Raw genomic sequence first — 114683 nt, 5'->3', positions numbered from 1 at the left:
TGTTTGTTGTTATGTGTGAATAATATCAAATTAAAAGTTGTCCATAGGTCGATACCAAACTCAGGAATTAGTTTTATTGTTTCGTATATGCTTGTACATCGGTGTATACAAGTGAAGATTAAGGTACTTCTTATCTTAATCCAATTGAATTTAATTTATTTTAGGCCGAATTTCTTCTCTTACACGGCTACGGCTCCTTTCATCTCCGTTTGCTCCTTTCGTCCTCCAAATTTCACTGTTTGCTTGCTCTTGAGTACTTGCAGGTAAGCATTTCCTATTCCTTTAAAATAGTTTCTTGCTGGATTTTCTTCCATGCATGTCATTTGTTCTATCTGATCTTTTTTTTTTCAGGTAATAATCTCATGTACGATAATTGCAACTGAATATCAACTGAATTTTTGTGAAGCTATCTAGCTATATTGTTTTATGCATTTTTCTGGTATTAGTGGGTCCATCTGAAGCAGTGTAAGTCTTCTCTTATTATGCTATCTTTACACTATGATTTTGGATGGGTTGTATCTTTAACAGTTAGTAGTTCAAATTTTATAGATAGATAAACATTATCAAAAGTTAACATAATTGTTGATGTTCGTCCGTTTTTTCTTAATTTACTATAGTTTGTTGGTTTTTGTTTTTCGCTAGCCTTCTGTTGTAATTACCAGGGCTGGTGTCACAATCTAAACTGATAAAGAATCATCATAGAATTAGAGGCGTCGATGAATAGAGAAGTGAAGTATCTCAATGGCTCATCTATGTACTCACTCCATCGAAAATGATGTTATAAAAAATGGATGGCTATTAGGATGAAGTTGGATCTTTTTCTTCTTCATCTCTGGACCTCTGGTAAATCCTAAACGAGACATTATTTGTTCACATGCTGTCTGGTTCCAAGCTCTCTTTCATTCGAACATAATGGAGGCTAAGAGCAAATATATGGTCTCGACGATAAATAGACGGTTGGCATTCATATGCTGAAGCTCCGTAGGCTTTTCCTATTACTTTTATGCTGATCTTGATTGCTTGAGTCATAGCAAAGCGATTTCCCAATGTTAGGCAGAAATTGCAAGGTGTTCCACAAGAAGACATCATTCATTGAGGCTCCACTATTCTTGCCTTCTCTGGTGAATGGTGATTGTCCATTGGTTTTTTCTCCTTTTGCTTTATTGTCATAAATCGAATGTTGAATGTGCTTCTTAATGCGCTCTGTGTGAATAGGATTGTAAAGTAGTCTTTTTCCTCGGGATGCAAACATGAAATGAGATTAGGCAGATGGAGTCTTTGAAGTTGGGATTAATGTGTTATAATTATTGTTTTCAGGGAATTACATATTGCTCTTCATAAAAAAACACATTGCTATTGCTTCTGCACTGATTCATGCCATGGCTGGTGAAAATAAACTAAATCAAGCCTTAGCTAACGAAGAGGTAGAGTTGGTGGAGTAGCTCAGAGAGAAAAAGGAACATAAAGAGCACAGTAGGCTACAGTTCCTGCTCGGATGTTCTAATATAGATCATCAGGTATACAAATGAAAATCCTTTTTGCATGTTTATGTTGTGTTATCAAGTGTGCGATTTCTTTTGGTAATTCCCTTTGCTCAACTGTTGTTCCAGTTTTGCTGCATACAAGTCATGAAGTCAGGCAGAGCCTCTTTTATCTTCTATCATCGTATGTTAGATCCACCTTATTGTTGGGATTAAAAGACATAGAGTGAATCGTATTCAATTCTTCTTCTATGCTTCCTTTTCTGGAGTCTAGTGCTTTTAGTCCTGTATAATTTGGAGACAGCCAGGAGGTTTGCCTAGAAGCAGCCACCCTTGAAAGAGTGCGTAATAGCTCACTGATCGAGCGCTCTTGCGCCGAAGATGAACGGGGCAGGAGTAAAGAATCACGCATTTTGAAAAGAAGGTTCATAATTTTTGTATTCAAGCGAAGAGATCGTATAGGTTGTTCCATTTTAAGATTTGCATTGCTAGCTTTAGAAAATTTGAATTGCAAACTCACCTACAGAAAGAGGCTTGACATGTGATCCTTTTTTTCCATTCAAGGTGATGAAAGCAAAACCATAGTCCGAGGTCTAAATTTGAAGGAACTTCGCCTTTTACAAAGTGATTTTACCAATTGTTTCCTTGAGATATAATGACTAATCCACATAACACTATGAGAGGGTATGATTGTTTTCACAGTAAAGAGTATTCTAAAGTTGTGCAGATTATTTAACAAGGGTCATATTTTGCTGTTGCTTCGAGCATTTGGAGAGAAGAAATAGTATCCCTTCTTTTTATTTGATTGCAACTGTTCACATTAATGAATAGGGTTGAATTAAGCTCCTCGAAGTGAAATGTTATTTTTTGCTGGAGATCATCTATCTTTGAAGACGTAAAGGTGTAAACTTGCTCAACATCAATAACATGTATGGTTGTCTATTTCATTTTCGTCCCCTTTTTATATAATATAACAATTATATCCAGAATATCTAATATGTTTTTATCGAAGTTCTCAATTTTGTTTGTCTATGATTTTAGATCAAACCTGTTTTCACTACCTACATTCTTTATCATTTTCTTGAAGGTAATTTTGATTTTGATTTATTGAAGTGTAAATATCAAGTCAATAGTAGTAATCTAGAGAGAAAACACTGCTATAACATGCTTTTTATCGGGCAAGAGAATTGAGTTTTGCCTTCTAGATGTATTGCCTTCATGTGTATATGTAATATTGTGATTCTGGTTGTGTAGATCTCAGAGGCCTCTGACAGTAGTGCCCGATGACTACAAAGTACAAAAATTTGAAGCTAAAAAGCAAAGACAACTTGAAGCTCTACAATTTTCAAGATGGAGGAAAATAAAAATTGGCCTGTGGTGGATGGAGTTGGCCAGCAAACTCAAAGCCATGCTCCTAATCTTCCTGCTGACAAAATGGTTATGAGCCATACAATTTCTTAATTAAGTAATATTACATAAATGTTGTATTTGTGATTTTGTTCTCATTCCGGTTTTCCTATTCAAGGTACCCTAACCCGAGTCGGGAGGAGATAATTTATGCAGATATAACAGGTATCCGAAGTAGTTCAATTCTCGGTTATCTGAGTTTAAGATCTGAGGATTAAGCAGTTTTATTACTGGTGTTATTTTGTTATGGATATGTAAAATGCATATATGACCTATGATGTATGTAAACGTAAGTACTGTTACGGGCTGCCTTCATTGTGCCTTGGCGCCTATAACCCCTGCGCGTCCCGAGCGGGCCAAGCCAGTGTCGGCCGCGCGTAGCGAGGTCGCAAAGACAGCAATGTCGGCCCGAAGCATGCAGGTCGGGCCGTGCAGGCGACGTGAGCGGACATGGGCTCCGACGGACGGGAGTCAACAATCATCTAGATATGTTGCATTGCATATCTTAAGAGTAGCAAGGAAGTTTAGCAAGGATCTGGGATGAGCCCACGGGCCGTCAACGGACTAGTGGCCCCGTGCGAGCTTGAGCGTCAGTCCTGTGCGTTTCCGAGCTATCGATGGAATCTTGGGATTTCGGGTGAACAACGCATTCCTAGGATGTTATGGAATGTGCTTACCAAGTTTGGCGTCATTTGAAGATCATTTACCTAAGGGCTTGACTTAGCCAAGAGGCAGTGTCAGTGTCAAAGCTTCCAAAGGCTAATCTCGTTCCACGAGTATGGGGATGGGATGAAACTTCATGGAGGAGTGAAGGAAGTCAAGAGAAAGAGTTAGGAACAGACGGCGCCTCATTTGGAGTTCGAATCATTGAGAAAGGCCCATTGTGATTCTCGGGCAGAATCATGTCTACTGGGGGAACTTGGGTTTATTTCTTTAAAGCTTATATAGAGAGGGGCACATGTGTCTCAGGCTCGGCCACCCTCGCCCGTGCGTGCCACCATCAAGCCGCACTAAGTGAGCAACCTTGAGGGGCAACCTCAAGGGCCTGCCTAGGCATCCACAAAGGGTCGTAGGTACCCATACGAGTTACGCAACTCTACGGGCGGCGCTCGAACCCAGGCCAGCGTTGGGTGCACAACGAGGGTTGGAGGCTTGACGTATGGACCGACTATGCCCTGCGGGCTATCCTTGGGAATGAGAAAGCCCTCCGTGCCGATTGAACATTCGAGGCACCTCTCTTAAGAGTCTCGTGTGTTGACTTGTGAGCTTGGCTTAGGTTCAGCCTTGCGAGCAGCAAGGGTCCGTTGGCCTAGACGTTCAGTCGTAGGGCGATGCTGCACCCTGCAGGATGGAAGTATGTCACGAGGGCTATGTTCGGCAATGCCACACCATAGGCATACTGCAAAGGACGCACATGACAAAGGACAAGGACTCAAGAGTTGACCCTGGGTGTGCGTGCGGACAAGACCCAACATATGAATCATGCCACAGGGGCATGCCGGTAAGGCAAGGCCTAGGCCATGACATCGAACCGGTGGCACTGCTGAAGTTAAGCCTCCGAAGCGTGCTTCGCCATAGGCACAAGGTCGTGCTAAGAATCCTGGGATAATCATTAGGTTGGCTCGTAGTCTGCCTGGACTACGGGCGCCGCACTGGCCATTATTGTGCCGCTGACACTAAGAAGGAGGCAGCCCGTGACAGTACTTATTCAACATACTTTACACTAAGAAGGAGGCGACCCGTGACAGTGCTTATTCAACATACTTTTACATCAATATAACGGCAAATGTTTTAGTTGTGTATCTTCAGGCATCTACGACTTTAGATTGTACAATGTTGGGCCCGTGCGGCCTCTAGTGTGTAGTAATCTGATTCTCTTAATTGAGCACGGGCCGTGCCCCTCTAGTGTGTAGTAATCTGATTCTCTTAAAGTTTTATTGATCTATTATTCTTGGTATTTAATTTTTGTCTCAGAAGAAACAAACAAACATAAGAAAAAGAAGACGAGACAATTTAGAGATAGTATCGTTTAGATCTATCTCACTTACGCTTTCCGCAACTTAGAGATAGCATCGTTTAGATCTATCTCACTTTGTATTCCGCAAGTACTTTTATTTCAGTTATAAAATCTTCGTAAAAAAAATAATTAAAAAAAAAAAAAGGACAGAACAAAAGGAAAAAAAAGAGTAAAAGGAAACGTAAGGAAAAAAGGAGCAAATCCAAGGAGGGATTACTTTTGGATGAGAAGTGAATATTTTGCACATGGATTTCTTGGGTGAGTGCACAAATAACCTAATTTAACGGCGTTGATGAAGAGTTCTCCAGTTTTTAAAAACTTTTCAACCTATAGTCAGTCAGCAGCAACACTGCCAACAAAATCCCAACCATCAATCTCTTAATAACCAAATTGTGTCTATTTACCACATTCAATCTAAAATAAACCTTTAATTTGACGATGGTTTTCCAATTTACAAGGACTTTAACACCAGTTCCTAGCGTCTATATTGTTCAGCAAACAAAGAAGCCTATAGAAATAAAGCTAAAACGTCATAAATCATAGGTCTATAAAGTAAAAAAACAACAGCAGCAAATAGGAACACTTGAAACTGCAAACGTCACAAAACATACAGATTACCAATATCAACCAAATCCTATTGCAAAAAAAAAAAAAAAAAAAAAAAAAAAAAAAAAGGGCTGGATCTGAAATTGAAGTTTCCACTTCAAACATATTCAACTTCAAAATACATGTATGAAGTTTGTTCGCCAAGCTTAAATCATATCAATGCCTAAAGTTTGAATTTATATACCCAACTTTAGACATTTATATCTTAAGTTTGGCTTAGAAAGTTTTCCAACTTCGGACATTTAAGTCTTGAAGTTGGTTTTGGTATAGAAATAGCACTTGACTCATAAAAATTGCCAATGCACAAAGTCCATAACAACATGATGAGGGACAGAGAATCCTCTAACGAAGAGGATGATCGAGAAAACCTGATCCAAGAAAACAAATGTGTAAATGACTATTCCAAATCGACGACGTCAGTGAACGATTTGCCATTAGTCTGGCGGTTTAATTTCACTTTCAGTATGAGGTATTTCCTAGCAATTATTTTATTAATCTTAGTACTCAATTCTTTATTTCGCTATCGAAAACAAAAACCTATTTCAACCTTACTCCCACCGTTTTATAATAAGTGGTTTTTTTCTTTTCTTATGCACACCCCTTAAGAGTATTTTTACTAACTTACCCTTAATTAAATGCTTAGAAAAAATATAAAAGCTTAATGATTTTTTATTATATAAATAAGGATAATTTGGGAAGAATAAGATCAATTTTTTCTTAAAATTCTAAAGCACCATTTATTTTGAAACAAAATGAAAATTCTAAAAAAACATTTATTATGGAACGGAGGGAGTAATATATAAGTATTGGGATTGAAGCTAATCAACAGAATCCATGGAGTAAGATGGTGAAATTTTAGAGAGAGAGAGAGAGAGTTTAGAGAGAATAGGGAAGGTTAACGTTCTTTTTGGAATTCGAACAAAGGCAGCTGATACAGTTACAAGTTTAAATGCGCATAGAAATACTCCATCCTTTTCAAAAAAAGTGTCCACTTAGCCTTTATTTTTTATTCAGAAAGAATGTTTACTTGCCAAGTCAGCAAAGATTAACTTTTTTTTTCAAATTTGCCCTTATTAAGTATTAGGTGCCCAAATTTCAACACCTATTTAATTAGGGACATTTTAGTCAAATTATCTATTTTTTGGTAGGATTTAGTATTTTCTTAAGGGGTGTGTAAATGGCTAAGTAAAACTCATTTTTGAATGGGAGGGAGTAGCATATATATGAATATATCATCTAACTGTATGACCGACCAATAGGGTAAATAAACATAGAGTCAGAATGTCATTTAGCAGAAATGGGAGCCAGCAACTGGCTGTCCGATGAATGATATAACAGGAGTGATACAACTGCCTCTGATGATCATCACTAGCATGTCATTATTGTATACATCTTTCGCAAATTAAAATCCAGGTAACTATTAAAAAATAATATAATAGAACAAAACAGTATAAGGAAAAGACTTTTAGGAGATTTTTTGTAGCCACTTTGTAGGAAATTTTTGCATCTATATATACAGCAAGGAACTGATCATTCTTGACCCAAATATTGGGCCCCGCTTTATATGTTCCTACACCCTAATACAAAAGAAGAATAATATTATTGGGCCATGCTTTGTACCGGTACGCAGGTCTAGTAATAACTATTTAGAAGAGTGTCTAGTCACGAGATCTTTATTCGAACCTTTTGTTTTTGTCCACCGTCTCCACATTTTCCCAAGATTGCTATCAGCTAGATGCATGAGTGGAATACGATAAAAATTTATTCGTATTAGGTGTTTGAGTCGTCTCATTAAATACATGGCAGAAGTACATATATATTCTTATGACTAAATAGTTAATTTATGCACATTGACTTAATCCCAAGTAATTATATAATTTGGTGGAACATTGAGTGCTGATGAGTTTTACCATTAGCGTAGCTCGATTTCTTTACTTGTATTATTATTATTTTAAACAAATCTGAAGTCAGATTTTGTTGATTAAGCAAATGAACCAGAAAATTAGCCCAGTGCCTTGTCTAGTTACTCTTTGTAATTATTGCTGACTTTGCTTCTTTTTTTTTTTTCTTTTTTTTTTTCCTGTTCATATTACCTTATCAAACGCCTATGATACATCAGGCCTCAGGGAGCCACTTTCTGCATAAACATTATGCTACAAGAAATTTGGTTGGTAACCACACATTCATTCTATGTATTTCAAAAATATCAACACTGCGGTGGCATTATTATACTTATCCCTCATGGGGCATTTTTTTTGGACTATTGTTAATATCGATAACAATAACAATCATCAGCCTAATTAGTTAATAAAGAATTTTATTACTGTATATAAAATTTATTTTCTCCATTTTACTATTCATAGACCATGACAATCGCCCAAATCTTTTTTCTTCGTCACGGTTTGTGGATATTGTTTCATCTAAAACAAGCTCAACACTTATTTCAATGGTATCACAGGATTGTTGTGTTGACATTGTAATTAGTTCATCAGTTACCCCCCCCCCCCCCCCCCCCCCAACCCCCCAAATTATAATTCCTTTTTTCTGTCAATGAATATTGTTTTTCTCCTGGTCCAATCTCCTAATTTTTCCTCATGCAAAAGTTAACACTAAATTTTTTCTTTTGCGAGCCTAAAATAAGTAAGCACTTGTGTCTCCTTTCGGAATTTTAAAATTTTAGATGAGACAACCACAAATCATAGTTTTCAGGACGAGCATCCATCAACAATTTTTTTTTTGCTTGTCTGGAAAAAGGATGAGGTTTGCATGTAAGGTGAAATGTCACATAATTAGAATATACATAATTAAAAGTGTGATTTTTTCTAACCGTTCGAGCTTTTTGTGAGACATGCACAACTCAAAACTTAACACTTCTTCTACGCATTCTTAATTTAATGTGTTTACATTTGCTGTTTTTTTTTTTTTCTCGAAAGAAGTGTGCCCACGATACCTGATTAAATAACCATGAAGACTAAATCATATCGCCCATCAAGTACTTAAAATGTAAGCCATCAGATTGCCAACCCTAGAACGTACTAAAATTTGTGTACTACAATTTTATGTGTAGTAATTAGTCAACTGTACTTGCAGTGCTAGTACCATCTAAAATCTTGGAATTTTCATTCATCCTGTTTCTTTAAATGAGAGGATATCTTTAATTAAATTAAATTATCTATGGGTCTTTAAGAATCAATGCATCCTTCCTATTTGCTATGCGCCGGGTCAACTTATAAAGTATTCCCTAATTATTCCAAGCTAGTACTAACTAGTTTGTACCGGCAAAATTATTTTAATCCAATCTATTATCGGGCCAATATTTTTTTGCTCTGTAACTGTTGCGTAATATTCTTGCACTAAAACTTATTCCCATTCGATCTTTGCAGCTAAACTAATAAATCCAAGATGTGTGTTATTCATCGATGCATTTACAGTTAATCATAGTTAGTTGATGGGTTTTGTTACTTTGATTTTTAAACGCCAAAGTAAAACTACTTGGTTTGGTATGTCAACACTGGGTGCGATTAATATTATATGCCTTCTATTTGAGTTTTAAGTTATATACACCGTTAGTGTAAAGAAGTTACACTATTAAGTCACCCAAAGATATTTACAGGTAAATCTTCTTAAAATTAATGTGGATTGTAATATGAAAAATAGAATAAATTAACTATATAACATGTAAAAATGATCTGACATTGTAAAATTTTCTTACACTGTCCATGTATATAACTTATAACTTGTTTTTACCTTGTCAAAAGTGGTAAAGCGGCTCTTCCCGTTTGTTGAAAGGCAAATATATATCCTATACACGTTTACTAGACTGCTATTCACCTTAAAATTGTCAATAAAGAAATTAAGTAAATAGTACCACTTGAGAAGTCCACGCAAGGGAATTTGTAGCTGACATCAATCATAATAGGTAAAAGCATTAAGCATGATGTTCCAATTTTGCACACATGACAACACACTCTTCTATATATATACCATCTCTCTATAAGCCAATCTCATCACATGCATATTGAGAATTTGAGATCATAGTAACTATAGTGTGTGGAGATGGGGAGCAGATCAGCTGTTTTGAATATTCTTTTGGTATTGGTGTTTATTGGATGGCTCTTCATGTGGGTAATGTTACCTACAGAGACTTACAAATATTCATGGACGCCCCAGCTCCTAAACAAGCTCAACTCCACATATTTCAGAGAACAAGGTAATTAATTAAATTGGTTTAACATACTTCTTCCTGTCTTAATTTCCAAATTAAATGGTCCTAGCTTTGTTGGCTGTGTCTTGAATTCTAGTGGATCTGAATTGTGACCTAACCACAAAAGCTAACGATAGGGCCCCAAAATTGGAGAAGAAATGGATATCATGTACACACCATGCACGACCAGTGCACTGCCACTAAGCAACTACGAGTTGTTACGGCAATCCTAGCGTATCATGTCATGTTTTTGTCTATTTTTAAGGTCCATTGACCTAGGTTTGGGAAACACTTGTGTGGTATTTAAAGAGGATTTAATTGAGAATCTCATGTACTGTTTTCTTCTCTTTCATATCAAAAAACTTGATCTGCTTCTATTAAGAACATAGGCTAGCTTGGCCGAACCTTGTTGAATTCTTGTGTTATTTCTCTTCTTTATTTATTAATTTCGTGCATGATTGTGTACTAATTGGCCACTGCGCTATACTGCACATAGCTAATAAACTTCGTACTTCTTTAATTACAGGGACAAATCTTCTTCTATTAACATTTCCTATAATGTTGATAGCCGTTGTGAGCTGCATCTATCTTCATCTTTACAGCAAGCCAAGTTCTGATCATCAGAGGTTAGTTAATTAGTAGTAGTATTAATTTCATCTTCTATCTTATCTCGTTCTCAGCAGCCATTAATAGTTGGAAAAATAATTCATTCATGGTGTACATGTTTAACTAATATAATTATAATTGTGGTGAAGTAACAATGACAATAATAAGGAACGGCAATATTTTCGTTCTTGGAAACGGCCACTGCTCGTGATGGAACCTCTTGGAATTGTGAACGCCGTTGAACTTACTTTTGCTGCTATGTTTACCGTCCTTCTTATTTGGTCTTTAGCCAACTACGTCTATGTCAGCTATGGTCATCTCCATATGCACAATGCTGGGGAGAAAGTGTAGGTCATCGATCTACTTAATATTTCCTACATACACTTTTGTTTTTTGAAAAAAGAAACAGTTACTAAATCCGATTTTATCCATGGATTGGTCTATATTTTTGGGTTAATAATTTACAGGTGGATGGCAAAGTTTCGAAGTGTATTTTTGAGGCTTGGCTACATTGGAAATATTTGCTATGCGTTTTTGTTTTTTCCAGTGACCCGATTGTCCTCAATTTTGCCGCTGGTTGGGCTAACTTCAGAATCAAGCATTAAATATCACATCTGGCTTGGGCATATCTCTATGGCCCTTGCAATTCTCCATAGTGTTGGCTTCGTCATATACTATGCCGTGTCTAATCAAATGATAGAGGTAATTTGTTCATATATATCGTATATGCTTCACGATATTCTTCAAGTGTTTGGAGATCTCTTAATTAGTTACTATATCTTTGGATGATATCTTTTATCACAAACTACTAGGGTTAGTTTTTGTGTGTTCAAGTGAATTCATAACTTTTGGCTAACTATTTATAGATATGCAAAAAAGTTTAAATTAAATACATATAATTAATAAGATCACACTGATGATCAATCAAAACTCACTGATCACCCTTGATCTTGGATCCTCCTATGTCTAATTGATTTTACACCTAAATAAAGTATAGAAATGTGAGCATCACATCCAAAATCTTAATTAAATTGTTAGAGAGATCATGGTATTTACTTAATTACATTTTCAACGCGTCCCTTCACGTGCAGACCTAATTTTTTCATGGGTTAAGTACATGAAAAATCATTTTTCAAAATAAGGAATATTTTCATTACACGTCAATCTAACAACACCTACAACAAAAATTTAACCCTAATATATGAAAAATCAGTTTTTAATAAGGAATATTTTCATTACACATCAGTCTAACAACACCTACAACAAAAATTTAACCCTAATATATGTGATGATCGGTTAAATAGAATTGTATTTTTGTAATGGGTGATTTTGAGGCTAGAACCTAAGATCTCACCTGCTCTGACACCAAATTGAAGTTTATATAATTACTATTTTATCTAAAAGCTTAAGTTGTTACTTAACTATAATTTCAACAGAAAGAAGTTGATTAGTTAATAATGTCTTATACTCCATGGTTAATTATACATGCAGATGCTAGAGTGGAGCAGTACCTACGTATCCAACGTAGCTGGAGAAATTGCTACCTTGGTTGCAATAGCAATGTGGGCAACAAGTCTGTACAAGATAAGGAGAAAGATGTTTGACGTTTTCTTCTACACACATCAGCTCTATTCTCTCTACATCTTCTTCTACCTATTGCATGTCGGAGCTGCCTACACATGCATGATCCTCCCTGGAATTTTTCTCTTTGTGATCGACCGATACTTGAGATTCTTACAGTCTAAACGAAGGGCTAGATTAATTTCTTCGCGACTTTTACCTTGTAGCTCTGTTGAACTCACATTTTCCAAGAATCCAGGTGAATATACTCTTTTTGTTTTCAATTTATATACGTGTGTCTTTTTAAAAAAGAATGGTATCTTGTATATTTAGTAGCTCTTTAGTTCCAACATTCTACCTGACATATTTAAGACCAAAATATACTAACATTTTGGTACATTCTTTTTTAGTTTAAGATCACACGATTCAAAAGTTTTTTTTTTTTTTTTTTTTACTTTCTTAAATTAATTTCACACTTGGTCAAATTAAGACGCATAAAATTAAACGTTGGAGAATATATCTTTACAAATACCTAAAAATGTTAATTAATTAAGTACCTTTTAAAGATGTTAATTAAAATCCACTTCGTTTCAATTTATGTGAATCTATTTCCTTTTTAGCTCATTCAAAAAAGAATGAAACATTTTAATTTAAACTTCTCATTAATTTATCCTTAACGAGAAACTTTCATTGCTATCCAAACATGTTTAAGACCACACGTTTCAAAAATCTTTCTTTCTTAAATTTTATGTCAAGTTAAATAAGTTCACATAAATTAAAATATGAATACTATATATGCTAGACTTGTTATTAATGGATGTACTTATTATTTTCACTTTATATAACAGCACTGACGTACAACCCTACAAGCATCTTGTATGTGAATGTGCCAAGCGTATCCAAGTTGCAGTGGCATCCATATACAGTAGTTTCAAGCAGTAATTTGGAGTCAGATAAGCTGAGTGTTGTAATTAAATGCGTGGGAAGTTGGAGCCAAAAATTAGAAAAGCAACTTTCTTCTTCTCCAGATCGTCTTGAAATCTCAACAGAGGGACCTTATGGACCTTCATCATCTCATTTCTTAAGGTAACTACCAATTAAGGCTTGGACCTAACATTCGTTCAGATTTTCCCCCCTTTACTAGTAAATGACTAATTACAGTTGAAAAGGAGAAAATAGAAGGACAATAGCATTAATTCAAGGTACTTAATTAAAAAAAAATCATCCATGTTAAATGGTTAGGCAATTTTATCTCAATACTATTCCTTGTTCTTATTTTTCACTAAGCGTTCGTGTTTAATTTTTTATATTTTTTTTCTTTTACCGTTTCACTTTAATTATATACTAGCATAAATTTACTTGAGATATCATGCGAATACTTTTGTCTAACCATGACATTTGCTAATATTTATGCAGAATAATTTGGTTCTTTCACCTATTTTCTTAATTATAGTAGGATTATTTCTCTGTCTAACTATTAGTATCAACTACTGATTTATTTTCAAATATCTGGTCGTTGATCACATGATCTTCGTAGTTGTTGCTCAACTTGATGTGAGTTTAATTTCTTTAACTAACTTCTATACACTAAAAACATAAAAAGAATTTTTTATGCCATTAGATCATCTGAAACACATCTACTAATGTTTATAATACGCAGGAGTAAATAAAATTGCAAAATAGTTCATTCTATCTGCTATAACGAGTTAAAATACACTGATAATATAAAAACTTAAGTAGTTTATCAGCTTATATTAAAAGTTAAAGCCACTATTCAATAGGGATGCCTTGTTACCAATGGCAGACCCATGTTCGGTGTTTCAGGTTATTGAGCACCCAATACTTTTAATTTAGAGCCAAAACACTATTACCTTATAGAAATATTAGTAATTCGTATAAATACATTAACTGAGTAACATGTCTTAGTAGCAATTTTCAAACTAAAAATAATTGAAGACCGATGATTTAAAAATTCTGTGTCCATCACTGGTTGTTACAAAGATTTAACAAATTGGAATGTGACATTGTTGCAGTCGAGATTGCTTGGTGATGATCAGCGGAGGAAGTGGAATTACTCCCATGATTTCAATAATCAGAGAGCTCATTTACAAAAGCTCACAACCCAACACCAAAGTACCAAAAGTCATCCTAATCACAGCCTTCAAAGACACATCTGATCTCACAATGCTTGATCTCTTGCTCCCCATTTCCACAACTCCTACTGATATTTCCAACTTAGATTTCCAAATCGAAGCCTACATTACCAGAGAAAACAACCCACAGGAAAATAACCTTAAAGGTCATGTCCAAACAATCGTGTTCAAGCGAAATCCAAAAGACACTCCAATTTCAGCACCACTTGGCAAAAGCAGTTGGCTATGGCTCGGCGCGATAATTTCGTCGTCATTTGTCATGTTTCTCCTTTTGTTAGGCCTCGTTACGCGTTACTCTATATACCCAGTTGAGCGCGATGGAAAAATATATCATTACAGTGGGAAAATCATTTGGGACATGTTTTTGGTTTGTGTTTCGGTTTTTATTGCCACCAGTGTCATTTTTATGTGGCAAAAAAAGAAGAATGAAAGTGAAGGGAAACAAATTCAGAATGTGGAAATGCCTACCAATCCTACGAATTCACCTGCTGGTAATTTATGTGGTACGGAAATGGAGCTGGAAAGCCTTCCTCAGCAGTCTATTGTGCAAGCTACTAAGGTGCATTATGGTGCAAGGCCTGATCTAAAAAGTAAGTTTGCTAATTCTTGGCATATTTACTTATATATACAATAGCTAAAATTTTACACTATTAGTGCAGTTTAATTTGCTATAACGATTAGTTGCATTACTTTTAAAATTAGTAATTCTACTGATTATGGATATTCACAATATGTAATTACTTTTTAAATGACCTGATAGTGAAAGAAAAGAACTTCTGTCATTGTTAGTGTATAAGAACTAATACATACACCATGCATATGTTCTTGAAATATTTAGTACACGAGGAACTTATTATTTGTACTTCGCACAATGGCGAAATCAAAAGTTTCGTTAATGGCATTCAACATTTAATTTTTATGTCTAATAGTACTACTATTTAACCTATATACGTCATATTAGTTTTTCGACAAAAGTATTCAACTAACCACCCTTCGCCGGTTATAATTCTGCCCCACGCACACACTGGTATTTTTCTTGAAATAATTGTTATAAGAGGAACTTATATTATTTGAATTGAATGACAGGAATACTTTTTGATTGCAAAGCATCAGATGTTGGAGTTGTGGTTTGCGGGCCAAAGAGCATGAGACATGAGGTTGCCAAAATATGTGCTTCTGGCTTGGCACAAAACCTACATTTTGAATCTATTAGCTTTAATTGGTGATGCTCTGGTTGCTTGTTCGACAAAAACGAGGACAGATGTTTTGTCTTTAATTTGCTACAGTTTTTCTTTGTTTGTTGGCTTTTGGATTGTAATTGGTTGTGACTTGTGTGCAAGTTTCTGAAATATGGTTTAAAAAGTTGTGTTGTACAGTATAACCTCGTCAAAAGTTGTATAAAAGCAACATGCACTTACGTTGTTCTACGTACAAAGAAAATAATGAACATCTTCAATTAGGGGCCTGCTTGGAAGGCTACCTTGTAATAGAATTTGGATGTAACTTTTACAATTTGACATGTTTATTTGGTCAAATAATTACTGGATTAACATGAATATGAATGTGTGATATTGTTTGCATGTGTACTCGTGTTGTTTCGGTCACACAGATCTATAACTTGTACAGAAAGTAATCTTGTTGACAAATATTAATACTACCTTTATATAAGCGGCTAAAGGAGGCTATTTCCGGAATTTAACATGAGGCTAAATTTGTCATTCCACATATCTGCTTCAAGGTGTAGGTCCCGCTAAAAGGGAATTTTACACTGTATGTCAATTATGGCAAAATATTTACCCATTTTAGCTCATCTTTTTTAAATTACCCGCCATAGCCAATTTTTTCCTCTTCAGTTTTTTACTAGTCTTATACATTATTATACACTTTTATAAAAGATTTATACATTGTCTACAGTAGATGTATGAAGTTATATATTGTTGTATAATATTGTATACTAGTTTTATACATTATTATAAACTTTTATACAAGGTGTATATATTGTCTACAGTAGGTGTATAAAGTTGTATATTGTTTTATAAAGGTGAATATTCAAGTTGTGCCATGAAATGTTGGACTGTAGGTTTGTAATTTAAAATATAGGCTATGAATATGTAATTTTGACCCATAAATTGTTTATAACTGAAATTTTCCCCCGCTAAAATTCCACTGTGTTTAGCAGGCGTGCTACTTCCTTTCTTCCCAAGTGGCTATGTAGCAAATATTAGGGCCGCTGTGTTGTTCTCTGTTCTCATCTTACCACCGCTTCCCCTGTCTTGTTTGTGATACTTTCTGGTGGAATCTTTCTCACTCTGCTCTTCTTCTTCTTCAAATTTGTTGCCTTGTTGGTACTACTAATTCCCCTTTACCCACTTTTCAGTAAGTTCAGTTCGTACTGTATCGATTTCAATTTCTCGCTTTTTGGCTTTCGGATCTGTTGTGATTTTTGTTATTCACAATTTTTTATGTTATCGGCTAAACTGTTTGGTATTTGGAGGACATCTTTTTCCTGTTTTGTGGGTCTAACATTTAGAGTAGACAAGTTATGATTCAAATTACTGAAAGGGGCTATGACTGATTGCTTGTTATGGTATGGGCTAAACTGATTGCTTTTTAGCCATGAAAATTGATAAAAACCGTTCAGTTAATAAGGAGCCCTAGGTCAGTAGATTAGTCCATAAAACAATAAAGGAAGTGCTCTTGGCCAAAATATATTGTATATGTACGTGTTTTGCTTTGCTCTGCTTCTTGGACTTTCTTAGTATCACTGATTTGCCTTTGTCATGATTTTGGTTAATAATCATAGATGACGTTTACCGATAACTATTAATGAAACAATAATGTAACAAGGAAGACGAGTTGTGGGGAAAAAAAGCTCAAGGTAATGTATGTGTTTAGCGAAGCTTTTCTCCTTCGACTTTCTTAGTACTGCAGATTCGCCTTTGCCATGATTTTGGTAAGACGGAGGATGAGTCTGCCAACTTCCCAAGTAAAAGTAACAGTTATTACTCCAACAACTTAAACTATATACGAAACATCACTAAAACATTTCATATTATGGAGATCAACTTAGTGCACCCAACAATATCAATATGCTTCATAATTTGTTCAATGTGATAATGAGAAAACTTGGTGGGATAGCAAAGTTATTGGGAGCCAAGGTAACATTATTTCATTGATATGAATGAATATTGTGGGCCATTCAGAATATTTGTTTTAGGCCATGTTTATTGTTTAAAGGTTTCTAGCAGTGACCTTCAACATGCTCTGACATTATACCAAAAAAGGGGGTCGAATTACCATATTAGACGTATTGACATGGATGTAGGAACTATTACAGTGTTTCAATTTGAGCATCTATAATGAAGAATATTTAATCCCCTTTTTCAAGTCAACCGTCCAAAGTTTTCTACGTAGGTTAGACCATCAAAATTTTCATAATGTACTTGGTCTTAATGAGAATTTCTGTATTGCGAATTGTGCCTGTACCTAAGCTTATTATGTTGAACAGTAATTTATTCTTTAGGTACCACAAACTACTAGCAAGAAGTTGCCTCCTGAAATATCCACTCCTGAGCATGCGGTTGTGGATACATATGAAAAGATCATTCACACACTTCTTGCACAGCGAACAACATATATACATGCTAGAGGAGGTACACGAGCTGTATCGGGGATATGTTTGTATTATCATTTGAGTTGAAACTTCTCAAATTTTATTAAATATACTGTAGCTCGGGCTTAGTGCACCGGGCTGGTCTTTTTTTTTTTTTATACTGTAGCTCTGACTGAGATTGGAGAATTTGTTGCGTATGATCTTGACGAGGATGAAGATTGGCTTCAAGAGTTCAACAGAAAAGGAAAGGTTCTTGCAGCTGAAAAGTAAAAATCTTAAACCATGCTTCTTGGCACCTACTGTGTTACATTTATACACACATCTTTCTTTGAGACGTATTCACTTGAATGTGAAGTTTACTCTGGTTAAGCTTGTATTCCTCATGCCACTGCAAGCTGGATATTTTTATTTACTGCTTTGCAAGACGTGTGATAACAAATTGGATATACTATATGTTCTTAGATCCAACGTATATCTTATCCAATTTACATTTTCTATATGAAAACGAGACAAATTTTGGCGATTCTTCTTTGTTGGTTTGCTTTGGATGGGTGCAGAACTTTATCAACTCAATGAAATAAGTACTAAATAATTTCTTCAATGATCTTGATAGATATGTCTTCTGCCTTGTGCAGATCAATCGAGACACGCTCAGCTCGATCAATATTTTCTCCTACAGTCTTTATGTCTTGACTTTTGAATTAGATTTATCTACAATGTGTAATAAAATAATATCATTTTTTTCATGTTTATCATTACTAGTTACTACTTACGCGGCTAACGAGAGCTGCTTGGGGTTGTAGGGCTATTTTGGAAAATTCGGTAATTTTCTGGATAGTCTGGTCATATCACCCTAATGTTTGTGCTATGTGTGTTTGTACGTATGATCAGCCGCTCTTCTCCCGTGCTTTAATGACAAAATACCCGATCATCTTTATGGAAATACCAAGTATATGCTACTTTTTGTCATCTAGGTCCAGGGAGGTTATTTCTGTAATTGCAGCAAAATAAAGCAACTCTATTGGATGAGAAAATGATTTACTGTAGCTCCCTTGAAAATATTTGTCTTTAGTTGACTATTCTACCCTCTTCTGCTAATGTCATCCCTACTATTCTCCAAGACAAATCATTTCATAAGGGCCCCACAACCAAACATCTTAAATCTTCTTTGCATATATTAAACTGTGTACATGTCCACGTTTCGCGCGGTCGGAAAAATTATTTGTCTTACAAATACAAAAATTACAGATTTTGGAAGAACAATAATTGGAGGATTCAAAAAAAAAAAATTGACCTAGATAAGTAAAATAGAGGTATAGACATTAATCTGCGCATTTAGTCCAAAATACTCCTTCATCTCATTTTATATGAAGATATTACTATTTCGGAAGTCAAACAATTTTTTTCTACAATCTTCTCAAACTATTTTTACATATTGCGAATCATTAGCTATGTTTACTTATAGTATTTTTTGTGTAGTTTTTAAGTATGTAAATTTCATTTTAAGAATTTTAAAAAATCTATTCCAAAATTCATAGTCAAAATAGTTATTTTGGCCCCGAGCCCCTTCCTATAAATTGAGAAAGAGGGAGTAATATTTCGAGAAAGAAAAAATAACATTTTACGATACAATTGCATAAAATGTAGAACTAACACGCTAAAATGTATAAAAATTGTAGATGTACTGAAAAGTCAGAGAAAAATATGGAGAAAAATAAAAATAAAAGAGGAATATGAATATAACACATACTTGTTAGCCTCAAACCTTTTTCTGGAAACATCAGTTGGATCAGAAAACAAAGAAAATCAATTTCCCACAACAATTACAATGCTCAAATAAAAGTAATCGATATCATCAGAAAATATATTGATTCTCCTAAAATATATAGATTGATATCTAAATAACAGGTCATATTGGAAGATGGAGAGAGGAAGAGATTATTAATGAATTATTTAATGATCATTTTATAAATTAATCCATATTGATTCAAGATTATGAAAAGGACTTTTGTAATTTAGCGTCGAGTAAGTTAATTAACTTTTTTCACGATGACCACTTGGTAGAAGGTCTCTCCGACTCTAGCCGTTGAAGCAAGGAATTGGAACCATATTGCTAAATATCCTAATCATGTACATTTGAAACTATTCATGTTTGTGAATTCTCTAGTTCGCTTGATTTGCTCAATATCCTAACTTGGCATTCACCTGTTTTCTTTAATGCATCATTCTGTTTGATATGAAGGCAAAGATGCAGTAATCAAAAAAGAAAACAAAATGAAGACAATATGGAAGAATATCAGTATTTTCCTATATATGTGTCATTGTTTTGGATGAAGCATCAAATTCACACACTAAAATTAACTAATAAAAGTTACCTGGTGAAGGAAAGTAGGTAATGGGAGGAAAAACATGCACAATACAAATGCGAATTCCTGGAGAGATGGCATGATCAAGTGCCCATTGAAAAACAGTCATATCATTTTTGACAACTACATAAACATCATTCATCTTTAAACAAAGAGGAAAACAACATCCATCTATTGTCACATCCATCTATTGTCAAATTACTGTAAAAATAATGCTTAATTACATACCCAATCAAAGAGGAAAAGAACATAAAACTTTCAGCCTAGCAATACTAAATCTGAAAACCACTTCCCCCAAAGCAGAAGATAGAAACTTCATTAGAGACAGATGAATTATCTGCCTTCCTTCTTGGTGGCGATGTGAAGCAAAAAAATAGCATCTTGAAGGAAAGATTTTTAAAAGGCTTAGCTACTTGAGGAAATTTGATTCACATATTGCATGTTTTTGTTTGTGGTATATTATAAGTCTAGTAACTTGTCAAGACTTTTAAAAATCTTTTCCTTCATAATTAAGGAATTTGAAAGGTTGAAACAGTAACTGCTATTCGTGTAATTTTTCCTTTCATCAATGTGTGAACATTGATAATTTAATTGCAACAAGTAGTCCTCTTTTATGTGTTGGTACCGTTATTATATTGCAGCAAATAAACATTAGAACTCTACTGTAACATATATCTGAAAGGAATAGGAAGAAGTGGAGTATTAATTATATAGCCAATTATAAAAATAAAATAAAAAATAGGAGAAAAAGTAAAAGTAAAATGTGAAAAATCCAAAAAAAAAAAAAAAAAAAAAGGAGAAAAAAGATAAATAGGAATGAAGGCCATAGAGAGGTGTCACATCACTTTGTCTATGCTCAGCTTTATATTATATATAGATATAGATTCATGTGAGATGTTCTCATTTTTCACCTATTACTTAATACCAACGGGACAAATAAAAAGTACTTAGTTTTACCTTTTTCTTTGGTGGCCTTGTACTTATTTTTACCTACATTATAACTACTGGAAAAACAAACCTAAATCAGTGCTGCTAAGTTTTAAAATGGATTTCTGAAAGTTGTTTCAAATCAGATTTCAGAAAACAATTACTCCATACAACATATAATCCATCAAAAGACACGAAAAATATTCCAAAAACTTTCTGCACAAAGTTTTATTGTAAAATTAAAACTATTTGCCCAAAACAAATCTATGTTTTTCTAACCATGATTTTTTGCACATAATTTTTTTGTACTTAATCATGATTAATTAACATGCATTGTTGCCTCATTAAATTACTTAATTATGAAAAAATTATATCGTTTAGCATAAACACTGAGTCCCAATAAATTATGGTAAAATTTCTCAAATGACTACCTTATTGTAGCTTCCTACCATTTGTAACTACCCTTTTTAATATTACAATTCGTAGCTAAAAATCGAAATGATTTGTGTATGTTTTCGGATGTATTTCTTGTCGGCAAATACATGAGCATACGGTAAATAAGGGAACGACTTCCTTTATTTTAGCCTCTAAACGTGGTGATATTAAATGCGAATTCAATATATTTTTTAACTTCCTTTCCACATAATTAGGCCGTAATATCCCCTTACCTTAAACGATTCTCTTCTTCCATTCATTGTTCAACGATCAATAACGTAAAAATTCAAAATTCAAAAATAAATCTTCAACACATCTGAAAATGCAATAACAAACACGACAATCATCAGGTAATTCGTGCAAAAAGACCGTTTTTGATTTCACAAATTTCGTATATTCAATTTGTATTTAGGTGATTTCAATTGTTTTCTTGGATCATAATGTCAAAGTTGTTTATTTCTTCTGATTTTGGTTTTTTTTTTTTTTTGATTTATTTTCAAAAATGATATTAGAAAATAAAAATGTAATATTATTTTAATTATGTTAATTTAAAAGAATTGTTAGGAATACAAAAAAAAAGGATCCGGTTCATATCTTTTATTTTTAAAAGCTAAACCTAAGTATTTACGAAGTGTAACAATATGTGTATGTTATATTGAAATATGTTTTCTCTTTTACACGTTCCAATAACTTTTCGAAGTTTTCATCAATAACTTTCCGAAGATCCGGTTCATATCTTTTTTATTCCCGAATCTAAACTATGTATTTCTTTTACGTAATTCAATATCTAAACCATGTATTTACGAACAAATGTAATTCAGGTAGTAGCTCTACTATGTATTTTTATAATATCTAAACTATGTATTTTTGCCTTGTCTAAACTATGTATTTGTAAACTATGTATTTATGAACAATGTAAAGCGAACTATGTATTTATGATTTGTTCAAACCGGCGACCGTGTTGAAGACATATGATATACCTATGGATCCTCTGCAGACGAGCGTGAATGGAACATTCCCAACCACATCTTGGAGGATGTTGTTTTGCCCCCAAGATACAAGAGACCGCCTGGTAGGCCAAAGAAGAGGCGTGATAAGCCTTTAAGTGAATTGTTGTTTGGAAAGGGCAGACATGCTTGCAGTACTTGTGGACAACTTGGGCACGACGTGACGTTCATGTAGTTTTGAGCCTGCGAGGAGTGAATTTTCCTGTGTTCCTATCAATTTAACTTTTTTACCGAAGATAGATTGGTTATTTAGGTATTTGAACACTTGTGTCAAAAAATTCCATTGACACTTGTTGTAGTACTATATAAATTTTTGCAATGAAATGAATGTCCCATTCAAAATGATCTTAATTGAATTTTTTTTTCACGATACGTATGGTGTTTTTTTCAATATCAAAAAATAATGCGTAATTGGTAAACTAACATACATATTATATACTTGCAAAAATGATAAAGTTGTTTTTATTTTGGAATTTTGTTGGATTGGAGGATCGTAGTTGTCTTGGTAATGTCAACTTAAAATTATGTATTTATTTGCCCTTTGCTTGGAAAGATGAGCGAATACATGAAGTTAAGGGTTCGAACCCCGCTCGGGCATAAAATAAAAAAATAATTTCGCGAGCGGGCGGGGAGTGTATGCCGGATCCGGCATAAAATCTTTAAGAAAAAGTTAAAGTTATCTTGATCCGGCATAACTAAAAATACCCCCCTCAAAGACAAAGTACGCTTTTTCATGAGACTTTTAGTTAAACATAACTAAAAGTCCGCGAGGGGGGGCACTACAAAATTTAAACTTTGCCTTATAAGGCAAACTTTTTTTTTTTTTGAAAGTCTATTTTATTCCATCCAAAAAACTTTTACGGCACAAAGTTAAAGTGACCTTCAAGCGTACATGGTAAAATTCCTACTCACTAACTTGTATAAGTCAAACTAGGAGCAACTATTACATTAAAAAAAAACGACCAGTTTCAATCAACTACACTTAGCTAGGGATAGCAATTCATAGCAAAGCAAGAGCTCTCTGCCATTTGAAGTTGTTCTGCCTTGGATGTGAATATGTTGTGCAATCTCTCTGCAAAGTCTATCGGAAGAAGCGAGTATTTTGAAATCCGAGTATGTTCCTTTCTCTCCAAACCAATGCCACTAGCTACCAAAAATGCGAAGTAATGGAGCGATGGCACGATTTGTGTCTAGCAATGTGTGAGATCCATTTGATTTCATTTTGCCACCCCTATTCTTCTAGTGTACCCCGGCCATACCAACAATCTGTACCACGATCCTTTTGTGATGGAGCATTCAAAATAAAGATGGGAAAATGTTTCTTGGGTCTCACGAAGATGCAATCAGGTGGCACTTGAATGCCAAATTTCAAGTCTATCAACAATTGCTAACTACTTTGTATTGCCGTGCAAAGTGTGAATTTGTATCTGGGATGGACATTTGGTTGCGGCATAATACTTTTCCATGTAACTTTGGTTTATATGCTTGAAAAAATACATATATATGCTTCAAGGCAAAGTTTGCCCATAAGGCATAAGTATGCCCCCATCGGCATAAGTTTAGTAAATCCTTAACAAGTTTATGCCGATGGGGGCATACTTTTAAAGGGCAAACTTTTATGCCGGACCCGGCATAACTTTGTGAAGGAATTATCAAAGTTATGCCGGACCCGGCATACTTATGCCAAGTCTGCCCATAAGGCATGAGTATGCCGGGTCCGGCATAAAATTTGTAATTCCTTAACAAAAGTATGCCGGGTCCGGCATAACTTTGGTAATTATAAAGGGGTTTTCAAGTTGGTCCAAAGTCACAGTTTGAAAACAAGAGGCACGATAAAATCTTCATAGTCCGTGGGATCCTGATGAAATATCCATATCAAATACGCAAGATGTGTTTATTAACCTAAAACATATCTACAACATACATATTTTGTGAACTGGGGAATTAAAACATACATATTTTGTGAACCTGGTGAATAAATGTATTTGTGGATTCATGGTGTCGCATTTTACTGTATTTTTTCAAAACTTCAGATTTATTTGACAATATATGGAACTAAGTACTTCAAACATATGGAACATAAAACCCATCGAGATTACTTTGGTTAAATGATAATTATCCAACATAAGTCAAAATACATCTAAAAAACATCGGATTGTTTCTTGTAATGAAAAAAAGGACAAAAAACATGGAATGCACGAATAGTATTTATCAAACATCAATTGCATCTACGGTGTCATAATCGATTGGTGGCACGATCGGTCTTGGTGGAACTTCATTATCACTGCATTGTCGCAACCTTGCCTTCGACGTAGTCCCATAAGAGTGCACCGTATCTCATACGCTGCATGTGTGCATCAATGACATCCGGAATCCTTTCACCCGATGTCAAATACTCGACATCTGTTGCCACAAAAACACCACGGTCACGGTCCCTAAAAAAAAAAAAAAAACTTTTATTAGAAAATATATGTTTCAAGTTCTAAACAAGGTATCTCAAGTTCAAATAACTCATGTATTTTATAAGAATAATAAATTGATATGATATATCATGTATTTGATACTCTATGATATTTTAAAAAATGTATGTCTATAACTTACGTGCTACCAAAGGTTACTTTACGGCGGAGTTATCAACATAGACAACTTCAAGGATATCGATCTCGTCCCTTATCCGCATATCTTTGGTCTTTCACCAAATCTATGCTTTTTTGATTTACATAGAATCCAGCCGGATGTAGGAAATGTGGCAGTAGCAAGCTTTTTTATTTCATTCTTAACTTGCGTTGTGCCCGGGTGATTGATACGAGTTGTAAACATACAGACGCCTGTACATTTTTTTTTTAAAAAAAAAAGAAGAAGAATTCAGCGGTAAAATAATGAATGAAAAACTAATGATAAAATATTTAATTCATCATTAAAAATACCTGTCCTTGAATGAAAGGAGTACCAATAACCAATGATTTTCTTCTTGTATATTCACCGGTATTAGCACGTTGTCAACGGTATGCCACGGGACATTGGAAATAAGCTCCGTGGCCCTTAACATACTCAATCAATACTTGCTCTTCGGTTGCCACATTTGTCCGTGTTTCAACATTGCGATATGCATGGTGGACCACATCAATTTCGTGCATATACATAAATGTGAGGAATTACAAATACATGATACATAGTTTTATATGTTGATAACAAAAAAATGGTTAGTGAAATACATGACACGGTTCTACGTATGTTTCATATACAAAACTAATTCAAACAATACAAAAATACATACGAATGCTATCCCCTCTATTAATGAAATGTTCGATCAATAAATACATGCAACTATACTTACGGATGCGGTCAAAAATACATGAATCATTAACCGAATTTGAGCAACATGTACAATATAATTTTATTCACAAAAAATATATATATAATAAATGAAAAAATACCTGCTTGTTCATCGTTAATTGTTGTTCTCCGACATCTGTCTCTACAACATTTTTCCCTTTGCTACTATAAGCAACATCGGATGTTTTTCTCCTCTTTGTGGCGGTATCAAAATCATTTTTTTTTTCCAAATTAACGAGTTGAAGGATTTCGATTCGGAAGGATCATGGATTTTCTTAGATCTCCTTTCAAAGAACAAGTTTCTCACCGTGTTCGCATCAACATCATGTTGTTCTTTGAGAAATACCCAAATCAAACGAAGGGAATCTAAATTTTGAAGAGTATGTGGGATACCTCTTGTAACCCTACCAGATGTGCTTTCATCCGCCATTAATTGATGATTTTCACTACTCAAAATGGGAAACCCTAAGCATTGAAAGTTATAATTTTTGAAAACAGTCAAGAATATAGAATTAAGTTGACTAAAATACACAAAAAAATGAAAAACTTACACAAATACACGATACCACCCACGAATCTCGGCACAAGAAATGTAGTGGAATCGTGCTTGATGGTAATGGATAGATTCTATGAGAAAAAAAAGGCTAAAATTAATGGAAAGGAGAGAGAAACTAAAGTATATTACGTGCGTTTCAAAAATGGGAAGATGAGATAGCGTTTCCCTTTATTTACGGTGTATTTGTGAACCGATAAGTGGAAGTTACGTTGTATCTATAATGGGCAATTTAGAAAATTAATTAGCTATTATTATTAATTTTAATAAAAGGTAGTTATTAACATTAAATAGGTAGTAAAAGTAGCTATAACAAGTAAATTTTCCATAAATTATTAGCTCATTTATAGATGGGCCAATAATATTAGAACTCCAATTTAAACCACTTTCATATAATTTTCCTCAATATATTCTATTATTTTATTTAAATTATAACTTTAATAAAATGTATAACTAATTATCTTTAAGTGAGTCCATCCTTAACAAATATTGTACAATCAGAAATATACACAAGTACAACAGAGATAGAATCATTTTTCGTTACAAATTTAAACTTAAACCTCAAATAACTAAAAAAAAAAAAAAAAAAAAATTACAGCGATTGACCTTGTTGGGCCGTGCACAGCACGGGCATACCTTACCTAGTTCACTTATAAAAGGACAAATCAGTAAGGGTCTGTATGCAAAAATGAATAACTTCACCAAATGGATAATGCAACCTTGATTAAATAGTGGTTACAGAGAGCATCAAAGTTAGGCATCTTAAAATTATCAATTATCACACTATATAGTACGCGGCTAAGTAAATCAGTAAATCCATCATTTTAGAACTATTGGTAAATCAAATCAGAAAGGTCTATAGTATTATGCATGCATTACAAACCCTTTTGGAAAGTACAATACGAATATGTCAAGGAAGAATTATGATCCCAAGTCAGTATGTCGAAAATAGAATTTTGTAAAGAACCAAATTAAATTAAGACAATATACAATTCGAAGCACCTGACCTATTTCACTTCCTTGTGCTTGTACATAAAGGGAGAATGGGTCAACTTAACCATTTACAAGTTGAACAGAAAAAAATAATCTTGCAAAAATTTCTTATGAATTACTTTTTTTTTTTTTTTTTTTTTTTTTTTTTTTTTAATATCTTTGATGTGTAAAAGTAAAATCTCTTAAAAAGACATAAAACTAATACTAACAAATTTTTAAAAGGCTGCAAATCAATTTTTTAAAACTTGCCAGGTTAGACCATTGGTGTTTCTGGGCGTGGCAGGACACTCCATCATCCAAAAACTTGCAGCAACACAGAATGAGAGGGACATCCACCTTACCTCAAAAATAAATGCACAAGACTGTAACACACAGTCTGCAAAAAAAATCGGAAGATACTTAACTATGCACAAGTACTTCCATAAAATACAATACGTAATCAACTAACAAAAAAATTAGTCTTATCGTAATTTCTTCTTACACTTGGTAGTTGCCATTTATCAAGTAGCAATGGTCCCTTCGCCTCTTTCAGGAGTTGTTGAAAAAAGTAATACAACAACATAATACCCAGTGTAATCCCACCAGCAGGGTCTGGAGAGGTTAGAGTATACGCAGACGTTACCCCTACCTTAGGAGGTAAAGAGGTTATTTCCGATAGACCCTCGGCTCAAAGAAAAGCAATCGGGAAGTTGAAAAGAGTAACAAAAGGTACTATTTCTAGTCGATGCCGCCAATTTAGCCATGAAATCTGCAGCCAGATTAGCCTCTCTATAACAATGAGAGTAATTAAATTCAGCATCCTTCAAGTTGCTCGTGGTGCCTCTAATGATACTCTTGAGCTTCATACTGTTGATAGTCCCTTCTTTAAGCATGTTACCTCAATGCTGATTTTGTTATAGCCATTCTGCACACACCACCTGCTTCCATAGCTGCAGCTTCTGTATGATTGTTGCTAGTACTGTGAATGGAAATTGAGAAGGCCATGATAAGATCTCCCTCAGAGTCCCCGAGCACACCTCCAATTCCAGCCTTACCACTGTTAAATGTTGAAACTTCCATCTGTGTTAATCTTTACCATACCTGGTAAAGGTCTAGTCCAGATGACCTGTTTCCATATAACAACTGACCTAAGATTTTCAATAATCCTACAAGTTTTTGCCCAGTTCTCTTCCATTTTGTATCTTGAAAATGCAGTAACCATAGCCAAAATCAACTGAACATGTACATACTGCAATTTTAAAAATTCAAAACAAAATTGTCCTCGTTAAACTCAGAGAAAACAAGATTACTTGATCTCATCACTAATATACCACTTGATCTTAGACATAGCAACTAGCATCTTATTGCCCCTTAATTCTAACTAATGCTAACATCTCATCATATAAAGCTTGAAAATTTGATTCAGAGCGAACAGAAACTACAAGAAAACTGCGGAAATTAATCACATGGACAATTGGTCCACACTCCACCCACTATGTTATGTTTAAAACCATTAAAGTATGGTCCAAGTTGCAGTTTCAAATTCAAGTGCGTAACGAGAATCGACAGATCTGTAAGTTAGCATTTGTCACTTGTCTGGTTACTGCCAGGAAAATAAAGTTGATATGCAAAGAGGTTTTTGAATAATAATATTGGCATTCCCATAATACAAAGATAATGTATATCGTAACTCTGAGAACGGCAAAATAAATGAGTTAAGAGTCTGTTTAGGTGATGCAGACCAGAAAACTTCAACTAAGCTTGACATCTGACATCAACCATCTGACAACTTGTCAGCCATTTTTTTGTCTCTTTGAGTTCTGGCTTCCTTCTTCCATGGCCTTCAATTTGTTCTTAATTGCAGCTATTTTGGCACTCTTGCTCATTTGAGCCGAGGAGCCAGCAATAAAGTTTGACTTGCTCGTCTCCCCACCAGCTGCAGAAGAAGAACTTTCAGACCCTTCCATCAAATATTTCTCACTGGCAAGCCTAACAACCAAAGGTCTACCACAGACCAATCTTCCATGCATCTTCTCCTTGGCCAATACAGCTTCCTGCATGCTCACTTTAAACATAGAAATCAGTAATTACTCTCAATGATGAGCAACTGAAGAGTTCTGCAACTTACCTCTTTAGTGCTAAACTGGACAAAAGCATAACCACGTGGCTCCCCACGCTTAGGGCCACGAGTGTGCCACAGGAAGTCTTCAGCTACAATCTTCCCAAAGGAAGAAAACATCTTAATCAAAGTAGCCCTGGTGTCAAAAATAAATATACAATCAGGTGAAGCAAGTCTTGGGCAATATAGTATTCCAGTGCTACAAGTTCACCAGGGAATTTGATTGCAGAGATCTATCCTTACTCTGATATTCTAAGATCCAGGTTTCCAACATAAAGTCTGCTTTCAGACTTATCATCCAAAGAATTACTTGGATCCTGCAATAACATTAAAAACAGCTAATTAGCAGTTGCCAGAATTACTCTTACAAATGAAACATTCTAGAGCAACTTATATGACTAAGGATGTGTTTGGTAGGAAGGTAAATGTTTTTCTTTTTTTTTACTGTTCAAAAAAAAAAGGAAGGTAAATGTTTTCAACTATACCATGCAGAACAAAAGGACCTGGTAACCTATGCAGCAGCAATCCACAAGCAAAATAGAACTTTGGTATCTAGAATATTGCAGCCGCAAAGACCTGCATTCAGAAAGAAAGTTTTAGTTCAGATACTCCAACTTAAGTAATTCCCAGACCCCACTTGTGGGATTACACTGGGTATGTTGTTGTTGTTTCTCCAACTTAATTAATATTTCTTTCAGTTCAGCTGCAACATAGCTAAGCATAAATCCCATTACACTCTTTCCCTGCATCGACACCACGGGAAGGAAGATAAAGTTCATGTGAACTTAAGAATTCAACATAACTCGTTTTGTTTAGGCATGTCAGACAGTGAAGAGACCAGCAACATATCCCCCTCCTTTGCTTCTCCTCCCTCTTAACTCAACCTAAAAGAAAAGCCCCTCTTATTCTCCTTACCTTTTCACTCCAATTTTCATTGATCCAAAGTGTCTTAGGGTCTTCCCAAAAGCAAAGGCATCTTTCCCATGCATCCTGTCCTCGGGAGGACAAGTGCCCATGGCAACCAAGTTCATGTTTTAAAGCACTGATTTCAGGCTTCACATTGAGTTGCCTCTTGGATTATTCAATTCTCCACAAAGGTCTCGCACATCTAGGTTCTTCTCAATTCCACAGAGACCCACATTGGGCTGGGATGGACGGGGAGACAAGATTTACTACCCAACTTTTGCAAGATGTAAAATGAACTTGCCCTATTTAAAAGGGCAATACCAACTAGTTGGAATGAAAGCTTAGTCATGTTGGTACAAGTACATATGATCCCGTGCTTGGAAGGAATCTTTTTAATCTTTTTACATATTTGTATGCCGGTAGAAAAAATAGAGATTTTAGTGTAGAGAATCCCAAGTAATTGAACAGTGGAATGAAATGGGTATAAACGGAGTGCTAGCTTAAGATTGAAGTATACTTGTTAATTCATCACAAACCAATACCAGGAATCCAGGATGTAGCTTCATCCCCATGCCATCTACAAAAATTAAGAAAGCTAGGGAGGGGGCAGAAACCAGACTTCACCTTTGGGCCATAGATACAAACTAAAACAACTCTCTCTATCAAACTTAAAGGTGAAAATTAAATTCTCAAGACCCCATGCCATATATCCATAAATAAGAACGATCTCCACCCGAGCAATTTGGCTTTAGAAGTGTAAGGGAGGGCAAGGACCGTTGGACAGCGAACTTGAAATTTGGACCATAAATGTACGACTTTATCTATGAAATCTAAAAATGGAAAATTGACTTCTCAAGAATGAAAACCAGGATGAGCCCCAAACCCATCCATCTATCAACAAATTAAGAAATATCTTCTCCCTGGGCAATTGCATCTTTTGGCCAATAAAGTGGTTTTCTGAAGTATAATTTACGAACAGTAACATGCTACAAACCTCATTCATTCAGATCATGCCAACATCACTCTTCTGAACATGTTTGATACACATGAATGATTTATCATGCACTGCTAACCACTCAAACAAAGTTGCACAACTTCCCCTTCCAAATCCATCCCCCATCACACTTAACTTTTTACACTAAGATGCCAGGTAACCTTCATCTTCCATATTGACAATTTTCATCTTTGCCTCTCTATATCATAAACTCGATGAAAAATGTTACTCCCTCTATCCCAAAAAGATTGTCTTAGTTTGACAGGGCACGGAGTTTAAGAAATAAAGGAAGACTTTTGAAATGTGTGGTCCAAAACAAGCCTTAGATATTTGTGTGGTTGTAAATCATCTCATAAAGTTAAATTGTTTCTAAATATAGAAACGTGCCAATCTTTTTGGGACAAAGTAATAAAGAAAGTAAGACAATCTTTTTGGGAAAGAGGGAGTATAAAACAGCATCAGCATTCTACTCTAAGTAGATTGTGATGCTTGATTAGTAAACCCAAATCTAGAATACTAGTAATAAATAAGCTAATCTACAACCCCATCAAGTTGGAACTCACATGATACACATATTCCTAACGTTACATAGAAAATTGGAGCTCCTAAATACAACTAGAAGGCAGGCCAAGATGCAAATCAACCGAACAAAACATTCAGCATAAAGTAAGTGAACCCATGGTCTTTCCGCAAAATCAGATATTTTATGTACATTTTTTCTAGAATTGATCTAATATTAGATGTTGGCACCCATGCTACAAAAAGGCTTAATGGTGCACTAGATTGAAAGTTGAGTTATTTACCTAGAGGAACAATGGTGAATTCCCACTTAATGCATTTTTTTCTGCTTTCTTTAATGTTATACCCATGTTCTAGAAACAATCGCAACCAAGTTCACGTTTTAAAGCACTGATTTCATGCTTCACATTGAGTTGCCTCTTTGCATTCAAAAATCATTATTCAATTCTCCACAAATGCCTCACACATTTAGGTTCATCTCACCTCCACAGAACCCCCACATTGTGCTGGGATGGGCAGGGAGACAAGAGTCCCTACCTCACATCTTGGACCATATACGTAAAATGAACAACTTGCCCTATAAATTTAAAAGGCAATACCAATTAGTTGGAATTAAGGCGTAGTGATGTTGGTACAATTACATATGATCCTGTGCTAAAAAGGGACCTCTTTTATTAAATTTGTATGTCGGTAGAAAAAAATTGAGAATTTTAGTGTTAGAGATCCCAAGTTATTGAACATTGGAATGAAAAAGGTGCAAATGGAGAAATGGATAATACAATTCATTACCTCAACTAGCTTAAGATTTGTTATACTTGTTAATTCATCACAAATCAATACCGGGATATACTCCGATGCCATTTACCAATATTAAGAAAGCTAGGGAGGGGAAAGAGACCCGACTTCACCTTTGGGCCATAGATACAAACTAAAACAATTGACCTTATGAAATTTAAACGTGAAAATTAAAATTTTCAAGAACCCATGCCATCAATCCATATATAAGAACGATCTCCTCCCCAACCAATTTGGGTTGTACAAGTCTAGGGGAAGGGATGGAAAGTTGAACACCCAACTTGAGATTTGGCCCAATGTAAGCAGAACAACTTGAGATTTGGCCCAATGTAAGCAGAACAACTTTGTCTGTGAAATTTAGAAATGGTAAATTGAGTTCTCAAGAATGAAGACTAGGATGACCCCCAAACCCATCCATCAAAAATTAAGAAATGTCTTCTTCCCAAGAAACTTCCTTTTTTGGCCAATAATATAGCTTTCCGAAGAATAATTTATGAACAGTAACGTGCCACAAACCTCATTCATTCAGTTCATGCCACCGTCATTCTCCTGAACATGTTTGATAATTGATACACATGAATGACTTGTCACGCACTACTAACGACTCAACACAGAAACACAATCATCCCCCATTACCCTTAACTTTTACGCTAAGATGCCAGGTAACCTTCATCTTCCACATGGACAATTTTCATCTTTGCCTCTCTATGTCATAAACTCGGATGAAAAATGTTATAAATCAGCATCAGCATTCTACTCTAAGCAGATTATGATGCTCGATTAGTAAACCCAAATCTAGAATCCTAGTAATCAATAAGCTAATCTACAAACCCATCAAGTTGGAACTCACATGATACACATATTTGCTTATGTTACATAGAAAATTGGAGCTCCTAAATACAACAAGAAGACAGGCCAAGACGCAAATCAACCGAACAACAAAAAATTATTTAACCAACAAATTCTACTAAAATTTCATCTATCCCAGTTCAACCAGAAACATTCAGGGTAAAGTAAGTGAACCCATGGTCTTTCCGCAAAACTAGATATTTTATGTACATATTTTCTAGTATTGATCTAATATTACATGTTGGCACACATGCTACAAAAAGGCTTAATGGTGCCCTCAATTGAAAGTTGAGTTATTTACCCAAATCCCACTTAATGCATTTTTTTTATACTTTCTTTAGTATTGCACCCATGTTCTAGAAATCCTAAATCTCAAATAGGAAATGGGATCCAAAAACTTATCCACGGAAAACCAAATAGTTATAATCTGATAATGTGCTTCACTTTTCTAAGAACTATGGTTCCTTAGTTGTCTTTGTAGGCAAATAAGTGTTGATTGAATTTTAAGTTAGGAAAAAGCTGCCAGAAATTGGAAAAAAGAAATCGAGCTAAAGCCCCACTAACATAGAAACCTAGTATTCAACAACAAACTTAGGAGAAAATTAGAACATACATAGGCAAAAAGACAACATAAAATGAGTATTAAACGTAGCTTACTTGATTTTTTGGCTGAATTTTTTATGATGAACAAACAAGACAGTGCTTGACATGTACCAGAAAAAAATAAGAGAGTGCTTAAGTAACGTGATCAAGGGGACAACTTTATTTGCGTAAAAGGTTTTATGGGATTGTTTTGTCCCTCTCTAATTTTTGTGCCCTTCTATCCGACGTTTGATGGATTTGGGTCAGCTCACTCTATTATCTCTTACTGGATTTTCTGCCAGTCAGCCCAATAAAGATTCTTGCCCCACAAACAAACAGTCCAACCAACAATAATGGTGGTCATTGGCATTTATGTCCTTATTTTATGCTGGTCTTCAATTTCTGTCCCTCATAACCAAAAAAAAAAAAAATTCTCAAGGCATAAATTTATATTTTCGCATAGTAATATCTCACAAATGATGTAACGCATTACTTTTTCCCTTAAAAAACTTATGTACTACTAGACATAAGTTCAATAACTAAAGGCCATAATTTAAAGACCAACCCATTTCAAGGGACAAAAATTAAAGACCAGCCCATTTAAAGGGAAACGGACAATTTCTTCGTAGAAATAGCGTCAGTTCACCATTTCTTGGGCATGTCTTTGAAATATAATTATTACTAGTAAATTTTTCCGCGCTTCGCGCGGTAATAAAAAACCTCATTAGATTACAAAAGATTTTTTTCACAGTACTAAAGTATTACAACTATTTTGGAATTTGAATATTTGAAATATTTTTTTGTTCTTCAACTTCAAATGCATTAGATTAACATTTCGTTATATGTTCTTCTCTTATTTTAATTTTTTGTATTATTAATATAGGTGAATCTAAAACTTTTTTTCCTTAAGAATGTAAAGAAAGAAATGAAGTTTAAGAAGAATTGATCTCTGCATATCGAAGTAATCAGATTTTATATGTATTTAAGTACTTATTTTTTTTAAAGGTTTGTTATGGAGTCAAATTTGAGTACTTTCGTAATTTTATTTTTGTTTAAAATTTAAAAGAAGCCAAAAAAAATGAAAAGAAAAAAAGCACAATTTTCTAGCTTTCATACTTCACCACCAATTTATTTTAAATTTGGGCAATTAAAAAAATGCCAATTACTTTTAAAAGCTTCTACCATAAACATACGACATGATCAGAAGGGAATGGCTTTGATGAGAGAATTCATAAGAGCTTAAAATGAAATTATATGAGTAACAAAGGCTATAAAAGGGGAAAAGGGGAAAAGAAAGAGAAAGTTACATTTGTGAACAAATTATTATTCTAAATCCATACAAATCAAGGTATATTTTTACTCACGGATCCAATTGCTTAGTTCTCTATTTTCATCACTTTCTCATTTTCTTCCGTTCACCAACCTAAATATTAAATTATCATATTTGAATCATCAAAGAAGAAATAAAATAATTAACGGTCAAGAAAAAAAGATAATAAGAATGAAAAATCATTTTTGGAAAAAAAAAAAGCGAACGACAAAAGAAAGTTAGCTACTATGTGAGAAAGAGAGGCCGGTGAAAGAGGGTAATCAAATGAGCTATGCAAGAACTGCAAAAATGATAGTTGCAATTTCTTGTGTTTATTCTCTAGTTTGATTGATATATATAGAGAATAAAAAACACGTTTCACATTTCAAATGAACATCACATTCATCAAATATTAAATTCGTACGACGTGACTTTTGGAGTCATTACTAATGTATAATTAATATTTAAGGGGTAAAAAGGAATGAAATAAACTGATTTTAATTCACTTAATACTCTACAAATTATTGAGAAAATTATTTTTAGGTTAAACTATCTCAATGTGAGCATGCAAAAGTATCCGTTCCTCTCTTTCTCTCCCAGTGACAATAATCTACATGTTCTTGATACCACAAAATAGATATTGAAAATGTTGAAATTAAAATGAGAAGTTTTTAGAATATAAAAGGTCCCCAGATTGTTAGAATTTCAAAGATAATTAAGAGAGATAATTTATTTTTTATTTTTGACACAACACATTTAGCACAATTAAGAGGGTTATATGAGTGACTTGATTTTTTTAAATATAACATATATATGGAAAAAGATAGGGACAACAACAACAAACAACAACAACAACAACAACAAACAACAACAACAACAACAACAATAATAATAATAATAATAATAATAATAATAATAATAATAATAATAATAATAATAATAATAATAATTGTGTTTTATACTACATATCACCTTTCATTGCTCGCTTTGACAGGTTTGATTAATTTGACCCTAATTTGCAATTTCCGATAGCCTAAACTAAATTAAAAAAGAAAAAATTGTTAGTCCAGATCGTTAAATAATAATACCAAGAATAGTATTTGAATGGTTAATTGAGATAGTAAAAACAAAAATATAATAAAACTTAAGGTGAAATCTTACAATTTTTAACACAATGCTAAAGCATGTTCAATAATTGAATTGTTGGTCGTTCTCACTTTAAGATTACATATTGCTACTGAAGATAAATTCTGAGTATAAAAATTGAGGTAGTTTATAAAGTTGACCTTATTAGTACTCAATAATAAGAATGAGAACTTCTTACAGTTGCTACTATGCTACATTAAGTACAAACAAAAAAATAGTATTAATACATGGAAAGAAAGAAATGATCATACCTTCACAAATGAAAGGTCACATAAAATTCTCTTAAGATTAGCAAATACCAAATCAAATATTTCAGTACATTCGAATCATTCTAAATCAGTTAAACTCAAGAAACAGGGAAAATGTACAAGGCAAACCACACAAATTGCTGTTTTCCTTCCAGGCATGGCTACAAAATTCAGTTGTCCTCTGAGTAAACAATTGTATAAAAAGCTTCCACGTATGAGAGACTATTGGACAAAGCACAATGTGATTTATCTTCAATGTCTAGAAAAGGAGCCATATGTTGAATGTCGATATTTAATTGCATTAAGGAACCATAGAAAATGCCTCTTTGTCTTCCAACTCCTTGATGCTTTGCCTTCTCCCAAACATTTTCCTTTTGGGAGGATAAGAGTTGCAACCGTAACAGCCATGCTTGAAACCATTTTTTCTTTCATTAATGTGTAAACATTGCACAATTAATTGCATTAAGTACGCACTTCTTTATTGGCATGCATATTTTGCAATTGGCAATATTAATTTTTATAAAATTAAATAAAAGGGATAAAAAGTCAAAAAAACGAGATAAAAGATAAATAAAATGTACGAAGGTACAGATGTAGAGCGCTACATCACCTCGTTTACGCAATAAATTATCTTATATATAGATATAGATTATGGTGTTTGAAATTTTAAAATATGTGAAATTTTCATTATAATGTTATGGAGTTTCATTTGTAATTTAACATCAATGACAGTGACTAAATATTGGGATTGAGAATAATTATTTATCAATTGCATCTCAAACAACGTTCTAAAAACTGATCGGCTGAGCCATTTTTACATTCTTCGTTTGCCTCAAACAGCTCCATCAGATTGAATGGCCGATTGGATCTATTGGGCCCTGCCCGAATGTCTGCATGTGGCAACTAATGTCGTTTGTCTAAATCAATAATTAGTCTGTCCCACAATCATTAGTTTGCAATAATCTAGAGCATGTGGTACCACAGGTCCTTCATAATTTAGCTAATCGACGTCCAATTATGCATTTTTAATTATTGAACTATTACCAACGGGTATTATATAGAGTAAATCTTTCAATTATATACACACTAGCCAAGGCGAGGGAGAGGGCTGCGCGTGACCTGGATCAAGTAAAGTGCATCAAGGACGAGGACGGCGATGTACTAGTGGAGGATGCTCTCGTTAGACGAAGATCGCAGGCATATTTCCATAAACTCTTGAACGAAGAAGGGGGTAGAGACATTGTGTTGGGAGAGTTAAAGCGTTCTGATAGGTGTCACGATTTGGGTATTGTAGGAGTATAAAGGTTAAAGAGGTCAAGGGTGTTGTTTGCAGGAGGTGTAGAGGGAGAGCTACCGGGCCTGATGAGATCCCGGTTGAATTTTGGAAGAGTGCAGGCAAGACAGGTTTGGAGTGGCTGATTGGGTTGTTTAAAGTCATTTTTAAGACGGCGAGAATGTCTGAAGAATGGAGGCGGAGTACAATGATTCCATTATACAAGAACAAGGGTGACATTCAGAGTTGCAACACTTATAGGGGCATCAAGCTGCTAAGCCACGCTATGAAAGTCGAGAGAGGATAAAGGAGACGAGGGGCGAGGGAGAGACATGTCCCGTTTCGTAGAATCGCCTTGGATTCATGCCGTGGCAAGTAGATCATGATGATTCATCTATGCAGCAAAGATAGTGGAAAGCAGAGAAACTTACATATGGTATTCATCGACCTAGAAAAGGCATACGACAAATCCCAAGGGAGGTTTTATAGAGATACTGATGCTAAAGTGTACCCGTGGCATACACCAGGCTGATCAAGGATACGTTTGACGGAGCGAAGATCGTGTAGGATGAGGGAGCAAGGACTTCCTGACATTTTCCAACGCGACGGGGCCGCACCCGTGAGAACTTATCGTGGTGATATAGGACGACGCGTTCATGCCGAGTATTTATTTGCGACGACATAGTCTATTGACGATACTGCGATTCAAGCTCTTGTTTGGAGACAAAGGGGTGAAATGATAAGCTAGATGTTTGGAGACAGACTCTGGAGTCTAAAGGGTTCAGGTTGAGTAGGACCAAAATGGAATACTTAGAGTGCAAGTTCAAAAGAACGTTACCGAGCCTGAGATAGGCGTGGAGGTGAGGCTTGTTAATCAAGTTATTCAAAAGAAAGAAAGTTTCAAGTACCTTAGGCCTATTATCCAAGGGGATGGGGAGATTGACGATCATGTACACATCGATGTTTGGCGATGGCGTGCCACCAAAACTTAAAAGCAAGTGTACAGAAATGCAAGGGTTAGACCAACTATGTCGTATGAGACAGTAGTGTCGTCACCAAGAATTCTCAAGTTCGAAAGTTGCGGGGTATGGAAAATCGAGGATGTCAGGGACGGATGCGGGCATATCAAGAGAGATAGATTAGGAAATGATATCCGGACAAGGCGGAGTGGCCTCGTGGAGGATAAGACGCGAGGCGAGATTGAGATGGTTCGACATAGAGGAGATGCACAACTGCCCCAGGCGGAAGAGATCGGCTATGGATTTGCCGAAGAGGTAGCCATAGGATTAGACGGATATGGCGCAGTATATTACCGAGAGCATGACCTTAGATAGTCTTATGGAGATTTAGATGGTGCTAGTACTAGCTGAGTGTTGTCCTACTTACCCTGTCATACTAGTATCGTAGCAATATTCTAGTATTTCGACTATTTGTTGTCTCTTGTACTTCGTTTATTTATTAGTTTGTAGTTACTATTACTTTCTTCATAATGCTTAGCTATAGTATTTTGTCATTGCTTCTTTTCTTCGCATTTCTTATCTAACCCCTTTTATGTCACGCTTTTCAAATTTCGAGTTTTTCTAAACAACCTCCTCTATCTTTCAAGGTTCGGGTTAGGGTCAACATTCTACCCTCTCTGGACTTACCATTAAAATTACACTTAGAGTTGCAGAAGTTTCTATGTTTAATTGAAGGTTACATTTGAAACATGTTATGCGCATGGCACGTTCTGTATTTTGTCTTATAAAAGAACTTAAATGGAATCCTTCGAAGACAGAAGGAGAAAAAGGAACTGTAATAGGACGTTGCAACGTCATAGAATGCACATGGAAAAATTCCGGAACACGACATTTAAGAGCATTCTTAAGATTAAAAAAATTCAATACAATGACAGATTTGCCAGTAACTTTAATTAATACACTATGGGGTCGTTTGGTAGATAGTCAAATTTATCCCGGGATTATAATCCCGGAACTAATTTATCATCGGGATTATTTTATACCATCTAAAAGATGATAAAATAATCCCAAGATAAGGAGATAAGCCACCCAAAAACTTAAAAGCAAGTTCTATACGGATATTTGGTGGGTATAAATTTATTCCGGTGATAAATTTATACCTTCTACCAAACATGATAAAAATGGCCGGATATTCCAAAATTCTCGCCCCATGCTGTAAGTAATGCTCATGAGCTTGGTTCCTTTTTACTATGACTTAAATGCTTATTCTTTTACTAATGTTGTGATGGATGTGTGAAAAAAGAGTTCACTATCAAAGAGAGATAGGATTAAGTGTTATATGATGAAATCCAATGCCATTTAGAATTGTGTGGTAGTTTAGCCTCGGTTTTTGGAGATTTTCAAGATGCGGGGCGAGATTGAGATGGTTCGGATACGTCATAACTAAAATAGATGCGCTATAAGTGTCCACACATTAAACGGGCAGGTGCGAAAGATCGGCTTTTTTATACGGTTTAAGGAGAAGGTAGTAGGTAGTACGATTTTAAATATTGGTATTGGGGGGAGGTGGGGATTAGATGCAGAGGATATGCAACCACGGTGCGACTTCACCGAGAGCGCACAGTGATTTCACAAATGTTAATCTTGTTTAATGTCATTTTCGATCTATGCCCGAAGACGAAAGAGTATAATGATCCCGTAGAATAACAACAAGGGTTAGTAAAATGTAGTTGAGTGTTGTCCTACACTCATGAACATGTCATAAAAGCGAGTATCGTAGCAATATTAATGTGTTTATTTACGAGAACTTGTTTGTCTCTTAATCGACTTCGTCATTCATTTATTAGATTTGTAGTTACTATTTACATATGGTACTTATCGATAATGTGGATAAAGTATTTTTGTACAAGATGATCGATTTACTATACTGCGGCATTTCTTATCTAACCCTTTTTCAAACCCAAATAATGAAAGATACTTAACACTCTCCAAATTGCATTTCGGTCAGCTTCCTCAACTTGTTTTTATTTGCTCACCATGAATGGAATCGACACTAAAGATCTTAAGTATCACATGGTGTACGCTTATTCGTAGACGATATAGTATAGATCGACGACACCTACGTAGCACAGACGAGATAAGAGACAGACCTTAAAGTCTAAAGGCTTCAGTTGATCGATATGTTGTTGTGGCATCACAAGAGATCTATGTTTAGTGAAGGTTACATTTGAAGCATGTCTATAATCTAATAAAACGGCACGTTCTGTACACATTTTGTCTTATAAAAGAACTTAGGCTGGCATCATCCTAAGAAGAACATGTCACCGAGAATTAAAGGTAACTGTGTACAGGGTTGTTAAATACACTATGCCGTATGCCCGGAGTGTTCGTGAAAAAATTCACATGTTCGTAAAAAATGGTGTTGCAGCGACATGTTAAAGCAATACGTGTGCATTAAAAAAGATTCAATAAGATATACGAGTGCTGCAAAGAGTAGCCGCCGCGTGGTACATAATACAAACGATGGGGTCGTTTGGTAGATAGTCAAATTTAGGCAAAGGTAGACCGAGAAAGTATAAAGTGACAGATGCGACACATCTACAACTCACCAAGGAAATGACCTAAATATTTTATCTGATGATCTGATAGATGGTAGTAGGTAGTGTAGCGTCGTTCGACAATGAGATAAGAAGGTTCTGGGCCTCGTAGTATCCGTTTCCTTGCTACAAGATTATTACTATTATGATTATCTTATGCCTCAATTTTATTACTACTATTGTTTCTTTTACTTTGGTTATCCTTAATATTTATACTGCTAGGACTTTTCTTTTTTCAATATTTTCAACTTAGCTTTTTACTCTTGCAGTTCTTTCAAACCATTTATTAAAAACTAATTTTCTTGAGCCAATAATCTATCGAAAAATAATCTCTCCTTTAGGGGTAAGGTCTGCGTATACCTCACCCCAAACCCCACCTTATTTTCTTTTGGCGGCTTTGTTGAGAAACAAAGTGTTGTATTAAAATTGTATACTCAATTAACAATGAAAAGTAGGATAAACAGATTCCTAATCTTTTTTTAAAGCCTACTCACTAATAACTATATAAAAAAAGTCTATTAGTGGAAGCAAAAACTTTTGCATTTTCTGTATTTTTGTTGACAAAAAAAGTGCTCGAACAACTTGCAATCTGACTGGCGTATATTGCCGATGGTAGATTTTAGCCTTAATCAAGTTGATTAATGGAGAAATGTTTGCAACCATTAGTCAAAAGGCAAAACATAACAAGATCAAGTAACCACTAACACCAACAGCCCTGGAACAAATTTGTTTAACCGTAGCATTATATAGCCACTCCATCTTTTTTTTCTTCTTCCAAGTAATGCCAATCTGTATGGGTCCCACGGAAGTTATAACGATAGTTGAATCTAAGGTCCTTTTCCCTTGAATATTGTAGATATTACCTCTTTTATTTTAATATTTTTTACAACCAAACTAATATTGGTACTCCTCGGTATGACTAATTCAGATTTTCTCCGCAAAAATTCATTAAATTAGAAAATACATTAAAATTTTCTCCATGATCAAACTTTGAATGCTGTGGATAACTTGGTTTTATAGGTGAAAACTTCTCATTCATGCCGTTTGTTTCCATTCCCTTAAAAAGACTCTCCTTCCACTTCGGATGAATGGGAAAACAAAAATATTTAGTAATTCCTTCATTTTATTTTGTTTGATACTATCTTTTTATAACTATATTTTCAGAAAAAATAATATAGTCTTATATGTTCTTAATAAGAAGCTTCTATAACCATACAAATGATATGTTTAAAACTCCAAGTCTCAACAGTTTTTACCCACACAAATATTATAGTCTAAGATCATAATTATTAAATTATTTTTGTATAAACTTTTTGTCTAAGTTAAATTAGGAATGATAAAGTAAAATGGAGGGAGTATTTTGCAAGTTGTCACCACGTGCTATCGAAATGTAAAGACTTGACTGTAAAACTCGGTAAAAGTATGTCTGAAATTAATTTGGTTGAGAGTATTTACAATATTTTTCTTCTTTTGACAATACCAAAATTGCTCTATCCATCCAAGTAAAGCTGATATTCTTCCCCTTTTGCTTTTTGTCAGTTACTGAAAATTAGACTTCCTTCTTTAAATGGTAAAAAAAAAAAAAAAAAAAAAAAAAAAAAAACTTCTTTCAACAAATTCAAACTGCTTTCACTGATTCCACTTTTCATTTTGCCTAATTTGATTTGAAATATATCACCATCTAACTCGATCGCTTGCATTTATCATGATTAATTGTCCTTTTGATCAAACTTTGTTTAGCATCTTAGTAGCATCCAGCAAGTCAAAATAAACACTTGCTCTTGTTGTTCAAATATATGTGACACTGTTTAAAATGATATAATTTACAAATAAATAAAGCCGTTTGAAACTTATAATCTAAATTAGCTTTTGGTATTTATATCGCTATAGATAATTTATTAAAAATAAAGAAAAAACTTAAAGTTAATTTATTTTTAAGTATAAATATATTATAATTTTCGGGACATACTATAAAGAAAGGTGTACAGACTATTTAAGTTGGGACAGGATGAATAATATTCACTGTGTTACTTTCCTTTTAGTCCGTTTCAAAAATAATTCTTCTTTTGACAACTATTTAATTCTAACTTTCCACATGATATGTTTAAAACTATAAGATTAAAAATTATTTTTGGTAAATTCTACATTTCGTTAGTTTAAGATCACAAGATTTAAAAATTCTTTTGACTTTTTTATCATGTCAAGTCAAAACTAGACAAATAAACTGAAACGGAGGGAGTCCCTCTTTTATTTGGAAGGAGGAGTAAGATGCTCAATATTGTATATTCGGTTTGAACTAAAAACAAAAAGTTAAGGATAAAAACGAACTTCTGGCCAAACTTTTTGGACTAATATTTGTGATGAATTGCCAGCTAAACATAGAATTCATGCGTTCAGATGATTGAGAGTAGCAAAAATGAAGATGTTTAGATGGATGTGCGAAAGATACTAGACGAAACAAGATTAAGAATGAAGATATACAACAAGGTGGGAGTAGCACCCGTGGTGGACAAGATGCGAAAAACAAAGCTGAGATGGTTCGGGCATGTGAAGAGGAGGAGCACATATGCCACAGTGAGGAGGTGCAAGAGGTTGGTGGCGATAGATTTGAGGAGAGAAGGTAAAAATGGAAACCGTCAAGACTTAGAGAGAGGCGATAAACGGATACGATACATCCGTCGCTCATCGAGGATAAGTACGCTGGAATAAGCATTTCTCGAGGTTGAGGATTAGGGTAGGCGATTAGTAGAAAGTGAAGCTGTTTCTCTCTCCACAGTTGTAGAGAAAGGTTCTAACCTGGAGCATTTGTCTGTTCCCTTACCAGTACTATTACTATTATGCGCATTATCTTATGCTTCAATTTTACTACTGCTGTTGTTTCTTTTATTTTGATTATCCTTAATATTTATACTATCAATACTTTTCTTTCTTCATATATTCATCTTAGCTTTTTACTCTTGCATTTCTTTCAAATCATTTTCTGAAAAATGATTTTCTTGAGCCCCAAGTGGTCTACTCGGAAAGATAGGGACTTCTACATCTCTCACAGAAGTAAGTAGCGTCTGCAGACACTCTACCCTCCCCAAACCCCACTTATGGAACTATATTGTGTATGCTGTTGTTGTAAGGGTCTATCGAAAACAACCTCTCTAACCCACAAAGGTAGAGCCATATAGGTAAGGTTTGCGTACACCCACCCTCCCCATACCCCACTTGTGAGACTTTACTGGGTATGCCATATTTTTGTTTCAATTAAAAGCCTACCACATTTTTAGTAACTATATATATTCTTAAAATTAGGTAGTTAGTAGGTGGCTATTAGTGGAAGCAACCACTTCACTTCGCATTTTCTGTATTATTACTGACAAAAAAGTGCTTGAACAACTTGCAATCTGACTGGGAAGACCTATTGCCAATACTGATTTTGGCTTTAATCATGTTGATTAATAGAGAACTAGTACAACCATCAGTAGCATAACTCTTTAATTTATTAATAACTCTTTAATTTATTATTTTTTTCGTAACCAACTAATATTGGTACTCTTCAGCTTGATTAATTCAGATTTTCACCGCAGAAGAATCATTAAACATGAAAACACCTTCTAGCAAAATTTTCTCAATGAGGTGAAAACTTCTAATCCATTCCTTTTGTTTCCATTCCCTTAAAAAACTCTCCTTCCCCTTCTGATGAATGGGAAAACAAAAAAATTTAGTAATTCCTCCATTTCATTTTGTTTGATACTACTTTTTATTACTTTATTTTAAAAAGAAAAGAAACATATATTTTTATATTTTCTTAATTAAAAGCTCTTGTAACCAAATGATTTGATATATTTAAATTCACAAGTTTTAAAGTTTTTACCCAAACAAATATTATATAATAAATTTTAAATTATTTTTGTATTAAAGTTTTTGTCAAGTTAAATTATGTTTAATACAGTAAAATGGAGGGAGTATTTTGTAAGATTTGTTCTCAAGTTATCACCACGTGCTATCGAAATGTAAAGCTTAAGTAGTCCGTAAAAGTATGTCTGAAATTGAATTTGGTAGAGAGTGTTTATATTATTATTTTTCTTTTTTGACAATACCAAAATTGCTCTATCCATCCAAGTAAAGCTGATATTCTTCCCCTTTTACTTTTTGTCACTTACCGAAAAATAAGACTTCCTTCTTTAAATGAAAAAAAGGAGATCTTCTTTCAACAAATCAAACTGGTTTATACTAATTCCACTTTGCGTTATGCCTAATTTGATTTGAATTATATCACCACCTAACTCGCTTTCATTTATGATGATTTAATTGTCCTTTTCCTCAAATTATGTTTAGAATCTTCGTAGCATCCAACAAGTCAAAATAAACACTTACTCTCACTGTTCAAATATATGTGACATTGTTTAAAATGCTATAATTTATAAATAAATAAAGTCTTTTAAAATTTGTAATCTAAATTAACTTTTGACATTTATATCGCTATAGATAATTTTATAAAAAATAAAGAGAAAAGTTATTATTTTATTTTTAAGTATAAATATATAATAATTTTTGGGACATACTATAAAGAGAGTGTATCATTTAAGTTGGGACAGGATGAATAATACTCCCGCTATTTCAATTTGTTTGTCAACTTTCCTTTTTAGTTCTTTTCAAAAATAATTTCTTTATTGCCAACTCTTTAATTCTAACTTTCCACACAACATATTTAAAATCATAAAATTAAATAACATTTTGATACATTCTATATTTCGTTAATCTAACAGCAAAAGAGCCAAAAGTCTTTTTCACTTTTTTAAATTTTGTGTCAAAACTAGACTAACAAACTGAAACGGATGGAGTATTTTATTTATATTTGGAAGAAAGGAGTAAGATGCTCAATATTGTCTACTCGGTTTGAATTGAAAACAAAAAGTTAGGGATAAAAACGAACTTGTGGCCAAACTTATAGGACTAAAATTAGTGATGAATTGCCAGCTAAATAACAAAAACGTCGGCGTGAACAAATGAGTAGTACAGTACACCCTCGTCCTGCAATAATGAGTAATGAGCATCTCTTATCTCTATAAAATGAGTAATGGGCCCCCACAGGCCCAGACCCGGACCCACCACCCATTTCACAACCATAATCACGTAGCGTGTATCCTTTTGCCTCAGTCGGAAACAACCGCAAAAAAGTTAACAGTGAATTCTCATTTCCGTAACTAGGACCAACTATATACTAAAAAAAAGTTTAGGCAATCCATAAAAGAAAAAGGGAATTGCCAAAGGCAACGGTCCATGGTGCTTTTTCATTGTTAATAATAAAATTGGGCTCTTTATATTTTCATTTGAATTCAATTTTTGGGGGAGATTTAATTAGGGTTTTGAAGAAAGGATGAGGGAGGTGGTCGTCCATATATATGATGTGACGAATAGTGGGTCAGATAAGACGAACAATACAATTGTTCAGATCAATAAGTTTTTCAAAGATGGTATTGGCCTAGGTGGCATCTTCCATAGTGCTGTTCAGGTGACATTAATTACCTTTTTCTTTTGCTTCTTATTATTACATAGTGTAGGTTAATTGGATCTAGGGTTTTAGTGTCGGTGTGGTAGTGGATTTCTACATTGGGATACTGAAATTTGTTTATTTTTAATGCGTGAAATCATGTCTGGGAATATTTAGTAATGGGGGATCTGGTTGAATGTAATGTGTCCATGGGATATATATTCTCAAAATTCCTGTTCTATTTCTTTATGCTCGGTAATGATTTGCTTGCTAGTTGCCATGTTTTCTTTTTCATAATTGTTTTGATTTGCTGCACTTGAGCTTGAGTGTCTTCCGGAAACAGACTCTCTACCTCACGAGGTAGGGGTAAGGTTTGCGTGCACTCTCCCCTCCCTAAACCCCACTTGTGGAATTACACTGGGTATGTTGTTGGTGGTGGTATATTCTCAAACATATACCTTCCCTTTTTTGTTTTTTTTTGTGTGTGTGTGTGGGGGGGGGGGGTTCAATTAACATTTTTGTTGAACCTACTTGTGAGGATGTATGAATTGACTTGGTTTTTGCTCTTTAACTAGTAAAATCAACTGCCTTGGCGGCATCAATTTCCTTTTGTTTTGTTTCTCTTTCGTTTCTTTTTTGCTTTTCCTTTGACACAAAATTTTCCTTTAATACTCAGGTTTTGAGTTCATAGCAGATGTCAGCAGTTGTAACTAAATACCATCTAGAATTAGGTACTAAAGTTGAAAACAAGTTTGATGTACATATGACTAACCGTTATATCAATTTTCGTCTTTGAAGCTTGTTAATACTTGAAAGGTATTCAGTTCCCAAGGGGTTTGCCTGGTGATTGAGGCATGGGAGTAATAGCCTGGAGATCCTTAGGTTCTAATCCTAGCTATAACACTCGGTGTGAGTCCATCGGTTCCAACCTTGGTGGGCAGGATTACCTTTTCACCATAGACTAGAAATGAAATATTGCTAGTAATATAAACAAAATAGTTTCCCTTTCCACCATCAGGCATATATAAATACAAAGGGTGTGGCCTAGTGGTCAATGAAGTGGATCGAGAACCATGAGGTCTCAGGTTCAAATCTGACCTGTCCAAGCTTTGGCGGACAAAGTTACCCGATATCTGTGCTGGTGGGAGGTAGCAGGTACCCCGTGAACTTAGTCGAGGTGAGCACAATTCGGCCCCTGACACCAAGGTTATTAAAAAAAATCGAAATATCCTGTTATTCTGCTATCATATACTTGAAGAGTACTGGTTTTCCTTATTTAAAATCGTAGACTAATGTTAACTGATTTTTTCACATGCTTACGTCTTGAATAAGATTTCAAAACTGTGTTGATCCTTTTTAAAAGCCTCACAGTTTTCTGACCTAGCCTTTTGTTTGTTTTGATAACTGATTAGCTCAGTTTGTCTGACCTAGACTTTTGTTTGTTTTGATGACTTGATTAGCAAAGTTTGAGGTGTGATTTTCTTATTCTAATTCTTTCTATTATCAGATATGTTGATCCCTATTTGCAAAAGTCTTGCATGGTCTCATCTTGTGTAGTGCCCATTTAAGCTCATCAGTTGCTGTCTTCAGTAGTTCTTTAACTTTAGTTGAAATTTAGATTCTTGTTTGTCAACTAGCTTCTTTTTGTCAAAATGCTGCTCTGGCTTATATTGTATATAGCTCCGCTTTCTTTATTATCCTTTTTCAGCCTGTGCTGATAAATGTAAGATTTGGTGTATATTTTACACAGGTTTATGAAGATGACGAGTGGTCATTTGGATTCTGTGAGCAAGGTACTGGAGTTTTTAGCTGTCCTGCTGGGAAAAATCCAATGTATACATACCGTGAATGCATTGTACTTGGAAACACAAACCACTCTTTTTCCGAAGTGAAGCAGATTCTGAGAGAGCTTAGTAGAGAGTGGCCTGGGCATTCATATGATCTATTGGCAAAGAATTGCAATCACTTTTGTGATGAATTTTGTGAAAGACTTGGTGTTGAAAAGCTTCCTGGTAATCTTTTTCTCTCTCCCTCTGTTCTCCTCTTGCTTGTTGATCTCTGTTTGTGGTTTAACCATTTTCATCTACAAACTCTTAGTGGTGAACTTGAATGTGGCGCAATTGTATCGCCACAATTTTTGGTGTCCGAAGAAATGCTCAAATTATAATATATTTGCTATCTCATGATTTTCAATTGGGTGATGTCTGTTGACCGGTGAGATGTTTTACTGTGGAGACAGTTCTTGGCTGCCAGTTCTCCTCATATTTATCAATGCTCATGAAAACTTTCATCGACCTTAGAAGTTGACATTTCTTATGAATGTTATTTCTTTCTTTCCAAGTTTAGTTCGTCTTATTTTTCTTTGATAAGATAATTTCAAGTTTCCTAGTTTTGATTTCTGTTTCGTTTTTTGTAATTTTCTAATTGGTCCAATGTCTTATAAGTTTAACGAATCAAATTCAATAGTTTCCTTTCTATCTCGGAGTATCCATTCACTCGAAACTCTTTGCAATCATTGATTAATAAACATTCAAGCCTAGAAACAAGGTGCACAAACATGATGGAAACACTGCCAAAGTCCCGCCTTAGATTTGCCAAGAACATGATCCATGGTCATAGATAGAACTTAGAAGGGTAAAGGTGCAAATATAGCCCTCAACTTTGCGATTTAGAGCAGATATACCCCTCATTAAAAAAGTGGTATATATATAGATTTAGAGCAGATATACCCCTCATTAAAAAAGTGGTGTATATATACCCCTGCCGTTACAAAATGGTGCAAATATACCTCTGTTGTTACTTCAAATATACCTTTTTCGCTGATGGAATTTTTTGCTAAAAATCATTTAGCTTATTTTTTAACTAAAAAAAATGCCACGTGGCTTTAAAAAAGTCTACCTAATTTGTTTTTTTTGAGTAGACATTTATCTAAAGCCACATGGTAATTTTTTTACTGGTGTGTCGGGTCTGGTTCGTTTAAAAAAATATCCCCATGACTTTAGAAAAATAAGTCTACCCTTTTTTTTAAACGAATCGACCCGACCCACTAGGAAAAAAAATTACCATGTGACTTTAGAAAAATATGTGTGCAAAAAAAAAAAAAAAAAAAAAGGTAGACTTTTTAAAAAAAAAAAAGCCATGTGGCATTTTTTTAATTAAAAAATAAGTTAAACGATTTTTACAAAAAATTCCGTCAGCAAATAGGGTATATTTGCACCATTTTGTAACGGCAGGGGTATATATCCACCACTTTTTTAACGAGGGGTATATCTGCTCTAAATTGCAAAGTTGAGGGGTATATTTGCACCTCAGAAAGTTTAATTTTGAAGTGGAACCCCTAATTTGGGGCACAGGGCACATAAACACCTAGTATATTTTGATTATCTCTTGCACTCTTAAGTAAGCAAATACTTCATTATTGTTAATTGCCAAGCACTAAGATTGTGCTAGGCATTATAACAGCTATTTTATAGATTACAACGTGTCAATGTTGTGTGAGCTACTATGTATTTAATCATTTTTCCTGCATCAGCAAATTACACCATAATGCTAGATTGCATAAACTTCTATGTTTTAAAACATGTATTGATGATGCCTTCCCTTCAAAACATCTCTTGTTCCTCTCCCTTCCAAATAGTCCAAAAAACACATGGCTGAATGGTTCTCCAGGTTTTCTTGAACTCTTTTTTCCAGCATTGTAGTGCTTAAGCTCATGATATCGTGGGTTCGAACCTGTTGCAAACAAAACCCTAGTATTTAAGTGGAGAAGGGTAGAGGGGCTGACCCACTATCCACCGAGTTTCGAACTGTGCACCACTGGCCCTCGTGAATTTCTCAACAGTTACCAATTTTATAAAAAAGTATTGTTTAATCACATGATTCTTGTTAAAGTTAATTTTTGTAAGGGGATGATAAATTTTACCTGTATGCTGTGTAATTCACGCTAGGAAGAAACCTTCTATTTAATCTTGAAGTAATCTGTCAAATATGCTTCTCCAAAAGTAGGTGCTCTTAGGTGTCTTTTTGTATGAGGGGTGGGGGTCTTAGATGTAAGCGTCATCTGAAGCTGTGTCTTGCATTCTGATTGTTGCTTGTATTGAGGTTCCCATTATGTACTAAAATAACAGTTCCAGACAAGATTTGAGATGTTATTGTGCCTTACCAACATAAATAATTATGCAGGTGATGTATCATGCAGTGAAGTTTACTTGATTTTCGTCTCTTCATCTACTAGAGAGCAGTCATAAAGTGTCCACATTATCTAGGTATACAATAAAAAGTTTAGGTGTCCACATTAAGTATTATTCTGAAGGACATGAGTTTAACAGCCGTGTGTAAAAGCAGGAACCTTGAAATATAACTTGGCTCTTGGAGTATACTTGTGTTAAGTATTCAACGCAAATGAGTGTTGAATGGTAGGTTCTTTTGCGATTGCTATACTATTAGAATATACCACTGCCAGAAACAGATTTCCACCAAAATAGAAGTATGAAACGAAACCGTCCATTGATGCTTGAGTGCTAATCTTGCTGATTGAAGCAACATCTTTAATCATGGTTTTAACTACACATGTTTCTTATGGGATCTTTGCAATATCAGTTGATTCTTGGAGTTTATTGGTGTTAGATGTTCAGTGCCATATGATTGGTAATTGTGACGATTGTACTTTTGATTGTTAAACTGCTCACTGGTGCTAGTGAAATGCTGATTCAAGCAACCTCTTTAACAAACATTTATAGTTGTGTGCAGCATAATTTTCTGAATCTTCTATCTTCTGTCGGTAACTCGCATCATAGGCCATATTCTTATAGCTTCAGCATGTTACAGGTTGGGTTAACAGGTTTGCTCATGCTGGTGATGCTGCTGTTGAGATAGCAGGAACAACTGCCTTTAGGGTGAGATTCTTCTACTTTTGGAAGTGCATTTCGTTATTTCTAACGTAATATGTGTAGTTACTACTCTCCTAGTTCCCAACGCCTCCTGCCTGCTGGCCTGGTGAATTGAAGTTTATCTTCTGTTTCTACTTCTCTATATGTGCACCAATTGTTTGACCTTTTCCCTGAAGGGAATATTTCTCTCAAATGGTTAATTTTATGTAAAGATTATTCTACTTGTACGACTATAATCTTGATTGGACATTTTTCAACTCGTTTTCCACATTCAACTATAGCTATCTTTATCCAAAGCAAGTACAATAGTAATCATATTAATTTTTTTTATTTTTCCTTTTGCCTGTAGGTAGCTCAGTCAAAGTCTTTAAAAACATGAATTAAGCAGCTTATTAGAGATTATTGATTTCACATCTTTGTTTAGTTAAGAAGTACCTTGACAAATTTTGTTTGGTAGTTAACTTGGCTATATCTTGCTAGTTTAACACATTTTTTGCTTCAACTTGACTTCTTTATCACTTTGTAGCTGAGGCAAGCTAAAACAGAGATCGTTACAGCTAGTAAAGTGGCATATAGGTTCTTCGCAGGAGTTGCTTCCAACAATTCAGTTGCCCCCGACTCTCCTGGTAACTCTGATCGAGGAACTCCTAGGTTTCAAGCCAATTGGTTTAAAAACTTTATCACCACTGGTGCCAAACCATCCAGTTCAGATTTAGAGAATCACAGTGAAGAGATGCTAGAACAGCAGCAGCAGCACAGCACAGAGATCCCTCTGAGGCAAAACTTGCGGCAGGACAGCTAAAAGAATTCCACTCATCTGCGCTGTTCGATGTTATAGTTCATGTTGTACTCAAGACATGAGGAATATGGTTTCTCACTCCAATCCCTGTTATTATCAAGAAAATGCAAGCTTATTGTTGCTGAATGCTGATCTGTTATGGAACTATGTAAATCATTTTGTTTTTCTGGTACTTAAATGTTGTAATTTGTTATGGGATAATGTAAATTGTTCTGCTCTTTTGGTTATGCTGATTTTAATGCTAGAAACTGCACGCACAAATTAGCTTCCTTTTTTTTTAGTATCTTAGCTGTCCTCTTCTTCAATTTCATTTCGACGGCATGTAATTTGTGTGGTAACTGCTCTTAATTTTCATAGATTTTGAGAGGATGGGTGTTGCATTGTTTCTCTACAGCCAAGGTTCCTTTGTGGTCCAGATAAAATAAGGAGTCGTCATGTATATTCGACGATGCTTTGCCTCATCCATAAATCGAAAGGCTAATATAAGTCTGAAACAGAGGAATTACATGCATATCTAGTTTCTCTTTGAAGGAATGGTCTTGCAAAAAGAAAGAAATCAAGTTATTGGCTGTCATAAAAATTTGATACTTGGGACATCTTGGTCGTATCGTTTTCATGACAGAATCTGCTTAAAGAAAATCGCTCATTCATCCCATCCAACTTCTAACTTTGAGATACTGTTTTTTGCTCAACTTCAACCAAATATTCTCCCAACGCCTGCAAAGAGGACATACATAAATCAACCAAGAAATTAAGTCTCCTCAACGAGTAGGTCAACATTTCAAGCAAGGACTCCGAGACCATAACAATAAGAAAACAAAATCGCAAGTTCATAATAGAAATGCCAAAACAGTAAATTTTAAAACACAAGCAAGAGCAAAAGCGTACATTATGCAAACAAGGTTGGGTGAGTTCACCTTCAAATATACACAGGGGATTATTCAAATCCATAAAAGGAAAAGAAAAAAAAACAACAGCAGTTCGGCAGCACCAACTGGATTACAAACCTAAGACTTCAAATTAATCACTCCCTCAACATCTGATTGAAGACATACGAATCCACTGGAGCATCTTCAGCTATCTGAAGAGACGAGACAGCCTGTGCTGCAATAAAACCAGGAGAAATTCTTGCAACCTCCCAATTTCCCTCATCAAAATATTGATGGTTAATATCCCTTACCCACGGTTCAGATGAGACCATCCACTCAGAATTTCCCCACTCATTCGACATGCATCCGTACCCGCTTGCGCCAGAAACCCACTCTGTTCTTTCAAGTGAATATGCCGAGAAGTCTTGGTGAGGAAGTCGTCTCCCCATGAAGAAGTTAAAATTGCTATTAACATCCCACGTGTTCCATCCTTCTTCCTTCTTCAGGATGATCTTACATGAATCATCCGTATCTTCACCAAGTAGAACCTGAAGAGCAACTGCCTCAGCAATCGCGGCGCCCTGTTCATCAAGCCTTTGCTGTTCTTCTTGCTTCTTTTGTTTCTTCTTTTCCAGTTCAGACCGGATTGCAGCTGAAGTAGCCAAGGCTTTCTCTAAGCGCCTCTTCTTTTTCTCAGCCTGTTTTATTCTATCCAACTCATCCTTAACTTGCTTCTTCTTGCCTTTTCTAACAGCAGATGCAACCTTAGCACATTCCATTTCGCCAACTAATTATGAATCAAGTAACACTTGAACCGATCCGAATTTCCCTTTGTTGAGAATATCTCTAAGACATAGTCATTCTCTCTATAACTAATTTATTATCCTTTTCCTGTGTGCCCTGTTATTAATTCTATTGCAAAAAAACTACCCTATCCAATCTAAAACTTTTACTAAAAGTACACTACACAAACTCAGGTCTAAAGGAATACCGCATCTTACGAACAATACAGTCCCAGACAGAAACAACAGGAGATTGAAGAAGAGAAGAATGGTAAGCACTCGCAGGCCCGTCACTCACCATTCTTCCTAGTTTGCCAAAAGCCTTGCATTTACCCATCTGGCAGCAACTAACCAAACTACTAAGCTCACTGAAAACCCAACAAAATGATGCCTATACTTGTCTGCTTGCAACAACTCACATGGCCTTCCCTCCTGCAGAATATGCAACAAACTTAGTACGTAAATTCCAGAGATCATCTGAACAAATATTTTGGAAACACAATCAAGAGAGTACATTCTAGACATATGTTTATCACGATGTAAAACCACGTTCTTCCATACACAAACATAACTTCTGTGTAAAGGATAATCCATAGTACTCATCCAGCTTATTAAAGAGACCATTAAAACAAAGGTGCCCATCTTGATATCACTGACAAATCTACCACCAAATGCGGAGGGAAATTTAAGAGAGACAAAAATCCCAACAGCAACATAGACAAATCATCAGTGTCGTCAAGCATCCATGAGAGCCCCAATAAAGTCACATTACATATCCTTTTAACTACCGATTAACAACATAGAGATTGAATCCCGGACATTCATGTTCTCAAATATGAGGTATTGCTTAGGACATTTGTAAGACACTTAGTCATATCAGTCATTTCTAAATCTAATCATCTAAATTGTTTTATAAAAATAAATTTATTTGTTAACAAGGAAGCTAGTATACTATAGTCTCCAATAAATCAAAAGCTGTCATAGTAGGTAAGCAACTAAAGAAAACCCTAATTTCACAAATATGAGATCATATAAGATCCTTAAATCAGAAATTGGCTTCATCACACCAAGGCAGAAACTACAAAAAGCAATAACCCAAATTAAATTCAGTTCCTTCAATTTTTTTATTTATTTTTTAATTATAATTGAAGTTAGATGTTCTATTTCTATATAAACTTCAATAATCTATTCCACCCACATACAAAAACCTCAACTTTCAATAGAATCAATTATTTCCACATACAAAAACCTCAAATTTCAATAGAATCAATTATTTTCACATACAAAAACCTCAACTTTCAATACAATCAATTACTCCCACACACTAATAACATCAAATCAAGAATACCCATAAGCCAAATCAGACATAAAAAACAAAAAAGAACCATAAAAATCAAATCTTTCAGATCTCACTTGAACACAAAGCTATAAAAACCAAGAAAACCAAACCTTTAAGAGAAAATGGCCAACGATAAGCTCTTCCAGCGAAAGTCAACTAGAAATAGAAGAGTATATAAAGATGTGTAGATCTGATAACAGATAACAAAACGCAAAAGTGAAACAGAAATTGGGGATGAGATAAAAAAGAGAGAGAGATAATATAATAAGGAAGTGATCACATGAATTTGCCGGTTGGAAGAGACGGGGATGACTAGGAGAAGCAAGGGTACAATTGTACAAAAATTGGTTGTGAGACACGTGGGAGTAGTTCCAGAGTTCATCAAGTTTCTTGTGATGACGTACACTTGGAATGGACGGTTTAGATTAACAGTTAGGAGTTGTTTGGTAGGGTGTACCAGAATAGTATTTTCCCGTTGCATTTTATATAAAGGTGTTTGATTTGACACAAAGCTTAAGAAATAAATAAAGACTTTTGAAATTTGTAGTTTAAAATAAACCACAGAAATTTATGTGATTAAAAAGGAAAACTTAAAGTTGAATTGTTACTAAATATAGAAATGTGACATATAAATTGGGACGAAGGGAGTACTGAATGTATTAGTAATGCAAGGGTTAGTGACGCAGGGGCATTTCTTATCGATTGTTTGGTGTGGTGTATTAAAAATAATATGCATTGCATAATTTTTTTTAAATTTATTTACAAAAATACCCTCTACATTCTTTAGCTTTGAGGGGCTTTAAGGACATTTTTATTTTTAACCATACTTATCCATGTATTAATAGTCTTGATAACTCTTAACATACCCACCTCGTTTAGGACTAAATATCTGATAATTTTCATTTTAATATGGAGGTCCAACATCGCAAACAATGAATTGGGCGAATCTGGCTATGATAGCATGTAAAGAATGGATCTTGAGCTTAACTCAATTTTAAAAATTTCAGCTTTCATTATGAAAGATTGCTAAAGTATCGTAGAAAATTTCAAAACCGAACCGTACCGATAACCCAACCGCAAAATTGGCTTATTGGCTTAATGGTATTGCGTTATCGGATCGGCCTTTGGGAATGAATTAAAATTTTATAGTTATCGGCTTATCGGTGCGGGGGCGGATTACTCAATTTTCTTATCGAGTAAACCGTTAATCCGTTAAGAATTTGTCATATTTATATTCTTAGCCCTAACAAATAAAATATGTATTGTGATTGTAATTTGTAAACCTAAAGCTAAAGCCTCAACCTAAAATATGTATCTCTATTTCTGTTAATTGTGAAACCTGGTTGTTTTCTATCAAATAGTTCATTCCCTGTTTCTTGTTTGCCTATATTGTAGTTTGCTAATTTTCTTGGAAAATCGTTGCTACTTGCACATATTTTTACTAATATTGAATCCAACATTTCAATCTTCTTGGTTATATTCCTATCCCTTTTTTTTGGAGGATATCAGTATCTTCTTTATAACCTATAAGGTAAAAATATTACATTTTGAGTCACTTTAAAGGCAGGTAATTTCCTTGACTACATGTGATTTTATCATTCATTTTTCTCTTAGATTTAACCGATACATCGCCCGATAACCGTCCGATAATTGTTAATCTCATACCGAACCAACCGATATCTTATAGGTTGGCTAGCTGATTAGCACTTTTAAAAGCCGATAACCGTTAAGCCGAACCGTTAAGTGTAACTATCCGTCCAATCCGCCCGATAAGCCGCCCTAATCATGTACCCTTTAACGTAGGACTGTTAACAAGAATAATACCAAATAAGATGTATTAATTAATAATAATATAAGTTGAAAAATATGTACCAACTAAGGAATTATTAATACCAAAACTAATGCATGCATTATTTTCCCTAATGCATTCTAACAAACGGACCCCTTAATATTTAGGGTGGGACCCCCTGTAAATGGAGAAGTTTGCGCCGCTTGATCTGAATGATTTACCTCCTTTTTTTTTTTTTTTTTCTTAGTTGGTACTAAAAGGAGTTTGCTTTTGCTTTATCTTCCTGATAAGGAGTTTGCTTTTGTTTTGAAAAAGAGGAGAAGAGGGTTATTGGTTGGAGCAGATCAGGGAATCAAAGATTATGTGGTTGGAAGTGGACGGCTCTGATTGGATGAGTACATTCACTATGTCGTCATATGCCAAATGCATGAAGCAGAAATAGTGAGGGATGAGATGATATTTTAGCATAAAATTTGGGGACCCCTAGCAGAAAAGTTGGGCTGGTTTGTACAAATAGGAATATAGGATCTTTCATAAAATTACTAAATCACAAGAAAGAAATTAATTTGAATCCATAATTTCAAAAGTATAATGAGTTCATGAAAAAACCTACTGGGTGAACCCATCAAATATAAATATTGAATACACCTTTTCATAATAATGCACCCATCCATCTTCTTAAAATCCTGAACATCATCCTCTTGTGTGATCATGTATGAACTTAACAAGTGAAAACCTGAAATTGTCGATTTCAGATTTCTGAAGCCTAAATATTGGATAGCGAAAAGGTAATAAAAGGGTGAGAATAGTAAAAAGATATGTAAGAATAAATAAAGCAAAACACAGGTTTATATGTATGTTACAATCTAAAATACGTGAATGGTGTAAGTTAGTGTGTATTTTGGTACTGTATCAGTATTTTTGATATTCTTTTCTTTAAATATCGGATATCATATCAAATATCAATTTCTTTTAAAGAAATAAATCAAATACCACATCGGATATTAATTTTTTTTTATTTTGACTGGTAAAAAACATAGTACTACCAAATCAGGCACACCTCAAATATTTAGCATAAAAATTGGTTCCGCTAGCTGAAAAAAGTTGTGCTCGCTTGGGCACTTCGATTTGGACTTTATAACCTCTTTGGGCTGCTGGTTTCCAGAATGCTAATGCTATTAGGTTAGAATGAGTGTTTTTGTTTTTTAAGAACGTAATAAAGAAGAAAACAAAATTATATATAGGTTTCCTGATCAATTGAGATCTCTTAGATTGCTGATGATCAAAAGTAACTCCTAATATGATGTTTGTTTCTGGGATAAGCCATACTAACTGGCCCAACAAATCAATTCGAATAATTGCACGAGGTAGTATAGTATTCTGATGATCCCTCACTATAATCTAGTGGCGTAATTATTTAACTTCGTTAGCACTCTATAAATGAAAATTTGATGTGTATTCGTAGAATTTAAAAAAGAAATGCATAATGCGCTGCTTTACTAAAAAAGGGCAAAGAATCTTGTGCATGACTTTTGCCTTCTGTCATGATTTGTAATCAAGAAGGATGGGATGTAAAGACTCGCAATCCTTGATCTCTTGAAGAAATATTGATCTTTCGCCTTATGCAAAGGTATTTCTCTTTTTTTAGACTTCATAAGGAGAGAATATTTTACTTGGGTGGAAGGTCATGTATTTGGACCAAAAAGATGTCCTTTGCAACTCCTTATCACTATTTATCTATAAGCATAGTGTCGGTCTCCCTTACTTTATGGGGGAGGAGAAGATATTTTAGATCTTTCCGATAGAGAACTAAATCAGAACTAGGTTAGAAGCTTGAAAAAGGGAATTCCCTCTTATATTCTGCCACTAAAGAAGAATTGACATAATTAAAGGTTCAGAAGAGCACTGGGAGCTGAAATATCAATAAACTATACGAAAAAGTAAAAATAAATCTTAAAAGGCCAACCTCGAGGCAGAGTTGTGCCAATACTAATATTAAGTGTACAACAACAACAAAAACATACCCAGTGTGATCCCACAAGTGGGGTCTGGGGAGTTTAAGATGTACGCAGACCTTACTTCTACCTTTATGGGGTAGAGAGGCTGTTTCCTATAGACCCTCGGCTCGAAAGAAATGATAGTGATGTGATAACAAATATCAAAGTAAAAAGCATGGTATCAAGAGAAATATAGTGACAAAACAACACGATAAAAAGCAAATGAGGTAACAGATCACAATATACATTGAAGAAACGAAACTACACGACTACTACCTAATACTACTGTTACGGAGACCACTAGGCTACCTACTAATCCTCTAACCTAATCCTCGACCTCCATATCTTTCTATCTAGGGTCATGTCCTTAGTAAATTCCGAGCAAAGCATGTTCTCGTCTAATCACCTCCCCTAGTTCTTTTTCGTCCTACCTTTACCTCTACCAACTCCTAATATAGCCAGCCTCACACACCTCCGCTTCACATGCCCGAACCATTTTAGTCTCGCCTCCCTCATCTTCTCTGCCACGGGGGCCACTCCCACCTTGTCCCGTATAACTTCGTTCCTAACCATATCCCTCCAAGTGTGCCCACATATCCACCTGAGCATTCTCATCTCGGCTACACTCATCTTCTGAACATGGACGTTCTTGACTGGCCAAAGACTCCACCCATACAACAAGGTCGATCTAACCACCACTTTGTAAAATTTACCTTTAATCCTAGGCGACACATTCTTAATTCACAGTACCCTAGATGTGAACCTCCATTTCACTCACCCCGCCCCGATACGATGAGCGACATCATCATCAATCTCCCCATCTCCTTATATTATGGACCTAAGATACTTGAAACTATCTTTCTTGGGTAGGACTTGTTCATCAAGTTTCACTTCCGCCTCCGCCTCCTGTGGTACGACACTGAACTTGCACTCTAGATACTCTATCTTAGTCCTGCTTAACCTGAATCCTTTAGACTCTAGAATCTGTCGCCATACTTCCAGCCTATCGTTAACTCCCTCACGTGTCTCGTCAATCAGTATTATGTCATCTGCGAATAACATATACCACGACACCTCTCCTTCAATATGCCGCGTTAGTTCATCCATCGCTAATGCGAATAGGAATGAGCTAAGGCCTGATCCCTGGAGCAGCCCCATCAAGACCGGGAAATGTTCTGAGTCACCCCCCATTACCCTAACCCGGGTCTTAGCTACATCGTACATGTCCTTAATTGCTCTAATGTAAGCCACACGTACACTTTTGGACTTTAGACAGACACATCCCTCCTCATCCTCATCTCTACCACTCTCTCCCAATCTTTCAACACTAATAGTGAGTGTGATTTACTATATTCATCTAAAGAGAAAATAAGTATAACTACAAACTTAAAGGGTCTTTTGGTGCATAGTATAAGCTGTGATATCCCAGCAATAATTTTTTGTATCATGTTTGGTAGAAGGTATAAATTTATCCTGGAATAAATTTATATCCTCTACCAAACAGAGTATAAAATGAAGCACAATCTTAAGGATGAGATATCCCACTAACCTTGGGATTATAATCCTGAAATAATTTAGTCCGCGTATCAAACGGCCCCTAGAGAGTAAAGAGCACCACCTTAAGCGGAAAGGAGCACCAAATGAGAAAATCGTTAATTTTCAAATCCCCTTTTAAACTTGAGCATATTCATTTTACAATGTTCCTAGTCATTGCTATAGCTAGAAATCCAAACTTACTTCTTTAATTGTTCATTTTCACTCCTAATTAATAATTGAAATTATTTCAATCTCAAAATTCAACAACCTTATAATAAAAGTATTTGCTAGAGAAATATATTTGTCTTATTTAAAAATAAAAACAACAAATAACCAAAAAAGGAAAAAAAAAAGAAGAGGAAGATATTTTACCTTCTTCTCTCTTCACCTCATTGCCACTCCCAGTGCCGTCGTGTTGCCCTTTCTGCTAACATGTTCTTGTTGTGAAGTTTCTTCTCATTCACCCAACAAAATACAGCATTTTGTTCTACACAAAAGAAAATGTTATCTCTCCGACCACTCTCCAACCCTAAACCCTCCTCTCTCTACTCTTCCTCATTTACCCCTCCCAATCCCTTATCTCCCAAAACCCTAAAACCCATTCCCCCCTCCTCCAAACCTTCTAGAAACTTCTACCCTTCCATCCATTCAATCCTCCAATACAGCCGCAAACCTCAACTCGCAGGAAACACCCCAAGAGTCGTCGTTATTACCTCCGGCAAAGGCGGCGTCGGTAAGACAACAACCACCGCAAATATCGGTCTCTCCTTAGCCCGTCTAGGGTTCTCAGTCGTCGCTATTGACTGCGATGTTGGTCTTCGCAATCTTGACCTCTTATTGGGCCTCGAAAACCGGGTTAATTACACCGTTGTCGAGGTTTTAAATGGGGATTGTAGACTTGATCAGGCTCTTGTACGTGATAAACGTTGGTCTAATTTCGAGTTGCTTTGTATTTCTAAACCTAGATCTAAATTGCCAATGGGGTTTGGTGGGAAAGCATTGGTTTGGTTAGTTGATGCTTTAAAAGCTCGCGATGAAGGTGTGCCTGATTTTATAATTATTGATTGTCCAGCTGGCATTGATGCTGGGTTTATAACGGCTATAACTCCGGCGAATGAGGCTGTGTTAGTGACAACACCGGATATTACGAGCTTAAGGGATGCTGATAGAGTGACGGGGTTGTTGGAATGTGATGGAATTAGGGATATTAAGATGATGGTGAATAGGGTTCGAACGGATATGATTAAAGGGGAAGATATGATGTCTGTATTGGATGTGCAAGAAATGTTGGGGCTTCCATTGTTGGGAGTAATACCTGAGGATTCCGAAGTTATTAGAAGTACTAATAGAGGTTATCCACTTGTGTTGAACAAGCCACCAGCTTTGGCAGGTCTTGCATTTGAACAAGCAGCTTGGAGGTTGGTTGAGCAAGATAGTATGGAGACTGTAATGTTGGAGGAGGAGCCAAAGAAACGAGGGTTTTTCTCGTTTTTCGGAAGGTAGCATAATGGTGATCTTCTTCTATGCTTTAATTATTGTTTTCTGTAATTGTTTGATTCTGTTTTCTGGAAGGTCCTCTGGAACAAGAAAGCTGTGTATAGTAGAGTTACGGTTTGCATTCTTCCATTGTGACTATTTCAGGATTCTGTTTGTAGGATAGTTGAAGATTAGTGCAATTTTTAGAAATGTGCACTTTTGTTTTTGTTGGATTTGAGCTGAAAACTGTATCATGCGCGTTGCACGAAATATGATTATTTTTTTCCTCCATCAATCTAATCTGAGTGACTGTATTTGGCTGCTCTCAGTTTGTTCAACCTGTGATCTCCACTTCTGTCCTTATTGCTTGCTATGCACGCTCTAAGAAATTTCGCTCGAGTCAGTGCTCAAAAGACAAGTAGATTTGTGTAAGACTCCCTCAACAGTGTTTAATTTAGATATCTGTGTTAATGAGAAAAATATGCAGCCTCTTTCACTCGGACGGAACCTGGTTGGACTTCCATAAGCATTGAACTGAATTGATTACACTGTACAGTAATATTGTATATGCTGTATGTACATAATGAAATAGCTCCTGCTTCTCCACAAAAAGAAGCCAAGAAGGTGATCATTTTTTTTAAGTACATAAATTTATTAATAATGAGAAAATCTCCCATATACAAACAGTATATCAAAAAGTAGATAATCTACAACACAATATGATTGATTCTCTACAAACTAAGATAATCTACAACACAATATGATTGATTCTCTACAAACTAAGCACTATCTTCTATACCAACTGGAAGTTCATGGATGCACAAGAAAATAGGAATGGGAGTATATTCTTCAAAGATACATAGTCGTTCTCTAACCTTTCAAAAGCTCTCCTATCTCCTTCCACAATCCACATGATTGCTAAGTTAAGGAGGTGGTCATAAAGGTTGGAAATGTACTGTTGCCAACATAAATACTCAATAATCAAGATGATCAGTGATGCTGGGAGGTGAGAGCCGAAAGGGCCCCAGAATTACTATCGGGGGTGCAATGTGGTGCTTTCTTACTCCATCACTTTTATACCAATGGGTGTGTTCCTAGTGAAATGGTGCGTTTGCTGCAGTAGGGAAAGCAGTCAATGGATGCAGACAATCTCAAGCAGTTGAATGTCATCATCATCATATCTGCGTGTTGAGATCCTCTATTATGAGGTCGGGCATGGCACCATCTGAATTTAGCGTGGATGAATGTGCACAGTGCTAGCACCCTCGGCTTTAATTTTAGCCAATTATATGTGAAGACTATAAACATCTTCCTGTCCAGAAACGGAAATGCTTGCTGCCGGTCTCGTGAAAGCAGTAAACTATAGCAGTCTCTGCTGCAATTCAATTAGTAGTTTACGACCAACTGAAGTTACATCTCCTAAAAAAAGATGTCAAAATCAGATCTCATAAATAATGAGCCTAAGATTCATGCATCTTTTTTTTTTCCCATTGATATTCCTTTCTTTGTTTTTCTTTCTTACTTTTTTTCCATCTCTGTGAAGAATGATCTCCGTAGACAAAAGACTAATGTCATACACGAGATTTCAGAGTCAGGGAAAGCAGAATGTTTACCTGCCCCTAAGGTCAAGATGACAGTTTCATGATCCGGATCCTTGGATATCTGAACAACCAGCATTTCCAGCACTTGTATCTGGGAAGTTAAACACCATAGACAAGGGAAAAAGAAAAAGAGCAAGAAAAAAAAAAGGGTTAGCCAAGATGAAACATAAGCTCCCACTGACCATTCAAGTTGACTAGTGCAGTACTGTAATGGATGTGATATTCTTAGAGCATTGGCAATAAATAGGGTTATCTAGAGAAAGAGAAGCTTCCATCCGTCTCCGACCATCACGAAAAGAATTTTCCAATTTGTTCATTAGACATAAGAATAGGAACTCAGTACTTCGTGAAATTAGACTGCATTATTCTCATATTCAAAACAATTGTAAGGAAAGCACAACAAAATTCCAGGTAACTACAACATTTACAACCGCGAGGAATTTTTCTTAGCTGCAGTGAGTTCCAACATACCAGGGAAGGGATAAACTCAGATGGTGGACCAACTATAGATATTGCAAGATCGCTTCCACTGATCTTCCACATATTTGTTTCTCTAGCTGCATAAATCTAGCAACAGAAACAAATATTACATCTCCTTTGACAAGAGAAGAAAAATGGGGGAAATAAATGCGTTAACACATTAGCAGTTTTTACATCAGAATTTAAAATGGGACTATACCTCTGTAACCACAACTCTATCCGCATTAGTGAATGCAATAGCAAAGTCATCTTTCAATGCTGCTAGACGACTGCAAATTAAAATTTCAAGCATTTTGCAATCAATGTAACTGTAATATGGAAGGAGAATGCTTTCAGGTACATACCTGTATGTATGAGGTTGAAATATTACTATAAGTTCTTGATATGGAAAACTCTGGCGTGCTGCTTGAAGAACAGCACGAATCTCAGTGGGATGGTGAGCATAGTCATCGGAGATATGGCACCCACGTACTGTACCTATCCTCTCAAAACGTCTAGAAACACCTCTAAAATTTTGCTTGTGTAGCTGCAAAGAAACAATGGAACTAAGAAACTTTTTCTGATCCGCGGAAAGAGCACTGATTGTTGCAATGACCTGCAGGTTGGAATATCCAAAGCAGCAACGGAACTCAGCAAATATTGACTTTACTTGCAGTGGAAGAATGAAACAGCCTTGCAAGCTAAAACATGCTTTCTCTAAATATAGATGCCTAAACTAAGATATAATTACAAGCAGCCAACAAATCATTTTCCAATTTTGGGACCCATTGATGTATAAACAAGTCAAAATTGATTAGCTGTACTGACATCGTTTACAGCCAACAATATTTGAGTAAAGATCAGAGAAACATAAAATAGTTCTGCTACTTTTAAATGTTTACTTACACTGATAAAAAACAAAAAAGCAAAAACAATTCTCAACGCCCTTATGAGGTAGTGATGAGTTAAACTACTCGTGTTGGCATGGAAGTCAGCCCGGTAAACTGATTCCATTCTGCTACTAGGGTTCCAAACCTTCCCCTGAGCTCTAGAATCTATAAATAACTTTTAAATGTTTACTTACTGCTAATGAATTAAGAACATTGTGGATTCCCGGCATTTGTAGGCTGATGTCCTCAGTATGTAGTCCCTTGTGGAACTGGAATAAAGAAAGAATATCTTTAGACTGCAATCCATGCACAAGTATGAGGTATTCCATATGCCAGTAACATCAAATAACTGCAGGGAGTAGGTATAAACAGAAAATAGCAACCAAAAAAAAAAAAATTCTCCATGGCATTATATTTTTGCATTTATCTGCAAGAATACTGTACACCATAGAGAAGTTGCAAAGCCTCAAATTCACTAACAGGAATATAAAGTTAGTATTGACAAATTTCCTATATAACGAATTTTTTTCAAAAGACCAAAAACCTATTTGTTGGTAATAGCCATGTCAAAATATATTCTTTAACCTGTCAAAATATATTCTTTAACCTGCATGGAAATCTGAATCACCCAAATCAGATGGAGTAAGAATAATTAGTCTTTCAATTGATATGACAGTGCTGCAAAATTCAAGATGTGGAATAGGTCAATCACTCCTATTGAGTCACGTGAGATGCATAATCAAAAAGAATTTTAGAACCTGGTATACTTCATGTTTCTTTGATCCAATTTTGCTTTTTGTTCTTTCTAAGTTATCTGATCCCTTAGTCCAAATAAAAACTGTCTTATTAGGTAGTCACTATCCCCACTCCCCGGCAGGCGATTGGGTTTTTCACAAGATTTTTCGTTACTCATGTCAGCATTCTCACGTATGATATCTCCAGGTCTCGTCATCAAAAACCTTATGACTGAAAATTTTAATTTAAGAAGTTCTAGTTCACAACTGAATATACAATGTCTTTTTCTAATCTTAAGAGTGCACTTGGTAATGAGTGAAAGCATGTGTTGTTTTCTGTTTTTTTCCGAAAATATTTTCCGGTGCTTGGTATTTGGTTGGAAAGTCAAAAATTTCTCTTTGATCCTACTTCCTAGTATTCCAAAGTGCATTGGTTATTTCGGGATGGAAGGAGCAAATGAGGAGATTACTTCCCAAATGTTCACTTTATTTGTTAGTTGTTGCATTCTTTCATAGTCCTTGGAAGAAACAACAACAACAACAACAACAACAACCTAGTGTAATCCCACAGGTGGGGTCTTCGGAAGAAATTGTTTTGAATTGGACTCTGGAGAAAATAATCTGCAGATTTGTAGAGGAAGACTTACGTAATGATATTTACCTTACGTTGAGCTTCTATTAAGTTGTTCTTACACTTTCTTGACAAGTGAATTTATGGATCATGCAGCATAGAGTTGCCAACTGAAGTACAAAGCACGTGCAGAATTAGCAAAGCGTATCACTTTCTTAGGAATAAGCTACCTACAATTTCCCTGTATGCTATTCTTGAATAATATTTCTAAGAAACTAATGAACTTATTTCAGTTTTACATAAACTAGTACATTTTACCTAGAGCTATATCTTTTAAAGAACAAATGTACTTACCAGCTGATAGTCACTACCTCCACACAAGTTTAGGGATATAGATAAGGCATGCCAATCGTTACAACTAGAAATTCCAAATGTTGAAAACTGGAATGCATCATTGCGAAGAACTGAAAGAGCAGAGCCTGCGCCCGTTTTGTTGACCAAAGAACGTGCACCCGGACTGTAAATCCAATCAGAAAATCATTGTTCGTAACTACATTAGACATGAAAATTCAATATTTCCTTCGTTAGCCTCAGAATGAGATCAATTTGTGTGGCCTATAACTAAAGATAACATAAGCCACCAAATGATAGTTTATGAAACATAAATGGGACCTTCAGTAAAAGTACGATCAATGTATCAGAGGACAAACATAATAAGTTCACAATTCCGGTAATGGATTATTGTTCCATATCCTCATAGATGCAGCATCCGCAAGTTGGTTGAGACATATGATTCTATTAGAACTGTAGTCAGTGAACTCTGCATAGTACGTGAATAATATCTTCGGATAGTGTTCTAAAGGAATAAAGGGTAAAGACCAACAAAGATGCAATAGCTGAGTATTTCATGTAGTAAAAAGAATACGGCACATGTGATTGTTCTCCTTGAGGAGATGTTTCCTATGAAAAGTGAGCAAAATTGTTTGTGAAATCTTCAACAAGTTTCTGTTTGAGCAAGAAAATTTGATGCTAAATCCACTCAATCCATGAAATATATCGACCTTGGAAGGAAATTTAGCAATATATATGTATCACCACATAAAATGAAATGTCCTCCAACCCTTATCTGTCCAATGAACTTCCCGAAAATAGTTTTAACTGCTGCCTGAGATTGAAACAATCTAATGATTTCCAGAGACCCAATAAACAAATTTAGTATACATGGCAAACACTACAAGCAGTGAATCACCAACCTCGTCTTGAAACATGTCTACATGTTCCCAATCTATATTTGTTACCACAGCTATTTGAGGTTTTACTCCAAGGAAGCAACAGTCATATTCATCAGCCTACATTAAGAAGCACAGATATTAGACTTACAGGAACAACAAACTACAGTGATTATGATTCTCTTAAGATTTCACAAACAAAATCAACTCAACTCATGCAGATAACCAGATACAAGAAAAGATGTGTGAGAGGATTGGATACCTCCAATCCAAAGTTGCAACCAGTTCCACAGACAATGTTTCTTGCAACAAGCTGCGGAAGGCAGTTATGTCAAATGTAAGTTTTGTGCGTAAATGAAAAAACTCACAGTGGGATACAAGTGCTCTAATGTGAATAAAAATCGATCCGCAAGCCTATTGACAAACTCCCAATGTACACATCCAGAGAAACTTCTTACAGAATGCAGAGTAATACAAATCACTTCTTAGAGGAAGATGCAGAGTGAGGCTACCTGTGGTACCCAAGCCCCAATTACAGCTGTAAAATCATCCCCCATTGCATTTAAGAAATAAGCAAGCATAATAGCTGTGGTACTCTTCCCTGTATTGGTCAAAAATCAACAGAAAGCAGGAGAAGTGAATTTTGATGGTAAAAGAGGCTGAAACACAAGTAGGTCAAATTAAGCCAAACTAATTCAGGTTACCTAACTAATAACAGAAAATATCCAAAGACCTTCAAGAATCAGTCTCAGCTGATAGATGTCATACAAGCCAAACATCTTATCAGGCCTGAAAAGTTCTACCCATGCATTCATAACATGAGTTTTACCCATTAATCGTATATGTTTTTGCTAATAACATAATGGTTCATTAGTAACATCTTTTTGCTTATAGCATAATATAGAGAGCAGACATGAATTCCAGATTTTAATAACCTACAGTATTGGAAGCCTGAAACTCTCCTCTCAAATGTTGCCTAACCCTTGTCTTCTCCCTTTCGAATACCCTATGCCTTGAATCCTTCTTAACACCTATGTTAGTGCAAGACACTTGAGTAAGCATAAAAATCAGCGCAGATACACATTCCTCCAAGAAGTGTATCCACAGATCAAATAGCTAACCCCACAAAGCAGAAGAGTTTTTAGCAGAGCTAATTAGCACAACCGAAATGGTTTGTACTACAAGCGAGATAGTGAAGTTCCTCATATTTTAGCTTCCTGGGAAATACAAGATTACATGGCACTTTTAGTCAAGATCTCATAAAACGGCCAGTTTGGTAAATAATGACATTGACATTGAACAGAATTACAAATGTACATGTTTTTCAAACAACAGATCCACCCAAGAGAAATGGCTTACACAAATGATATCACACCTCAGGAAACTTTCTTCATATTTCAGGCTTCCATGTATATATAAGCATATATTGAGTCTTATCAAGATCTCAGAACCCTGTCCATATTTAGCAATGCTTCGACATTGAAAAGATTTGTCACGTTTGACAGTATCTCAGCAAACACAAAAGAAATAAGATTACCATGGCTACCACTGACAGCAATGAGGTTGTAGCTTTCAGTGATCCTGCCCAACCAAGTTCCTCGCTTGTACCTACAAGAACAGAATACCATGTATACCATCTGAGTCCAGGTCTAACTTGGGTAACAGAAATTCAGTAAATAAATAAAAAAAGATTACTGTTCTCACACAGGTTCCCCAACAGACTCGGCTTGTAAAATCTCCACATTGCCTCCAGGAATCGCACTCGACATAACAAGGGCATCAGGCACTGAACCATTATACTTTCTCAGATTGAGCTAAGAATGGCCTATATACAGTTGGGCACCGGCTTCTTTCAATGCTTCCATAGCATCTTTCCATATCATATCAGAACCACTGACCTCATAACCCTATTGCATGTTCAAATTTAGTTCAATTTACCTACCAAAGCATTAGACGAAAACAGAAGAAACAAAGAAAAATAATGATATAAAACTAACTACCACTCACTAATTCAATTGTCCAAATAATAATGGGTCGTGTTACTCACGTATTAGCATGCAAAGATTAAGATACATAAATTGTTATATGTAGGAGTTATGCAGTTGTTATTCAATGGATAATATTACAAGCTTGGATTATTTACTGTTAATGTTAAGATTTTAATGATGACAAGCTATGTTACTATGCTGGGAAAATACTCAAGGCCCAAGCAATTAACACACTGCAACAGTTCGGCCCATGATCCCATGGATAGACTAAGCCAACGTGATATCTGCATTAATGAGGAAGAAGTCATTAAAAGGAAACTATCACTGGCAATCAAGTACCACGAGACCCATTGCACAAGGAAAGGAAATCAGTTGAAGGCAAATCACGAGAACGTTAAAGGAAGGAGATAATCAAGTATCAATCAAAGAAAACAAGGAAATATTAAAGGAAGGGAGATAATCAAGTATCAATCCGTTCAAAGACACAAGGAAAAGATCAATCATCATCAAAGCTCTTGCTTTATTCTTGGAAAATAAGGATCCTCAATCTTCCTATTTTCCGAGGATCAAAACTCTTGGGTTGCTTTCTCTGCTTAGAAGAGTCATGACGACTTCACACCTCATGTATAAATACTGGCTCATTCAGACGCACAACTGTACTTTGTCTCAACCTTCACATAGTCTTTGCTCTACTTTTCATAAGCATTGTAATTCAATTAAGTGTTGCTATGTAAACAAAAAAAAAAAAAAAAAAAAGAGAAGAGAGAGTTATTTTCAGTTGGTGAGACTTTGTAATAGAAAAAATACGAGAGGTTGAGTGTAGACATAGGAGCTCCATTCAAACCAATTCTCTGTCCCAAGATTCACATTAAAGAGCTGCAGAGATCACCCTTGCAACCCAAGGGGACTGGACTAGGATTCACCTTGAATCTGAACCAATATAACTATCGTGTGTCAATTACTTTTTGCATTTACTTTACAGTTATATTTATCGTAGTCGACTAGGTGTTCTACATAGTCGACTATCCAAAGAACAAAAAAATTACAATTCACCTCCTCTCTTGCACTTTCAATTGGTATCAGAGCCTGGACTCAATCTTAGTTGCTTAACAACACTTGAGGAAAAGATCAAATGGCTGGATATCATATCCCTGGAGCAATACTGCAAGATGGACATTCCACTACTAGACCTCCCTACTTTGCTGGTGAGCACTATGCACACTGGAAGGAGAGATTCAAAATCTTTGTCATGTCAACTGATTACCAAGCATGGGTTGTAATAAAGAAGGGACCAAAACCTATTCCCTACAGTGAAGCAAAAGATGATAAAGAGAAACTTGATGAAGTGTCGTTTGATTTGACTAAGGAACAACAAGAAGTCATTGCTACAAACGCCAGAGCTATATCTTTGCTATACTATGCAGTCAGTGGAGAAGAGTATAGCAAAATATCAAATTGTGAGACTGCAAAGGAAATGTGGGACAAATTGGAAGTAACCTATGAAGGCACATCCACAGTTCGAGAAAACAAAATTGATGCTCTTCACCATGATTATGAAAATTTTATGATGAAGGAAGATGAAAACATTGAATCAATGTTTTCCAGATTCAGCAAAATAATCTGTGAGTTAAAATCTCTTGGTGTTGTGTATTCCAATGCTCAACAAGTAAGAAAATTTGTCAGATCTCTTCCAAAATCATGGGAAACCAAAGCTATTGTTTTGGAAGATGGAAAACTTGATAAAATGACTTATGATGACCTCAGAGGAAATCTCATGACCTTTGAGAAGAATCACATCGACAGGCACCAAAAGGAAGAGAAGAAGAAAGTGGTTGCATTCAAAACTCAGATAGTTGAAAGTGATGATGATGATTTCAAGGAAGATGAAGTTGCACTGATCTCCAGATCTGTAGTGGAAGCAATGAGGAGATCAAGAAATAATCGAAGAACAAGTTCAAACTCTCAAAAAGGAAAAAGTTCTACTAATCTACAGAAAAATGATGGGAAATGTTATGAATGTGGAAAGTATGGTCATATTGCCTCTGAGTGCTCAGAATCAAGAAGGAAACCCTCCAGGAACTATCAAAAACAAAGAGCATTTAGTAGCCGGAGCGAAGATGAAATCTCAGAAAATGAAGATGATGTGGAAAATATTTGCTTCATGGTAATTGGAGAAACCAGCGAGGTAAGACCTTATTTCTGCGCTAAATGTAATGAAACACAAGAACTCTTAGATCAAACCCTTGAGGATTTGAATAGAGTTTTTGATGAATTTAGAAAACTGCAAAAAGAAAAGAAAGACTGGGATATAAAATTACAAATTTGTGATATTGAAAAGGATCTTCTTTAAAAAGAAATCTGTGATTTGTAACTACAAATAAATAGTCTGCGTAAATCCACCAGTCACAGTTCTGTAAGGTCTAATCAGTCGATTCACAATCGCAAATCAACTGGGAAGAAACCTATGAGTGATTATTCTTATAATAGTGAAAAGTCGAGATATCTTGAAGAGACAGATCAGTCGACTAAATCTCGCAAGTCAACTGACAGGAAGTCTGAAGCAAATCTCTCCATTATGTCTAAATCGTCTAATCAATATGTCACCAAAGAACCATTCTCTTTTACATGTTTTTGTTGCGGTAAAACTAGTCATAAATACTATCAATGCAAATTTCGCAACTCTCAAACCTCTGGATGGGAATGGAGACCTAAGAATATGTTTCAAGCTAATCCTCAAGGACCCAAGCATGCTTGGGTACCTAAAAGAAAGTAATTACATGTTTTTGCAGGAACACCACACTAAGAAATCCAAAAGTAAATGGTATCTCGATAGTGCGTGTTCCAGTCACATGACAGGCGATAAAAACTTGTTTAAATCAGTCGCTGAATATGATGGAGGATTGGTAACCTTTGTAGATAATTCCACAGGAACTGTTATTGGAGTTAGTACTATAGCATTTAATAACTCTTGTGATATTACTAATGTTTATCTTATGAAGGGACTCAAGTATAATCTCTTGAGCATTAGTCAATTATGTGATTCAAATCTTGAGGTAAGATTTAAGAAAACAGGATACATCATTGAAGACCCCAAGGGTAAAGAAATTCTTCCTGGAAGCAGGAACAAAAATGTATATGTACTAGATTCTGTGAAGAATCCAGTAGGACATATATGTCTAGCCTTTATGGGAGAAGATCCTTGGATATGGCACAAGAAACTAGGGCATGCCAGCATGAGATTAGTTGAAAAATTGGCTAGACATGGCTTGGTACTAGGACTGCCTAAGTTGAACTACACAAAAGATCACATCTGTGATGCTTGTCAAAAAGGTAAGCAAACTAGAAATTCCTTTAATTCAAAAGATATAGTGTCTACTTCTAAACCTTTGCAGGCACTTCATATGGACCTTGTTGGTCCTACTAGAACTGCCAGTATTAGAGGAAAAAGGTATGTCTTTGTTATTGTTGATGATTATTCTCGTTTCACTTGGGTTATATTTCTTGCTCACAAAGATGATACTCTAAAAAATTTTAAGTTTTTCTGTGAGAAAATACAGCGTGAAAAAGGTTACTACATCACTTCCATTAGAAGTGATCATGGAGGAAAATTTGAAAATAAGGCATTTGAGGATTTTTGCAATGAACAAGGCTATACTCACAATTTCTCTTCACCAAGATCTCCTCAGCAAAATGGTGTTGTTGAACGAAAGAACAGAACTCTACAAGATATGGCAAGAACCATGATTGTAGAACACAACTTACCACACCACTTTTGGGCTGACGCTATAAGCACAGCATGTCATGTTCTTAACCGGTGTCTAATTAGGCCCATTCTAAAAAGAACTCCCTATGAACTCTGGAATGGAAAGAAACCAAACATCAACTACTTTCACCCTTTCGGATGCAAGTGTTTTGTTCATAACAATAGTAAAGATAACATCGGAAAATTTGATCCTCGAAGCGATGAAGGTATCTTTCTTGGATATTTTCACACTAGTAGATCATATAGAGTTTATAATAAATGTACATTATCAATTGAAGAATCTATTTATGTTATATTTGATGATACTAATCGGTTGGTCGAGGAAGGTAATAATGCAGATGATGAAGAAAGGAAATCCCCTGCGGCTCCCTCACTTGCTATATAAAATGATAAAACACAATCGACTACTCCAGTAAAATCGACTAATGTGGCCCTTGAACCTGTTCCAAATGAATGGAGAAGTGAGCCTGACTATCCAAAGAAGTTTGTCATAGGGGACATTCATGAAGGAATGAAGACTAGAGCATCAAGCAAGAAAAATACAAATATTGCTCTCATATCGCAATTAGAACCAAAGAAGATTGACGCAAAGACTTAAAGATGAACATTGGGTCAAAGCTATGCAGGAGGAACCGGATCAATTATCAAAGAATAAAGTATGGAAATTAGTTCCTAAACCTGAAAATATTTCAGTGATTGGTACCAAATGGGTTTTTTGCAATAAGCTGAACAAAGCAGGAGAAGTTGTACGAAACAAAGCTCGACTAGTCGCACAAGGTTACTCACAACAAGAAGGAGTCGACTACGATGAAACTTTTGCTCCTGTAGCACGGTTAGAATCAATCCGCATCTTACCTGCATATTCATCTTTTAAAAGATTCAAACTTTTTCAAATGGACGTCAAAAGTGCTTTTCTAAATGGTTTTATTGACGAAGAAGTTTATGTCAAACAACCACCTAGTTTTGAAGATCCTAAACTACCCTATCCTATTTTTAAACTTTAAAAACCTCTTTACGGTCTTAAACAAGCTCCTAGAGCCTGGTACGATAGATTAAGTTCTTTTCTAGTGAATCATGATTTTTCCCGAGGTAAAATAGATACCACCCTTTTTATAGAAATAACTCCCTCAGGAAATCTCATTATTCAAATTTATGTTGATGATATTGTATTTGGAAGTTCTAACCCATCTTTGTGCAAGGAATTTTCTGATCTTATACAAAGTGAGTTTGAAATTAGTATGATGGGCGAGTTGACTTTCTTTCTGGGTCTCCAAATTGTTCAATCTGAAAAGGGAATCTTCATCTGCCAAACTAAGTACACCAAGGAACTTATTCAAAAATTTGGAATGATGGAAGCAAAAGCATTAGGGACTCCAATGAGTTCTACATGCAATCTTGATAAAGAAGAGACAGGTAAACCCGTCGATCAAACCAAATATCGAGGGATGATTGGTTCACTACTATATCTCACTGCTAGTCGACCAGATATCATGTTTAGTATGTGTAAGTGTGATAGATTTCAGGCCGCTCCAAAGAATCTCATCTTACTGCTGTAAAAAGGATTATAAGATACCTAGCTGGAACTTCAAATTATGGATTATGGTACCCAAGCACTAACTCTTTTCAACTTGAAGGGTTCTCAGATGCTGATTTTGCAGGTGATAAGGATGATCGCAAAAGTACAAGTGGTTCTTGTCAATTTCTAGGAAAATCTTTAATTTCCTGGCACAGTAAGAAATAAGGATCAGTCTCCTTGTCAACTACTGAGGCTAAATACATCGCAATTGGTCAATGCTGTGCTCAAGTAATTTGGATGTATCATCAATTGATTGATTATGATATTTTCTCTATACCTATTCGCCTTTTCTGTGATAATTCTAGTGCTATATGTCTTTTTAAGAATATTGTATATCACTCTAGAGCCAAGTATATTGACATTAAGCATCATTTCATTAGAGATCACGTGTCAAAAAGAGATATAGAAATTAGCTTTGTTAGCACTGATAGTCAACTTGCTGACATTTTTACAAAACCTCTCTTAGAAGACCGTTTTTGTTACCTAAGAACCTTAATTGGCCTAGTTGAAAATCCTGTTACTGTATAATTCTGCTATTTAGTATGTTGTTTTGTTTTGTTTTAAAAAAATAAAAAATAAAGTTCAAATCTTTTGCGTGATTTTATGTGTTTGTGACCTTTCCATTTATCTCATTTTCCATATTTACAACGCACCCGTCATAATCACTTTGCAGACCACCCGTTCACCTTCCATCCCATCTGTTCTTTTTCCTAACGCCGGTTCACAATCCCAAGGTTCTTCTATATACTTCTCGTATCCTCTCTTTTCTTCTTCATCTTCCTTGTCTCTTCACTCTCTTCCTTCATGGCCAAACAACAGAAAGCTGCGCCCACTTCCACTTGCCAAAGCTCTAGGATCAAAAGTAACGGTAAATCCACCTCCCCTGTTCATGTGGATTCCGATATCTCTACTCATTCGTCTTCTTCTGAAGCCACTGCGTCATTTCTCTCTAAAAGTAAAGGTAAATGTTCTCTCGATGTTGATACTTGCGTAATCCTCTAAGAAACTGAAGTTTGACCCCGAAACTCCTCTTGGGCTTAAGGAACACTTTTGGGACACTTCTAACCGTGACTTGTTCGTCGCTCTCAAAGAGAAATCGGTGGTTTCTGGTCGTAGTGTTGATCTTGACTACATGCAAACACTCTCTTGCAAGGTAAAGCCCCTTTTTGAATTTCAAGGCTGGACAATAATTTTTCAAAACCCCACCCGTGTCTATGAAACCCCTATTCGCTTATTTTTCTCATCTCAAGTCATCTAAACCTAATGAAATTGAAACCCTTGTTCTTGGTACTCGCATTGTGCTTGACTGTGATGTGTTGGATTCTATTTTAGACTGTTATTGTTTAGGCTTCTTTGATCTTCCCAAAACCAATTAGCCTGAATCCCTTGATGTTTCCTATGACCAAGTTAAGCAAACCCTATCTGGTTCCCCTACCATTCCTAGTCATCTTAGCCCGTTTGACATCACCTTTGAAGCCCGTGTCTTAGCCCACATTGTCTCCACCACCCTTCTTCCTCACGTAGGCTCTTTTTCTACTGTTACTCAACGTGATGCTATTCTTGCATATTGTCTTTTGACTAAAAAGAAAGTGAAATTATCTGCTGTCATCCTTAACTACATGATTGAATGTGCTGATAATCCAACCAGTCTACTCTATGGTATGCTTATAACTCATATTCTTGAAGCCCATCATATCAATCTCAGTGACTATCCCAGCATTCTGGTCAAACAATGTTACAACTCTAGAGCTTTCTGTAGCATGGGATATGTTCTTGTTAATGACTTTTGGGTTCCTAAAGACTCTGTTGATGATGCCCCCCTCCCCCCTAAAGATAAAACAAAGCCCTCCACCTCTCAGTCACCCCCTCCTATAGATGTGTCTCCTGAAGTGCTTGTCAAATTGGATGCTATGAATGCTCAACTTAAATCCATGAAAGACTTAATGGCGTCCACTTTATATAACATGGAACGCGTCAGGGACTCTACTAAGGAAACAGGTGCTGATATTGCTCGTGTTAGGGTGAAGCTTGATCAGATTGTCAAGAAAGCTGTAAAGCTGTCTACTAAGCTCCAGGCTAGTGTGGATGCCTTTCCCAACAAGCTGACAGGAACCTTGGATGCTCTTAATGATGCCATAGTCAACACCTTGGCTTATTTTCTTCGACTCTTTGCGGAGCAGCAGCAGGAGGAAAATAAGCAGGAGGCTTAGCCGTATTTTTTTGTTAAGACAATTTATGTGTTTTGTTTGCTTGTTTTGTCATGACACTATGTGTGCGTGAAACTGGGCCTAAGCTCAGTATTGTGGATTGTGTTTTGTGGTGTTGCATTATGCAGCCCCTTTATTGCTTTTTAATCTGGGCTATATTTCTTTGTTATTCTTGTTCCGTTTTTTTTTATTGATGCCAAAAGGGGAGAATAGCGAGGTCAACCATTCAAATATTCAGGGGGAGTTTTCCTCCAGACTGAAGCAACAACCCTCTAGAGCAAATGTACCAGGGAAGTTGACTACTTTATCTTGAGTATTAATTGTTATCATCAAAAAGGGGGAGATTGTTAATGTTAAGATTTAATGATGACAACCTATGTTACTATGCAGGGAAAATACTCAAGGCCCAAGCAATTAACACACTGCAACAGTTCGGCCCATGATCCCATGGATAGACTAAGCCAACGTGATATCTGCATTAATGAGGAAGAAGTCATTAAAATGAAACTATCACTGGCAATCAAGTACCACAAGACCCATTGCACAAGGAAAGGAAATCTGTTGAAGACAAATCACGAGAACGTTAAAGGAAGGAGATAATCAAGTATCAATCAAGAAAAAAGGAAATATTAAAGGAAGGGAGATAATCAAGTATCAATCCGTTCAAAGACACAAGGAAAAGATCAATCATCATCAAAGCTCTTGCTTTATTCTTGGAAAATAAGGATCCTTAATCTTCCTATTTTCCAAGGATCAAATCTCTTGGGTTGCTTTTTCTGCTTAGAAGAGTCACGACGACTTCACACCTCATGTATAAATACTGGCTCATTCAGACGCACAACTGTACTTTGTCTCAACCTTCACATAGTCTTTGCTCTACTTTTCATAAGCATTGTAATTCAATTAAGAGTTGCTATGTAAACAAAAAAAAAAGAGAAGAGAGAGTTATTTTCAGTTGGTGAGACTTTGTAATAGAAAAAATACGAGAGGTTGAGTGTAGACATAGGAGCTCCATTCAAACCAATTCTCTGTACCAAGATTCACATTAAAGAGCTGCAGAGATCACCCTTGCAACCCAAGGGGGATTGGACTAGGATTCACCTTGAATCTGAACCAATATAACTATCGTGTGTCAATTACTTTTTGCATTTACTTTACAGTCGACTCTCTAAAGAACAAAAAAATTAAAATTCACCCCCCCCCCCTCTCGCACTTAATACATAGTCTTTTTCACATTCTATCCCACATAAAACGCTTTTAAAAGTTCTGGCAAAATTTAAGTTGGTAATGGTAATGCAAAATTTAATATGGGAAACCAAATGTTGCATGCAAAGTTACATATTGCAATGGGTGTTGTACTAGTTATGCGTAAACCACATTGTTTCGCACAGTTTTATGTTGCAAATCAAATTTTGTCCGTATTAGATACGAGCATTTTTATGCCAAGATTATTTCTTTTTTCTGCAGCCAAACAAAATCATCCTTAAGAGCTGAGCAAGGTATCACGAACTATTTTATGAAATTGAAAAAGTTCCTTCATCCGTCCCAAAAAAAATAAAATAAGACAGGGTTTTAGAGTACAATCATTTAATTTTGTGTCTCAATTCATAATCACTCAGTAGCGATTTTATGTGTAAAAAAAGGGTCACGTGAACCCATCGTCACCCGATTAAACTCTGTATATTATGTGTATAATTTTTAAAATATATTTAGTACTCCACTTTCTGACACCCATGTTATAAAAGGCTCAGTGGTGCACTTAGTTGAAAGCTACATTATTTATCAAGAGGTTCAATGATAAATTTGCATTTTTTTAGTAGTGCACCCATCTTCTAAAAATTTCTGAAACTCCATAGCAAGTAACATTACCACTTTTTATAGTTACAAACATTTATGAAGTGTTTATTAAAATTATACTAGCAAAAACAGTTTGACACCAAAAATAAAATAGTGTGAGTAAGAGAGAATAGTCGTTTGAGAGCAAGTATGGCAAGGCAGACAAGCCACAACCTCCAAGCAACACCGACAAAGTGTATCCATTCCTTCTCGCTTGTATCAATGACTTCGTCATTGTCGCATTCCTTAATTATTACTGCTGGGAATTTCAAAGCAAAGGAAGTTGTTCCAACATTAATTATTTAACTTGCCAAGCTGAAGCATTTGTGAGAGTAATTGCCTGAGAATAACTGTAATTTCTTGCTGAGTAATTCAACGGTGACTTTATTGCCGGTGGTACCATTATTCAAGGTGCGGCAATTCACGGCTTAAAGCAAAATCAATGTCAGTGTTTGTGTGTAGAATTCAAATTTCGTCAGAACAAAAAAAAATGGGAAGAAGAAGAGAGAGAAGAAAATTGAAGTATTCAAATTTTGTACTACTGGAACTGGAGTCCGGAACCAAAATGACCTCAAAATAAACTTTTTGAACCAAAATACCCTAACAAAAAAAAAAAGTGACAAAAGTACCTTTAGCACATTAATTTACTACATTATAGAAGCAGTTAAAAAAAAAATTCTATAACGCAGTAAAATACTGCGTTATAGAAATAGTACCAAAAAAAAAAAAATTGGCCAACTTTATTTTTTGCAACACTTAGTGTTTTTTTCCATACTTTGACCAATGATTAGTCGTGTGTCAAGACTCCAAAACGTCAATATTTTATATAGAATCTGATATTTTTTCTCGCGTACAATAATGTAGGCTCAATACATCAAGGATACGTAAACGTTCGGATCGTCATTTTAAGAGTTGAAAAGGTGCCCGAAGTAAGTTTTGTTTGTAAACTTTAGGTTTAAGTGTTCTATATACATAGACGTCCATTTTTGTTTGAAGACTTGTTGTCATTAGCTTAAAGTTTTTTATTTTTAGGGTTTAGATTTAAGTGTGTTATTTTTTAAAGCGTAACTTTATTTCGAATATACGCGGTTTTTTGCGCTCGGACTCCGATTTACGCGATTTTTTTTTTTTTGGCAACATATTCAAAATAAAGTTACGCATTAAAAAATAACACACTTAAGGAACACTTAGTGTTTTTTTTCCATAAAAAGATCGCAACATCTTATTTTAATAAATCTTTTCTTTGCAACACTTAGTGTTTTTTTCATACTTTGACCAACGATTAGTCGTGTGTCAAGACTCCGAAACGTCAATATTTTATATAGAACCTGATATTTTTTTCTGCGTACTATAATGTAGGCGCAATACATCAAGGATACGCAAACGTTCGGATCGTCGTTTTAGAGGTTAAAAAGGTACCCGAAGTAAGTTTTGTTTGGAAACTTTAGGTTTAAGTGTCTTATTTTTTAAGGTTTTGATTTAAGCGTGTTATTTTTTAATCAAGACATAACTTTATTTTGAATATAAATATAATTCTAAAAAATATAGGGAGAAAAACTAATTGTAAAGTGGTCAAACTTTAGATGGTCATAACTTTATGCTCGGACGTCTGTTTTACGCATTTTTTTTTGAACTTGCATATTTTTTCGAGATCTATGCGGATAAACGGCCGCAAGGCGGTTTGGCCGAGCCGATTTTTAGAAAAACACCTTTTATCCCATTCAATTTCAATTTTCCCCCAAATTGCCGTAAAATTTTCAGTTTTATTTACTTATAATATGATGATACGCAATAGATTTCAACATAAAAATCCCGGGGTAATGTAGCTGAGAATGTCAATTTCACTTCTGTGATTTCAATTTTCGAAAATAAAGCTGACTAATTTTCTCGACATTTAAAGTTGACTAAAATAACCTTACAGTCAAACACTAAGTTTTTTCAAACGAAACTTACTTCGGGCACCTTTTCAACCCCTAAAATGACGATCCGAACGTCTACGTATCCTTGATGTATTGAGCCTATATTATTGTACGCAAAAAAAAAAAATATCAGGTTCTATATAAAATATTGACGTTTCGGAGTCTTGACATACGACTAATCGTTGGTCAAAGTATGAAAAAATACACTAAGTGTTGCAAAAAAAAAAAAAGTTTACCAATTTTTTTTTTTTAGTTTTCGCTATAGCGCAAAGATTTTACTGCGCTATACAAAAAAAAAAAAAAATCTTTAGCGTAGCAAAATACTGCACTAAAGCAGTTAACGGCTTCGTCTCCTTGAACTGCTTTAGCGCAGTATTTTACTGCGCTAAAGGTAGTTTTGTAACTTTTATTTTTGTTGGGGTATTTTGGTTCACTTGGTTTTTGTCACTTTTGTTCCGGACTCTTGGAACTGTGGGAAGTCAATAACTATGATGAGCTGCCGCCCAAAGAAAATTGGGCTATTTGCAGGATTGTCCTTCGCTGGGGTGGTCTTTAATTTTTATCCCTCAAAAGTTAAAATGGTGGTCTTTAACTTTAGTCCTTCAGGTAGAATTTGGGTCTTAAAGACAACAAAAGGGCAATTCCCTTCTTTTGGGGTGGTCTTTAAATTTTGCCCCTCATATTTGTAATCTTTAAATTTTGCCCTTCGTCTAAAACCCATGGGTTCCAGGTTCGAACCCCCACTTGGTCAAAAATTTAAAAAAAATTCACAAGGCAGAGTTTAAATTTCGCTATGTCCCCACCGACAGAATTTTAGTTATGTTTAACCAAAAGTCTGCTGATGGGGGCAGACTTTCCCTTGAGGCATATATTTTTTTTTATTTTTTTTTACTTTTCAAGGTAAACTTTTAGTTATGCTTTAACTAAAAGTGTGCCCCATAAGACATAACTAAAAGTGTGCCCCATAAGGCGGAACTTTTCCTTAAGGAATAACTAAAGTTATGTCGGACCCGGCATAACTATAAGTTCCGCCTTATAAGGCAAAGTTTATGCCTTAAGGAAAAGTTCCGCCTTAGGGGCATACTTTTAGTTATGCCTTAACTAAAAGTCTGCTCCATAAGGCATAACTAAAAGTATGCCCCATAAGGCGGAATTTTTCCTTAAGGCATAACTAAAAGTTTGCCTTATAAGGAAAAGTCTATTTCTTAAGGAAAAGTTATGTCTTATGGGGCATACTTTTAGTTATGCCTTAATTAAAAGTCTGCCCCATAAGGCATAACTAGGAAAAAACTTTTAGTTAAGGCTTAACTAAAAGTCTGCCCATAAGTATGTCGGACCCAGCATATACTTGTTAAGGAATAACCAAAGTTATGCCGGACCCTAAGATACTTATGCCAATTAATCTTTAGCAAATAGCGGAGGTTAAAACCCCCACGAATTGCAACTTTCAACCTCCACAAGTTACCCATTTTTTTATTGTGAAAGTATAGCTACGTATCGTAATTATTTTAACTATAGCCGTGAATGGTAAATACGTCGTAGATGTTAGTTATACCTTGTAAAATTTTCTAAATTTATTAAATGAGCTACTAAACTAAGAAAAACATATTTTATCTATATTTAAATAATGGTTTTTTCGTGCTAGTCCTTTAGTTATCAATCGAATTGTTTTTTATTTTGGTTCCTTTTTCAAAATTTTGGGTTAATATTAAAATGGTACTTTGGTGATGAGATGAGAGCGCAATATTTTATGTTAATGGGCGGCAGATGAACAAAGTGACGTTTATCTGTTAGTTCATGATCGATAGGAAATACATAAAATATTCATCAAAATATAATTGTTTAAACAATCAGTCAGTTATTACTGTTAATACATAACCACCTGGCATTTGAGAAGCGGCCCTCTTTTACGACAAGATTTCGTGAGTCAACTCGCAAAAAAGTGATCTGTCTAGAGCATATAGCTCCATTATTGGCCATTTTTTCACTTTATTCTCCACTAGATTCAGAGCAAAAGTATCAAATCTCAAGTGATCAATAATGTAGCAAAATGTAGCAGTGCCTTTTATTTGTTTCCTGTCCTTCAGGGTGTATCACAATAATAGTCAATGTGATAAACTTTAGTCCTTGTTAACTCACTCTTACTTTAAGATGATCAAACTTAGCTCATAAGATAAAAAGTATGACCCTTAATCGGTGGTTAACTCGTAGCAAAACAACATTATCCATGTTTTGATTTCCTAACAATATGTATGACCCTTAATTAGTAGTCTTGGGTTTGAGTCTTGACAATAATTATTTTTGGTTGGAACCACTCTCCTCTTTAGCAAGCCTTATACAATGCAGATTCAGATTAGTCAAAGCCTCAAGTCGGATATCGAACACCGATTGAGAAACAAATAAAAGAAATATGAAATTATGTATGGTCTAATGTGCCTTAAGTTAGTCTGAAGCATGCACTTATAAGTTACTTGCCAAATGGGTTCTCCCGATCCGTATCATAATATAAGTGGGTTTTTTAGCTTATGCACACCCCTTAAGAAAGTGCTCACTCCTAGAAAATTACGAGTGTTTTTAGTAACTTACTCCTAATTAAATGCCTAGGAAAGAAAAGTTACTTATAATCTATTTGGTCAAGCTTCTAAAATCAGCTTATTTTAAAAAAAACTTTTTTTGAAAAGTGCATTTTAAAAAAGTACTTTTTGTGAGAAGCCGTTTGTGTTTGGCCAATTAATGTAAAAAGCACTTTTGAGCAGTAATTAGCGTTTGACCAAGCTTTTAAAAAGTACTTTTAAGTGTATTTTTCTCAAAAGTGTTTTTCAAAAAAGTGCTTCTGGGGAAAAACTAATTTTTTTAGCTTCTGAAAAAGTGCTTCTGCTACTGCCCAAAAATATTTATTTTCTCCCAAAAGCTTGGTCAAACACCTCACTTTTTTAAAAGAAGCACTTTTTTTTTTTTTTTTTTTTTTTTACTTTTGGAGAAAAATAAGTTTGGCCAAACAGACTATTAATTATTCTTGATTCTATAAATAAGGGTAATGTTGGAAGAATAAGATCAATTTCTTCTTGAAATCCTAAAGCACTACTTATTTTGAAGCAAAACGAAAAGCCCAAAACACCATTTACTTATAAACGGAGGGAGTAAAAAATTACAATTAGCCACTTTTCAACCTTTGTAGTTAAATAATACTCCACTAATGTTCATGAATTTTAATTTCTACAAGTGAAATTTCAAATATTGTCTTGATGTTTCACTTTTAAAAGTTGAACCTTCACGACAGGTATCGACACATCTGAGATTGCCAAATGCTCGGGAGTTCCTCTATTCAATCCTTTTCCTTCTTCTTGTTGCTGGATATCTCGTTCGTACACATCTTTTCTTTGTTTCCCGGGCCTCTAGTGAGTTACAGACAGAGTTCGAAAATGTCAAATTTTTGATGATTCCATCATCTATGATTGGTAACATGAAGCTCAGAATTGGGGTGTAGTCAATACTCCCAAATAAAAAGGGAATTGATCTATGGTCGATTTCGCAACAAATCAAATAAAGAGGAATTTCTATTTGTACCTCGTAAAAAAGCTTTTTATTTTGTGGAATGAACCATTTCCTTTCTTTTCGTGGAAAGAAATTATGTTCAAGTAAGCAAAAGCTCTGCCCTCCCTCTCTATCTATCCAAGGGATGGAAGGGCAGAGGCCTTTGGTGTCCCCTCCAGTCAAGAATTGGGGCCTCACAATCACTAGCCAATATGCTTTTCTCAAGAAAAATTACAAAACGATATATATAGAAATTTTCTATGTTTATATGCATATATTAACTTTTAAACACCCTCGGCAAAAAATTACAGTGTATATTTAACTTCTTTTTTCCGAACACCCTGAATGAAAATCTTGAATCCGCCACTGCTGCACGATGATAATTATTTTTCAATTATAAAATTAGAAGGTGGTTAGTCCGCGCTATTAGGTACGGTCAAATGTAGGCCGAAGCCTCGAGTCATCAATTGATTCATTGAATCTATTATCATCTTTAAAAAGAGAAAGGATGTAAAGAGTAAAACGAATCTAATCTTGTGTGCCTTCCGGATTCAACTACCTAGTCGGCACCCTATCAATATATATAGTATCAAGCGCACCATTAACATTCATTTAAAAATAAGGCAACATTACACATACTAACGTTAATTCTAATTCTAATTGGCTGAGGTCCACCCCTTCTTTATTGTTTTTCTTCTTGTGGTACAATTGGACCTAACAACGTGGAATGTTGTCTATAATATTGGTAACAAATTATGTTCGTTATACTACTATGCCTCGCACTTGGTTTGGTGGGCAACTCAATCAACCATGCATTTACACTCTTAACCAAATTAAATAAAGCAGTACTAGACTACTAGGGGAATTAAACTTTTGGGATTTGATTGTTCTCTTTAAATAGCAAAACAACATTTGGCATGGAGATGTATGGATAATGGACATATAGCCTATATGGTATATGGGAGATCAGTGGGAGACTATTATCAAGTCGTTTGAGTTGACAAAAGTTGAATAAACTTATTTTAATCTTTGCATATGTATTTGGACTGCCCACCTAGAATATTGAGGCGACACCTGGCTCATTATTGAGTGCATTTTCACGACTTATTGTTAATATTTTAATTTAAAGTTACTTTAAGAGGATAGGATACGGCATTTCAATAGTGGCCGCGTTGGTTGGACAGGAATCTTTCAAATGGGGTCATATTGAGGAGCGGAATTTAATCGAATTTGAAGTCTGGATAAACTCATCTCACATTAAAAAATAAAAAAAGACCAAACAAAATCCTACATGATGACAAAGGGGATTTGAACCCTAGACCAAGAGGAGAAAAGCTTAAATGGTTCCTTTTTTGTCACTGGACAACAACATACTTTGTTAATGGGTTCTCAAATCGTATTTGTTATGTATTTATTGGGTTTTTCAATATAAATATAAGATTCATGGATTCGATATCATCTCTATGTGTTTCTCGATCAATCTCGTCATACGTGGCTTATCTAGTGTGGTTTACCTCCCGTGCGATTTGATGGTTTGGTTGTAGATGACCTAAGTATTTTATCTTCAACTTTATGCGCGAATTGATACTTTAGAAAGTTACGAAACCCAATTAACCAAGGCGACCAAAGCTAAACTATATATTCACATGGACCGTCTCTTTCACGATTGCACTTTATTGTCGCTAACTACTGTATTTGTAAATATTTTGAGTAGTACAAATTATTATTTGAATTTATATGATACATCATTCGACTAGTTACATATATAACCGAGACAATGTTTTTCTGTTAAAATAAATTCTTATTATTTCCTTGTATTTATACAATAAACAAGTTAACTGATGCTTTTTTTTTTTTCCTATGATCAGATGTTGTTACGCAGAATAAGAGTTAAGTTCAATCCATTGACAGTATAAAAAAATTTACACAATCAGGTCACTTATAGGTATTTATAAGGAAACTTATCAATAAATATTAACTTGTATTCTGAGTAAAAATTATATCTAACCCGCTATTTTATGTTAAAGATTCATCTACTACGTTGATATTTTTTGAGAGTATTCGTGTTATACACTCCTTCTGTCCCAATTTGTTTGACACTTTTCGCTTTTTTTTTTTCGACAAATAAACACCTTAATTTTACCGTGTTTGAACAGAATGTTAATCAGTAAATTTTTCGAAATAAAATTCACATATCTAAAAATTACGTAAAAAGTACTATAAGTCACCCTAATTAATAATTTAAAATATTTAAAAAATGTAAGAAAAAAATTAAATTAAAAAATATCTCGTCTGATTCTCGAAAAATGAAAAGTGTCAAACAAATTTTCCGAGAGAGTAACATAAATTCTTTAAGCAAATAGAGTCGGTTCTTTTTTCCCGTGTTTGACGTATAAAGGAACACCTCAGAATCCCACACGCAAACAAGCGACAGCGAATGAGGGCGCTAAAAAATGGAAGTGCCACTGTCACCAATACGATAAGTCTAATTCATTGTTTTTTTTTTTTTTTTGGATTATCATTCTTCTGGTTTGCCAAGAAGTACCAGGGAAATTAAATTGTCACCTCTGTGTAAATGAACAAAGAAGATAAAGACAAGGACTTTCCATATAGAGCTTTTTGTATTATAAATATATTTATCTTTTTTTTTTTAATTAATTAGCTAGAGCCTAATTACAGGTACATGTCATCAATAAAGTATATGTTGATCATAATCCCTTAGAAATTTTAACTCTTCGGTTGACTTCCTTTTCCAACTCTTCAAGTCCTCCTACTTCTTCCAATTCCTGCACCAATAATCAATCAATCACTGTCAGCCTCTTTTGCCATTTAATTCCAATTACATTAGTATTGCGTAACCAAAAATAAAGATAAGATTAATTACATATCATAAATCTTTTTTTCTCATCATGTGAGGAAGTTAAAAGAGAGGGGAGACAGTAGCACCTTAGGTCCTAGGAACAAGCCATATGGGACACCATCAAATTTCTCCGAGTGATGAAGCTGAAATCCCAGACATCAAAATCAAAGAAGATCACAATCGTTAGAATCCGTTAAGATATAAATGGATTAAGAAAGAACAGATCGGTCAATTTAATAATAAATCTGATTGAGCGATGGTGCTAAATGTGATTAAATCAAAATTGAGTAAAGCTACAGTCCAAAGAACTTTTTGTTACCTGATGTGCTGCAGCTACCCTCCGAAAATAAGGTACGTTGGCAATGGGCCCCACGGAGAATCTCTTGTGAACCAGTCCATCGTGAACGAACATGTAGGCCATCCCAAATACTGTAATCCCTAGCCCCTGCATTTACAAGAACACATTTTTCTACATCACATTACTTCTTTTGACTACTTTATACCTAATTAATCTCTCCTAATCAACTATTAATTAATAAAAAATAATTTAAGTTACATCCGATGCTTATAAGACAAACTTTTACATCACATTTTTCTACATCACATTACATCTTTTGACTACTTTATACCTAATTAATCTCTCCTAATCAACGATTAATTAACAAAAAATAATTTAAGTTACATCCGATGCTTGTATGACAAACTTTTACATTTTCAGGTCACCTTTACCTAGACCCTAATTAAACAGATAATCTACTTGATTTTCAAGATGACAAATTCACATTTAAGGAGGTTTATTGGTAGCTATCTTTTAAGGAAGCTGACAGTGTAAAGTTCTTTACCCCAATGGTGTGTATACCATTATAGAGTAGAAATTTTTACATTATCAGCTCATCCAAATGATATATGTAGAGTAAGTCTCCTTGGAATGTTTGGATTTATTATCTCAAAAATAAGACGAGTCACCTAATGGTATAAGAATTTCTTACACTAACAATATATATAACTTAAACTCATAAATAAAGTATTTAAATTAGAACATACCGCGCCGAAACAGAGTCCAGGGATGAGACCTTTGTGGAAGAAACCGTATGAAAGAAGAGCTATAGCTGGAACAGCGTTAATTATTGCAAAAACATCGTTCAACTCGAATGGTCCTTCTCTTGGTCTATGGTGTGACTGCAAATATTATTTAAAACATCATGCAGAGTCAATGTTTGGTTGCCAGGAAAAAAACATGACAAGAATCTTTATTTGTCGTAGCAAACAGATCAAGAGCAAGAATCCAAATTAGTGTCTGTTAGGAGTAATTACAAACCTCGTGCATGTGCCATAAAGAAGCATGCCACAGCGCTCTATGAGCCCATCTCGCCCAGTACTCCATTCCTACCTGAAATACCATAACATCCAATTTCAGTAATCAGCTTATATTAATCAGAAATCATTTCCTTGTTTAGCTACTGATTATAAGCAGGGGCGGAGTCAAGGGGACACAATGGTTGATCCGAACCTCTTTCACCAGAAAATTACATTGTATAACAAGGTTAAATATATATATATATATATCCAATCCCTTGACTTATTCGTGTCTGCCGTTAAATATAATATACAATTGAATATGAGAAGGTGGAACTTACGGCAGCGCCAAACGAGAGAGCGAATGTACCAAACATTTCAGAAAAAGGCACTTCTCCGCCCTGTACCATAAAAGTTTGAGAAAAAAGGTTAAAAGCAAAAAGCTTAAGATTAAGCTGAAGAGAAGAAAAAAAAAAAAAGAGTGATTCATACCTCCATTTGCCATGAAAATCTGTAATAAACAGCCAATACAGCCATAGAAGTAATTCCCAAACTTGACATTACAGCAGCCACAAGATAAGTAAACCTCTCCGATTTTTTCCTCGCCAATTTTTCCGCCAGCCGGGCAGCTAAACTCTTCTCTTCATTAATCTCTGCTTCTATCTCATCCTTTATTGTTTCAATCTCAGTTTTCCTAGCATCCAATTTCCCATCCTCAGCCAGCACAAAACAAACCTTCAACCTGGGCTTTTCTTGAGACCGCAAAATTGTGCCAAAATTGCGAGTTAACGGAGAGAAGAACAGAACTGGCGGGGCAGTTGAGGCGGGTTTTGGGCCTAGAAACGTGTTGGGCTGGAGACAAAACGTTCGGGAGGTAGCAATGCCTGAAATTCCGGCAGCCATGGACGGTAGCCTTAAAAATGAAGGGCGAGGTTGAAAAACTTACTGTGTGGACACCTTGCAGGATCCAAATTAAGGGGTCTATCGCAAAGTCGGTAATTAATTAAAGCTTTGAGATGAAAGGGATGAGTATTGGGGGACCGTGGAGCTTATATAGAGGACAAATTAAGGTGACAAGTTGTAGACTTGTAGTGTTGTAGCACTGAAATTGAAGGGCAGGCACCATAGATTTTTTCAGTTTGTGGAAAGTGTATAAATATAGTGCAAATGTTACGTTGCTGAACACGTTGCTCCCATTGGGCATATGAGCACGAGGGGACTGGGGTCCACCTAAGTAACTTATGGTTCAGTTTAGGGTCCTCAGTTTCACTAATACTACAGGATTGCCACTTTGGTAATTAAATTTTGTTTCACGCATGAAGTATTCTAGAGCAGTCTCTGTGAAGAATAAACTAATGGTGACAAAAAGTGCCTACTAATTAGAAATGGTGACAAGTTTGACAAGGTCAAATTTTTCTTAAAAATGAGATTAAGTTAAATGGGGGCTGAATTATATTTTTTAAAACTTATAATCTTTTAAAAAATACACAAAAGCCCACACATATTATACAAAATCTTCTTCCAACCCACCCCCACGACCCCAACTTCACTTCATTTTATTTCAAAAAAAAAAAAAAAAAAAGCAGTTCCTCTGGCGGCAAAGCAAGAAAAAACCGGCGACCACCCCCACCATTGCTGCTGCTTCTCTATTCATTCTCAGGTAAAGTTTTTCTTTCACTTGGTTCAAAAGTTAGGGTTTTGAAATCAGAGTGTGAAAAATGATAATTTTGGTTAGAGAAGATGAAGAAGAATATGGGTTTGTCTTGAATGTTGTTTGTTTTGTTGTAGTTTGGGGTATTTGTTGCACTTGTTGGGGTTTGTGAGTTTGTAAATAGTGGTTGTCGTTGTGCAATTGTGGTTTTTGGTGCTGTTTTTGTTCTTATTCTCCTTATTGTTTCGAAAAAAAGGCTTGCAATTTTGTTGATGTTTTCCAACAACTGAGGTTACCTGTTATAAAGAAATTCAACACCTGTTTGACAGTTGTAAACATCTGCTGAGGTTGCATGGTTTAAAAAAAACCCCTATTTGGTGTATTTTGTTTAAGTTGTGAGTGAGATTTGTGATGGTTGTGTGTTTGTTGTGAAATATAGATGTTTTTGCTATTGTTGTGCTACACCTCGGAGATTCCGAATTGTTGCCTTGTGAGTAGACTAATGTGAGCTTAAGGTGAATATGAAACCCTTACGAGATTAAGGAAAGTATTAGATAGCTTAAAGTGCGTACCATAAGATTTTGAAGTCATATGAACATGTGAGACTAAGTTTGTTGAAGGAAGTGAAATGTAAGTCTTGTTTGGAGATACGTATGTAGTGATGTCTTGAGGGGCTGCTATAGGGCCTCTTAGATGATTAATGAAGTGTTACATAAGTACCAAGAAGGCTTCACAAGGATTGGAAGTCACACGAATCGACAAGGATGAGTTTCGGGAATTTACAGTTTGTACGGCCATTTGTACGGACCGTATAAATTATACGACCCGTATAATGGTCCGTAGATTACTTCCAGAGAAGGGTGATCCCTGGTGAGGTTATACGGGCCAATTATACTGACCATATAAATTATACGGCCCATATAATTGGCCGTATAACCGGGTCGGGTCAGATTTTTCTTTTTATATATATGGACGACCCTTACTTTCTTCTTCATTTCCCATTTTCTCCAAACTCTTCAAAGCTCTAAAACCCTTATCCAAGCATATTCCACTCAAACCCAAGGGAAAACAAAGATCAAATTGCAAGAATTAAGGTGTTCATGTGTTGGAAGGCTCACTAGGGTTAGTAGACTTCAAGAATAACTTGGGTATTGAAACTAGGGTTTCCATATAAGTTGATAGCTTGCTCCAAGGCTTATTCTTATGAGATAATAGGTTAGTTTTCATGCTTATTTCATGTTATTAAGAATACTTAGTTGTTGCATAACTTGGGTGAAAGGAGAAAGTAGAGGATGAGTTCTAAATATGAGTTTCATGATGTTTTTGAGTAGTAAGCTAACTTGAGTCATGATTCTTAGTGTGATATGGATATAATCTTCTTATGGAAGGTAATAATGATGAAGAGAAAGCGTTGTATGAAAATGTGCAAAGGGTTGGTGTGAAGTTGTTAGTATGAGTTGAACACGAGAATGAATTTTGAGACTTAATGGAATGTGACTACTTGATTATGATATTGTGGATGTTATTATGGTTGTTTGGGAGTTGTTTTGCGATATGGTGGAAGTTGACGAAATAAGGGAAATGCTGCCCAATTTTTGTTAGTTCATGAGTTGCTCTAGTTTGAATTCAATAGCGTCTTTAAGATTTAACCATGGTATGAATCCTTTTAAATGTAGATTTCTCAAGACATGACGGTGAACGTTAGATAGTTGGGAAGACAAAGAGGTATGTAAGGCTAACCCTTCTTTCTTAAGGCATGATCCCATTGATGTATACCTTCATATGAAATCCATAGTATCGCCTATGATGATTTAATTCCAAGAATCACTAAAGCTCGTGATCTTGATATTCTCACGATACCATTGGCCTCATCCTATAATAGGTGATCCCCTAAGGAAGGATATAATGAAGTAATGATGACGATGATGATGTTGAGGATATATATATATATATATAGAACACCGAGCTTATATGACCGGATATGATATCTATCGCGCATGCACCACTGCAGTTGGGTACGGATAACACTGATCCTTGGTAGGGCCAAGTATGTATAACACCGAGCCTTGTCACGGCCGGGTATGTGAGACACCGAACCTCTATGGTCGGGTATGGTACTACTATATAAATAAGCATTAGAAATGGAAGGTTCCTATTAGAAAAAGGGTAAGAATACATGATGATTGTCGCTAGAGGTACAAATGGCTTCAGCATCTCATGACTCTTTTATATTATGTCATTTCTTATGCTTCTGTTATGATATTGATTATGCTTTACATACTCAGCACATTATTCGTACTGACGTCCTTTTGTTTGTGGACGGCTGAGTCATGCCCGCAGGTGGACAGGGAGATAGACTTGATCCTTAGGCTGCTTATCCAGAGATTGCTTAGAGGAGCTTCTTTTGATCCGGAGCTACAATTGTGGGTACTATTCTTTTGTGTATATAGAGGCATGGCCGGGCCTTGTTCCGTCCTTATGATGATGTTTCATACTTTTCTTAGAGGCTCGTAGACTGTCATGTATAGTAGATGTTTTTTGCCTTGTCGGCTCATACTTTTGGTATATTATTTTGTTAAGCCTCGTCGACTTGTGTATATGTATATGGGCGCAGTTGTTGATGTTGATATAAAAGTGTTTTAGCCGTTGAAAATGGAATTATTGAGGTATAGAGTTTGTTGATAGGCCATGTAGCTCACCTAGATACGAATGTGAATGTACGATGAGAGGTGCCCGGTGGGTTAGCTCCGGGTGCCCGTCATGGCCCTCCGATTAGGTCATGACATGTTGTTACTGTCATGGTATGGTTTAGGAAAAGTTTTGATTTTATCCAACAGCTGTTGGATAAAATCAAAACAATTGCTGAGGTTTTTGCAAAGAATCGAGCAGCTTGTTGCAAAGATATTAACAAGTTGTTGTAAAAAATCAAAACAGTTGCTAAGTTGTTGCTACTATTTTTCTATTTCCAACAGCTTAAGAATCTGCTGCAACAAGTAATAAGTTGTTGCAACAACTTCATAATTTGTTGCAATGTATTTTAACTCCGTCAAGTAACAACTGATTACTTATTGCAACATATTCCTTTTCCCTTTTTACTTTGAACGTTGCATTAATCAATTAAAATTGTTTTTCTATCTCTTGTGTGTAGATAAAATGGTTTCAGTTAAAAGAAAAAAAGAGAAACTAGCTGAGGGAGAAAGTAAAAGAGCCAAGGTACAAACACCATTAGATGAGCTTGTGACTGCTATTTGTCAATCAACAAATCTAGAAGAAAGAGTTAGTGAAACTGGGGCTTCAGAAAGAGAGGAAACCCACGAAACCTCTGTTAGGCATGAAGAAGAAAGTGATAAAAATAAACAAAGAGAAGAATAACAAGAAGATAAAGGAGATGATGAAGTAGACAAAGATGAAGAAACTAGAGAAGAAAGTGAAAAAGATAATGAAAATTCTGTTGAAGGAGATGAAGAAGAAGGAGATGAAAAAGAAGGAGATGAAGAAGAAGGAGGTGAAGAAGATACAGAAACTAAAAAAGAGTAATGAAGAAGAAAAAGAAGAAGAAGAAGAAGAAGAAGAAGAAGAATCTACATATCAGACCTTGGCCGAGTTAAGGAAAAAAAAAAAAGGAAACATAATGTGGATGTCAATCTTGTTGAGTTTTCTAGTATTGCCATAGATCCCAATAGACCTTCCATTGACGAGGTCTTCAAGAGTTTCAAAGATTGAAATGTACGGCGTGAGGATGCCACTGAATGGAAATAATGATTTGTTCGGTGATATTGTGGTCAAATCAATGATGGGAAAGGGCTTTGACAAATTTAGGGGCATTCTTCAGCAACAGAGGTTGGATAATTTTTTTAGGGCTAGCTACTTTGGGCTCCATTTAGACTTACCTCAAGAAACCGGTGCGCGGTTTCAAATAACAGTGGTGTCTGAGCTTTTGAAGCGTAAGATTATTTGTGATAGAAAGGATGAGGTTTGGATCAATTACTGCGGCATGCCGGATTGTTTTGGCATGAAGGAGTTTGCCATAGTTACCGGATTGAGATGCCATCCTTGTGAGCCTCTTCCTACTATTGTATTAACCAAGCCAGCCGGGACTCCCAAGGAAGCCAAGAAAGAAAAGGGTTCCAAAGCTAAGAATGATGTCTCTTTGGTAGACTTAGTGGGAAAGAGCTACATTCAGAAGAAATTGTTGAAAGATTTGGAGTCCAACACTTTCTCAAAAAGCACAAGGAGGCACCGTGCTTAGTTTGGTTTCTCAGTACGTTGTTCTTTGGGCAAGAGACGTAAATAACAACATACTGCTTGGATTGATTAAACTTGCTGAGGACTATGATGCCTTCAACAACTATGCCTGGGTTTTAAAATCTTTAGCTTGACTGTTAAATATTTGATGAAGGAATTGAAGCCAACGAGGAAGACAGCCAACCTATATAGCTTCCCTTGGGCTTTCATGGTAAACTTTCTTCAATGTTTTTTTTTTTTTTTTGTGTATTTCAATCACTATTTTGATGGCATCTTTTTTTATAGGCTTGGGCATTTGCAGCCATTCCTCACCTCATGCATCAAGTCAAGGAATACTCCGAAAAAGTTACCTATCCAAGAATTCTTAGATGGCTCACTGCCAGGAACAACACAAAATTGAGTGTTGACCTTGTCAACCTCCCTAAGGAAGCTGTAAGCATTAGAACACATTCATATAGAATAAACTTAACTTCTGTAAGCTTAAATAATTTACAATAGATAACTAGTTGTTGTAACAAACCTTTGTAATGCCGCAACAAAACATGCATCTATTGCAACAAGTTACCTAACGATGAATCGTTATAACATGCAACTAGTTTTTTACAATGCATGAGTAACTCCGCGCAACAAGTTACCCATCTGTTGGAAAATGTCCAACAGATGATAAACCTGTTGCAACAAGTTACCAATCTGTTGGACAATGTCCAACAAGTACCACATCTATTGCAACAGATCACTTTATTTGCTAATCTGATAACTTCTGAATCTGTTACAGTAAGTTTTTACAACAAGTACCATAATCTGTTGTAACAAGTTACTAATCTGTTGGACAATATCGAATAGATGAGTAACCTGCTGCAACAAGTTACTCATCTATTGGAAAAGTTCCAACAAATGAGATACCTGCTGCAATAAGTTACCTATCTGTTGGACAATGTCCAACAGATATGTAACCTTTTGCAACAACCTGATAACTTGTTTTAAATAGATTTTGCTTTTCATGATTTAGCACTATTTTGATATATCTACTTTCTTGTTGTAGGTTATGAACCCATGGCTTGTCCCGACAATAAGAAAGTTGGAGATGTCATGCCTTGGGACCTTGGCCCATAGAATGTGGCTCGGTTGATTGATTGACGGGTTCAAAGGGGAATTGGCTGGAGTGACAGCCATCACTAGGGTTGATGATGTTGTTGCTGGTAGTGGTGGTCTTGTTGCTAGTGGTGATGTTGTTGTTATTGTCGGTGATGTTGCTATTGATGTTGTTATTGGTGTTGATGCTGTTGGTGGTGTTGTTCAACCTGTTGATGTTGTTGGTAGTGGTGGTGTTGGTGATGATGTCCCGGCAAGTATTGCTGGGGAAAAATTAAGAGATGAGGATGCTGATATTGGTGGATTTACTCGAGTTGCTGGATTTAGTGATGTTGGAGAATTTGGTGGTAATTTTAGTGGTGGTGGATTGAGTGGTAGAAAATTTGCTGATGTTGGTTGATGTTCGGCTAAATTTGCATATATTTAGTCATTGTTGCCTCACATTATAATACTTTTAATAGTCTTTTGAGTGTTATTATATTGAATTATGCTTAATATTATATTTTATTGTGTAGAAATAAAGAATTGCAAAATTAAAGAGATTTGGAGAAAAAAAGAATCAAAGTGGAAAGAAAATAAAGGGAAAAGAAGGGGGACAAGAAGTGAGACACATGTTAATTGTGTCCCCCCATCTTGAAAGACAAAAATAAGGAAAAGAAGATGCAAAGAATTGAAATTTGCAAAAGAAAGACGTACCTGGGCAGAACTGAAAAGCGACGCGTCAATGCGAGGCAGAACGTCCAATTATATTTCGGCAAAAAAAATAATTATTCCCAACTTGTGTTAGATTCAGTTATTTTTATTTGGGATTTTTCCTATACCTATAAATATTTCATTAGCCACAATTCTTAGACATCTTTGGCATAAAACTCAAGTTTGGAGGCTAGGGTTCCTACGTAAATATTTTTTCTTTTATTTGAACATTGTTTATGGAAATTTCTTTGTGACAATTGAGATTGATACTCTTGTTTTGATTATTTATTCATCGACATTATTTTTAAACACGTAAGTTCTTGTTATTTTAATTATTCTTATTCTTCAACGTTTCTCAAGGGAGTAGCTAACCCTAGGACTTGCCCATTTACTTTGTTTGAAACTCGGAAGAGGAAGAACGGGGTTGGGATAGAATAATTAATATGAATTTGGGGCGTTAACCCTCATCTAATGGAAATTGACCTAGGAATAGGTGATACCACTTGTAGCCATATTCGGGTGTTCTTAATGCTCCTAATTGCTTCGAGGGATCTTCAATTGGGTAGTCTAGTTAATCTTCGAGAAGTTAATATAGAGTCATTATCCGAGGCTAAATAACATAAACTTGCTATTATTTATAATTCGTGAAATATATTGGATCGTTACTTGAGAAGTAGTTTCCTTTATTCCATTCTTGTGGCAATTGATCAATTTACTTGCTTTCTAGATTAGAATTTATATTTCCGTATTTTATCAAAACCTTATCAAAAACCACCATTGATGCGTTCGGTCTAGCTATTGTTAGTGATAATTCCTAATCTGCTTAAATTGCCTACATATTGTTCTCTGTGGGATTCGATCCCAACCTTGTTGGGTTACTATATTTGACAACGTCCGCGTTGTACTATTAATAGGTGTAATTTGAGCGTATCAAATTTTGGCGCCGTTGCCGGGGAACAATTGGCGTATTTTGGCTAATTTAGGAAATAAGCTAACTTGCTTTGAACCGAACTTTGTGAATATTTGTATAGTTTTTTTTCGTGTTTTATTTTATTTTTAGAAAAAAAAATGGCATCTTTCCATCAAAACTTGTTTAGTAGTGATTTTTATTGTGAGAATGGCCAAATTGGTGAGTTCAAACTCATGATGGAGTGTCTGCTAGGTGAGGGTAACGAAAATAAAAAAGCTTTAGAAGAATACTTGGAAACTAGTCTCCAACTTGGTTTGATGACAAAAGAAGAAAATCCGCCACGGACATTCGATCCAGATCAGAATCAATATGAACTCCCCAATGCTCAATCCAAAAAGGTAATCCCTTTGTTGAGGGTCAATCATGAGTGAGTTTATTGGAAATGCCAAAGAAAAATATAAATTGGATTCAACCATTGTTCTGAAAAATATGGTTGTTGTTGACTCCAATCCGGGGGAAAAGAGGATGTCGAAATTCAAGAAGTTCAAACGCCATATATCCTGCAATTTGAAAACTCAAGAAGGCAGAACGATATTCCTCACTTGAGAGCCAAGAAGTGTAAGATGAAAAATATTATGCTTGGCTTGTTCATCTACTTACCACCCCCCGCCGCTCGTGATCACAAACTTGAATCCAAGTTGGGTGCCCAATTCATAAGCTCGAAATGGCAAGAAAAGCGATTAGGAAAGTCTGAGTACCCGAAGTTGAAAGTTAAGGAGCATGTTTGGGCTTAAGTGTGGGGTCATCCTGACCCTTATTGTTGAGGATTTTGCTACTAGCTAGGCCTTAGAGGGTCTCAGGGAGTATTTCTCACCCTTATTTTAATTTTTTTCTCTACTATACATGCATTGAGGATAACGCATATTTTTAAGTGTGGGGTGGATGACTTCCGATACTTTCAGGTCAAGGATGATTATGCCGTAGGTTTTTTTTTTTTTGGGTTAGTTTTTAGCCTTATATTTAAAAAAAAAAAAAAGATCCATTTGGAGGGAAAAGCATACGTCCATAGGTCGTGTCCACAAAGATTGAATCACAGAAAAAGTTAACTGGCAAATGGATAAAAATGCTAGGCCCTTCATATGAGATCTTTGCCACCGAACTATTTTTTGTTTTTTTGTTTTTTTTTACTTCATTATATATCCCTCCATTTTTATTTTTTTACGCTGGCGTTCCTCGTAGGAAACGAATATCAAGAAATTTTTAAAAATATTTTACTTTGTTCTTTCTTTTATTTTTATTTTATAGTCTTTTTGTCCTTCATTAGCGGCATAGATCATCCACCCCTTGGGTTTTTTTATGGCCTCGGTTCTTTCCCGAGGGAAGGCTTTTGAACTGGGTAATTTTTTATTTTTTTAGGATTAATTTTTTTTTTTAGGAGTAGTAAAAGAGGGAGAAGAAAGAACTTTTAACTTGTTTGATACTAGCATATTTAGGCCTGAAATTTAGTAATACTTTCCCTTGAGTGCTTGATAATGAAAAAGATAACAAACTTTATGACACCTACACTCATGGTTATGACTCTGTGTATAACTTATTCTTATTTTGTAGTTCGTCATGATCCTATAAATCTAGAGTAGAATTGATCCATCTTGATTGAGACTTGTGCCATGTGTGGTGAGGATTTCTTGCATATATTCCATGTTTTGCATCTTAGTCTAGAACTTGCCCTGCATGTTATTGAAACGAAATAAAAAGTATTGCTCTTTTTAGAAGATGATAATAGGCTTTCTTTGATATGTCTTGTGAAATTTTAGCCTTTTCAGAAATTGTACCACTAGTTATCCCTTTGAGCCTGTAGCCTTTCATTTTTTAGCCGTATTTTTGCCTTGATCCTTTTTATTGAATCCCTGATTTTTGCACCTCGCTTCCTTGAGCAATCGTAGCATAGACTGTGATATTAATTGATAAATGCAAGAAAAGGGTGATCAAGTGAAAAAATGGTGACCAATGATAGCTGCAAAGTGATGGAAAGGCCCTCTTAGAAAGATGGTGAAAAAAAAATAGGAGAAAAAGTGCTTGAAAAAAAATAAAAATTGAAGCGTTCTGGATATGATGAAAATCTCTAGTGAAATAATTGATGAAGAGAGGGCTGAAAAATAAAGTGAAGATTAGAAAATAATGGGTGATGAAGTCTAAAAGTGCAAAGTGCTTAGGGAAGTGTAAGTCACTATTAATAGTTTTCCTACCCATCCCCTAGCCAACATTACAACCCCTTAAAGTCCTATTTGATTCTATTCGAGCACACTTAATTAGTAGAGATATACATAATGGGCAGGCCTATGGTTCTTTGTGCATACATGTGAATTTCTTTGTCAGCGTGAGAGTTGTGCTTTGATGCTAAGTCCTTAATTTACATTCATTCCTTGATTTGAGTGTGTGGACTATTTTTTCTTGTGAGGGCACTTGTTTCATGATAGATAGGTGATGTTATTAGCTTCTTTGACAGAGTAGGTGAGCGAGCTTAAATTTGATGAGTTAGAGTCCGTCTTTGAGGTTAGAAGTTGTTGTTTGCTTGAGTTGGCTTGTATATCTTGCATGATGATCAGGAAGTGTATATTTGATGGTTTGAGTTGTTATGAGGCCTAATTGTTTGTATCAACCAAAGTGGTGGTGTTCCTAGGCTTGATTTATTGAGAGTGATTTTAATGCTTACTCGAGGACGAGCAAGAGTTTATGTGTGGGGTGGTGATGTTCGGCTAAATTTGCATATATTTAGTCATTGTTGCCTCACATTATAATACTTTTAATAGTCTTTTGAGTGTTATTATATTGAATTATGCTTAATATTATATTTTATTGTGTAGGAATAAAGAATTGCAAAATTAAAGAGATTTGGAGAAAAAAAGAATCAAAGTGGAAAGAAAATAAAAGGAAAAGGAGGGGGACAAGAAGTGAGACACATGTTAATTGTGTCCCCCATCTTGAAAGACAAAAATAAGGAAAAGAAGATGCAGCAATTGAAATTTGCAAAAGAAAGACGTACAGGCGGGCAGAACTGAAAAGCAACGCGTCAATGCGAGGCAGAACGTCCAATTATATTTCGGCAAAAAAAGTAATAATTCCCAACTTGTGTTAGATTCAGTTATTTTTATTTGAGCTTTTTCTTACACCTATAAATATTTCATAAGCCACAATTCTTAGACATCTTTGGCATAAAACTCAAGTTTGGAGGCTAGGGTTCCTACGTAAATATTTTTTCTTTTATTTGAACATTGTTTATGGAAATTTCTTTGTGACAATTGAGATTGATACTCTTGTTTTGATTATTTATTCATTGATTATTTATTCATCGATATTATTTTTAAACAAGTAAGTTCTCGTTATTTTAATTATTCTTATTCTTTAACGTTTCTCAAGGGAGTAGCTAACCCTAGGACTTGCCCATTTACTTTGTTTGAAACTCGGAAGAGGAAGAACGGGATTGGGATAGAATAATTAATATGAATTTGGGGCGTTAACCCTCATCTAACGGAAATTGACCTAGGAATAGGCGATACCACTTGTAGCCATATTCGGGTGTTCTTAATGCTCCTAATTGCTTGAGGGATCTTCAATTGGGTAGTCTAGTTAATCTTTAGGAGAAGTTAATTTAGAGTCATTATCCGAGGCTAAATAACATCAACTTGCTATTATGTATAATTCTTGAAATATATTGGATCGTTACTTGAGAAGTAGTTTCCTTTATTCCATTCTTGTGGCCATTGATCAATTTACTTGCTTTCTAGATTAGAATTTATATTTCCGTATTTTATCAAAACCTTATCAAAAACCACCATTGATGCGTTCGGTCTAGCTATTGTTAGCGATAATTCCTAATCTGCTTAAATTGCCCACATATTATTCTCTGTGGGATTTGACCCCAACCGTGTTAGGTTACTATATTTGACAACATCCGCGTTATACCATTAATAGGTGTAATTTGAGCGTATCATTAGTGCCGGTACCTCTAAGGTGCCCTCATGTGCTTGTGAGTGCACCACTTGCAAGGAGAAAATGGATAATTTGATTAGAAAGGTAGAAGAGTTGGTGCAGGCCCAAGAAGCCACAAACACTTCTATCCGGAGGTTGGTATCCAAGAGGGGTATCAATCCATCAAAGAACCTTTTCTCACCTTATACTCCTGTTCATGTTCGGAGGAGGGGCAAAGCAATTGCCAAGGCACTTGCATCAGTTAGATCAAGAAAACCTGTTGCTACTCCAGTAAGTCAATTGAGACTCCTCTTCTCGATGTTGGCCAAAAGTGCTAAAAAAGGAGGACATTTTCAAGCATGTACATGCCCAAAAAAAGAAAAAGGTTGAGACTGCAATCAAAACCAAAAAGAGTGGGAAAACCATGTACTCATGAATTTGGAGCCCCAGACATCAAGGCTTTGACAAGCATGAAAATTTGGTGGGAGGATTGGGTAAGTTTCAATACTTGTATATATCTATCTAATTCAGTATATTGTTGCAACAAATAGATAATCTGTTGTAACAAGTTAACTTCACATTGCAATAGGTCCTTTATTTTGTTGAATCTGTTGCAGCAAGTTAACTTGTTGTTGCAAAAAGTAGATAATGTGTTGCAACAAGTTACTTATTTTTTACAACAAGTAACTAACTGTTTTACTACTTTTAATTTAATATATAGATGAAGTCCTGCTTCTAATGCGTACGAGGCAAATCAATTTCCCTGAGTACTATGATTCCACTGACATAATCCTGGACCTCAACTTTTACAACAGCATTCTCAAGAGGTACACAAAATTGACAAATGAGAGTACAATTACGAATGTCGTGGCTATGGAGGTTAGACTTGCTAAATTCAAGTGGGATGATGAAGTGGTCGATTATTGTAAAGGTGTTAGACCCTACCCGAGTGGCTGCTCCCGGGCTGGTGCAAAGAGAGTTTTAACGGTGATGAATATTGAGGTCACACATTTTGTCACTCTCGAGTTCAAGATTAAAGAAGGAGTGGTAAATGTGTATGATTGCAACGTTCTACATATACGCAGATGATGCTTTCTTTTGTTTCATGCAGCCGGTAATGGAATCATGGCCCAAGTTATTGAAACAGAGTGACATGTTCGCACACTTGCCTGCAAAGTTACTCAATGAACCGTGGGAATTCAATAGGCTAAAGAATTTCCCCCACAATGTCACTAGTAGGGCATGTGGTTCGTGGTCAATTGCTTTTATGGAGGCTTTGCTTACCGGCACAACTGTGACAAAATCTGAAAGTCTAATCAGCGACAACTCTGTGGGAAGGATGTAATGGAGATGGGCATTAGGTGTCATTGAAAAGGTGTTGGAGCCCTAAGATGGGCTGATAAACAATTTATTAATTTTATATTTTTTGGAGCCCAAATGTGGCCTGTTGAACAATTTAAGTATATATTAGGTGTTTTTTTTATGACATTATGTAATTTTAGTATATATTAGGTGTTTTTTGATGACATGATGTAATTTAAGTTTATATTAGGTGTTTTTTGATGACATTATGTAATTTAAGTATATATTAGGTGTTCAGTACCTTTCTAAGACATTTTGTTAAGTATATATTAGATGTTCAGTATTTAAGTTGTGTTCAGTACGTTATGTTCAGTATTTTCAGTAGTTTCAAACAAGTCACAAAATCTAACAACTGTTGAAGAAGTTGCAACAAGTTGATAATCTGTTGTAACAAGTTTATAATCTGTTGCAACAGATGCATCAGTTGTTGCAACAAGTTGATAATCTGTTACAACAGACGCATCAGTTGTTGCAACAAATTTAACAGCTGTTGAAGAAGTTGCAACAAGTTGATAATCTGTTGTAACAAGTTGATAATCTGTTGCAACAGATGAGTCTGTTGTTGCAACAAATCTAACAGCTGTTGAAGAAGTTGCAACAAGTTGATAATCTGTTGCAACAAGTTTATGATCTGTTGCAACAGATGAGTCAGTTGTTGCAACAAATCTAACAGGCTTGAAGAAGTTGCAACAAGTTATAATCTGTTGCAATAGATGAGGCAGTTGTTGCAACAAATCTAGCAGCTGTTGAAGAAGTTGCAACAACTGACACATTTGTTGCAACAAGTTTATAATCTGTTGCAACTGATGGTTCAGTTGTTGCAACAAGTTGATAATCTGTTGCAACAATTGGCTTATCTGTTGCAACAGATGAGTAACTTGTTTAAAAAAGTTACATATAGTAAACAATAAATATCATTGGGTTTCTTTGTTTACATCTCAATATGGGTGAATGAAGAAGTTCTCATCAAATTACTCCAACGATTGCTTGATTTGGGAAGAATACACTTAGTTGATCATATGTCCTGACTCAGAATACCATCAAATTGGTTAGGTACATATAGTAAACAATAAATATCATTAGTTTTCTTTGTTTACATCTCAATATGGGTGAATGAAGTAGTTCTCATCAAATTACTCCAATGATCGCTTGATTTGGAAAGAATACGCTTAGTTGATCATATGTCCTGACTCAGAATACCATCAAATTGGTTACGTACATATAGTAAATAATAAATATCATTGGGTTTCTTTGTTTACATCTCAATATGGGTGAATCAAGTAGTTCTCATCAAATTACCCCAATGATCGCTTGATTTGGGAAGAATACGTTTAGTTGATCATATGTCCTGACTCAGAATACCATCAAATTGGTTAGGTACATATAGTAAACAATAAATATCATTGATTTTTTTTGTTTACATCTCAATATGGGTGAATGAAGTAGTTCTCTATCAAATTACTCCAACAATCGCTTGATTTGGGAAGAATACGCTTAGTTGATCATATGTCCTGACTCAGAATACCATCAAATTGGTTAGGTACATCTAGTAAACAATAACTATCATTGGTTTTCTTTGTTTACATCTCAATATGGGTAAATCAAGTAGTTCTCATCAAATCACTCCAACGATCGCTCGATTTGGGAAGTATACACTTAGAATTACCCATCTAATCAATGAAATTACAGTCTAATCCATTAAGGATGTTAGTAGATAAATATATTCATCACTAAATATCATTGAATCCCTTTGTTTAACACTAAATATCATTAATTCCCTTTGTTGATCACTAAATATATGTGACTCATATCCTAGTTGTTGCAGCAATTGCATGATCTATTACAACAATTACATAATCTGTTGCGACAATTGCGATAACTGCTGCGACGATTCGCATAATCGTTGCGGCGGAGTAACATAGCTCAGTTGAACAAGTCATATCACTTGTTGGATAAAACACAACAAGTTAAGGAGTTTCTGCAACAACTCATTTCATTTGTTGTACAAACTCAAAACACCAAATAACTTGCTATAATAAGTCATATCACTTGTTGGAAAACCAAGTTAAGTTAGTTGCTGCACAAGCCTGATTACTTGTTGGGAAAATCCCAACAAGTTACATAGTTGTTGCAACAGAATTTTTACTTGGTGTAAACTGGTCAGAAATTGCAAAATCACAGAACATACATTGGTGATTTGAGCAAGATCAACATATCATTTAAACCAAGTTCACTAATAGAAACAACAGAATTTTCCATTATAAGAAAGAACAACATAAAAATGTCATAAAATCCAATTTCACAAACACCAACAATAGTAATTATTATTACAAGACATTGCAAGATTAATAACTATGGAACAATTCGGTTAGGGCATGTAGTTTTTTGATGGCCAGCTGTTTTGCATATGGAGCATTTGTTTTTCCTCGTTGCAAATGATTCCCCGATTCCACGCCTCCTCTTTGTCCGTCTTCTTTCCGGTTTGCTCGGATCAACATGTAGAGGAGGTATTTATCTCTCTAAAATCTCCATAGGAACTTCCCAATTCTTCGAAAGAGCCGCGAGTTCATTTCCTCGGGTATGCGATTATGTAATTCTCCGCTTTATAATATGGAGATGAGTAGTCATAAATCCGCCTTCCAAAATCTTCACCTATTGGACTCGAAAATATTTCGCCATAGCATGTGGACAAGGTATTTTGTCCAAGTCAAAAACTCTACAAGTACAAGATCTTCTTTGTAGATCGGCCCATGCAAGCGAAACATCGATGACGGCCCCGAACTTGTGGTTAGCGATTTGATGGGCCATAACTTATTCCCCGAAGTGACAAATTTTGATTTTTTTTTTCCATTGAGGGAACAAAGATGGTTGGTGAGTCGATGAAGTCCATCGCCTCTCGCAGAAATTTCTCAATAAACCTCATTTATGGAATCAAATACGACGATAATGGGAAATTCTCTTTCGACATTGAACATTGAGTTCGCGACTCGCGTTGTCGTCATAAAATTGTACACGACAAAACAAGCATGTTAGTGTTGGAACGAATTAGGCTCGAATTGGAAAAATCACACCAAGTAGAATATATAAACGGCAACAAGTAACCTATTAATTGCGTAGATATATGTTACTTGTTGAAATAGAAATGTGCAAATACCTATTTCGGGGGCGAATGCTACTCCATCTATGGAATCCAGCACGTTCAAGATGTTCGGCGGCTCCAGGAACCAAATCTCTGATTTGATTGAAATGGTCATTAAAGACATCAATATTGTACGTTTTTGCTGCTTTATAAAATTGAGATACGACCGCCCCATTGTGAAAGGTGGTTCTCAGACTTTCCCCTAGGTGCCTCATGCAAAAACCATAATGACATGTAGGGAAGACAATTGAAACCACCCTTTTGATACTTGGATGCCTATCAGAAATTATGCACAACTCAGGGGTATCCTCTATATAGCTTCTCATTTGTTCAAAAAAATATTTTTACGAAGCATCACACTCCTTGTCCACTACACAAAATGCCACCGGAAAAATATGATTCTCCGCATCTTGTGCGATTGCTGACAACACTACTCCTTCGTACTTGCTCCTCAAGAATGTCCCATCGACAGCTATGACTTTTTTCATTTGCACAAAACCAAGCATCCAAGCCTTATAGGCTACAAAATAGTACTTGAACTTTCCATTTCATCAACCTTCAATGTTGTCTTACTTCCTGGATTTGCAAAAACGAAGCATATAGCAGTCACGCGTCAAGCACCGCATATCCGTGCTCATGTGTCCCCCACCATCAAAGCCTTTGCAATCTCCATGCCCTTTCGGACCTTTCAATAACTTACCTTACAACCCAAATCTCTCCATGATTGATTGACTCGTATCTTTTGTCGATGGCCTTTACCGTAAGGAAATTTATCTTTGAAGTATTCACCGATGACTTTCGTTTGTAGCGTGTGGATTATGGCCCGTAATGTGCTCGAGAACCACATGTGTGATGCTTTATGTAGGTTCGATACAAAATCTATCGAGCTTAAAAGCTTCACGGCCCTCGGCCACCACACTCCGGATGTACACATACGAAGTAATACACGATACGCGAATTAATCACCTTCTTGTTGTATTGATTGTGTGAGTACTTATTTTGTATTATGACTTTGGGTATAGGAATCGGGTCAGCCCCACTTCCATTATCTGGGATATCCACATCCACCCCATCCAGTTCATTATTTAACACATCTTGTTGGTTTTGAGATAAATTGTGGTTCTCTACCGGGCTTCCAATAACGTATACCCTTAAACCGGGCTTCCAATAACGTATACCCTTAAAATGGGCCTAGCTACATCATTCAAATAAGCACGCAAACGAACCTGATTAACTATCTTAAATGGCAAGACCCCTACGATTTTCAAAGAGCCGTACATCGTAGCTATGGCGAGATCTTTAGGGTTCACAGTTAATTAGCAATAGGTGATGATTAGGTTCACAAAATCATCAAACACAATATCTCTTTGAATGATCGCTTATCGTCTCTAACGTGTCACTACCCCTTCCATCGCCAAATATATAAGTTGCTCTTCTCGATCCATTCACCATGACAATCAACCCCTATTATTATTATTGAGTTCTGATTAGTGGTGTTAAAGTACACTCAAGATATTTTGTTTAACAAAAAATTGGTCATGAGAGTACATACCAAACTATAACAAAATAAAGCATTGCGGCGATTGTTCAACCGATTATTGACTTGTTAGAACAAGTGGACTACTTGTTGCAACAGGTAATAAACTTGTTGCAATAAGTCACTAATCTGTTGGAGTCAGCTTCAGTTTTTTTGGGTACTGTTTCAGACTATTGAAGATGTCCAATAGATTAGTGAGTTGTTGTAGTAGGTGTATTACCTGTTGCAATAAGTATTCCACTTATTGCAGCAAGTCAATAATCTGTTAGGCGACTTGATTTTTTGGTTACATTTACCGGTACAGTCAAGATGTCAGTTAGTGAGTTGTTGCAATAGGTGTATTACTGTTGCGAATAAGTGATAGCTTGTTAAACAAGTCAATGTAATACGGTTGGAAACGAATTTTTTAGGCTGCACATTTGTTGTTGAAGATGTCAATGATTAGTGAGTTGTTAGATAGGTGTATTTTGTTGCAACAAAGTAGTCCATTTGTTGCGCAAGTCAATAATAAATGTCTGTTGGAAGCAGCTTCGATTTTGGGTTCTGTTTGGAGCAAAAGTGAAGCGACTCTGGATCATTGAGTTGTTGCAACAAGTGGAATACATGTTGCAACAACTCACTCAGTTGTTGCAGATTATTTATACAACAATTACAACAACTACATAATCTATTGTAGAAGTTGTAACAACCACATTATCTGTTGCAACAACTACAGTAGCTACTGTAAGTTGTTGGAAAATCAATAGATTTATACCCAGATGAAAAATTGAAATAAAACAGCATTGTTTTACTTACCAAATGAGCGGAAAACACTTATGAAGTAATTTCCAGTGCTACACGAACAAAATCCAGTCAAAAAATTACAAAATAGGATGTCACGTTTTTCTTTCTTGAGCAACAATGGCGGACGAAGAAGAAGAAGAAGAAGAAGAAGAAGAAGAAGAAGAAGAAGAAGAAGAAGAAGAAGAAGAAGAAGAAGAAGAAGAAAGCAGAACAATAGAATGAGAGGAAAATATTTATGAAGTAATTCCCAGTGCTACACGAACGAAATCCAGTCAAAAAATTACAAAATCGGGTGTTCTTGTTTTTTTCTTTCTTGAGCAACAATGGCAGACGAAGAAGATGATGATGAAGAAGAAGAAGAAGAAAAAGAAGAAGAAGAAGAAGAAGAAGAAGAAGAAGAAGAAGAAGAAGAAGAAAGCAATTGGATGACGAAGAAGAAGAAGAAGAAACGAGCAGAATAAGAAAAGCAAGAAGAAGAAGAAGAAGAAACGAAGCAAAAAAGAAGAGCCAAAAATGGTGGAAACGGCGCAGGCAAATGGAAAAATTGGCACTTTTTTTTTTTTTGGCTCTGTAGGGTTTATATGGGTTGGGTCAAAGTGTTAAAAATAAAACTTGGGGGAAAGGTGTAAAAACAAAGCTTAGGGTCAAAGTATTAAAAATATAACTTTGTGGCAAGTCAAAACTCCCTAATCACTAATACAAAGTTTATCACCCCTACTCAATTAAAAAAACTAGAGTTACCCCAACTCAATTTTCAAACCTTTTTGTCATTTTTAATTAAAAGCCCAGTCTCTGGCTAGCCTGTTTGGCTAAGTTTCCAAGAAGTTAAAAGTGCTTATTTAGAGAATTGAGATGTTTGATCAAATTTTGAGGGGAAATATAAGTGTGTTTGGGTAGTTTCAGAAATTGTTTTTCATAAGCTAAAAATAGTAGCTTTTCTTAAAAAAAAAAAAAAAACACTTCTGATACCTTTGTCGTCAACTACAAATTCCTGCTCTAATATTGATAAAAGTGTTTTTCAAATTGATTAGTCAAACACAAATTTTATTCTTCAGAAGTACTTCGAAAAGCACTTTTAACAAAGGGAAAAGGGTCAAATATACCTCTCTACTTTAGTTTATTTGCTAACTTTGCCCTCCGTTAGTCAAAGTAGTCAAATATATCCCTCCCATTACAAGTTAGGGCAAAATATACCCCTACCGTTTAGCAAAGTTTCAAAAATATCCCTCATTTATAACATATTCCCATATAAGCAAGTCTAGTCATTGGAATTAGGTGACATGGACGCCACATGGCATTTAACTTATTTTATGTGGTGTCTACGTGGCAATTTTTTAAAAACAATCTAGAAAATTGATTTTTTTAAAAAAATTGAAAAAAAAATGGCTATTATTAAAAATCTGAAACTTTTTTCTTTTAATAAAATTGTTTTTTTAAAAAAATATATTCTCGAAAATTGGATATATTAGTTAAAAAATCTAGTAAATAATTTTTTTAAATCTGGAAAACTGTAAAGTTTTTTTTTTTTTTAAAGTGTCCTAATTTTTTTTTAAATATGTATTAATTTTAAAAAATTTGAAAAACTGATTTTTTTAAAAAAAATCATTTTCCAATTTTTTTAATAAAAAAAATCCAATTTTCCAGAATATTTTTTTTAAGAAGCGAGTTTTATAAAATAAAATAAAATTAGATTTTTAATAAAAGCCATTTTTAATAGATTTGTTTTTAGAAAAATCAATTTTCCAGGTTGTTTTTAAAAAAATTGCCTAGAATAAGTTAAATACCATGTGGTGTCTATTTCACTCAATTCCAATGACTAGACTTATTTATGTGGAAATATGTTAGAAATGAGGGGTATTTTTGAAACTTTGCTAACGATAGGGGTATATTTGGCCTCAACTTGTAACGGGAGGGGTATATTTGACTACTTTGGCTAACAGAGGATAAAGTTAGCCAATAAATTAAAATAGAGGGGTATATTTGACTCTTTTCCCTTTAACAAATGCATTTTTCAAACTAAGCAGATTTTAGAAGTTGGGCCAAGCAGACTATCAATCCCTTCTAATTGTAACCTTTTTTAAGTATAACTATCCGAATTTCGATATTTACTAGCTCTACTAGTTGTGAATTATGTCGTGAAGAATCTGTTAAATGAAAAAATACTCTTTATCAAGAATTTTTCTAATAGCAAATACAAACTCGTAATTTATGATTAAGGATAGAGCGAGTATACATCTTACCAAGGTGGTCTAATCAAATTCTAGTAAACTGAAAAAATCGAATTTCTAGCTTTTTGACAGCAATTGTTGATTACAAAAAGGGATAAGGCATCATTTTTAAAGCGTTTCTTATTACGACACACCTTTAATGTTTGGTCCTATCACCCCCCTAAACTATTTAAAACCGTAATATTTTACCCCTCAATGCCCAAGGAGAGTGTGTTTCAGCTCTCTTTGAGAGAGTGTAAAAAACGGAAAAACTTAATTTTTTTCTTAAAATTTGTATTTTCTTAAAATATGAATATAAATATAGTTTTTCACATTTTAAAAAAATAATTAATTTTTTTCAAAATTTTATAAAAAATCAGTTTTTTTTTTCAAATTTTGACAAGAAAAACACTTTTTTCCGTTTTATTTGAAAAATAAAAGTGTCCTAAGAAAATGAAATCATGAAAATCAAGATCTTTTAAGACATTTTAAAAAAAATAATCAAGCTTTCCATATTATTAACAAATCCATTTTTCCATATTTTAAAGAAAAATCTTCGCATTTTCATTTTTTTTTTTTTTTTAAACGGGTTTTAAAAATGAATTTTTTAAAAGAAAAATCAGTTTTTTAATTCGAAACGGGTTTAAAAATAAACTTTTTAAAAGAAAAATCAGAATTAAAAAACGGGTTTTAAAAATAAATTTTTTAAAAGAAAAATCATTTTTTAAATTCTTGTTTTCAGTTTTTTTTTTTTAAAACGAGTTTTAAAAATAAATTTTTTAAAAGAAAAATCTTTTTAATTCACTTTTTTTTTTATTTTTTAAAAACGGGTTTTAAAAATAAATTTTGTAAAGAAAAATCAGTCTTTTATTTTTTTATTCTTAAAAATTGACACGTAATTATTAAAAAAATAAAAATAAATGCACATGTGGCAAGGAGAGTGTATGTCACTCTCCCATATGAAAAAATTACGAATTTCTAGGACCAAATATTAGGTTGTCGTACAGCAATTGTTGATTACAAAAATGCAGGAGTATGCTCATGGGACCTTGTCGTGTCCTTATTGAACATTTTTTGCTGAAATACGGATAAAATGCAATTTGTTTGGAATTCTTCTAGATTTTATGGCACTCAATGTTCTACAAACCTAAAATAGAAGAAGATTAATCACTAATATACGATTAGGTGTATTCGATTTACTCCCCCATTCCAATATAAATGAATTTGACACCTTTTTTATGATCCAAAATAAATGATTTTTTTAAAGTCCAAAGATGTATATATTAATTTAATTTCAACATTATCCTTTTCTTTAATGAGTTTTTCGACTATAATCAAATCCTAACATTAAAGTATTGGGGAGAGGTGATCAGGCAGGACATGATAAGTCTTCGGCTTACTGCGAGGACATGACGGTTGAGGTCGAGGATTAGGATAGAAGGCTAATAGTAGTTAGTTTTGCGTTTCCTTACCAATAGTATTATTTTTGGTATTTTATTATTTAATTATTTTCGTATTTTTAATTCTTAGTTTTCTATTACTACTTGTTGTCTCTTATACTTCGGTTTTCTTACTATCCTGTTATTGTTACTGCGTATGTTTCCATAAATGTTGAGTTTATGTTTTCCTTAAGTCGAGGATCTATTGGAAATAACCTCTCTACCTGCACAAGGTAGGTGAGATCTGCATACACTCTACTCTCCCTATATCCAACTTGTAAGATTTATACCAGGCATGTTGTTGTTGTAATCAATTCTCAACATAAACTATCTCTAGTTTTAAGAAAAGTTTGGGAAGAAATAAAAGAATAATATTGACAAAATACTAGTATTTGATTAATGTCTTTAATTAACTTTCTTAAGGGGTGTGACACGCCCCAAAAATTCTTTTATTTTGGAATGAAGAGTGTCAAGTAGTCCCGTTAAGCAAGAATTTTATTTACAAAGAAAGTTTATAACTTGCACTAGATCAGAGTGGAAAAAAGTGGCTGAAAGCTAAGCAATTTCTCAATGATCCAACCTAACTATTACTTCATCCCTAATTCAGTTTCCGATGAAGAAATCATTCAAGAATGATGTTTAACTAAAGAGTTTAAGACTTTAAGTTATATGTATTGATTTTCTAAATATTTTTCGACAAAAAGATAGTGTAAATATTTTTTTACACCATCAATGTATTTTGATCCACTATAGAAATTGCTTTCCATTTAAAGTTGCCAATTAATGTTTGTATATAAATTATCTGTAATTGTCTTTTAGATGATCGGATGGTATAAATACATTCTTGAAGGTGATTATTAATGTTAAACTTGAATATATTTTCCTATTTTTAAGGCATAAACTGTAAACATTTAAATAACACCACACCATTAACTTGGTATCTTAGTACTCCCGATTAGGGTTCAAGCAGGGGGTTGGTATTGGGAAACAAAAACATATAAATGAAATACTCCAAATGGATAAGTAAATAATTTCATCGAGTAGCTTGCAATTTGCACCTTAATATATACACTCATTTGTGATTTAAACCTTAGTATTTTTTTAAAATGATTGCACCCTAATCTCTTTAGTTTCTTGTAAAATCATAATTAAACTCTTCCTTAATTTCAATTAATTATGACGGCAAAATAGTAACATTGAATTAATAAACATAACAATATGATCTAAATTAAAAAACAAGACTAGACTATCTTAAATTCCTACGCATCCAAAATACCAAGACTAGACTACCTAAAAAAAGAGAACTATTAATAACCACTTCCCTTTAATGATTAATAAAAAATATTAGTTACCAAAAAAAAAGTTGAAGCTTTCACCTTTTTTGAATTGGATTGGAAGACTGCTAGATCCTCTGAGTTCTTTCTTATTTGTTGGTTGGAGTTTAACTTATTTGCAGAGGCGGATCCAGGATTTAGAAGTTTCGGGTGTCGCATCGCTATGAACAGTGGCATACGCAATATTCTACATGAACAGTAGTGTACCCAATATTTTGTCAAGTGGTCTCAATATTTACATAGGAGAAGCACTAAATGATATTTTTCATCAAATTTGTAGATAGGAAAGAGTCTAGATTGTTGGTTGAGTCTCAAGTTACAAGAGGTCTAGGGTTCAATTCTCGCTTAACTACAAAATTTTAACAATAAAAGCTCGCTTAAATATTTGCCAAAACAATGTCCAATTGTGATTCGAACCATAGACCGTTGTAAGCAAACAATAGGTCCTAACCAACACTCCAGGAAACACTGTCGTTATTTATTAATCGCTGTGTTTCCTAATTGTCGTATGCTGTATGCAAGTCCTGAATTGCAGTATGCTAAAAGATAGTCTTAAAAGTGTACCGAAATGAATTCGAACTCGCAACCTCGGAGAGCAAAATGCGACTCTCTACCACTGTCACTTTGTGTTGATCTGATACTCCAAGTGGCAAGATTAATATTTATAGTATTTCGCTTACATATATACATATATACACAGACTTTCGACCGAAACGACCCAGTACCGTGCCACCCTCCCCTATCAACATAGATCCGCCCCTGCTTATTTGTACAGATGTAAAATTGATGCCAATTATTGCTTTGATTTTTGTTTTCTGCCGTTCTCAATGTAAATCGGGAACGAATGAATTCAGGTTTTCCATTATATTTTTGGCAAACTGTGATTTTGCTTATTTTTAGATCAACATTCACTGACAAAATGACATAGTGATAATAACTAAAATAGATTCTTTTACCGTGTTTTAATAGCACATCGGGTACGTTTATATAGAGAAGACTACTAAATAGCTTTCAATTTCTCTTCCTTGATTTTGCATTGCTTTAATCCAGTGAAGTTGAACTTTGTCTTTCAAATATGATTTGCTCGGAGTTGAAATTTGTTTTCCTTCAACTATCATATGATGTTGTTGCTAATGGTTTGTACTCTTGGTTTGGGTTTAGGCACACGTATGGGAGAAGTATACCCGCTCAACTTAGTACATATAAAATAAATTTTAGAAAAATATTAGTTTTGTTTTATCTGGTGTGCCCTTGTGAATACTTGAACAAAGGAATTTTTTATGACTTATAATAAACTGAGATAAGGGTGCAAATCATTAAAAATAGCAGGATAAGATGTAAATCATAAAAGAGAGCATACAT

At 35.1% G+C, this 114683-nt stretch overlaps 7 protein-coding genes and 2 long non-coding RNA genes across 13 annotated transcripts; 5 read left to right on the top strand and 4 right to left on the bottom strand.

The window, feature by feature from the left end:
- Positions 1 to 9468: 9468 nt before the first annotated feature.
- LOC132056525 (ferric reduction oxidase 4-like) lies at positions 9469 to 15526 on the top strand. 3 transcript variants are annotated; one of them, XR_009414807.1, is made up of 9 exons: positions 9469 to 9721; positions 10242 to 10341; positions 10471 to 10668; positions 10789 to 11023; positions 11813 to 12140; positions 12730 to 12967; positions 13915 to 14624; positions 15121 to 15365; positions 15398 to 15526. XR_009414807.1 is itself a non-coding variant. In XM_059448764.1 (8 exons), the coding sequence occupies exons 1-8, from the start codon at positions 9568 to 9570 to the stop codon at positions 15258 to 15260; spliced, it is 2103 nt and encodes a 700-aa protein (XP_059304747.1). In that variant the 5' UTR covers positions 9470 to 9567; the 3' UTR covers positions 15261 to 15526. The 3 variants fall into 3 exon arrangements, 2 of the variants coding, with proteins under 2 accessions (XP_059304747.1, XP_059304748.1); XM_059448764.1 differs by having other exon boundaries at positions 9470 to 9721; positions 15121 to 15526; XM_059448765.1 differs by lacking the exon at positions 10471 to 10668 and having other exon boundaries at positions 9470 to 9721; positions 15121 to 15526.
- Positions 15527 to 16130: 604 nt separating this feature from the next.
- On the top strand, positions 16131 to 18974 carry LOC132058312 (uncharacterized). Of its 2 annotated transcripts, XR_009415241.1 has the most exons (4): positions 16131 to 16410; positions 17558 to 17687; positions 17814 to 17913; positions 18283 to 18974. It is a non-coding gene; the product is annotated as an uncharacterized LOC132058312 (long non-coding RNA). The 2 variants fall into 2 exon arrangements; XR_009415240.1 differs by lacking the exon at positions 18283 to 18974 and having other exon boundaries at positions 16133 to 16410; positions 17543 to 17687; positions 17814 to 17890.
- Positions 18975 to 28813: 9839 nt separating this feature from the next.
- On the bottom strand, positions 28814 to 34248 carry LOC132056524 (uncharacterized). Of its 2 annotated transcripts, XM_059448761.1 has the most exons (5): positions 34083 to 34248; positions 29848 to 29938; positions 29606 to 29679; positions 29372 to 29498; positions 28814 to 29297 (listed from the first exon to the last, which is right to left on the bottom strand). In XM_059448761.1, exons 1-5 carry the CDS (start codon positions 34133 to 34135, stop codon positions 29037 to 29039), a joined length of 606 nt encoding a protein of 201 aa, XP_059304744.1. In that variant the 5' UTR covers positions 34136 to 34248; the 3' UTR covers positions 28814 to 29036. The 2 variants fall into 2 exon arrangements, with proteins under 2 accessions (XP_059304744.1, XP_059304746.1); XM_059448763.1 differs by lacking the exons at positions 29848 to 29938; positions 34083 to 34248 and having other exon boundaries at positions 28814 to 29308; positions 29606 to 29620.
- Positions 34249 to 46757: 12509 nt separating this feature from the next.
- Positions 46758 to 52957, top strand: LOC132056522 (uncharacterized). Its single transcript, XM_059448759.1, has 4 exons — positions 46758 to 47042; positions 48772 to 49033; positions 51849 to 51916; positions 52437 to 52957. The coding sequence occupies exons 1-4, from the start codon at positions 46908 to 46910 to the stop codon at positions 52710 to 52712; spliced, it is 741 nt and encodes a 246-aa protein (XP_059304742.1). The 5' UTR covers positions 46758 to 46907; the 3' UTR covers positions 52713 to 52957.
- Positions 52958 to 53551: 594 nt separating this feature from the next.
- LOC132056523 (uncharacterized) lies at positions 53552 to 55977 on the bottom strand. Its single transcript, XM_059448760.1, has 2 exons — positions 55810 to 55977; positions 53552 to 54792 (listed from the first exon to the last, which is right to left on the bottom strand). The coding sequence occupies exon 2, from the start codon at positions 54355 to 54357 to the stop codon at positions 53734 to 53736; it is 624 nt and encodes a 207-aa protein (XP_059304743.1). The 5' UTR covers positions 54358 to 54792; positions 55810 to 55977; the 3' UTR covers positions 53552 to 53733.
- Positions 55978 to 61522: 5545 nt separating this feature from the next.
- On the top strand, positions 61523 to 62792 carry LOC132056521 (septum site-determining protein minD homolog, chloroplastic). Its single transcript, XM_059448758.1, has one exon. The coding sequence runs from the start codon at positions 61523 to 61525 to the stop codon at positions 62522 to 62524; it is 1002 nt and encodes a 333-aa protein (XP_059304741.1). The 3' UTR covers positions 62525 to 62792.
- Positions 62700 to 79822, bottom strand: LOC132057654 (uncharacterized). Its single transcript, XM_059450275.1, is given in 14 exon segments — positions 62700 to 63916; positions 64111 to 64189; positions 64570 to 64665; positions 64778 to 64847; positions 64923 to 65173; positions 65642 to 65716; positions 67107 to 67269; positions 67814 to 67917; positions 68006 to 68101; positions 68244 to 68294; positions 68494 to 68582; positions 69519 to 69589; positions 69686 to 69888; positions 79659 to 79822. Coding segments are annotated over 14 exon segments (1503 nt in total). The 5' UTR covers positions 79755 to 79822; the 3' UTR covers positions 62700 to 63857.
- Positions 79823 to 87406: 7584 nt separating this feature from the next.
- Positions 87407 to 90080, bottom strand: LOC132056520 (beta-carotene hydroxylase 1, chloroplastic-like). The gene is made up of 7 exons (XM_059448757.1): positions 89453 to 90080; positions 89302 to 89361; positions 88983 to 89054; positions 88709 to 88843; positions 87984 to 88109; positions 87751 to 87807; positions 87407 to 87590 (listed from the first exon to the last, which is right to left on the bottom strand). The coding sequence occupies exons 1-7, from the start codon at positions 89861 to 89863 to the stop codon at positions 87513 to 87515; spliced, it is 939 nt and encodes a 312-aa protein (XP_059304740.1). The 5' UTR covers positions 89864 to 90080; the 3' UTR covers positions 87407 to 87512.
- A 12534-nt stretch (positions 90081 to 102614) lies between these two features.
- LOC132058311 (uncharacterized) lies at positions 102615 to 103165 on the top strand. The gene is made up of 2 exons (XR_009415239.1): positions 102615 to 102991; positions 103073 to 103165. It is a non-coding gene; the product is annotated as an uncharacterized LOC132058311 (long non-coding RNA).
- Positions 103166 to 114683: the final 11518 nt, after the last annotated feature.

The sequence above is a fragment of the Lycium ferocissimum genome, chromosome 5 (assembly GCF_029784015.1).
Source record: "Lycium ferocissimum isolate CSIRO_LF1 chromosome 5, AGI_CSIRO_Lferr_CH_V1, whole genome shotgun sequence".
Lineage (NCBI taxonomy): Eukaryota > Viridiplantae > Streptophyta > Magnoliopsida > Solanales > Solanaceae > Lycium > Lycium ferocissimum.
The sequence above is the reverse complement of the archived record's forward strand: the minus strand, read 5'-3'. Positions and strand labels throughout refer to the sequence as shown.

Bases quoted from the DNA above. Each gene is read 5' to 3' on its own strand.
- LOC132056522 (XM_059448759.1), top strand. From the start codon at position 46,908: ATGAGGGAGGTGGTCGTCCATATATATGATGTGACGAATAGTGGGTCA. The intron at 49,034-51,848 runs GTAATCTTTTTC...AGCATGTTACAG, and splicing joins TGGTGTTGAAAAGCTTCCTG to GTTGGGTTAACAGGTTTGCT. The intron at 51,917-52,436 runs GTGAGATTCTTC...ATCACTTTGTAG, and splicing joins CAGGAACAACTGCCTTTAGG to CTGAGGCAAGCTAAAACAGA.
- LOC132056521 (XM_059448758.1), top strand. From the start codon at position 61,523: ATGTTATCTCTCCGACCACTCTCCAACCCTAAACCCTCCTCTCTCTAC.
- LOC132056520 (XM_059448757.1), bottom strand. From the start codon at position 89,863: ATGGCTGCCGGAATTTCAGGCATTGCTACCTCCCGAACGTTTTGTCTC. The intron at 88,110-88,708 runs GTATGTTCTAAT...TTGTAAATGCAG, and splicing joins CTGGACTCTGTTTCGGCGCG to GGGCTAGGGATTACAGTATT. The intron at 87,808-87,983 runs GTAACAAAAAGT...CTGGGATTTCAG, and splicing joins GGGTAGCTGCAGCACATCAG to CTTCATCACTCGGAGAAATT.
- LOC132056525 (XM_059448764.1), top strand. From the start codon at position 9,568: ATGGGGAGCAGATCAGCTGTTTTGAATATTCTTTTGGTATTGGTGTTT. The intron at 10,342-10,470 runs GTTAGTTAATTA...ATTGTGGTGAAG, and splicing joins CCAAGTTCTGATCATCAGAG to TAACAATGACAATAATAAGG. The intron at 12,141-12,729 runs GTGAATATACTC...TTTATATAACAG, and splicing joins CACATTTTCCAAGAATCCAG to CACTGACGTACAACCCTACA.
- LOC132056523 (XM_059448760.1), bottom strand. From the start codon at position 54,357: ATGGAATGTGCTAAGGTTGCATCTGCTGTTAGAAAAGGCAAGAAGAAG.
- LOC132056524 (XM_059448761.1), bottom strand. From the start codon at position 34,135: ATGTCAAGCACTGTCTTGTTTGTTCATCATAAAAAATTCAGCCAAAAA. The intron at 29,939-34,082 runs GTAAGCTACGTT...TTCTGAATGCAG, and splicing joins AAATTCAGCCAAAAAATCAA to GTCTTTGCGGCTGCAATATT. The intron at 29,298-29,371 runs GTAAGTTGCAGA...GTGAGCATGCAG, and splicing joins TCCAGTTTAGCACTAAAGAG to GAAGCTGTATTGGCCAAGGA.